This window comes from Hyperolius riggenbachi, chromosome 3 (genome assembly GCF_040937935.1).
Source record: "Hyperolius riggenbachi isolate aHypRig1 chromosome 3, aHypRig1.pri, whole genome shotgun sequence".
Lineage (NCBI taxonomy): Eukaryota > Metazoa > Chordata > Amphibia > Anura > Hyperoliidae > Hyperolius > Hyperolius riggenbachi.
Window position 1 is genome coordinate 338,011,964 of NC_090648.1, and position 128,999 is coordinate 338,140,962.

General features: G+C 43.1%; 2 protein-coding genes across 7 annotated transcripts in view; one reads left to right on the top strand and one right to left on the bottom strand.

The window, feature by feature from the left end:
- Positions 1 to 36,217, top strand: part of CDK17 (cyclin dependent kinase 17) — a 223,351-nt gene extending 187,134 nt beyond the window's left edge. For all 6 annotated transcript variants that reach the window (XM_068276904.1, XM_068276903.1, XM_068276900.1 and 3 more), the window contains 7 exons: positions 3,508 to 3,628; positions 18,408 to 18,505; positions 20,228 to 20,333; positions 22,782 to 22,824; positions 25,696 to 25,786; positions 28,328 to 28,405; positions 30,769 to 36,217. In XM_068276904.1, the coding sequence (XP_068133005.1) occupies positions 3,508 to 3,628; positions 18,408 to 18,505; positions 20,228 to 20,333; positions 22,782 to 22,824; positions 25,696 to 25,786; positions 28,328 to 28,405; positions 30,769 to 30,806 (575 nt within the window). In that variant the 3' untranslated portion in view covers positions 30,807 to 36,217. The remainder of the gene's footprint in view (positions 1 to 3,507; positions 3,629 to 18,407; positions 18,506 to 20,227; positions 20,334 to 22,781; positions 22,825 to 25,695; positions 25,787 to 28,327; positions 28,406 to 30,768) is intronic.
- Positions 36,218 to 45,542: 9,325 nt separating this feature from the next.
- ELK3 (ETS transcription factor ELK3) lies at positions 45,543 to 118,163 on the bottom strand. Its single transcript, XM_068272789.1, has 5 exons — positions 117,762 to 118,163; positions 66,541 to 66,749; positions 61,836 to 62,660; positions 52,366 to 52,488; positions 45,543 to 47,460 (listed from the first exon to the last, which is right to left on the bottom strand). The coding sequence occupies exons 2-5, from the start codon at positions 66,745 to 66,747 to the stop codon at positions 47,362 to 47,364; spliced, it is 1,254 nt and encodes a 417-aa protein (XP_068128890.1). The 5' UTR covers positions 66,748 to 66,749; positions 117,762 to 118,163; the 3' UTR covers positions 45,543 to 47,361.
- Positions 118,164 to 128,999: the final 10,836 nt, after the last annotated feature.

Genomic DNA, 128,999 nt, shown 5'->3' on the forward strand with positions numbered 1-128,999 from the left:
CTAAGGCCTTTCATCCATTTAGTAATTTTGTTTGCGTTTTTCCAGAACAAAACTTTGCATGACAATGAAAGTCAGTGGGCTCTTTCCACTAAATGCAAATTTTTGTTTGCATTCTACCATGAAAGAAATTTAAGTCTGTTGCATTTTTTTTTTTCCATGCTGCACTGGTTTTTCTTTCTTTGCCGAAAAATCACATGAAAATTTTCACACGTAAAACACAAGTGTAGTTATAACTCTGCTTTACTGTTTAACACTTAAGGCTCGTACACACGCCTGACTGCAGCCAACGACGGGTCCGTCGGCACCTCCCGCTGGGTGGGTTTTCAGCAGACAGTACAGCGTGTGTATAGTCTGTTGGCGGACTGATAAGGCTGTTTCTGAATGATCCGCCGGGCGGATCGTTCAGAAACAGCCTTATCAGTCCGCTGACAGACTGTACACGCTGTACTGTCTGCTGAAAACCCGCCTGGCGAGAGGTGCCGATGGGCCCATCATTGGCTGCAGTCAGGCGTGTGTATGAGCATTTAGTCCTCCCCCTTCAATGATGCTAATGGTGATCTCATCACATACAGTGGGCAGTGCTGAAGGAGTATGACTATGTGAGTGGGAGGGGCTGGGTTGTGCAGCACACCTGGATCAGACTCTTCCTCAGCAGTGTGAAGAGGGGGGGGGGGGGGGGGCGCACTGAAGACAGGAAATGACTGCCCAGTATATTTGCATTTTTATATCACCTTTGCCCACCTTTTTGATTCCTGCCATGTTTTTAAGCTGTCTCTTCTGTACACACCATTAACCATTAATACTTGTTTTAGTAACATACATTTTATCACTTAGGTGATAAATAAGACCAGTATGAGAAGTTTTGTGAATAGAGCTTAATGTGCCTGGATGTTTGTCCATGAAATATGGCTGCAGATGTTCTTTAACCACTTCGCATCCAGACCTTGTTTCCCCCTTATGGACCAGAGCCGTTTTGATGTTTTAGCCATGACCCTAGTTAATCAGCAATAACTTTATCCCTGCTTATGACTCTTAAATGATCTGTATACCTTTTTTTTAAGACAAACTAGGCTTTCATTGGGGGTATTTTGTACTAAGAAAATAGTTGTTTTCTATTCATTTTAATGGGAAAAAAGAGGAAAAAATTTAAAAATGCAGGATTTCTCAGATTTTATCGGTTCCAGCTTAAAAATAAAAAGTGCTTTTGTCATAAAAACCATGCCACTAGTATTATGTCCCCCAGAATAGATAGCCAGATGTGTCCCCAGTATCAGCCCCCCCCCCCAGGATAGTCAGATATGTCCCCAATATAAGCCCCCCCAGTATAGTCAGATGTGTCCCCTGCTTTTGCCACCCCCAGCATAGATCGTCAGATGCGCCCCTAAGAATAGTGCCCCTAATTATAGCCAGATGTGCCCCTGGGATCAGCATTCCCCCATTTTAGCCAGATATGCCCCCAGGATTAGCACCTGCCCCCCCCCCCCCCCAATCATAGCCAAATGTGCCCCGGTATTGGATTATTCCCCCCCCCCCCCTCCCCCCGGGTAACCAGGTGTACCTTACTATTAGACACCCCCCCAGTTAGCTAGATGTCCCCCAGTGATCTTCACATCCCCCCCCTTTTAAATACCCCCTCCACTCCCCCAGGATCGATAGCCAGATCCCCCCCCCCAATCAGGCAGCCCCCTCCGTGCTTAAATAGTTAAAAAAAAAAAAACCTCCAGCAAGCAGCCTCACTTACCTTACCTCGTTCCTACGACTATCCTGAAGCCCGAGCCTCCAATCCCCGCTCTGCAGTGCCGAATATCCGGTCTCGGCTTGATGATGTCATCAAGCCGGGGCCCGGATATTCGGCATAGCGGGGCTGACTGCAGAGCGGGGATCTGTGGATCGGGCTTCAGGATAGTCGCAGGAACAGGGTAAGGTGAGTGAGGCTGCTTGCTGGAGGATTTTTTTTAACTATTTATGCACGGAGGGGTACAGATGAAGGATCGCTGCAGTTGACTACTGCAGCGATCGTTCATGGGAGGGGGGTAGACTAATTGGCTATAAGGGAACATGTTCCCTTTCGCCAATTAGCAATGCAGCTGACAATGCCGTGGGGTGCGCTCTGAAGCGCACCCGATTGTGCACAGCAGGGCTGCAAACAAGTCAGTATATATACGTCATTGTGGCTTGGAGGGTGCCACAGCTGACGTAGATATACTGTAGCAGTGGAGGAAGTGGTTAAGGTCTAATCAAGATGCACAGTTCTAAATTGCTCAGTAGCTTGGGAATAACTCTTTGTTGGCAGTCAGCCTATTTGTATTACATTGATTTCAGCATGACTGTTGTTAATCTCAAACTACTAGGCGTTTGTAAGTCTTATGTGCGCTGGAGCTTTTATACCACGGATTAGAGCAGAGCCTTTATGTAGCTTTTTCCTTTCTTTATTTGTTTTTGCTGCAAGTCCAGTGATTACCTGAGCATCTGCAGAGACGGCGATGCTTAAGATGCTCTTTTTCATGCATGCTGTGGTCTTTTGAACGATTCAGTAAGCACTTATGTTGACTCTCTGTTTGGGCAGGCTGGGTTTTAACGTTCACCGATGCTGGAGGGTGGTTACTGTCTAAACAATGAGGAGGAAATGGACTGTGATCACAGATATTATCACAGTTGATTGACTCTGACATAGATAATTTTAAATTGCTGACAAAAAGCTGCGGTTATGTAACACTAATGACAGTTGTTGAAGATGATTTGCTGAAATGAAGCGTAGGCAATCCTCCGCTGTCCTTTGCACCCAGATTAGTAAATGAAATCAGAAAAGAGTTGAAAATCACAGGGAATGAGTAGAGCGTGCAGCACTAATGAAGTCCATCTGTCACACATGGGAGAATTTGGGGAACTGGATCATGACCGCCGCTTCTGTGTGGCTGTTTTTTGATTTTTGTTTTTTTTTATTCATCTATTGAAATGTACATTTTATTCTAGCAGTTCCAGGCTTGAGATGCAGCCCTGCACTGCTAGAGCCCTGTGCAGAGGTGTATTTTTTATGATTTATTATTGCAACAAGGCCTTACTTGTGCATTGAGAGAACCTGCATGCAACAGTTTTAGATATGGCATCTGGGTGCAATCCAAATACACATCGCTGCACTGAAGCTGCATTTTAAAACTATAGGACTTTTTCAGCTGTAGCGAAATTAAGTTATTTATGTACCAGACAAAAGGTAGGTGTGTGTGTGTGTGTGTGTGTGTGTGTGTGTGCGTGCGTGCGTGCGTGCGTGCGTGCGTGCGTGCGTGCGTGCGTGCGTGCGTTGTCTGAATTTTGCAGCTGATTGCTCTTGACCCCTGGTTGGAACAGGTATTGCTCTTTATGGGTCTCTCTTTGACCTCCTATAGAAATCAGTAGGCACAGTGGGCCAAGCTGAAGATGCCAATTCATAACAAGCTGTATTACTGAGCCATATTACTGTAAGGAATATTCACATTTTAATTTATTTTTTTTTGTTTATTTTTCCCAAAGGCTTAGCCAGAGCAAAATCTGTTCCTACGAAGACCTATTCCAATGAGGTTGTCACGTTATGGTACAGGCCACCAGATGTCCTCCTTGGATCTTCTGAATATTCAACGCAAATAGATATGTGGTAAGCTTGCAGTGTGCACGTCGTCCTCTGTTCATTTAAGTGATGAATAATTACCTCTGGTGCAGTTTTCTACGACACATCTTCATGTAGAAATGATGTGATATTTCTACCGGTCTATGTATTTGGAGTGTAATAACTTGGGTAGCATGTTTACTTTCCTCTCCTGTTCTATTGATCCTCCATGTGGAAGGGGCATTGTCTGACCCTTTGTGCGTCCCACCTATGTGGGACTAGTCGAGAGTGAAGAATCGGTTGTGAAGTCTCATTACTGATGAAAGCTGAGGAACTAATTTAGGTTTACTAGTTAAACACATTTAATTCCTAAGTCCTGTCCTCTTGATATGTTGGCCAAGCGTTGAATGTGACCATTATAGACTGAAGACACTCAGCAAGGGACCAGATATTCACACACACACACACACACACACACACACACACACACACACACACACACACACACACACACACACACACACACACACACACACACACACACACACACACACACACACACACACACACACACACACACACACACACACACACACACACACACACACACACACACACACACACACACACACACACACACACTTCAACCCCCTTTTTAAAAGAGTACAGGTTTTGGACTAATGCCCCCTTTTCCTACAGTGTGCTCAGACCCTTAAGGGAGTTAGAGCTTGGTCTGCTTAATTATACAGGCAATTTATAGAATCGCTTAAAAAAATCCATGCCCTGGAGCTGGACAGGCAGAGCCCTGACCTTCATTCCGCACAAATATTAGTGAACTAACCTTCGAGAGCTTTGTTTAAATTTTGACACAATGAATCATACTGCTAGGACAGCATATCTATGGTGAATAAGGACCCTTTCTATCCATTTTAGGAGCCCTAGGCAGGACAGCTCACTGTGTCACTAGCAACAACGGTCTCCATGCACTGGGAGAGGAGAGAGTGTTCCGGATTTTTCCCTGCTGTCTGCTTTCTCCTCAATCGCTGCCAGTCTACTGCATAGTATGCAGGCAGCAGCAAATCCACAATAACAGGGTGTAAATACATGCTGCTCAAGGCACAAGCATACTGTAGATGGCCTATGGCTAGAATTGGCCCTGACATGAATGGTGAGCCATTTAAAGCTGACCTGAACTCAGAACTCCCTCTCTGCTCTAAAAGATACACAACCACATCATAACCTTTTAAAAAAAACATTCCTTTGTTACAGCTGATACAATTCCTGTAGTAAATCTTCAGTGTGTCTACTTCCTGCTTTCATGGAAACCGACATATTGTTAGCATCCTGTATTTACAAATTATTTTTTTTCCATAACACTCCAGGACAGGTACACTTCGAGACTTGACTCCTCCCAGGAAACAGGAAACATCCATGAGCCTCTCTATATCTTTTGCTCCACAACAGGTGCCCGGCAGTATGGATGTTTCCTGTTCTGGGAACAGGTCTCTCTATATGAGTGCTACCTGTCCTGGAGAGCTTGGGGGGCTAAGGGCGGTGTAGCTAGGAAATGAGGCGATGGATTAGGAGTCCGTCTCTATCTATTTCCTACTTCTGTCTATCCGGGCCTGTGGGCAGCTGTTGGGGGCAGAGGAACCATGGCGAAGACGCAATGTGGCTGTAGCCGCCGGCTGGAGGTAGACGCGGAGAGGAGTGGCTATTGCGGAGGCTGACGCCTATACTCCTCGATCCGACCAGGAGCCAAGATGGCGGCGCGGACGTTTCCGGCGGCCGTCTGACGTCACTTCCGTGCGCCGGATTAAAGAGCCATGGCGTCCTGGCGTCCGGCGCACTCGTAATCGGCGGGGATGGAGGGCGGCTCAGCGGTGGTTGGCGCGGATGGCCTTGCGGCTAGTGCGGCTGCCGGCGCTGCGGCGGTACCTGTAGCCATGTCTACAGCGGTGCCTGCAGCGAGCCCCTCTACAGGTTCATTGGAAGGCCGGACGCAGGACAGACCTAGGAAGCCGGAGGGCATTATCCAAGTCCCAGTAGGGGTGAGACATCACACTGTGCCTATCAGATAATGTTTCTATGTGTCTCATCTTGGCTGTCACTATCGGTGTTGTATATTATGAGGAGGATTGAGCACTTGGTGGTGTTTCCTCTGGGTGAAAGCTGGTATTGTCCCTGGGTGGTCTATTTAGCATGTTCACCACAAGGTCGGGTGTGGTGGAAGTTTGTTGTTTTTATCAGTGACTATGTTACTGATGTTGGCCTACTGGTTGTGTTTTTCAGACTGGCCCTGAAGCTGGCGATAGCTCTAAGCCCAAGCCCAGTAGAAGATGCCCAGCATGTAATTTAAAGCTGTCTCCTTCATGGACTAAAACTTTCTGCCAGCAGTGCACTTTAAGAGTCCTGAACGAAGAATCTGCAGTACAGTATAAGGACCTTCTAGGAATTATGAAAAATGAAATGACTGATTCTATAAAGGCATTTAGAGAAGCTTTGGCTGACTCCTTGATACAAACACAGACGGTGGCAAATCAATCATCGGGTCCAAGTGCTTTAAATCAAATGTAATAATAGGGTCTGCTACAGTACCAGGGGCTGAGGATGCTACTAATACGGCGCCAATTAAAGGTCATGGTAAAGCTAAAGCGAAATCTAACCGTCCAGTGTTATCGGACTCAGAACCAGAGGAAGATTGGGAAGATATATCAGATGAGGATTTAGGCGAGGAATCAGATGAGGAAAAGAACGTGGAGGAGAAACCTTCTAAGTTTAAATTTCCAGCTAGTGAGACAGAGGAGTTGCTCAAGGCCATTTATGAATCATTAGGTTTGAGCGTAGATAATCCTCAGACTGTATCAACGCATGATGCGTTATATGCGGGTATGGATAATAACCACTAGTTTTCCCGGTTCATGAGTCTTCCAAAGTCACCATAAATAGTCAATGGAAAAATCCGGATAAAAAGGTATTTTTATCCAGGGGTTTTAAGAGAAGATTTCCCTTTTCTGAAGAGGACAGTAAATATTGGGATAAATGTCCAAAACTAGATTCAGCTTTTTCTCAAGTAGAAAAAGATAATGAACTGGCTTTTGAAGATTTAGGTCACCTGAAGGACCAATCTGACAAGAGGGCTGAGTTTGCCCTTAAAAAAACCTGGTCGGCGATTTGTGCAATCTTTAGACCGGTACTAGCGACAACTTGCGTGGCTAGAACATTGGATCTTTGGATGCGTCAAGTGGAGAGGCACATTAAAATAGGATCCAGCAAGGAAACTATTTTAAATTCTTTTACGGTTATGTTCTAGTCTATTTTTTACATTATTGATGCGGCTACTGAAGCCATTAGATTAACTGCTAAGGTGGCTGGTCTCTCCAACGTGGCAAGGAGACACATTTGGATTAACCACCCTGGCGTTCTGATTAAATCGCCAGGGTGGCTGCGGGAGGGTTTTTTTTAAATAAAAAAAAAACTATTTCATGCAGCCAACTAAAAGTTGGCTGCATGAAAGCCCACTAGAGGGCGCTCCGGAGGCGATCTTCCGATCGCCTCCGGCGGCAAGAGATAACACGGAAGGCCGCAATGAGCGGCCCTCCGTGTTTCGCTTCCCTCGTCGCCATGGCGCTGGGCGGAACTGTTTGTTCCGGCTATGCTGGGCTCGGGCGGCTGGGGGGACCCTCTTTCGCCGCTGCACGCGGCGGATTGCCGCGCTGCAGCGGCGATCAGGCAGCACACGCGGCTGGCAAAGTGCCGGCTGCGTGTGCTGCTTTTTATTTGGTTGAAATCGGCCCAGCAGGGCCTGAGCGGCAGCCTCTGGCGGTGTTGGACGAGCTGAGCTCGTCCAGACCGCTCAGCAGGTTAAGACCTGGGATGGTAGTTCTTTGTCAAAGAACAAAGTGTGCACCATTCCCTTTTCGGGAGATAGGTTGTTTGGTCCAGAACTGGAAAATATTCTGGAACGGACGTCGGATAGAAAAAAATCGTTTCCTAAGAAAAAACCTTTTCGCCAGGGGAAAAGTTTTTTTTCGGAAGAACAAGCAAGATCCCAAAGCAAGGTCCCAGCAGAGAAGGAGACCCTGGTCATTCAATAGAGAGCAGAATAGACCCAACGTCCTGTTCAGAAATTCTGCCCCCAATCCTAAACCCCAACAATGACGATCAACAAGATGTGGGAGGAAGATTGGGCAGGTTCTTCCCACAATGGAGAGAATTTGTTACGAGCTCGTTCATTTTAAATCTAATTCAAAATGGCTATCACATCTCTTTTCAGCAAATTCCGCCGGAAAGGTTTGTGGTAACGGGCAAATTTGACTCCAGAGGAACAGATAGTTCTACAGGAGATCTTAGCAGACATGTTAGCCAGAGGGGTAGTCTCCCTGGTCCCATCTTGGGAACAGGGGGAGAGGTTTTATTCCAGGATTTTCCTGGTGAAGAAACAATCGGGAAAATTCCGGTTGATCCTAAATCTCAAACCCTTAAACCCATACATCAAATTCCAGAAATTCAAGATGGAGTCAATCTTTTCAATAAGGAATCTACTGCTGAAAGACTGCTTCATGTTGAGCATAGATCTAAAAGATGCTTATTGGCATGTGCCAATCGAGGAGAAATCACGAACTTTTCTAAGGTTTGCAGTGAAGGGAAAAATAGGAGTTCGACATTATCAATTCAATTGCCTCCCATTTGGAATCAAATCCGCACCAAGGATTTTTACAAAAGTAGTGGCAGAAATAGTAGCATCCTTTCATGCCCAGGGAATAATAGTGATTCCGTATCTGGACGATCTTCTGATTTTGGCGGAGTCAGTACAGACCTTAGTGAATCATCGCGAGTTAGTGTTGAATCAGCTCCAGAGGGCAGGATGGATAATAAGTTGGGAAAAATCCCAGTTAGAACCAACACAATTAATCCAATTCTTAGGATTTCTGGTGGATTCCAGAGCAAAAAAGATCTATCTCCCTCAGACAAAGATAGACAAAGTGGTTCAGGAAGTAAGGGGGTTTCTGGGGAAGACCTCCATAACAGTGAGAGAGGCAATGAGATTACTAGGTTTACTAACGTCTACGGCCGCAGCAATTCAATGGGCCCTGAAACATACAAGGAGGCTGCAGTTCTGGATCTTGAGGAAATGGGCCAAAACGATGGTGTCTTTGGAGCAAGTTCTGTTAATTACGGCCAGAGTAAAACACGATCTACAATGGTGGATCGCACCAGCTCACCTGTCGCAAGGCAGACTATGGCATTATCCGGTGGAAATAGTTCTCACGACAGATGCGAGTCAGACAGGTTGGGGGTGCATTTGTCCAAAAGTTCGAGATGCAGGGTCTCTGGCCAGAGCATATCACGGATCAGTCCTCAAATTTTAGGGAGCTGTTAGCGGTCAAACTAGCAATGATAGGTTCAATGCACATCATCAAAGGACACCATATTCAACTCAGGACAGACAATTCGACTGTGGTGGCGTATATCAACCGTCAAGGGGGCACGAGATCAATGAAACTTTTACACCTGTCTAGAGATTCTGGACTTAGCGGAACAGAATCTAGCATCAATTTCAGCGGTGCATCTGAAGGGGTCTTTAAACACCAGAGCGGACTTGTTGAGTCGATCTCAGACATCCAATACAGAATGGACATTAAGGCCTTGTTTCCATCTGTCCGCTTCTATCCGCTTTTTTTCAGCACATCAATGTTACAGATTGATACATGTTGCCAAAAAGCGGACAGAAGCGGACAGAAGCGCATAGATGGAAACGAGGCCTAAGTCAAAAGGGTTTCCAACTGTTGATAAAAAAATGGGGGAATCCTGCAATAGACCTATTTGCCAACAGGGAGAACTCGAAGTGCCAAGATTTTTTCTCTCTCAATATCAGAGACAAGCCAGCAGCAGTCGATGCGCTAGCACAACCATGGAAGGACGACCTTCTGTATGCTTTCCCCCCGCTAAACCTTATGTCACTGGTGTTAAGGAAGATGAAAGAGTCCAGAGCGACTATGATACTAATAGCGCCCGACTGGCCCAGGAGATCGTGGTATCCGCTATTATTGAAAATGAGAATAGACGGACCAGTTCGTCTACCAATGGACAATCGATTGATAACTTTACAAGGGAAGGAGATACTGAATCTGGAAAGATCGAAAATGTCGGCCTGGTTACTGAGGAGCTGATACTTAAGAGCCAGGGACTGTCTGATAAAGTTATAGAAACATTAATTAAAAGTAGGAAAAGAAATACCAGAGCTATTTATTTGAAATATTGGAAAATGTTTAATTTATGGAGACAGCAATCTAGGTATGAGTCTACAGAGATTGCGACGGTTCTGGAATTTTTACAAGCCGGTATAGGCAAAGGTCTGGCCTTGAGTACAATCAAGGTTCAGATTTCGGCACTTTCGGTTTTTTGGGATAAAAAGTTGGCGGCTCATCCTTTAGTTATTAGGTTTGTGAAATCGATCGAGAGGAATAGACCGATTATAGTGAAACCCTTTCCTAAATGGGACCTTTCCCTTGTACTTAAAGCTCTGACACGTCCTCCTTTCAATTCCATGGACACTATGGATAATAGGTTGTTGACACTTAAAGCTATATTTTTAGTTTCTATTACTTCAGCAAGAAGAATCAGTGAACTGGAGGCACTTTCCTGTAAGGAACCGTTTTGCATTATACACGAAGATAGAATTATTTTGAGGACAAGTGCAGAGTTTTTGCCTAAGGTAGGTAATTTATTTTGCCGGAAGCAGGAAATAGCTTCTTTCCGTCTTTTTTTCCTAATCCGTCCAATGAAAAAGAATTGGAGTGGCAGTCGCTGGATGTGAGGAAGGTTGTTATAGCTTATCTAGATAGGGTCAGTTCCAAAAGGAAATCAGAAGCCCTTTTTGTTAATTTTACGGGTAGACTAATAGGCCAAAAAGCCTCGAAGAAGACTTAAGCCAATTGGATTAAGTTATGTATATTGGAAGCTTATAGGGTTATGGATCAACAACCTCCAGACAACCTTCGGGCACATTCCACTAGAGCAACGGCTACAACTTGGGCTTACAGGGCTGGAGCTTCGCCTCTGGAGATCTGCAAGGCGGCTACCTGGAAGAACCTGGGGACCTTCGTACGTCACTACAGGCTGGATCGCCTATCTGCTACAGAACAGGGTTTCGGAAGGAAAGTCCTGCAAGCAGTCAGCCCACCCTAAGGTTTGTGATGTTAAATTTCTTTGTTATCATCTCGAAGTGTACCTGTCCTGGAGTGTTATGGAAAAACCAGGAATTAGCAAACCTGGTAAGACTATTTTTAGTAACACTCCAGGACAGGTGGGGGTAACCCACCCTCTTATTCTCTGATACCTATATCAGTAACTGTATAAGTTTAAGCCTATGTTACAAAAGTATTATGATAGCAGGATGCATGGTGGTTAGACCTGTTTTGTTTCTTGGATACATACTGCCGGGCACCTGTTGTGGAGCAAAAGATATAGAGAGGCTCATGGATGTTTCCTGGGAGGAGTCAAGTCTCGAAGTGTACCTGTCCTGGAGTGTTACTAAAAAATAGTCTTACCAGGTTTGCTAATTCCTGGTTTCTGCCATGGCAGAGGAGATTCCTGAGCTGACACAGCTGAGAGATCAAGTAACAGTGGTGATTAGTCACAGATGAGGGGGAATTGAGCTAAACTCTCTACATACACGGTATGTTTTCTTCCTGTCCTGCCCAAAACTTTGTACATGGGCAGTGTTCTCCCCAGGCTCTTTTAGCCAGGTGCTCCAACCGGCTAATTGTGGTGAGCACTCAGCTGTCATTGGCTTATGTTTTCATCCTCTAATGCTGTTAGCAGAGTTGCACCAGCCCCCTCACACCCAACTACTTTTTAATTCCACCCGGCTGGAAAAAACACTACATGCGCATCTATCTTGGTATATTTGTGGCTGACCTAACAAAGCAAATTACAGTTGCTACTCCACAGCATTTTGCTAGAAATGTACAGTAAGGACATCACACTGGCTGGCATTTACACATTAATAACAAACGCAGTGTACTCTCTATAATGGGTAACCGAGTTACTAAACTAACCTGTTCTTGGCCAATGCAGAAACGAATGTACATAATAATATACATGTGTTTTCACTGAGACATATGATATCCATGAAAAAGTAATGCCCTTTATTCTAGATTGCCACACATAGCTGAGCAATTTCTCTTATAAATGCACCTGCATGCACTAGGAGTAGAACTGAAGGTGTGCTGGAAGATGGGAACTTTTGTAGCGTTCTATTAAACTGTGCAAAGAGCAAAGTGCTGGGAAAGTGCCATTTTGTACCATCTTTCATTGTCCCTTTCGAGTAAAGAGAATACGGATTGATGGCAAGGAGGTTCTGCACTTTGATTTATATCTTTCATTTGCTAGATAATTATCTTGCCTTTCAACAGCCCTGCACCAATAACCAATAACCATTGATGTAAAATTGTATATACACCCTACATCTGCTTCTTTACATCATAAGTATGTCATATCTGTAAAAAAAATAAAATATATAGATCTTAAAGGAAACCAGAGATGAACGCTTTGGCACAAAATAAACATATCCCCGATAGATTTTACAAAATAAATAATATACCTGGTATTTTCGCTGCTCTGGTGTGCCGTTTTTTTTTGTGGTTTTTTTTTAGTAAAACTCAGTGCAAAACTCAGTTCATCAGAAAGCATATTATTTAGCTGGCTGTGTGCAAAATGAAATCACCACCACCACTCTGAATGTTCATTTGGGGATTTTATCAGGGCTGCTAACAAGCAGGCTGAGCAGTGAACGATGAAACAGACAGCAGGGGAGGTGTTAACTCTAATGTTCCCACTGATATATTTGGTAAATACATGAGGGTGCTTTATCTCAGGTAAACTTTAAAGGACACCCAAGGTGAAAATAAACTAATGAAATAAACAATTGTCTATACTCCTCCTAAAAATGATGTTTTAAGATATTCCACAGTTTTAGTTTATATTAAAAAAAAAAGTTTTTGTTTTTGCTCAATGACACATTTATTGAAGGTATGCCAGAGCTGAAATCTATAAACTATTGACCCTTTTTATCTTTTTCCTGCTCTCAGAAGCCATTTTCTGCTAGGAAAGTGTTTTATAGTTGGAATTTCTTATCAGTGAGGGTCACACTGTAGTCTGACTCAGTCCTGACCCAGACAGGAACTGCCACGTACATACCTGATATTTAACTCTTTCAGGCAGAGAAAGTAATAAAGGAACATAGCCTAGTTATTTGTGTGCTAGGTACTGTACATACCCATGTCTATCTCATCATGTCACTTGTCATCTCGGGGATCCTTCATGTCATTTTGCTGGTCCAGAACCATTTCTATGCAACTGCAGTAAAAAGCAGAGAATTCTTGTAACTGAACTCTTCACTGTCTCAGGAAGGAATTGGTTTGCCAGGAGCAAACACTCAGAGGTGACTTTAGGACGTGATCTTCTTTGTTCTAGTTATATGCATTAGTATGCATCTATCTTTATTTTATAGTAAGTGATATACTAAAGTGCTGGTGTGCTTAAAAGGTTTTATAAATTAAAATTGGGCTGTGTTCAATAATGCAATATACCTGTATTATTTATTAAGATACCGACTTGCCACTCCCAATATTGTACAGCATAAGCTGTTCTATGCGTGTTATGGAAGTAAACAAGTTGCAGTGTGTGCTGATTGAATAAAACGCTTGAACATATGTCGGCAGCTTTACAGTTGTAAATTGAGCCTTTAAGCATATCTCTGTGCTGAAAAGCTTTATAGCAGTTTGAGCTGCTAATAGTAGGCTTATTTGTGTGTGGTATACATTGGCATTAATAAGCTTGCATTTTAGAGCAGAAATGAAACAAGCCATAAAGAGTCATACAAGTTTGCTGCGCCACCTGCTGGCTTGCACTATTTACCACTCCAAAAATAAAATATTTGTAATACTTAAATATTCCTAATCCTATTTTAAGGTGGAGGGTTTTTATTTATACAAAACATAGTAAAACGCATTAAAAACATTGATTTTAAAGCTTTTAAACCTATCTGGTGATCCTGATTTCCAGAAATAATGACATTCAGTTTTATACAAGGCCTAAAAATGTCTGGACAGGAAGCATAAGCCAGTGGTGAAAATGCTTTCTGAGTAATGGGTCTAGCTGTGATGGAAAAGTCTGTATTTGTTTACCTCCTCTTCTTGTCTTTTTTGTTGTTGTTTTTTTTTTGGGTGGGGGTGGATTAATTGGAAAGTAAATTGTGTTTGCCAGTAGTCCAACTTTTTTAAGAGTTAAAGTTCCTTTAACTTATACAGTCTATGAAAGTGAATTTCCCCATAGGGGTTAATGGAAACTCAGATGATTCGCCCCACAATCCAAAAACATTTTAAGAAAAATATTTAATACAAAGGCCTCTATTCACTAAGATCATGCTGGTGATAAGGCAAGAGAAAACTTACCTCCACACATTGATCTTGCCTTATTAACCACTTGAGGACCACAGTGCTAAACTCCCCTAAAGACCAGGCTAATTTTTACTAAAATGGCCACTGTAGCTTTAAGGCCAAGCTGCAGGGCCGAACAACACAGCACAGGAGTGATCCACCCCTTCTTTTCACCCCACCAACAGAGCTCTCTTTTGGTGGGTTCTGATCCCCACCCCCCCCCACCCCCGCCACCCCCGTCGTTTATTTTTTATAAATATTTGTTTGGTGATTTTAGTTTTTTTTTTACTATCCCTTTATTTTATTCGTTTGTAAATCCCTCCCCCCCAGCCAGCCAATCCTGCGATCGGCTGTCATTGGCTTCTGCCTATGAGAGCCGATCGCTCTCTTGTCCCCCAGGGGGACAGCCGTGTCACACGGCTGTCCCCAGTGCAGCGCTGCTGCTGATCGCATCGCTGCACTATGTAAATAGACCCCGATCACGCCGGCAATAGCCGCTCGGAGACTGAAGAGGCGGAGCTCCGCCCCCAGAGAAGGAGATGCGCGCGCACCCTGCGCACGATCTCCTTCAGTTGCCGGCTCCAGGACCTGACGCCAATTGGCGTTAGGCGGTCCTGGGGCTGCCGCCGCGTCCATGCCCATTGGCGTGGGGCGGTCTTTAGGTAGTTAAGGTGTAGAGATACGTTTTCACAGTGAGAGTATTATCTAATCACTTCAGTACTTAAGGCGTGTACACACGCCAGATTCCTGCAAATGACTGTTCATCACACCTGCCCGTGGGGTGGCCGTTCTGCTGACAGTTTGCCAGTGTGTACAGTCTGTCGGCAGGCTGAGAAGGCTGGTTTTGCAGATGCACTCCGCTCGGTCTAACAGTCTCCTAGCGGCAATCGCCTGTGGGAGACTGATGGTGGAACGGAGCTCCGTCATTCATGAGATGTGCACGTGATCCTCTGCCATCTCCGCCCCTAGCACTTCACGCCAGTTGCTGTGGAGTGGTCCTGGGGCTGCCGCGCTGCTCACACCAATTGGCGTTGAGCAGTCGTAAACTGGTTAAGGATTGAAACGTTAACTTTAGAGATCTCTCCTTAACTTAACCACTTCACCACTGAGGGGGTTTTACCCCTTGAACACCAGAGCAATTTTCACCTTTCAGCGCTCCTTCCATTCATTCGTCTATAACTTTATTATTACTTATCGCAATGAAATGAACTATGGCCTCAATTCACTAAACTTCTGTCTTTAAAGGACTTACGAGGCGAATTTTAGAAAAAATGTCAGTTACCTTATTGCAATATCAGACCTCAGGGCGGACGATCAGTGCTTCCCCTGTCAGTTTCAGGCGCTCTGTTATCTAAATCCAGGATTCATTACAGGCCCCGACCCTCTGCAGGGTCGCCTGAACTGATGAGATAAGAATTGCCGCTTTAAACAGCAATGTGAGTTACACTCAGGGCCGCCACATAGCGGCTCCCTCCCCCGCTGTGAGCCGCTGCTAGGAGGGAGCCGCTGCTATAGTATGCAGCCCTGCCGGTATCATCCATTCACACGCCGCGGCCTCCCTTCCCCCACCCGCCGAGCATGCAGCACATCTACTCCCTTTTGCGGAGGAATTCTGGACATGCGGTCACTGAAGAAGAGCCGCTGGCTCATATTGAGCAGAGAGTCACTGAGGAGCCGCTGGTGAGCCGGCTCACGTACGAGGGGAGTGCGGATAACAAAGAACCGCTGGTGAATCAGTTTCACCAGCGGTTCTTTGTTATCCGCACTCCGCTCGTACGTGAGCCGCCTCACCAGCGGCTCCTCAGTGACTCTCTGCTCAATATGAGCCAGCGGCTCTTCTTCAGTGACCGCATGTCCAGAATTCCTCCGCAAAAGGGGGTAGATGTGCTGGCTGCTCGGCGGGTGGGGGAAGGGAGGCCGCGGCGTGTGAATGGATGATACCGGCAGGGCTGCCTACTATAGCAGCGGCTCCCTCCTAGCAGCGGCTCACAGCGGGGGAGGGAGCCGCTATGTGGCGGCCATGAGTGTAACTCACATTGCTGTTTAAAGCGGCAATTCTTATCTCATCAGTTCAGGCGACCCTGCAGAGGGTCGGGGCCTGTAATGAATCCTGGATTTAGATAACAGAGCGCCTGAAACTGACAGGGGAAGCACTGATCGTCTGCCCTGAGGTCTGATATTGCAATAAGGTAACTGACATTTTTTCTAAAATTCGCCTCGTAAGTAACTCTTCTAGAGTTGTTACCATGGTGATAAGGCATGTAGTATTCAGGAAACCTTTTACCTCAGGCAAGCCTAAAGTTAACTCTTCTGTCTTTAAATTAACTCTCCAATCCTTAAAATAACTCCAGAGTTAAAGACAGGCTGTTAATTAGCTGCATGTGAAATTAACTACAGAGGAAGTAAATTAACTACAGAGGAGGTAAATTAACTACAGAGGAGGTAAATTAACTACAGGAGAGGTAACTTAAGGAATGAAGAGGTAAGATAACTCACGTGTGGAGGTAAGTTTTCTCTTGCCTTATTATCTCTAGCATGATCTTAGTGAATTGAGGCCTATATCTTGTTTTTTTCGCCATCAATTAGGCTTTCTTTATGTGGGACATTATGCCAAAAATTATTTTATTCTAAATGTGTTTTAATAGGAAAATAGGAAAAAATGTGGGAAAAAATTATTATTTTTCAGTTTTTGGCCATTATAGTTTTTAAATAATGCATGCTACTGTAATTAAAACCCATGAAATGTATTTGCCCATTTGTCCCGGTTATAAAACCGTTTAAATTATGTCCCTATCACAATGTTTGGCGCCAATATTTTTTTTGCAAATAAAGGTGCATTTTTTTCAGTTTTGCATCCATCCCTAATTACAAGCCCGTAGTTTATAAAGTAACAGTGTTATACCCTCTTGACATAAATATTTAAAAAGTTCAGCCCCTAAGGTAACTATTTATGTTGGGTTTTTTTATTACAAAAAAAAAAAAAATTGGGGAGTGTGGGAGGTAATGAGTTAATTTATTGTGTAAAACTTATGTGTTTGTATATGTAAAATGCTTTAGGGTGTAGTTTTACTATTTGGCCACAGTGTGTTTGTTTACATGTGACCTGTAAGCGTCCGGAAGGACGCTTACAGGAAGCAGTACGAGGCTGGTAAGATCACAATGATCGCGCTGTTTCTAATAGAAGCAGCGGATCATTGCGGGGGCTTAGATCAACTAGATCAACGAACGGGAATGGATTTTCCCGTTCATTGATCTCCGGGCGAGCGGGCGGCAGCGTGCACGAGCGGCGGGAGCGCGCGCACGAGCGGCGGTAGCGCAGAAGATACGGATTTCTCCGTCCCTGGTTTTTTAGGGGGGAAAAAGGGACGGAGAAATTTGTACCGCGGGGGGTAAAGTGGTTAAAGACAGAAGAGTTGCATTTATGTTTGCCTGGGGTAAATTGTTTAGTGAATACTACATGCCTTATCACCATGGTGATAACACTAGAAACAGTTCAGAAACGTTATTAAAGACAGGAGATAAGCTTAGTGAATTGAGGCCATTGTATTGTATAAAGGTTAAAAAAAAATAACTAAGTAACAGAATCATTGCTATCTGTTGGCTCACCCCAACCTTTTTTTGTGTATGGCTTTAACAAAGAACTAATCCACTGACCGTTGCTTTAGCCTACTTTTGAGAATTTTCTGGCGCACAGTCCCTACATTTAGTTTAAGTACCGTACAATCCGGCAGCGTCAGAGACCTTCATTCTTTGCTTGTATATCAAGACAAGTCAGAATTTCATACAATTTTTTGTTTGTCTTGCAAAGCACTCTTAAAGCGGATCCGAGATGAAAAACCAACTATAACAAGTAACTTGTCTATATATCTTATGTACAGTTTAGATGGTTTAAACAGCAAATCTGTCTGCGTACTGCTTTAATAGAATATGATACAATGACAGCAGCCATGTTGTTTGTAAACATTACACAGAGGCAGGCTTATCTGCACCATCAGCACTCTGACTGAAAAAAACCTAATCCCCCCTCCCTCCTCCCCTCTGCCTCTGAAATCTCTGGCTAGTAATACCTCCCCCTCCTCCTGCCCAGTCTGAGCTCCCATGAGCCCTTGCTACGGCCAAGGCTCTCTTAAAACTGTGGGTCGGGCTTATTTAGTTTATAGGGAATTACAGTATTAAAACAAAAAACAAAAAAGTATTTGGCTTGAGGCATGCCCTAAAAACAATAGGAAAGGAACACAATTATGCAATGAGTAAAAGTTAATCTCGGATCCACTTTATACCAAGGTACTTGCAGTCCAAGGTTTTACTGTGTGTTTACATGGCTCTGGGATTTACAATGTAACCAAATGCATTATTATTAGCGTATTCTTTCTCTTTATTAGGGGTGTTGGGTGTATATTTTTCGAGATGGCTTCTGGAAGACCTCTTTTTCCTGGGTCCACGGTGGAAGATGAACTGCATTTAATTTTCAGGCTCCTAGGTAAGTGACACTACTACTAAAAGCTGTAATGTCTGCTAGTTGTATAGTTTTGGTTGTAGCTTGTTTTGTGAACATCAAACTGCATTATTGAGAGCTATCTCTGCACAATGTTACAGTATGTGCATTGCATAGTGGAATTTGAGGATATGGCTGGGAAATGTCTAATGATGCACTTATATTATATCTGTAGCTTAAAGGACTTACGAGGCCAAATCTCAAAATTTTGATCATTACCTGTTTCATATTAGAATCCATAGATGAGTTCCTCCGCTCCCTCTGTCCCATTCCGCCATTAAATGTATTTATTACATTGCCCCCAGGCTGCGACTCGACCCCACAGCACGGGTCGTCTCCTATGCCACAATCAAGATGGCCACCGACAAGATCTCGCTTCATAGTCTCTTTAAAGAGAACCCGAGGTCGGTTTGGAGAATGTGAAAAAAGAATGAAGACCGGCACCATCCAGTAGATATAGCTCGATAAGTTTATTGTGCAGACAGCATGACACAATCATTGTGTCATGATGTTTGCACAATAAACTTATCGAGCTATATCTACTGGATGGTGCCGGTCTTCATTCTTTATTGACAAGTTGGGTCCTGAGTGCTGCGGGACCTTGTGACCTGGCACATTGACTTTTAAAATTGGGGAGTGCTGTCTACTACAAAGTTTCAGGAATGTGATCTGCATACAGAGGCTGGATCTGCCTATACAGCCCAGCCTCTGTTGGTCTCCCAAACCCCCCTAAGGTCCCCCTGCACTCTGCAATCCCTCATAAATCGCAGCCTCGCTGTCGACACACAGGGTGTCGCAGTGAGCTGTGTTTTTCTCTATAGTGTCAGTCTGCTGCTCTCCCCACCTCTTGCAGAACTCTGGTCCCCGCCTGCCTCCCTTCCCTCCCCGCTGATTAGAGGGAAGGGAGGGGGGCAGGGGCCGGAGCTCTGCAGGAGGCGGGGGGAGCAGCCAAGACTGACACTACAGATGTAAACACAGCCGCACAGCGCAGCTGTGATCTATGTCTGATTTCAGAGTGCAGGGGTACATTAGGGGGGTTTGGGAGACCAACAGAGGCTGGGCTGTATAGGAAGATCCAGCCTCAGTATGCAGATAACCTTCTTCAAACCCACCTCGGGTTCTCTTTAAGGAGGACCTGAATCCTAGCACTTTTGTATTTTGTAGTGCTGCCACCTAGCTGTCATTGAGGTGCATTTTTTTTCTGGTAAGAAGTATATTACTTAGAGATAATTAATCATCAGCGTCTTATTGGGATATTAACAGCATTTTAGGTGGTTGCAAGCTCAACATGTTAGCAAAATTGAACAAACAAAAACATCTCTCCAAGGCCACTTTGAAATTTTACAGCACCTCAAGCAAGGCTAATACATTGGAACTCCTGTCACATTTTTGAGAAATGCGAGGGAGCAGTTATCACAGAAATTACTCAATTATTGACCTTTCCTGTTGGAAGTTGCCAGTTACCTGACTGTTACCTGAAGGTTGCCAGTTACCTGTCTATTTTGCTTCAAACATGGCTTCACTCTCTGAGTCACAGGTCTTGAGGTAGCGGCAGTGTGTTATCAGTGTGATTTCAGGAGCCAACCACCTGCTGTACAGATTAAGGAAGGGAAAGCACCTACTGTATGGACCAGTAATATGATGGTCCTCAGATCTCTGGTACTGTTATAGTGATGTCATTAATCAGGATTTTTTTTCCCCCATCAGGCACTCCAACAGAAGAAACCTGGTCAGGAATTTCTTCAAATGATGAATTCCGAAACTACAACTTTCCGAAGTACAAACCTCAGCCGGTCATTAATCATGCTCCGAGGTATTGCTCATAGATTTCTCATGTGATCAGCGTTACATTGTCACATTTTTTCTTCTTTCAAACGTTGGATTATGAACACTTCAGCTATCCTAACTTTGTCATTGACTATATATTCATCTGTTTTGAACTATACAGCTTAAACATTTTGCAGAAAGATTAAGAAACACTGTTATAAGCCATTATGTTGAGAATAGGAATCTATATTTTCTGGAATAGATAAAACCTACAATGTTTAAAGTGTACCCAAGTCGAAGCTCAGGTACAAATTGAGATACTTACCTAGAGAGAGGGAAGCCTCCGGATCCCATTGAGGCTTCCCTTTCTGCTCTGATGTCGGCGGGACTCTGGACCACTGAGAGAAGCCTCAATAGGATCCTGAGGCTTCCCTCTCTTCAGGTGAATATCTTATCTTGTACCAGAGCTTTGGCTTGGGATTGCTTTAGGTTACTTTGGTGTGAAAACCTAATCGCACCGTATTACACTATAGGTAGAAGTTATTTGCTTTCTGTTCAAGTATATTACTCATGTGTGAAATATGTGTGGTTGCAAATGATATTAAAGAGAACCTGTGAATAAAAAAAAAAATTGCCCCTATGGGATACTTACCTCAGGAGGGGGAAGACTCTGGATCCTAATGAGGCTTCCCATGTTGTCCTGTGTAACTCCGATCTAGCGCTGGCTCCTCCCGAAAATCCGCCGCTATGCACACAGGCACATTAGCGCCTGCAGCACTCAGCAATATTTACCTTTGGGATGCACCGCAGGCCTCAAGGGGGAAGATGTTAATGTGCCTGCTCTGGATCGCAAAGGTAAACATTGCCGTCTGCTGCTCCGGAGGTCCCAGCATTGGATCTGTGCTGCACAGGAAGTGGTATGCCTCATTAGGATCCAGAGGCTTCCTTCTCCTGAGATAAGTATCCCCCAGGGTCTTTTTTTTTTTTTTTTTCCCAGTTTCTCTTGAATATACTATTATGTCTTAAAGAGAAACTCCGACCAAGAATTGAACTTTATCCAAATCAGTAGCTGATACCCCCTTTTACATGAGAAATCTATTTCTTTTCACAAACAGACCATCAGGGGGTGCTGTATGGCTGATATTGTGGTGAAACTCCTCCCACAAGAAACTCTTGAGTACGTACTCCTGGCAATTTCCCGTCTGTGACCCATGCTGCATTGTGGGAAATAACTGTTTACAGCTGTTTCCGAATGCCAAAAAAGCATGCAGCAGCTACATCACCTGCCAGCAGTTAAAATGTCACCATGTAATGTCAGAATGTAAATCAGGGATTTAAAAGATTTTACAATGGGCAAACACTGACTAAATCATTTATAATTAATTATTGTAAAAATGAAGCACTTTTTTTATTACATTATATTCATTGGAGTGCCTCTTTAACATACAAAAAATGTGTGGCCATGGATCAGTGTAAAAGAAAGGCAATCAGGCAGGCACTGCTGTTGTTGCCGATTTATTCAATATCCGAGTAACATGCAGTGAAATACAAAGTGATTACTGCATTGAATTGGTAGGTGTATGAACCATAGACATTTTGATGGTATATCAGTGATATTATAAATAACAGCATTTGGTTCCTACCATGGCTGAAGTAGATGGCGGTGGGTGCAGGGCAAAATACGGGCAGCTTAACCACCCTGGCGTTCTGATTAAATCGCCAGGGTGGCTGCGGGAGGGTTTTTTTTAAATAAAAAAAAAACTATTTCATGCAGCCAAATGAAAGTTGGCTGCATGAAAGCCCACTAGAGGGCGCTCCGGAGGCGATCTTCCGATCGCCTCCGGCGCCCAGAATAAACAAGGAAGGCCGCAATGAGCGGCCTTCCTTGTTTTGCTTATATCGTCGCCATAGCGACGAGCGGAGTGACGTCATCGACGTCAGCCGCCTCCGATCCAGCCCTTAGCGCTGGCCGGAACTTTTTGTTGCGGCTACGCTGGGCTCAGGCGGCTGGGGGGACCCTCTTTCGCCGCTGCTCGCGGCGAATCGCCGCAGAGCGGCGGCGATCAGGCAGCACACGCGGCTGGCAAAGTGCCGGCTGCGTGTGCTGCTTTTTATTTCATTCAAATCGGCCCAGCAGGGCCTGAGCGGCAGCCGCTGGCGGTGTTGGACGAGCTGAGCTCGTCCAGACCGCTCAGCTGGTTAACGGCCGTTTCGTAGGACTGTGCTTCATCTGAGACAGAATCAGGCTCGGATGAAGCACCGAGACTAAATCGGCAACAACTGCAGCGCCTGATTGATTGCCTAAAATCAAGTGGTGTAGTTCTACCCAAAGTGTTAAGCAGTTGTTTGTTAATGATAATTCAGTCTTGACATCTTTTTATGTACATCATACTGCACAACAATGCAATGCTCAACAATATTCGTTTTTCTGACTATTTTCTGTAAAATGGTATTGGTTATGTTTTTCTTATGCTCTCATTTATCGCCATTTTAGGTTAGATTCTGAAGGCATTGAGCTATTAACACGGTTTCTTCAGGTAAGAATATTTGTTTGCACTTCAGTTTTGTATTCATTTTACAATAAAATAAATCTTAATCTTAATTTGGTTTTGAAATTATGCAATAAAAGTTCAATAGCAGGAGCTTTGCCATTTCTGCAACTGGTGTGTAATTGGTATTACATATACACATGCTGCACTCTCTAGCTAAAGCAGTTTATTTGGGCACCGGAGGTGCTGCAGTAACTCTGGTTGTGTCATAGGCGAATTGTAAAGCTCCCGCCATATGCAGCCGTAGTTAAATCGGTTGTTGCATGCAGCTCTTAAAGAGACACTGAAGCAAGAATAAATCTCGCTTCTTGTCTCATAGTCAGCACTGGCATGTGTGCCCCTGCTAAAACGCCGCTATACCGCGCCTAAACGAGGGTCCCTGACACCCCAACCCCCCCTGCAAAATCAACGACCAACTTGGTCGTAGATTTTGCTGCTGTTGAGGCAGGGCTAACGGCTGCAGCCCTGCCTCTCAGCGCTGTCTATCAGCGGTGCATCGCCGCCTCTCCCCCGCCCCTCTCAGCGAAGGAAGACTGAGAGGGGCGAGGCGGAGATACGCGCTGGCAGACTCGCGTGAGGCAGGGCTGCGGCAGTTAGCCCTGCCTTAATCTGGAAGAGGGGATGCGCTGCTCGGGGGGGGGGGGTAAGGGACCCCTGTTTAGCCGCGGGATAGCGACGTTTTAGCAGGGGCACACATGCCCCTGCTGACTATGAGGTCTGAAGCGAGATTTATTCTCGCTTCAGATTCGCTTTAAATAACCACTTATAGCTGCTAATCGCAGCCATTTACACTGGCGCCTATGGCAGTTTCCAAGCTACCTATATGTAGCCTCTGTTTAATTAGGGTTAGGTATCTGTTTAGGAGAGGTTAGGGATAGGCATATGTTTGGGATGGGGTGTGTGTTACGGTTAGGCATAGGTTGGGAGGGGAGTTGTTAGGCATCGACAAAGTGAGAATGGTGTCAGGCTAGGGGATAGTGAGACAATCGATTGAGGTCCGCACAATCTTGAAGTCGTTTTCAAGTCTTTATTTAAACAAGATTAAAACATAATGCTATAAGCAGCTGCTTATATCTCATTGCATATACTCTGGTGGTACCCAGAGGGAAGGTCCAGCACATCTAGTCCCTGGTTTTAAGGACTTGGTCGTATGTGTGCGGTTCCACTACAAACAAAGAGGCTAGGGGATAGTAAAATATTGATAAGTTACTGATATTTTACCATTATAATTACATACAGCTTAATAGTAGAATATTGATAATTTTACCGATATTCTGCTAACAGCTATTTCCAGCACCCAAATGAAGCCCCGGTTCACACTGGGCGGATCAAAAACTGATCCGTGTAAAAACTGATCCGTGAAATTTATCAGTTTTTAATAAGTATCCATTTTTGATCTGTGACCCTCCACTCCGTTAGTGGGAGGTCAATGCGACAGACGCATCGATCCCCCCAAAAAATCGCTGCAGACCCATGATTTCCATTGTAACGTTACAGAAAATAAAATATGAACTTGGGACACACTAAGAGGAAATATTGCTAATTACAGTATTGAAATTCCCATTAATGTAAAAGACTAATATAGAATTGTTCTGTATGCCACCAGCATTAATTATCTTACAGAAGCTATTTAGTGGTTTTGCAAAGATTTGAAGGATTTATGTGAATGGTAGTACAGTATAATGGATAAACCAACATGATTTGGCACGTATCTAGTTTTGACTGTTTTAACCTATTTCTAGAATGACTTGAACTGTTAAATGCACAGTAAAAAGAATCATTACTATTCAGCTACAAAAAGTATTCAGTAAAACATGCATATAATTTTCTTCTAACAATGATTCTCTCTGGAGTGCTGTTCTCTTTACTGTAGTACAACGAAATGTTTCCTGAAGTTCAAATTAAGTGTTACATTTTCATTTGTAATATTTATTTTGTTCTTGATAAAAACAAAATTAATGCGCGTAATTCTTCTGGTAAATATAGGGAAAAAAATCCCTATACCTTCCCTTTAAGATTTGCAATTAAATGTGCTTTGATGTGCGTATGCTAATTTAAAGGTATCACAAACTGTTGATGCACACAAATACTGCAAAAAAGGGATATAATATTAATTTTCTTGTTTGATTGCTTCAAAGCAATCAAAGGGAAAGTCGAAGGGAAACTCCGCTTTTACTGAGAAAAGGGCAATTCTTTAAATTCGGCTTTTTACATAGCAGGGATTAATGGCAAACCTTATTTCAATTTGGTAGCATGTTGGGCACACATATATTCCTAACAAAGCCTGTGATGTGGGAGTGTCCAAGTTGGCTTCTTGTCAGTGGATTAGTCCAGGTGTTGAAAATGAGGAACAAGCTCTTGCTTTGTGCAGTTCGTTTTTGGGTTTTTTACAGCGACAAGAGGGCAGGTTTCTTGACAGTCTGTCTTTCACAAAGACACATATTGCTCAGAAAACTCATGGAGAACTCTTAGGAGTGTGTAAGGGGCTAAAAGGGACCAAAATGCCCATTCCACAAAGAAACGTTTCAATTGAAACTGATCCTTTAATATCAATTAATTAAAAAAGGTCTTCCAAAACACTGATTTGATTTTCATTTAAAGTGGAGTATCACTTTAAGCAAGCTGGTGAAACCAGTCTTAGAAATGTGTTCAGACTGCTCATAGTAGGTGATAACCAATAACATTGGAAAGCTAGTCTCGTCTTCTGTTGGGGTCTAGACAAATCCTGAGGCTCTTGATATACTTTAGTGCTGATGTAATGCTGTGTATTCTAATGCTTTTACATAACATGCTGTGGCTTAGTGTCCAACAGGAACAGCTGGCTTCCAGATTCTCATGATATAATGTTGTGTTTTACAGTATGAATCTAAAAAGCGGATTTCAGCAGAGGATGCAATGAAGCATGCGTACTTCCGAAGTCTTGGAACAAAAACTCATAGCTTGCCAGAAAGTAAGATTATGAATTTGTATTTATCAGCAGAAGTGTGTAGTGCATGTTGTATTGTTTGAGAATGGCCTTGCTCTGTCCATTTAGTGCAATGGTGATGATACAGTGCATTAGAAGTAATTGACTTCAGTTCTAGATATTGGCAATGGTATGACTGCTGCAAATATGCCAGGGGGTTTGATTTGTATACCAAATGGGTTTAATCAGAACACAGTGCATACAGCTCCACCCAGGGATCTGCTTACTCTTTTTAAAGAGGAACTTTAGTGAAAATAACGTGATAAATAAAATTACTTATATTTTACAATATTCACTTATGAATCATTTAGTCGTGTTTGCCCATTGTAAGAGGTTTCCTCATCCAGATCTACATTCAGAAATTAATAACAGGTGGCCACATGTTTAGTCCTGTTAGGTGATCTCTGCCGAAATGTTTGTTTACTGAGAGTTCTATGTACAGAGGGCAGCCCCGTTTGTATGGGCGTGCGATACGTGCATTTGCCCGGGGCGCATGGTTGTGCGGTCAGGTGAACGGGCGCAGGAGTCGGGGGAGCACACATAATAGTTACACCTCACCTTCTTCAGCCGTTCCCCCGCTGCTTCAATGTCTTTCCTCTCCCGGCGTCTGTCGCATGGTAACGCATGTCATCACAGGGAGCGCTGTTACTAATGAGATAGATGCCGGAAAATGAAGGACATTGAAGCTGTGCGGGTTCGGCGGAAGCAGGTGAGTTATAACTATTTATGTCCGCTCCCCCCGCCTGCCACACAGCTGCGGGAGCCTACCTAACTAACCTATACTGCGGGAACCTACCTAACTAACCTATTCTGCGGGAACCAACCTATCTAGCCTAAACCGCGGGAACCTACCTATCTAGCCTAAACTGTGGGAACCTGCCTATCTAGCCTAAACTGCGGGAACCTACCTAACTAACCTATACTGCGGGAACCTACCTAACTAACCTATTCTGCGGGAACCTACCTATCTAGCCTAAACTGTGGGAACCTACCTATCTAGCCTAAACTGCGGGAACCTACCTATCTATCCTAAACTGCTGGAACCTACCTAACTAACCTAAACTGCAGGAACCTGCCTATCTAGCCTAAACTGCGGGAACCTACCTATCTATCCTAAACTACGAGAACCTACCTAACTAACCTAAACTGTGAGAACCTACCTATCTAGCCTAAACTGCAGGAACCTACCTATCTGACCTAAATTGCAGGAACCTACCTACCTATCTAGCCTAAACTGCGGGAACCTACCTATTTAGCCTAAACTGCGGGAACCTACCTATTTAGCCTAAACTGCGGGAACCTACCTATTTAGCCTAAACTGCGGGAACCTACCTATCTAGCCTAAACTGCGGGAACCTACTTATCTGGCTTAAACTGCGGGAACCTACCTATCTAGCTTAAACTGCGGGAACCTACATATTTAGCCTAAACTGCGGGAACCTACATATTTAGCCTAAACTGCGGGAACCTACCTATCTAGCCTAAGCTGCGGGAACCTACCTATCTAGCCTATACTGGGGGAAATTACCTATCTAACCTATACTGCAGGTACCTACCTATGTAACCTAAACTGTGGGAACCCCCCTATCTAACCTATACTCGTGGGAACCTACCTATCTAACCTATACTGCTGGCACCTACCTATCTAACCTATACTGGGGGAAATTACCTATCTAACCTATACTGCAGGTACCTACCTATGTAACCTAAACTGTGGGAACCTACCTATCTAACCTATATAAAGGGGAACCTGCCTATCTAACCTATACTGGTGGCAACTCTACAGGCTACCCTATACTGGAGGCACCTACGTAGCTAACCTATACTGCAGGCACCTATGCCTGGCTCCATGGGGGGGGGGGGGGGGGCGATTTTTACACCCTCGCCCTGGGTGAAATTTAGCCTAGAAACTTCCCTGACAGAGGGAGATGTTGCTTGCTTGACAGTTGGAAACAGCTGTTATTTCCGACAATGCAATGAGGTTCACAGACAGGAAACGGTTAGTGCCATGACCCTAACATCACACTGTGGGAGGGGTTTCACCACAATATCAGCCATACAGGTGTCCTTGAGCTATTCAAGAAAAGGGAAAGATTTCTTGTGGGAAAGGGGTTATTGGTTACTGTTCGGGATATAGTTAAATCATGGGTTAAAGTTCCTGTTTAAAGCAGAACCCTGTACACACAGCTCCACCCAGCACCATATGACAGTATGGGTGGAGAGGAGTGTATATAAGCTAGGCTTGCTTGCCAGAGGTGAGGCAGTTAAAATATGCAGTACATCTATAAAATGCAATACTGCTTATAACCTAAACCAGTACAATATTGGTGGTTTAATTTCCGGTTTGGTTTCATTTGGCAAGACAGGTGCTGCTGTCACAGAATTCACAAATAGACTTTACAGCTTACCATGATGTCTTGTTGATCTGCATTGCTTGTCATGCTTTGTACCGGCTTCCTGTTTCATAGAAATGGCTTAAATTTGTAATGGAATGGTAATTGTGTTTTGGTGTTTTTCACATTTCAGATGTATCAATATTCAGTCTTAAAGATATCCAGCTGCAGAAAGATCCTGGTTTCCGAAATTCTTCCTATCCTGAGACAGGTAACATTATCATAGTTCAGCGTAGTGAACATCCTTCTAGTAAAGACATTTCAAGTCGTGTGTGAAAATATACCAGGTGATACCTTAGCAAGTTTGCTGTCAAATATTACTTCATGTCCAGCAAGGCTTCGGCCTCTTGCACACTGCACGCGATTCCGATTCAGATTCCGCTTTTTAATCAGTTTTTACATCAGATTCCGATTCCGATTTGCGGTGTGCAGGGAGCAAACTGCAAATCAGAATCTGAATCGGATGTAAAAACTGATTAAAAAGCGGAATCTGAATCTGAATCGCTTGCAGTGTGCAAGAGGCCTTCTGCAGCTAAAGTTTAAAAACAAATGTACTCATTAGACCTTAAAGCAACCCTGAAGCAATCTAATAAAAATAATTACTCAACCATGGAGAGAGAAGGCTCTAGATCCCATAGAACCCATGCCAGTCCTCTCACCGCTTCCTTGTTTTCCTGCTGTCACCCATTCACATTTGGCACCTTCAGGAGTCCTTGGAAAGCTTCAGAAACACTTGCGTCCCACAGTGCTTCCAGATAACCGGTACATCCATACTGCACATGTGCGGTAATGTGTACAATTTCCTACTCTAGGTGGAAACACTTCATGAGTGTTCTGCAAATCGAGCACAGTGAAAATGGACCCCAATAAGTATATTCGAATTGAACACCACTAAAGTTAATCACATAGAGCACATGCTCCTCTAAATTCTTTTTAATATCTCTACATGTCCATGCCATTTTTTGGAAATTTTAACCTTTTTTTTTCTGAGTTTTTCCTTCCTCATTCATTTGCATCATTTTGTTAGTGATTGATTAGCTGGTTGTTAAATACTTTCCCTCACATGTCACCCACATTGAGTAAAGATAGAAGGGAGCAGCCAATGGAGGGAGAGAGCTAGTGGGTACGCTGTAAACCTGGCCCTTTAACTGAAAACAGGAAATGTTAGGAATATAAGCTATACAGTACTTTAACCACTTATTGCAGCAGAGGCAGTATATCTTCGTCCCACTGGTAGCTATTAATGGTACCAGGGGCGTAGATATATAAGTACCTCGCCGCGCTGCTGATATGCGTACCTGCGTTCTGATTGCGACCCCGCTAGCAGACAGATTAGAGAATGGGAACCCAGTTCCCATTCACCAATCTAAGTGCTGGTGTCGGTGAGCACCGGCATCAATGAGATGCCGTGTGCTTATTGACAAAATGAAAGTGGAAACATACACGTGTTACTTCCTGTAACACCTGTATGAGCAAAATGCAACACATTAGGGATAAACTGAGGGGGACATCTAGTGGCCAAATAGTAAACTACACCCTAATTCAGCACATCCCATGCAAATACCTTCCTTTCCTATAAAATTAACCTCTTACCTCCCCACTCTCCCATGGTTGCCAAAATAAAATTTGTATTATATTTAAAAAATACATATAGTTATTTTAGGGGCTTAACTTTTTTAATATGTATGTCGTGAGGGTATATTACTGTTATTTTTGCACGTAAGAGCTTGTAATTAGTGCCGGACATAAAACTGAAAAAATACACCTTTATTTCCAAATAAAATATTGTCATATTGTAATAACCCATGACAAATGGGTAAATACTATATGTGGCTTTATCCACAGCAGCATGTTTTATTTTAAAACTATATAATGGCCGAAAATTGAGAAATAATCATTTTTTTCTTATTATTACTGTTAAAATGCATTTAGAATAAAATCATTCTTAGCAAAATGTACCACCCAGAGAAAGCCCTAATTGGTGGCAAAAATGCAAGATATAAATAATTTCTTTGTGATTAGTAGTGATAAAGTTATTGGTGAATGAAAGGGAGAAGCTTTGGCAGGTGAAAATTGCTCTGGTCCACAAGGGGAAAAAACCCTCAATGGTGAACTGTTTAAAAGACATCTGAACTGAGAATAAGGAGGCTGCCATATTTATGTCCTTCCAAATAATACCAGTTAATGGCAGCCCTGCTGATCTATTTGGGTGCAGTAGTGTCTGAATCGCACCAGAAACAAGCATGCAGCTAATCTTGTCAGATCTGACAATAATGATCCGCTGCATGCTTGTTCAGGGTCTATGGCTAAAAGTAATAGAGGCAGATGATCAGCAGGGCTGCCAGGCAACTGGTATTGTTTAAAGGGAAATAAATATGGCAGCCACCATTTGTCTCTCACTTTAGTTGTCCTTTAAAGGGCATTCCCACATTAACACGAAAATCTGTGTAACTATAGAAAGGAAAGTCTTCTAGTGTCATGTTCAGTATCACCTTGTTCTATATAATTTGTTTGCCATGTTTTTGTTGCTTTAAACACTGACCATTTTCCCTTGTGTCTCCTGTTGTCTTGTAGGGCACGGCAAGAACAGACGACAAAGCATGCTCTTCTAAGATGTTTTTCCTAGTCTGGTTTCATACCAATATCGGAAGCTTCTATGGCAACTTTTACTTCTGGTGGACAATGGACTATCTGTTTGTCGACACTGACCTACCTTTAGTGGGGTCATTTATTTCAGGCTTGCAGATATTTTTTTTTCTTTTTAATATTTGTTGTCACAGTGTGACAAAGCTTGTACAGTTGGTTTTGAGGTCTCTTCTGCTGTTAGAGCCAGTAGGTTACAGCTGTCAGTGTGACTATAGCTGCAATTCTCGTGCAGGACTGAGACACAACACATTATTTATTGCCGAATCATTGCTGCTAAATGACTACTGTCTAAATATTTACCATTACAAACAGTCGAATGCCTGAAGAAGTTGCAGTGGCTTGATAATCTGTGAATGCGTCATATTTTTTTTTTTATTACCGACATGTTTATGGTTCTCTTCTTAGGATTTTTTTAATTAAATTCTGTTCTTTCCATTCAAGTTATTTTTCCTTTGCTCGGCATTGAGGTAAATGGACCATATATGATGCTCTCAATTCACACCATTAATTCCTTCTTTTAGGTTCAGTAAGAATGTTTGATAACTGCAAAATCCAGAGACCTGATCCAAGTATTGAGGCAGGAGATTGGAGGAGGATAATAGCAAATCAACAAGACTACAAATGTAAACTTTGTATAAACCTTTTCCATGATGTTAGTGGAGGTACCAGGATATTTCTCCATTTTTACAAACATAAGTGGAAACCTTTTAGAAGTTGATGTTCAGTAAGAACATTTTTATGGCTAAACAAAAATATAGCTGAGATTCTCAAGTCTAATATTAAAAAGGTAAAAACGTTTTATGCCAAGTGTTATAACAGAGTTAGGGGCCTATTTATAATTAGACTGCAGACAGGCTGTTTAACAGATAACGTGTCCTTATTTCTTCTGAAATAAATGCACTTTTCTGTTTCACACATTTGCAAAAGAGATGATCTACTGAAATCACCACTATTACAGTACCACAGTGTTATCAGATTGGTAAAGGCCTACAGAGATTTCCACTTTGGTAGTGACAGATATCTGCACTTTTAGGACCTTTTTCCACAGGTGTCTGAACTGCATGCTCAGTGAGCAGTAACCAGGCAACAGCAAGCAGTTACCTGGCAGCAGCATGCAGTTGCTGCCAGACAGCAGCAAGCAATTGTGAGAGTTCACTGCCTATCAATTGTTGTAGAAAAGGGCCCTTATTAGTGTCACTCTGTAGGAAATAGTGGAGTACAGGGGTTTGGTTCCAACACGTGGTTTGCCACTTTGGGCGCAGACTGCCACTTGTGAGAGTGCCGTTATGCAGCCACAGTGTTAATCAGTGAGCCACGTGATGTTACTTTTAAAATAAGTTGCTGTTAGAATTAATGGTCCTGTGTGATAAACCATTACTTCAGTCAATTGAATTCAGCTTATGATTGCCATTTTAGGAAATGGTAAGGGAAGTAATTTTGCTAAGTAACAAAACAGTGTCCCACATTTATATAAGTGAAGATTAATTGACAAATAAAGAGTAATTAAAAAAAAAAACCTTTTATTTTCTTCACTTTTTAATAGATAGGCACCATAAAGTGCAAGTAAAATCAAGTTTTGATTTAACATTATCTATAGCAAGATGATAAACCCTAAAAAGGAGATCTAGGAAGGTAAAGTAAAAACTTGGTTTGGGGAGTCTGAGCTGGTATAGGAAGGAATCCTGTAAAAGCATTGCATACAGTGTAACAAAGATCCAGTGTAGCATCAAGTCTTTTAACCCTTCTATCCACATCTAGTATTGAGGATGGACTCTTCTGTGTTAAGCCTAGTGGAGGACATGGCTTGGCTATTGGAGGTCTGCTCTTTATCCGCCTCCTTGCCTTTTTTGACAACAACAATCAACATAATGATTTATAAAATGTATGACCATCTTCCACAACCGCTCCAAGCCAATGAACAGCCCAGAAGGGGTGAAAAACACTGATTAGTTACCATAGGCTGCACTACTTTTTCTAATGCATTTATGGGTGTACACTTTAGGCTAGGAATTGGGAATACAAGCAAATTAAATCATTTTCAATCCACAAAGGAAAGAAAAACTTCCCATAGCAATCTGATCCTACCTCTTCAGTCTCTACCAGTAGTTTGATGATGATAAAAAAAAAAAATGCAACTAGGTTGCTGTGGCCAATAAGCAGTCCTTCCTTCAGATACTTGCTTGTCATGTGGGCCACTAATCCACCCCAATGAAAACCCTATTCTAAAATCTTTTTTCTAGTTAAATGTGGATTTCTGATTTGATGTTGCAGGATACCGCCTGCTGCCCTTTTGCACCATGCAGTTCATGAAAATAATTACCCCTTTCTGTTAATAAAATAAAAAAAAATCAACGTTCACCACAGTAACTACTCTACACAAACTGCAAACGGGGTAATAAAGCCTAAAAGCAGTCTGTTTTTTATTCTTACCCTTTTGTGTTTCAGAATCCAGTTTTGTTTGAAGCATAGTAAATGTATTTGAAAGTTATAAATGAAAATGGGTTTCCGATTTATACTGTAACCATTTATGAATGAGGTTGGTCACTCATTTCTCCCGTGTTATTAGCTGAAATAAATATATATATTGCTCTATTATCAGTGCATGGCAGCCACAGATGGCAGACTTGTGCTTATGGACGGCCTTGAACAAGAATTACGTAGATGAGGACTTCCAACCACTGAGATTGTTCACTACTATTTTTGCAGTTGAAGGTTACAAAGGCAAGTCAGAGGATTGCACAGTTCATTTTATGCAGCCGTTCAGACAAGAGACTGTGCACGGCATTTCCTGCTGGGATTAACCGCGTCCCGCATTGAGATGAATGGCAGCGTTCATCTCAGTGCGTTTACCGCAGGTTGCGGGCGTTTTGGGCCACAGTTATTACAGACCACGCGCCTAATGTCAGCTGCGTTTGGTAACCGAGAAGGGTTTAGCATCCACTAAACTAACTGTCGGCAGCTGTCCCTCTGAACTGGTGCAAAAATGTCAGTACATGAAGGTAAAAGGCTGTGATTATGATACACTATGCCTCCAATGAAGGGAGGGCTTGGAACTAATTTTGCCCCTGCTTGAATTAATAAGCGATGTTATAAGGAGAGGTAGAAGACCCTCTGTGATTGGAACATTCAACCGGATTTGGAAACTGAAATAGGAATACTTTGGGAGGATAATGGTGTGTGTGTGTGCGTGGGGGTGTGCGAAGAAAAATCCTATTTCTGTTCAGTCATAAGCGGTTTTCTACTGAATAATTTGCTCTACAAGTATACATATCTAAATTAATAATTAAATTTATAGAAAATAAAACCTACTTGAAGCTAACCTTCACATATCCTAGTACATGGTCAAACTAAGAATTTTGCCAATTGTTTTAAATTCCTAAGTTAAGTACAGTACCCTTGGCAAGCCGTTGGACCATTAGGTTCAGTTTCTATAAGAAGCTGTCGGCCTTCCTGACTTTATGCTACACCCATCCCTCTGGCTCTTCCCTCCACTCCCAGATGCCTCTCTGTTCTTAGAGCCTGTACTGGCTGCTGAATCTCTTGCACTGAACTGTTAAAAAGCTGGAGCATGGCTTTGCCATCATTCTGGAAAGTCCAAGCTATCTTGTATAGCGTGCACAGAGGATCTACAGCTACCCAAGTGCCCAGACATAGATTTATTATACTGGCATGTACTTGTAAACCTCACAAGTAGATCTGCTAAATGAGACTCCTTTTTCTGACTTGCATGGAAATGTAATGCAAATTGTTTGCAGCTTGGAAATGGACCAATCAAATGCACTTTCTGCTGATTTTTTTTGGCTTCTTTTCAAGCATCATACAGTTTGCATCACATTTGCGTACAAAGCAGAAAAATGAGCCTCTCATTGGCCAATTTGTAAAGTCACACTTTAAAATGTAAGAGGTTCATGCAACACAGCTTGCCATTTTCCTCTATTCCAGTTTCTTCTTCTGTGTCCTTTTAGCATAAAAATCAGAGCAGCATTATGAAGGTATTACAGTACTTGTATCTCTATTAAGGCATTGCAGCATTACATTAAACAGAAAAAAGCATGTGCACTTTTCCAGGGGTGCTTTATGGGGTGCACTGGTAGCACACCTGATTTGGGTGAAGGGAACAGTGTTTCTCATTCATTTTTCCACCAGAATGCTGCTAGTTTATTCTCTTACAGAGCAGGCATAGCAGCTGGTCCCGCTTTATTCGCATCTCATTCAGTTACAAGAAAAAAAAAATCAATTTTTTTAGACCAAAAAGCACAACCACAGATTTTTTTTTCCACGATCCGTAGCTTCTGATCTTCTGTATTTGTTGGTTTTTTTTACACGGTGGTTCAAGCGTGTTGGATCTGGTGTTGGTAATGAAAGATACATTTCCTACTGGCAACAGTGTCTCTGAAATATAGTGCTTACCTGTATGTTTAGCACATACAACACTGAATCCCCCCAACACACCCACCCAAAAAAGGGTCTTGTTGATCCGCCTGGTGTATCCTGTATGCATGGACGGATGTTGTTTTATCCATCAGCATTCAGGACTGTGCCATCCATTTTTTGTTCTGAAAAGAATGAAATTTGTAGGTTATTTAACAGTATTATGTGACCTTTTTTTAACTTAATTTGTGGATAGTGATTGTGGAACATGTGGGTTTGTTTCATTAATATAACTAGTATGTTAAAAATGAATTTTCTTATTTTATTTTTTACTTTTTTTTTTTCTTTTTAGAAAATGCTCATGTTAAATAGCAGTGAATATTGGACCACTACTACTTTTCAGAATTTGTAAATTGCTTTAAATTAAGACAGAGAGAGAGCGGAATCTGTAGATCTAACAAAACTGCTGTTTATTTTGAACTGACAAGCCTGTATTAATATTGTACTTTTTTTGAAGTATAAATATTATGTGAAATACATTAGTCATGTTTTAAATCACATTGAGAAAATATGATTTCTTTGTTGTAAAGCACTTTCCAGAAGAACTCCTTGTACAACAGAGGAACTTGTGATTATTCATTTTTGTTTGTTTTTTATTTTTTGGGTTTTCTTGTTTTTATCTTCCTCACCCCGTGGTGCTGATTTCTACGGTGTTTTATAAAATTGTCCAGGTTGAAAAAATAAACTGGTTCTTAAAAATGAAAAATACAAATGTGCACAGTTTAAGATTTTATCATGTTTAAAAGTAAAACATGCTTTTGCTTATCAACAAAGATGGATAAACTCTGTTTATATGAAGATTTGATAGGGTTGGTTTTCCTAAAAAAAAAAAAAGTAATTTTCTCCCTGTCCCGCATTCACATGCAATTCATACCAAGTACCTATTTTTCACATTTCCCCTAACCTCAGTAATATTTGAAGTGAATAAATATTTACCTGAAAACTGCTCAAGTAACAAGCCTCCTATCTATTGTACTGGAGTTGCAGATGTTTTTACATGTTGTAGGTTAAAAAACCACTATGGTGAAAAGTTAAACATGCGTGTGTATGCATACGTATAAACTGTACAATCGTCTCAGACTACAATGCACTATAAATAACTTTTTTCCTATGTTGCTGTCGCAGTAGGTTGTAAAGCTCTGCCAGGTTTTGGATTAGCCCATCTCCTCATGGGGGAATTCTTAGGGTTTTCTTTTATTTTCAGAAGCACTTACAGAGCAGGAGTTGCTCAGTCTAACTTCCAAGATAGTGTGCAAGCAAGTAGGAAGGCTGACTGGATATTTTAAAGGGATTGATTTTGTTAAGATTGAAGAAGAGAATTTTCAGTGAGGAGATGGACTAGTCTAAAACCTGACAGATTTTTACTACCTGTTGGAAGTGACAGCAACATACTTGTAACTATGGGATGTGTATGTAGTTTAAAAGGACCCTAAGTGCTGAATAAAAACAAAATGTGGACTTACCTGGGGCTTCCTACAGTCCCCCATAGCCCGCGAGGTCCTCCAGCATACTCTTCTCCCCTCTCCTGGTCCCGCACATGTGCAGGAGGCTTATGGTGACCGGCAGGAAGACGCGACCGGCGCTCACACGCGACTTCGCTAGAGAGTGGTCGTTTACTGGAGCCGCCCGCGGGACAAGGAGAGGGGAGAAGAGGATGCCGGAGGACTTTGTGGGCTACAAGTGGCTGGAGGAAGCCCCAGGTAAGTCCAAATTTAATTTTTATTCAGCACCCAGGGTCCCTTTAAATGTTGCATGTTTTGTGATAGTGGTCCTTGTATTTGTATACAATGTTTTAGTAAATTTGGGAGAGATGGTTACACCCTCTTAGTTTGTTACTGCTATGTTTATATTCCAGTTGGGGATTTCCCACACTTCTGGTTACAGCCAGGTTCGGTTCCTTTTGATCCCCGGATAATGCTAGATAAGAAATAATGGGCAACAGTAAAAACTTGAGGTTCTTTCTCACTATCAAAAATAAAATGTACATTTATTTTAGGAGAGTTCATCTTTTTTGCTGTCCACAATGCCTCTTATGAGAGAGGGGAAGTAAAAAAAAAAAGATCTCCTGTGTGGAAACCATGACACACAAGGGTCTGACTACAATGTGGCTGGATTAAATGTTAAGGGTACTTTCATACTACATTTGCTGTGTTGCATTGCAGCAGACAGTATGGTATGTATGTTCACATGTATGTGTTAGTGGTCACCATTACTTTATCCTTAGACCCTTAGTTCTAGAGCACCATCTAGTGGTGATATTTCACATTAACTACTAGAACATATCTAATGGACCTTCCCATTAGAATACATTGAATATACACACACCTGAGAAGGAACACACCATCACCCATATCACAAAAGAAGATCCGTTGTTTTTTTATCAGGTTTTTTCCTGAATGCAGTCCATAGAAATGTCTCACTACCACTGTATGTGCACACCTTGTCCAGTAAACTTAATGCATGCTGCATGTTATTCCGACAAACTGCTGGTGTGAACGTACCATAGAAATATTATCTGTTGCAATGGCTACAGTGTTAAGGGAGCATAATGCTTTAAAGGGAATCTGAGGTGAGAGGGATATGGAGGCTGCCATATTTAGTTCCTTGTAAACCATGCCAGTTGCCTGGGAGCCCTGTTGATTCTCTGGCATTATTAATTTCTGAGTCAAATCCATGGAACAAACGTATATAGCTAATCCAGTAAAACTTGAGTCAGTTGAGTCGGAGTACCTGATCTGCTGCATGCTTGTTCACGGTCTATGGCTAAAAGTATTAGACACAGGATCAGTAGGACTACCATATAACTGGTACTGCTTAAAAGAAAATAAATATAGCAGCCTCCATATCACTCTCACCTCAGGTATCCTTTAAGGTGTACTGTACTTATGGTGTGATGAGCATGACCTTATAAGGGTGTGTACACACATCCAATTTCAATTGGCCAATGATTTTAACAATGGCACCACTTCCATGTAGTATTCAAAATCGGTTGGAATGAATACCAAATGTAAGTGGTAAAGTAAGCCAGTCAAAATTGGATGTGTATGCACCTTAGAGATGCAAAGGTTTTGCATCTTGGAGTATGTGCAGCACAACTGGTATAATGAAGTGGAGAACACTTGTTCTTTATAGATATATAAAGTCATGTAATAGTCCAGTAGCCCACCGTTTCACAGAGAATTCAGTGTAGTGGTTTTGTGTTTTATAAAGCCCTATCTCATTCATCATTATAATCTAGTGTGGATAATTGTATGATGCACAGGGACAGTCTGTAATAGAAATCGTAAATCCTCTTTCTCTATTCTATCTTTGGATCTTGCTGATTAAATATGTGCATGCTAATTACACACTCTTAACCACTTGAGGACCGCAGTGTTAAACCCCCCTAAAGACCAAGCCAATTTTTGCTAAATTGGCCACTGCAGCTTTAAGGCCTTGCTGCAGGGCCGCGCAACTCAGCACACAAGTGATTTACTCCCCCCTTTTCTCCCCACCAACAGAGCTTCCTGTTCCTGACCGCTCCTCCAGTGTTTATTTTTAATTTTTTTTGCAAATATTGGTTGGTTTTTGTATTAAATTTCCCTATTTTTCCCCCCCTAACTCCCTCTCTTCCCCCAGCCATCCAATGATGGTGATAGTCTGTCATAGGCCTTAGTCTATGAGAGCCGATCGCTCTCCTGTGTCCCAGGAGTCCCCAGTACAGCGCTGCCTTAGATCGCAGCACTGTACTACGCTAATAGACGGCGGTTTTGCTGTCTAACAGTCTCCAAGCGGAGATGCAAGCACATTGCAAAAGCCAGCCCCAGGACTTGACACCAATTGGCATTAGACGGTCCTGGGGCTGCCGCCACGGTCACGCCCATTGATGTGACGCGGTTGTTAAGTAGTGAAAGGAAACCTAAACTGAGAAGGATAAGGATTTCTCCTTTTAAAATAATACCAGTTGCCTGACTCTCCTGCTGATCCTGTGTCTCTAATACCTTTAGCCACAGCCCCTCAACAAGTGTGCAGATCAGGTGCTCTGACTGATCTCAGACTGGATTAGCTGCATGCTTGTTTCAGGTGTGTGATTCAGCCACTACTACAGCCAAAGAGATCAACAGGACTGACAAGCAACTGGTATTGGTTAAAAGAGTACCTGAGCTGAAAATAAGTCCAAATAACCATACACATATTATACTTGCCTCCCGGGGAGTCTACTCATCACTCTTTCTCCTCTCCTGCATCCCGTTTGTCCGCTGTGATCAATGGAATTCTCCATCCTCCATTTTAAAAAAAGGCCGTTACCCCATAATAGCTTCCTGGTCAACACACTGTTAAACTGTAACATCGCCCACTTGAGCCATAGGGAAACATGGACATTACCTTGCACATTCAGTTGGAACTGCTGATATATAACTGACAGCTACTAGTCTATTTCAGTTCTGACCAAATGTCAGAACTGGAAGGGATCACTGTAAGAAAATGGTGAGCTTCTGAGAGTAACTGACCATGACGTTAGTATGTAATATTCATTTGCAGCTACCTCATGTTTTTATTTTAAATTTTACTCGCTTCAGGTTCCCTTTAAAAGGAAACATCCATGTCCCTCTCAGTTACGGTTCTCTTTAAAGAGAACCTGAACTGAAAATAAAAAGTCAAAATACCCATACACAGGTCATACTTACCTCCTGTGTAGTCTACTCCTCAATCTCTCTCTCCTTCGTCCTCCATTTAAAAATGGCCATTAACCCATAACAGCTTCCTGGTCAGCACACTGTTAAACTGTAATATCACCTACTTGAGCCATAGGGAAACATGGACATTATCTTGCACATTCAGGTGTAACTGACAGCTGCTGATATATAACTGACAGCAACTGGTATATTTCAGTTCTGACAAAATATTGTCAGAACTGGAAGGGATCACTGTAAGAAGAAAATGGTGAGCTTCTGAGAGGAACTGACAGTGAGGTTAGTATGTAATATTCATTTGCAGCTACATCATACGTTTATTTTAAATAATTTTCCTTACTTCAGGTTCCCTTTAATGTCCTTACATTATGGGCATGTGCATATTTAATTAGTGGGCCAAAAAAAAACCAAACAAAAAAACTCCGATTTGGAAGTTCAGAACTTTTAAGTTGCCCATACACTCTTCCATTTTGCCTATTGATTTCATGCAGATTTGATTCATCTGTTGGAAATCAATTCGCCAGAATGTGAGATCAATCATTTTTTTTTTATTATTTTGATTTTGGCCAAATATTGATTAATAGTATTGATCGTTCAGGACCCAATGTAGGTAGATCGGAGGCAAGACTATTGCTAGATTGATGGCCTATAGCTTTGCACTGCATTGAACAGTGCAACTCTGCAGTTCATTAGATTCCCTTCTGGAATCCATTGGAGATTGATGTGCAGTGTGTGGTAGGAGTCGATAACTTCTGAATTTAAAGAATCAATCATTTTGGAACATTGGGTGGAAATCTTGAAGCATATGGCCATCCTTACACAGGATCTCCATTATTCATATACAAATCCACCTGAACACCAACTATCTGGAATCCCAGCCAGGGCACTATCTGCATGGAGTTTGTATATGCTCCCCGTGTCTGTGTGGGTTTCCTCCGGGCACGCTGGTTTCCTCCCACATCCAAAAAACATACAGATAAGTTAATTGGCTTCCCCCAAACAATTGTCCCTAGACTATGATGGACCTATTACTAAGGTAGCGATTAGATTGTGAGCACCTCTGAGGGACAGAGACTTTACTATGTACTCTGTACAGTTACAGATGTTGGCATTATATAAACACTTAATACTACTAGGAGAGTGTATAAACACGCATGCCCTTTGTTAGCAGAATATACGCTTACAGTATTCAGTAGTTAGTAATCATCATTAGTAAGTATAATCTTCTAAAACTCATAAAAAATACATTAATAAAAACCTTTATTTTTTTTATTATTCCCTACAAAAGGAAAACCATGGATAAGACAAATTCCATACACTTAAAAAGCACTAAATATAAACATAGCTAGAGTACATATCGTGTTTAGGAAATGGGCATAAAAATTCTATCAGAGGTTCCTTCCTAAAGGTTCCTAACAATGCAAAAATATAGAAAACATTTACAAAACATTATGCAAAGAAAAAAGGCACAGCCGGTTATAGTTTACAAAAGCTCAAGTGCATAACATAGAATTGGGGGGAGGGGCTCAGCCGTATGTCCTTTTAGGTAAAGTGTACATGAAATTGGGATAGGTGACTGAGGAGCGATTAATACTTTGGAGATAGAGCATCCAAGAACACATTCATAGATTGAAAATAATCAAGCATCTTTGGTCGCTGAATGGAAAGGGTAGGTGTACTTTTTTTTTTTATTAACCAGATTTGTATTTTAACACTGGTTATAAAGCCAGTATTGAGCCTCTGATTTTGTATCGATCATTAAATGAAGTCAGCAGCACCCTTGTGTTAATGTAGGTTGACTATCTAACTGCCTGTGCCTCTTCCAGTAACCGCTCTGTCACAGCATGAAAAGAAACCTCCAGTGCCAATCATACCGGTAACTTGGTGTCAAAGGATAGCAGGTTTTCAGGCTTATAGGAAACCTAAAATGAAAATAAGACTAACTTACCTGGCTTCTACCACCACCCTGTGCCCGTACTGTCACTAAGTGTTCCTCCAGTCCCCCGCAGCGACCCTCTTCTGGCCGGCTGACTGGCGAGTCAAGTCACAGCAGAGACCGGGGCCGCGCATTAAAACAAAACTAGGGAGGATTGCTTTGTGACGGCACGGCGGCTGCAGGGGGCTGGTAAAAGTCCCAGGTAAATTAGTCCTTTTTTTTTTCAATTTAGGTTCACTTTAAGTCTACACTGACAACTTATGCGCTTTAATACACGTTGTCATGAGCTTTTGTATATTTTGTATTGGGAAAGCACCACAAAATGCATGCAGCACTTAGTTGTGATGAAGCTTTTACTTATGATGCATAAATGTAAACGGGCCCATAGGGTGCTCACCAGCCTTCTTACTAGAGGTGATCAATGGGTTTTATGACTTAATACAAATGTTATTGCAATTTGTGTGCAGATTGAAACTGTATGTGATTGGCCCATTACCAAGCTGTATACAAATTTCCCCAAAAATGCTCATCCGGTCAAAAAAAATTACATTTTCTGTGATCATCATTTGACTGTGTGACACAAAAGGACATCAGGCAGCATTGTTTGATGGTCAGACTGGTGTGTTGCACAGCAGTGCGTTCTGTAAACCATGCAAGTGCCGAGAGTTTCTGTGAAGCACACAGCCACCTATATTGCAGAGCACTGCACAAGTGTGCTCAGTCACCTTAGTGTGTTGCATTGCGGTGCCACAAGTGATCTTCCTGCCCATACAATTCTGTGGGTATGTTCACATCACTGTCTCAGTGTGTTTCTGGGTAACCTGCAAAAAATTGTGCATTACATGGCAATTGTTTATGCCATAAAAATAACGTGAAGCGTGTGTGCTGCGCTGTGTAGTTGTAGACCGCCTGCAAAACAGAAATGCACATGGTGTGAATTCAGCCAATAATTCTCGGAGCTCTTCCTTGCACAACACAGCCAGTGTGCAGCATACATTTCTCTGCACATTAATCAGAGAGCTGTGGAGATGGTCAGTAAGATGCAAATCTTTCTGGCTTGCATGCACATTTCATACAGCTTACATGCATGAAGTACATTTCACTGGACCAATTCCAATCTGCATACAATTTGTATTAACTGTAAAAACATAACTTTTGACTGACCCTCTCTGGAAAGGAGTCTGTGTGGGTGCGGCTGCTGCGGGTACCTGGCCCTGTTGTGCGGATCAGGATTGGAGGTGATGGTTTTCATACTGTAGCAGGACAGATGAGTCGATCGGCAGGGTGACTGAAGTGAAAGTCACTGCCTTCTATATGTAGGGGCACAATCATTAATGCAACTAATTTTGCTTTGTTGGCCAGTTCTATGGCATTTCAGTCAATTTAACATGAAGGGATTGTTTCAGACAAGTGCAACAAGAAGTAAGGAGGATCTGCAGCACTTCAGGGGAAAAACAACAAGCTAAAAATGGTTCACTCACCGCTGTGGCTGCCAGAAGCAGTTGAGGACATGTTCACAGGTGACAGGGTAGGCAAAATGTAGCATAGGCAGGAAGGGAGACTGGCGGTGTCCAATTATTTGGCTTTATTGGAGGAGCTTGTTACAGGTGTGCAGATGCAGGATCTGCACACATAATTTTAGTGCAATGCAAACACCAGGCAAGTCACGTGAACAAGCGCCCCTTGGATGTGAAGCAGCCGCTGTGAGGGTCTGTTTAGTGCCTTTGTGTTCCACCCTATTACTTACCTGGAGTTTGCATTGCACTACATTTTGTTTGCATATTCTGCATCTGCACTGCTGTAACTAGCTGCTCGCATAAAGCCTAATAATGAAACCATGCCCAGCTCCCTTCCTTCCTTCACAGCCATTACTTCACACAACACTAATATTATTAAACACATTCAAGTCTTCATTACACTTCAGCTTACTAACAATGTCCACTCTGGTTGGTTAAATATCACACACAGTCCCTCCTACCCTGGTCACCTCTGTGTGATTCAGAGGATGGCAGGCAGTCCTGTAATAATAGTGGTAGGAGGACAGCAGGACTTCCACTCTGTTGCCCTATGTGTGTATTTAAACATACTAGATCCCCTCCCAGCAAATAATTAGAATATTCACTTGATAACAAGCAGGCCGTCTACATATACCATAAAACAAGTCTAGTACACGCATCCAATTTTGATTTCTCCAATTTTACCACCTATGTAGCATGAGGGCTAATATTTGGAATACTATGAACAGATTGTCTAAATACTGTATTTTACTAAAAAATAAGATGCCCGCACTAGAAGATGTACCTAGGTTTAGAGGACAAAAACTAGAGAAGCAAAAAAATTAAATAAACCTACTGCGTCCAGAGGCATCTTGTACATGTTCTCCCCCCAATTATTGTGTTCCCCTTGTACCTCTTGTGTCCTCCTCTGTGTCTGCTGCTCCCCGCAGCAATCCGAGACCTCTCCCTCACTGCTCCCCTAGTGCCAGCTTCTGCTGATTGCGTCATTACACTAGACCAGCACTAGGGGAGCAATGAGGGAGAGGAGAGGTCTCTGACCACCGCAGGCTCCGATGGATGAGGTGAGAGGAACATTGTCGCTGCTATTTATACATGGGGGCACCGAGGACGACACAGGGACAATACAGGAAGTCTCTGGCATTGCGACAGTTCGTATCGATGTGCGTTCGTAAGTCAGGGACTCTGTATTTGGAATATAAGACGCAGTGACTTTCTCCCCACTTTTGGGGGAGAAAAGGTGGGTTTTATATTTTGGAAAATATGGTAAGCTCTGATGGAATTGGTCAAATTGGCCAATAAAAATTAGATATGTGTACCAGGCTTAAAGGAATACTTAAAGGATACCACAACTGACATGTGGCATAATGAGATAGACATGGGTATGTACAGTGCCTAGCACACAAATAACTATGCTGTGTTCCTTTTTTTCTTTCTCTGCCTGAAAGAGGTAAATATCAGGTATGTAAGTGGCTGACTCAGTCCTGACTCAGACAGGAAGTGACTACAGTGTGACCCTCACTGATAAGAATTCCCCCCTTTTTTATCTCTTTCTTGCTCTCAGAAGCCATTTTCTTCTAGGAAAGTGTTTTATAGTTGGAATTTCTTATCAGTGAAGGTCACACTGTAGTCACTTCCTGTCTGAGTCAGGACTGAGTCAGCCACTTACATACCTGATATTTACCTCTTTCAGGCAGAGAAAGAAAAAAAAGAACACAGCATAGTTATTTGTGTGCTAGGCACTGTACATACCCATGTCTATCTCATTATGCCACATGTCAGTTGTGGTATCCTTTAAGTCAGCAAAAAAAATGACTTCTACTCACCCGGGGCTCTCCTCAGCCCCCTGCAGCTGAACGGTGCCCTCGTCGTGTCCTTCCGATGCGCCTGGACTCGCCGGCGGTGACTTCCGGTTTGGCCGTCACCGGCCGACAGGCTGGGAACGCAGCTGATTAGCCGCGTTCCCGGCCGCAATAGCGCCCTCTACAATGCTATTGCGGCCGGGAACGCGGCTAATAAGCCGCGTTCCCAGCCTGTCGGCCGGTGACGGCGTCCAGGCACATCGGAGGGACACGGCGAGGGCACCGTTCAGCTTCAAGGGGCTGAGGAGAGCCCCGGGTGAGTAGAAGTCATTTTTTTTTTGCTGACTTAAGTATTCCTTTAAGAAAAGAATAGTTAATAGAACTCCGAATACTTAGAGACACTGAAGCGGAAAAAAATAAAAAAAAAAATGTGTAGTACAGCTAAGAAATAAAACATTATGATCAGAGACATAAGTCTAATTCTTTCCAGTACAGGAAGAGTTAAGAAACTCCAGTTGTTATCTCTATGCAAAAAAGTCATTAAGCTCGAAGTGGAGAGGGCTGTCTTCTAAAGTTTATTATCGCAGCTGTCAGTGAAGAATTTCTGCTCTGCAAAAATCATTTAGAATGCTGAGTAGTGTGTAAACTGCGAATAGTAGAGAATGATGCAATGTTATAAAACACACTATATAACTGAAAATAAAAATGAGAAGATTTTCTTTGCTACTAATCTTCTAGTAATTTATCCGTACTACACAACCAATTCATTATATCATCATTTTTTTTTCGCTTCAGTGTCTCTTTAATGGCAAATATGGTACAGTGAATACTGGAACCCCCACATAAACTGGGTGGCAAGCAGAGATGGTTAGTGAGGTTTAAATGATTCCCTTGTGCAACCCCATCCATGTGAAATGTATGCTGCTTGGAATTTGGCCAATTACAGGAAAGGCAACTGATTAGCTTAATCCCAATTAATTTACATGGACAGTGCAAGGCAACCTGGAATTACTAGCATCTCAATGACCAGCTCTAGGGGCTGGTGCACACCAAGAGTGCTGCTGAGCACTTTTGAAAAGCGCTTAGCTAATTGGCTAATGTATTTGAATGGGATGGATCACACCAGAGCAATGTGATTTTCTCCCAAACGCAAACGCGGGTCCTGCAGAATTTCAGCTTATTTCTGAAGCGATTCAGCCTCAATGTTAAGGAAAGTTGCTCTGAAAAGCGCTAGAACAGAGCCATTTTAAAAGCATTTTTGTTACATAAGCTGTTCAGTTCCAGCTCTACTGTAACAAAAAATAAACTCTACACCAAAACGCTCCAAAACACGCTAGGCATGATTAGAAAATCGCTAGGCACATGCCTGGAAGCGCTCTGAAAAATCACTTTAAAAAAAAAAGCTGAGCGTTTGTGATTACGCTAGTGCTTTTTGGTGTGCACTGGCCCTAAATGATTATGCTACTTGCCTGACTGTTATGCTGATCCTCCACCAGATCATTGGCCCAGAACAAGTATGCAAAGAATAGCTGGCTGCATATTTGTTCCAGGTGTGACATGACTTTTCTTTTCTCGTGTGCGAGCTGTGATCTATTCTGTGATTTTGTGACTTGGGTACGCGAGCACGATTACACAAACAATGTTTTGCAACATGTGATTTCGATTGTCATGGCAGATCGAATCTTCTAGATCCCCAAGGACTCTTGCCCAAAGTGCTGTAATCATTTGAATTCTCCTTTGTGCCGTCGCATGTTCTTGGATCGGGGAATGCTTGTTTGTTGGGTCACGTCGCCGGGAGTTCCCTGATCCATCTTCTGGTGAGTATGTAACTTAATACTAACAAAGACAAAAGATCATCATTACAGACTGGCAAATGGCATTTTTTTAAAAGGTTATAAATGCCAAACCTCACATTTCTCTTCCATGTCTTCTGTATGTGAATGAATAACCTGCCGTTTGCCAACTACACAGATACCCCGACGTCTGCCTGTGATAAGTCTCTTGAAATTCTGGTCCACAAATAGACAGAGGATGCTTTTTGCCAACTCTTCAGATGCATCCGGTGTAGTGATTGAAGTCTTGGTAACTTCGGACTAGTCCTCTTCTCATTGCGTTTAATTACTATGTAAATTAAACCTGTGAGTTCATTATGCTGTGAAACGTCATCAGGACTTTTGGGAGTTGGATGATAGAAGCACTGGAGATGAAGCTCTGTCCAATCCTGGTAACTGCATTGGCAGGTGATTATTCAACAGACTGGGAAACTTTGGGAGGAAAAAGAAAGCATTCTAATCAGAATAGTGTTCTATATCCTACAGAGCTACAAGCTACAGTGTACTCGGTTTATTTTTATATATCTGTCACAGTAGTATCTAACATGCATAAGATACATTAGTAGTAGTAGTATCCCACTGCAACAGTGCATTGGGAAGCATTAAGTGCCTATTTACCATTTTTGGCACGCGTGATCCCTGCCTGTGAAGTCCTGGGCACAACAATTACCAAGGGCAGGGCGACAGATACTAGCCACACGGATTACCTGTGAGGGGAAGATGCTGGACCACAGTGCTTACGAAGGACAGGGACTGGATAACTGGTTGCACTTGGGGGGGGGGGGGGGGTCAGGTTGGGTTAAAGGGTACCTGAAGTGAGAGGGATATGGAGGCTTATATATTTAATTTTAAACAATACCAGTTGCCTGGCTGTTCTGCTAACCCACTGCTTCTAATACATTTTGCCATAGGCCCTGAACAAGCATGTAGATCAGGTGTTTCTGACCTGATAAGACTAGCTACATGCTTCTTTCACGTGTGTGATTCATATACTACTGCAGCCAAAGAGATAAGCAGGACTGCCAGGAAACCAGTATTGCTAAAAAGGAAATGAATATGGCAGCCTCAAAATGTCTCTCACTTCAGGTTCCGTTTAATGCTGCAAGATTATGCAGTGCAGCCATTGACAACTCCAAGTCCCCAAGTGCAGTCATTATCTTTGCTGGATAGACTTAACCACTTGATGACCCAGCCTTTACACCCCCCCCCCCCCTTAAGGACCAGCGCTGTATTTGCTGATCTGTGCTGGGTGGGCTCTACAGCCCCCAACACAGATCAAACACCAGGCAGAGCGACCAGATCGCCCCCCTTTTTTCCCCACTAGGGGGATGATGTGCTGGGGGGGGGGGGGTCTGATTGCTGATTGCTCCTACCTGGGTGTGGCTAGCGGGGGAGGCACCTCAAAGCCCCGTCCACCGCAGGATTCCCCCTCTCCTCCCTCCCTCCCTTCCCCCGGAGATCCGAGGCTGCACAGGAACGGATCTGTCCTGTGCAGCCTCTAATAGGCTCCTGCCTGTCATGTGACAGCGATCCCCGGCCGCTGATTGGCCGGGGATCGCTGATCTAGTACTGCTACTGTTAGCAGCGTTGTACAAATGTAAACAAAGCGGATTATTTCCGCTTGTGTTTACATTTAGCCTGCGAGCTGCGATCGGCAGCCCGCAGGCTATTCACGGAGCCCCCCACCGTGAATTGACAGGAAGCTTCCTGATTAATTAGCCTGCAGCCGGTGACGCAGATCTGCGTCGCTGGTCCTGCAGCTGCCACTTTGCCGACGCGCGGTATGAGTGCGCGGACGGCAAGTGGTTAACCACTTGCCGACCGTGCACTCATAACGCGCGACGGCAAAGTGGCAGCTGCAGGACCACCGGCTGCAGGCTAATTGATCAGGAAACAGCCGCTCCCGCGAGCGGCTACTTCCTGTCAATTCACGGCGGGGGGCTCCGTGAATAGCCCGTGGGCCGCCGATCGCGGCTCGCAGGCTAAATGTAAACACAAGCGGAAATAATCTGCTTTGTTTACATTTGTACAACGCTGCTAACAGTAGCAGCGTTGTACTAGATCAGCGATCCCCGGCCAATCAGCGGCCGGGGATCGCTGTCACATGACAGGCAGGAGCCTGTTAGAGGCTGCACAGGACAGTTCCGTTCCTGTGCAGCCTCCGATCTCTGGGGCAGGGAGGGAGAAGAGGGAGGGGGGGGAAATCCTGCGGTGGAAGGGGCTTTGAGGTGCCCCCCCCCCTGCCAGCCACACGCAGGCAGGAGCGATCAGACCCCCCAGCACATCATCCCCCTAGTGGGGAAAAAAGGGGGCGATCTGGTCGCTCTGCCTGTTGTTTGATCTGTGCTGGGGGCTGTAGAGCCCACCCAGCACAGATCTTCTAAATGAGCGCTGGTCCTTAAAGGGAACCTAAACTGAGAAGGATATGGATTCTTCCTATTAAAATAATACCAGTTGCCTGACTCTCCTGCTAATCCTGTGTTTCTAATACTTTTGGCCATAGCCCCTCATCAAGCATGCAGATCGGGTACTCTGACTGAAGTCAGACTGGATTAGCTGCATGCTTGTTTCAGGTGTGAGATCCAGATACTACTGCAGGAAATTGATCAGCAGGAGAGTCAGGCAACTGGTATTGTTTAAAAGGAAACATCCATATCCCTCTCAGTTTAGGATCCCTTTAAGGGGGGGATAAAGGCTGGGTCCTCAAGTGGTTAAAGAGAACCCGAGGCATGTATCTGAAATCTTGAGAGACCACAGAGGCATGTCCTGTGCATAATGACATGCCTCTGGGACTCACAATTGCTGCCTCTAGTCCCCCCCGGGGTCTCCTGTGCCCCCCTATTTACCTTCTGTATTCAGGGCCGGCACTACTATAGAGGCAAAAGGGGCAATTGCCCCAGAGCTTGTGGGGACCCCTAAGCTGTCCTCCCCCCCCCCCCCCCCCCAAATCTTAACTGTTGCTCCCCAGGGCCTCTGCAGAGTCTTCGGCAGAATAGTATCTCATCTGTGCTGGCGGGCAGGTGAGACACTACACTGACAATGGCCTCAATTCACTAAGCTCATCTCCTGTCTTTAATAATGTTTCTATAGGTATCACCATGGTGACGAGGCATGTAGTATTCAGGAAACATTTTACCTCAGGCAAACCTAAAGTTAACTCTTCTGTCTTTAAAATAACTCCAGAATTCAAAAGTTAAAGAACGGCTGTTAATTAACTGCGTGTGAAAAAAAGTACAGAGGAGGTAACTTAACCTCTTGAGGACTGCAGGGCTAAACCCCCCTAGTGACCAGGCAATTTTTAGTTTAAAAGGACACTGCAGCTTTAAGGCCAAGCTGCAGAGCCGCACAACACAGCACACAAGTGATTTCCCCCCCCCCCCCCTTTTTCTCCCCACCAACAGAGCTCTCTGTTGGTGGGGTCTGATCGCTCTCCCCATGTTTATTTTTTTTTTAATAAATATTTGTGTTGCCGCTTTTTTTAAAAAAAAAAACCCTCTTCCTTTAAATCCCTTCCCTCCCTCGCTCCCTCCCTCCCTCCCCACAGCCAGCCAATTACGGCGATCGGCTGTCATAGGCTTCTGCCTATGAGAGCCGATCGCTCTCTTGTCCCCCATGGGGACAGCCGTGTCACACGGCTGTCCCCAGTGCAGCGCTGCTGCTGATCGCAGCGCTGCACAGAGTAAATAGACGGCGATCACGCCGTCTAACAGTCTCCCGAGCGGCAATAGCCACTCGGAGACTGAAGGCGGGGCGGAGCTCCGCCCCCCAAGCAGGAGATGCGCGCGCAGCCTGCACGGATCTCCTGCAAAACAGAGCCCCAGGACTTTACGCCAATTGGCGTTAGGCGGTCCTGGGGCTGCCGCCGCGGCCACGCCTACCGGCGTGACACGGTCGGCAAGAGGTTAACTACAGAGGAGGTAACTTAACTACAGAGGAGGTAACTTTAGGAATGAAGAGATAACTCTCTCACTGTGTGGTGGTAAGTTTACTCTTGCCTTATTATCTCCAGCATGATCTTAGTGAATTGAGGCCATAGACTCTGCAGGGCCCCAAGGAGCACAGTTAAATTGGGAGGTGATTGGGGGAGGGTCAGCAGCCAACTCAAGGCCCCAGGGGGGAAATTTGGCTGCAACAAAGGGCCCCTAATGACGCTTTTTGGTGGGGGGGGGGGTGTCTGTTGGGGGGCCCCCCAGGCTAATTTTGCCCTAGGGCCCAATTGTTACCTGAACTGGCCCTGTCTGTATGTCATTCAATGCACGCTTTCCGCCTCTGTCCCAGTCGCTGCCCGCCTCCTGTGAGCTTCCTCCAATCGGAAGCTAAGCCGCAATTCAGGAAGTACCTCCCAGGTTGCGGAACAATGAAGAATGATGGATTCAGATGACCATTTATGGTTGCAGCTACTAGTTGCTGGCAGCTCAATAGTTAGTGGGCCGTGACCCTGACTAGAGATGATTTGGTAGAGAGTACAGAACACAAGGAAGAGAAGAGATCAGAACTGGAGAGGTAAATACAATAAATAGACAGTACACAGCAGGCTTTGCAATAATGCTGTGTACTGGAGCACAGTAGGGTCATGTGTTTTGGGTGGAGCAAAGCCTAAGGTATGCTGTCTCCATGTATTTACATTGTCTAAAAAGCAGGAGTGGTGTACCGGGGGGGGGGGGGGGGGGACTTGCCACCAGCGGACTGTGTATGACTAGTGCTGGTGAGAACAAAACCTCTGTTAGAATTGCAGAGGACTGGGGGCAGAATGTCTAACCCAGAGGGGGGTTAGCTGTAGAGCTGGCAATAGTTTTAGCAGCCTGTGTGCTATTAAAAATGCTTTGTTTTGTTTGTAAGTTAATAGTTTACTCTGCACATATAAATTATATATTGGTTCTAATAGTATTTTCACTTTCAGTTTGCTATTAACACCAGTGAGGCTCAGGACTCCCCATGGTGGGATATATTTAGGAAAACGAAGAAAACTCCCTAACGTAAAGCTAAATGGCAATGAAGAAGTGGCATTGAGGTGTAATTCATAATAAAAGGTTCGATCTATTTACCACAGTTTCCCAATTAATTCTTGTTTCTTTACTAATGGATTCACATTCTTCTTTTCCTGACTCAGAATCCAACTACAGCTAAAAATCTTTGTTTTTTGTTTTGTAGTGTTCAAACAGGACAAACTCTTTTTGCTAAATAGTCCTATAGTCAGGCCAGACCAGAGCAGAATACCTGCAGATTGCTGCAACACTGATAGAGACTGCACACGAACATCAGCATTTCGGCAGGATTTGATCTTGGTAAAGCCAGTAGTGTTCAGTAACTTTTATATAAAATGTTATTAGAACTCACCTGAAACAAAGTGTTGTGTCCCTGCAGCCTGGCAGGACTCAGTGGAGCGACAGGACTAAGGCTGCTCCAGAAATGGATGCTTGATAGAAGGGGACTTGGGGTTAGCAGTAATCCATTAGGAGTCTGCAAGATGAAACCAAAAAGTTAGATATACTGACTATATCCATGAAGCAAAACTGAAAGTGTATTAAACTGTATGGAGTGTTTACCAGTCTTTTTATCTTTGTTTTCTAGCTACTGTATGAGTTGCATAACATTTAGGGCTCTTTCACAGTGCAACATTAAAGTCGCACGTTAAAACTACATGTAACGCTGAATAACTCACAGCAATGAAAAATCAATGGCCTGTTCACAGTGCAGACGTTGCGTTGGTGTCTAACGCTGCACGTTAAATGAAAGTGCTGCATGCTGTGCGTTACACACGTTTTTAGCTGCGTTAGACTGTTTGCACATGCTCAGTAACACTTGGCGACATACTCTTCATTGCCTGTATTTTCTACTGTACATGCTGTATGCAGTTGTAACGCTGCTTTGCGACTTTTTGGCGGCGTTGCGTTGTTACTTTGCGGAGCGACTTTAACGTCACATTAAACTGCAACGTCCTAATGTGATAGTAGCCTTAAGGCTTCGTTCACATTGCATGTGTTACCGTCCATATTTCGGGCTACATGTGTACGAGGCAGATATGCACAGACATCAGAAGTCCATAGACTGCACTGTCTGATGTGCACATTACACGCGTTGCCGTCCAAATTTTGGGCTACATGTGTACGAGGCAGATACGCACAGACATCAGAAGTGCATAGACTGCACTGTCTGATGTGCACATTACACGCGTTGCCGTCCATATTTCGGGCTACATGTGTACGAGGCAGATACGCACAGACATCAGAAGTGCATAGACTGCACTGTCTGATGTGCACATTACACGCGTTGCCGTCCATATTTCGGGCTACATGTGTACGAGGCAGATACGCACAGACATCAGAAGTGCATAGACTGCACTGTCTGATGTGCACATTACACGCGTTGCCGTCCATATTTCGGGCTACATGTGTACGAGGCAGATACGCACAGACATCAGAAGTGCATAGACTGCACTGTCTGATGTGCACATTACACGCGTTGCCGTCCATATTTCGGGCTACATGTGTACGAGGCAGATACGCACAGACATCAGAAGTGCATAGACTGCACTGTCTGATGTGCACATTACACGCGTTGCCGTCCATATTTCGGGCTACATGTGTACGAGGCAGATACGCACAGACATCAGAAGTGCATAGACTGCACTGTCTGATGTGCACATTACACGCGTTGCCGTCCATATTTCGGGCTACATGTGTACGAGGCAGATACGCACAGACATCAGAAGTGCATAGACTGCACTGTCTGATGTGCACATTACACGCGTTGCCGTCCATATTTCGGGCTACATGTGTACGAGGCAGATACGCACAGACATCAGAAGTGCATAGACTGCACTGTCTGATGTGCACATTACACGCGTTGCCGTCCATATTTCGGGCTACATGTGTACGAGGCAGATACGCACAGACATCAGAAGTGCATAGACTGCACTGTCTGATGTGCACATTACACGCGTTGCCGTCCATATTTCGGGCTACATGTGTACGAGGCAGATACGCACAGACATCAGAAGTCCATAGACTGCACTGTCTGATGCTCACATTACACGCGTTGCCGTCCATATTTCGGGCTACATGTGTACGAGGCAGATACGCACAGACATCAGAAGTGCATAGACTGCACTGTCTGATGTGCACATTACACGCGTTGCGTACCAGTGCAACAAACGCAAGCTGCACACATTTTTTGGGCAAAACGCGCAGCTGACCCATTCACTACAGTGAATGGGATCAGCCACGCAACACATGGAAACACAGATGGCGTGCAAATGTACGCATTGTTTTCTGATGGCACGGCCATCTGTGTGTGATGTGAACGAGGCCTAAGGTCATTTTCTGTCTCCAAAACTGCCCAAGTCCCATAAACTGAAACAGCAAGTAAACTTTCCTATTCTCCTGCTCATCATTTTGTCTCATGTCTCCCTTAAAGTGTACCAAAGACCAGATAAACTAAAAGATTTATACATATCTGCAGCTTCCTCCAGCCCCATACGCACGGATCGCTCCCTAGCCGCCATCCTGGCTGAACTGGCCGCCACTGGCTGAAGTTTTGGGACCCGGTACCGGGGCTGGAGAAGGCTGAGGACGGCGGCGTGGGAGCAATCCGTGTGGATGGGGCTGGAGGAAGCTCTAGGTATGTATAAATGTTTTAGATTATCTGGTCTTTGGTTTCCTTTAACCACTTGAGGAGACTGAAGGGGCGGAGCTCCGCCCCCCGAGAAGGAGATGCACGCAATCTCTTACAGTAGCCGGCTCCAGGACCTGACGCCAATCGGCGTTAGGCGGTCCTGGGGCTGCCGCCACGCCCATTGGCGTGGAGCGGTCTTAGAGTAGTTAAAGGACACCTGAAGTGAGAGCGATATGGAGGCTGCCATATTTATTTTTTCAAACAATATCAGTTGCCTGGCAGCCCTGCTGATCTGCCTCTCATGCTTTTACATACACACCCTGAACAAGCATGCAGATCAGATGTTTCTGACAAAAATCTGAAAACATTTGCTGCATGTTTGTTTCAGGTTTGTGATTCAGACACAACTGCAGCCAAAGAAATGAGCAGGGCTGCCAGGCAACTGGTATTGTTTAAAAGGAGTTAAATACGGCAGCCTCCATATCCCTCTACTTCAGGTGTCCTTTAACCTTAAAGCAGGTGTGGGTAAATTTTGATGGCTGCCTTCCTTGGATGTGGTAGACATTTCTCAGGCTCCCTCTGGCTGGCCACGTGCCTCCGCATGGTGCTCCTATTCTGCACATGCACAGTACACAAAAATTGCTACTGCGCAGAGTGCTCCCGGTTGCGGTAGCGTGATCAGGGTGCGCACAGATTGGGACAGACATGCACAGTAGCTGCCAACTGGTGGCTACCAGTCAGCATTGCGGGGGTGGCTGTTGCTGGCCGGAGGGACTTGGACCGACAACGTGGGCACCCGATGGCTCCAGGGGGCTGCAAGAAGCCCTAGATAAATTAAACTCATTTTTTATTTAGACTTAAAGAGAATCTGTACTGTATAATTCTTACAATAAAAAGCATACCATTCTATTCATTATGTTCTCCTGGGCCCCTCTGTGCTGTTTCTGCCACTCCCTGCTGCGATCCTGGCTTGTAATTGCCAGTTTTATGCAGTGTTTACAAACAAAAGACATAGCAAGTGATAGGCTGATAGTAGCTCAGTGTGTGAGTCATACAGAGTATGCAGGGGGCCTGGAGAGGGTGTGTATAGCTTCTATCCAATCACGAGCAGCATAGCATATTCCAGCCTGACTGCCTGAGCCCGACAGAGGAGAGAAGATTAGATCATATAACAGAGATAATACAGCCACTGTGCAACTAGGAAAGGCTGCAGTAAGCCAGACCACATTAGAACAGCTATAGGAACTTATAGGATAGAAGAAATAAGGCTCAAAATTTTATTACAGAGTCTCTTTAAGTCTCCCTTTAAGTTTGTGTTCAAATAGCAGCCTTTTCTTGCTCCTTGAATAAGGGCTGTTTCACATTGCACCCGATTCTTTCTTTTGCTATCAGTTTCTGATTCATACAACCCAATGTCCTTGCATATTGCGTTCTGTAAGCAAAATATAGGATTGTAGGAAAATCTCATAGCAAATCCTGACTTTCTTGCGATCCAGCAATGTGAATATTTTTACGCCTTCTGTCGCCAATCACAATTTCCAATGTGAAACAGCCTGGATTAAAACAGAACCGGTTTAAAACAAAACAGTCCAACATTACATCTATAACAGTTTTCCATCTTCTCTATCAGAACCACAAATGCAATTGCACCGTGCAACCCATCCGTGCGTTGATTGAATTGCAAAACACACATTGTAGTTAGATTAAATTGCTATAGTAACAAGTGCAGTTACCAGTGTTAAACAGCCCTTGGGACCAGATTTAAAAAAAATAATCCAACATTCCACTTGTAAACTCTGACAACACTGTAAATAGGTACATATTGAGGTATACTTCCATGCTGTCAGCACAATCATTTGTAAATACAATTACTAGTGGAATTGTTCGTTTTTTTCTTCTGGGAAAATGGAATACAGCAAGTCCCCGACTTACAAATGACCCGCTGATACAAACGGCATGGATTCTCTGTTTCCATAATTGGACATTTTTTAGGGTTTTTTTTTTTTTTTTTTAGAAAATCGATTTAAAAAAAAAATGGCTTTTAAACTTGTATAAACAGGTACAAAGGGCAGAGGTGACACAGAGGGGGACACTGGAGGCACACGGGACAGAGATGGCACAATGTTCCGACTTAAGAACAGATTCAGGTTAAGAATGAACCTACAGTCTCGTTCATTAACCGAGGACTACCTGTAGTAGGATTCTAGTCCTGGTTTAAGTTTGTTAGAGCAGCTCCGGACAAAAAAAAAAAAAGGTCTGAATGGCAATACATACAGTATATATATATACATATAGTGAGCCTACAGGAAAATACTAGCACAACAATGGTTCAGAAATGTAACATGGTCCAGAGATATCCTGAAATCTTCTGCAGAGTGATGTGTAAAAATATATATATTTACTTGTACAAGAAGTTTGGCTTTTTTTGTATTGACAGACTGCTTTGCTTTTTGCTTTGAGACTCAAAGGCAGCCAAACTTGAAGTAAATATGTGAACTGTTTGTAAGTGTTTAGCCCATCCTGTGACTCACAGCAAAGCTGCCCACTATTCACCATTTCCTGCGTCACCTTCCTACCTTCCTACTGCTCTAATGAATTGTGAGTCAGCGTCACTCTCCTGAGACCTTCATAATCTACTTAAATAGGTTCCCTTCAGCACATGAAAATATGCTGGGCTGAGTGCAGTGCAATAGACTTTGATTAAGCCGTAATGCACAATCTCCCACTCAGAGGTCTGGCGAACAGCAGGTTACAGGAAGCCTATATTAACACAAACTTAAAGTGGACCCAAATTAGAAATACAAGATTTCAGAAATAAAATCTATTTTTTAAATTATAATAATAAATGGCAGCCTTTTTTCAGCTGCATGATGACAAATATAAAATATTATACATTTATTGGTGGAACCCCTCCATTCCTTTCATATTGCCGGGACAAAATCCGGCAGCCTGGTGGAGATACAAAACAAAAACAAAACACAGGCTGCTACTGATGATGTCACAGGGGAGGTGATCTCAGCTTGTGTGAGATTTCACATAGACAACGCCCCTGTAAGGGAGGGTAGCTGATGACAAACACACCCATGATCTAAAACCTCCTACTAAGCTCAGAAGTAATGGTGCCACCTGTATAACCCTAGTTATGAAAAGACAAGGGTGAAAAGCATGCACTGAAATGCTCATAGGCTTGAAGGAGTGTTTATTTATCTTTGTATGTGTCAGAGTGGTGCAATTACATATTTTGAATAAAAAAAATGTTTGGTTTGGGTCCGCTTTAAGATACTAACAGACATTTACAAATAGATTTGAAACTGTGAAGAAGAGTACATCATTCATATGTTCCTTTCTGTTGCTACAAGGTGAAACCATTCCACTCCACCCGCACAGTGCATGACCCAAAACTGGTATATACAGTAATGTGCTAGCTCTATGGTGTGGGCACTGTCAGTGAGGACCTCTGTTGTCTAAGTATGTGCCCTGGTGGGTCTGCAAAATAGAGAAGAATGATAACTTGAAGTTAATTCAACTTGACACCTTTTTGGCAGTCCAGTGATCCTGTATATGTGTTCTGAGTTTAGGTCCACTTTAATAGCTCACCATATCACAACTTCCTCTCTGCTCTAAAAGATAAGCAATTGCATAATAACCTTTAAAGAAAAATATTTCTTCATTACAACTTATAGAACTTGTACAGAAATAGTGCAGTGTTTAGCACAGAAAGGGTCAACCTCCAGTGTTTACATATTGGCACAAAACAGCACACCTGGCACCAGACACAGCCCACAGCCCTGATTTACATTTGATGATATTGGCTAATTACACAGGCTGATCTCTCTAAACACACACAGACTGAATTTCTCAGCAACTATGTGTTTTCCTTGACTACTGTGCAACAGATTATGGCCTGCTTCAAAACGCACACACAGCACTTTTCACTGTAGTGAATGGATTGTGCATTTTACTACACCCCAACACTATCCACAATACTATGACAGTATCGCTGTAACACACTACCCTTATTTGACGAAGTGAACAAGGTCTACGTGTCATAGAAGACATTTCATCACTCCTACTGAGAAACTGCTTTAGTTCTTCTTGGTTTACCCAAATACCCAGAAGGTTACATGTACCGGTAGTCTACTTGCTCCAAGAAACAGACAGGCTAGCTCATTCATTAAATGGTTTAAGTTCCCTGACAGATGTATGATAACCAGGACAGAGCATAAAAATAACATGACCTTGATAAATAAGAATGTTCACAGGAAGCTAGTGCCAACTGCTGACTGACCATCACACAAAGGACAATGTTCAAGCTTAACTGCACACATTTCCACATACCATCCAAGAGTAATCTTCCCTCTCCTAGGCCCATATGCACTTAATTTCTCCTCCTAAGTTTTCTCCTAGGTGATATTTTTAAACTTAATAAAATTCCTTTTAGGCAACCAGGAAGCAAGAAAATATTCAAAATAATTTTGATAGTACTTTTTCGCCTAGTTTTTTGCTGGGAAGTCATTTTAGATCGAAGATGAAAAATTATCTCCTAGGAGATGAAAAAGTGAAGCGCATATGGCCCTTAGGTCTGTTCTCTTTCAAATAACTTTTTAGCATTTCACAGCTGAAAAAGTTCCCAAAAGTTGGTGAAAAGGTATTATTTTTTTTTTTTTTGGAGTATTTTCTTGCGTGCTGGTGGATTAAAATGCATTTTAGAACAAGGTATGAAAAATTCACCTAGGAGATAACTCAGGAGAAAAAGTGAATTGCATATGGGCCCTGGCCCCATATGCAATTCACTTTTTCATCTGAGTTTTTTCCTTGGAGGTAATTTTTCATCTTCGATTTAAAATAACTTTCCAGCACTTTTCAAATAAAAAAGTACCAAAAAGTAGGTGAAAGAGTACTATCAACGTTATTTTTAGTATTTTCTTGTTTTCTTGTGGCTTAAATAGACTCAGAAGTCTCTAAAAAAAAAAAGTATTTTTATTTAACAAATATGTTTAATATCTTAGCCCTAACTAAACTGCCGCATTCCCGCCGCTGTAAACTATCTAAATGCCCCCAAACTCCCCGGGGGGCAATCCGGGCAGAACTTCCGTGAGAGGCAGAGCTATGAGCTGCAGCCCTGCCTCTCAGTGCGTCTGTCAGCCCGGATTGCTGCCTCTCCCCCACCCCTCTCAATCTTCCTTCACTGAAAGGGGTGGGGGAGAGGCGGAGATCAGACAGACATGTGTGAGGCAGGGCTGCAGCTCATAGCTCTGCCTCACATGGAAGCGCTTAGGGCAGCAAAATCCACGACCAAGAAAGTCGTGGATTTTGCAGGGGAGAGGGAAGGCGAGTTAGGGGGGATTTAGATAGTTTACAGAGGCGGGAATGCGGCGGTTTAGTTATGACACATATTTGTTAAATAAAAAGACCTTTTTTTTGAGACTTCAGAGTCTCTTTAAAGGGAACCTTAACTGAGAGGGATATGGATGCTTCCTTGTAAACAATACCAGTTGCTGCTCTGTCCTGCTGACCTCTTTAGCTGCAGTAGTGGCTGAATCACACACCTGAAACAAGCATGCAGCTAATCCAGTCTGACTTTAGTCAGAGCACCTGATCTGCGTGCTTGTTGAGGGGCTGGGCTAAAAGTATTAGGAAATGCAGGATCAGCAGGAGAGTCAAGCAAATGGTATTATTGTAAAAAGAAAAATCCATATCGTTCTCAGTTTAGGTTCCCTTTATAAGGCATTTTATTGACCAGTTTAAAATTATCACCTAGGAGAAAACTCAGGAGAAAAAGTGAATTGCATGTGGGCCCTAATGTCTTGTTTTTCTTATGCACTACAGTCACATCTTGTCTCTCCTGCAAACAGGATTAACCACAAGCCTTATCTCCTCTGGAACTCTTCTCCATAATCTGTTTGGCACTCATCCATCCTTGCTATATTAAAATACAACCTAAAAATCCACCTCTTCAGGCAAGCAAGAGCTAAGACACTTTACCCATGACTTAATTCTCAATTGTCCTGTTAAACGTACCCAACCATCATGCATGCAGCTTACTGGCTCTCCTTAGAGACACTGAAGCGAGAAAAAAAATTTGATATAGTGAATTGGTTGTGTACTATGAATAATTACTAGAAGATTAGCAGCAAAGAAAATATTCTCATACTTTTATTTTCAGGTATATAGTGTTTTTTCTAACATTGCATCACTCTATAATATGTGCAGATTACACAACACTCAGCATTCAAAATGAGTCTTTCAGAGCAGTCTGTGAAGTAATGACCTCTCCTCTAGCAGAGAAAAGTAAATAGTCCAGGAACAGTTGAGATAATAAAAGTCAGATAACAGCCCTCTCCACCACTAACTAAAGGTTCGTATACACGTCCGATAAAGATCGTTCGTTACGAACGATTCGTGACGTTTACACGATATTCAAATTAGACTGAAAAGATCGTTCGTAATGAACGATTGTGTACACACGTGAACGATATAAGTATAAAGTACTGAACGACGAACGATAAAAAAATGCGTGCGCAAACGGAAGTGACGTTATGACAGGCAATAAGAACATGCGTTATCGGACGATCTTTGTACACACTGCAACGATTGAACGATTATCTTTCGAAAAAATCCGCCGGGTTGGATCGGTCCGATTGAACGATAACGATCGTTATCGTTCACAAAAACGATCGTTCACACTTTTTGAACGCACGATTATCGTTCCGATTGTCGTTATCGTTCGTTTTTGAACGATCGTTATCGTACGTGTGTACTCAGCTTTAGTCGGAGAGCTTAATTGCTTGTTTGCATAGAGATAACAACTGGAGTTTCTCAATTCTTCCTGTACTGGAAACAATTACACTGATGTATCTGATCTTAATGTTTTATTTCTTAGCTGTGCTACACATACAAATCATATCATCATTTTTTTTTCGCTTCAGTGTCTCTTTAACTCATTCCTACTCTTCAGATGGTAAACGCGTGTGGGTTAATGTATGTACAGTATTTCTATGTGTGTTACATTGTGTGATGTTCAGCTGCGCATTTAGTTTATAAATATGAAAAACTTCTGTATGTATTTTGGTATGAATTGTGTAACTGGGCTTATGGCACTAGGTTTAGGCACTATATATGTGAATCAATAATAGCCGTTATGCAATATTTTGCATCAAAGTAATATCATTTTTGTAAGCCCATCTTTTTACCTGAGCAGTGAAGAAAGCTGGTGTAAGAGATCCTGAAGGAAGTGCTGGGCTGTTCAGGGCAATTGAGCCAATATCACTACTGGAAAGGAGAAGAGGAGGAGAGCAGATTTCCAATCCTTTCGGCTTCTTGGCCTTGGGAGGATGAGAGAACATCTTTGCTTTGGACCCGGCTGAGAGATTTAATGGTTCGTTGGTTTCAGGGTAATCTAGGAATACACTTCTTTGTTCTGTTGTGTATGTTATATTAGGGGACAAAGATGGGGAGCAAGAGGAGCGTGGAGAAGAAGAAACACTGGCTGTGTTTGATGCTATATGGGAAGACCCTTTAGCAGACAAAGAAGATGCTAAGTAGGCAGATGCAGCTGCTGACTCTGATGTAGAGGGAAGAGAAATCACAGGTCGAATGGATTCTTTGTCCAGTTTGTTTGTAACAAATCTTATAACAGTCCTGACTTCCTCTACTGGACTCTTGACTTCTGGCTTTTCCTCTTCTTCATCTTCTTCTTCTTCCTCCTGAAGTTCCTCTTCATCTTCCATATTTTCAGTTTTTATAACTTTGTAGTTGTCTGCTTGATGTTGCAGTGAGTTTATAGTGAATGAAGAATATAAGCCCGAGTGGATGTACTCATTGCGGCTGGCGTTCTTCAGTGCGGACAAGGTCTGCTTGTGCCTCTCGCGAAGTTCGCTTGGGATCTTGCAATCACTGTCCTGCAGCAATAAGCTTTCCCTGCTCACCTCCATTGCGTGGGGGTCCATTTTTAGGATCTCTGGAAAGGACACAAACTTGTAGACAAACTTCTGTCCAATAACCTTTTTAATAATGTTCTGGAATGAGAATACAAATAATTAAATGAATACACTTAATAAGACATATGTACACAAAAAAGCATGATTTGCTGCATGGTTTTCTTTTATAAAATCATATGACGTGCATACAATTTACCCCTCAAATCTAGGAAATATTTATTTTAGTTTCAGTAGGTTGAACAAGGCTTAAACACTTTTGTAGCTTTTTATCCTTGTCTGTGTCAGCATCTTCCCGCACTTCCCATCTCTGTGACCTTCATAGAGCTTGGTGGCCTTAACGAGGGCTTGTCTGCCACAAAATCAAATTCCATTTACCCAGTGCTCTGTGCCTATTATGCTGCCTGCAGCATTACCCTGCATTCCAATCTATTCAGAAATGTTTCTGCTGTAATAAATCTTATCTCCGTCAGCCTGGCTCTATTTTTGGCATCGCTGAGGAGAAGAGGGAAGCTTGTCATCTCCCCTCCCACATTCTTGCTCCTCACTATGACAGAGCAGATTCTAGGAGAGAAAAAAGTAAGGGAGGAAATAACATCAGGATTGGCTTCAGGCAGAGGAAATCAAAATAGAAAATTGCCAGGAACAGAAATCTCTTTATTTACTATATACATTTCACTGAAATTAAAACGTGGACAGTACAATACATCTGTTATGTAAGTAGAACAAGTAGTTATCTACTTCTATATGTGGGTTTTTTCCTGATATAGCATGGCTGACCCGCGTCTTTGTGATATCGCCACTGGGAGACTTGGGCGCAGGATACAGCTGGTATGGCTTATCCTGCTGCTGCACAAGTTCCTGCCGGCATTAAATACTATTCCCCCTCTAGGTCCATGTGGATAGTGAGGAATAATGTAATTCTGCTGCCAGCTGTTGCTGGAAGTGGAATTACAGTGTTTTAAAAGTAACTTCAGCTCCATCTTCTGACGGCCCTGATGTTACTCGCAGTGCACCGCTATAGCCGTAATTCCTATTACGGTCTATGGTGGCGCCGGCTGCGCCCACATCTCCTGCGCTGTTATTACAGCGCTCGGGCTGACCCTGCTGATTTAACATTAACCTCCTTGCCGGTCTAATTCCCGCTGGCAAGGAGGCAGCGCAGCACTTTTTTTTTTTTTCTTCAAATCATGTAGCGAGCCCAGAGCTCGCTACATGATAGCCGCTGAGTGGTGGCATCCCCCCACCCACTCCGATCGCCTTCGGCGATCAGAGTAAGCAGGAAATCCCGTTCAGAACAGGATTTCCTACAGGGCTTCCCCGGTCGCCATGGCGACGGGGCGGGATGGCGTCACCAATGTCATGGACGTCGGGACGTCATAGGGAATCCTGATCCATCCCTCAGTGCTGCCTGGCACTGATTGGCCAGGCTGCGCAGGGGTCTGGGGGGGGGCGGCGGGTAGCGGTGAATCAGCGGGTAGCGGCGGCGATTGCGTACTACACGCAGCTAGCAAAGTGCTAGCTGCGTGTAGGAAAAAAAATTATGCAAATCGGCCCAGCGGGGCCTGAGAAATCCTCCTGCGCAGGTTACCCCGAGCTGAGCTCGGGATAACCGGCAAGGAGGGTAAAGCAGGTAGTCATGGAGGAAAATGAGGGCACATCAGTAAAATCTACAGAAGGATTCCAAATCCTTCCCTCTACAACAAAAAAACAGGGAGGTTCTGAAATGTATCTCACAGTCCAGATTTTTTTTTCCCCCAAAAAGAGTACAGAGGAACTCAAGGTCACTTAATTATGTTGACATACCCACATAAATCATGTGGGGCGTTGGTCCCTTAAATAAACCATCAAAGGCAAAGTTCAAGAAAAAGAGAAGGAGGGGAGGAGGCTGAGGCTAGGTTCACAGTGGTCCGTTGCATAATTCACGCGTTATAATGACTGTGAACTGCAATGGAAACTGCAGGATCTTAACGCTAGTAGGTGCAGAAAGAGAGCGACCAAGATTGCCTCTGACCCAGCTCACTCCATCTTCCAGCACATGCCTTCAGGAGTAAGATTCCGGTCAATCACAACTAAAAATTCTAGACACAGGAACAGCTTTTTTCCCTTAGGTGGTAGCCATGCATAACCTTTTCGGGACCGGCCACCTACCCCCCCTTAAGGATCAGGCATTTTGCGCGGGAAGGGGTGCGCGCGTTTGGGGGGGGGGGGGGGTCAGGCGGCCGGATCCCATCTGTGGCTGCCTGGATTTGTGTCCCCCCCATGGTGGCCTGGGCCCCCCCCTTCTGCCAGCAGCCTTCACTTACCTTCCAGGCTCCAGCGATGAGCCGCACGGGACCCTCTTCTCCGGCCGGCATCTCCGTTCTGTCTGACGATCAGTTCCGGGTCGCGGCTTGATGACGTCATCAAGCCGGGACCCGGCGCTGACGTCAGACGGAGCGGAGATGCCGGCCAGAGCGAAGCTCAGAGCGAAGCTGGATCCTCTTCTTTTCCCCCCTGCCGCCGCAGCTGTCAAACTGATCACTGCGATCCGACTGCGATCGTAGTGATCACGTGATCAGCAGCCATACGCGATGGCTGCTGATCACTCGGGGGAGATGTCGGCTGTCATATGACAGCTTAATCTCCCCCTCCGGGTGCGCACGATCGCGTCGGGAGCGGAAATTGCGGGCTGGCGTAGATTCTACGCCGCATCAGGCTAGAACAGCCACAAGTGCGGCGTAAAATCTAATGCACGTGGTCCCGAAAAGGTTAAAGGAGTTAACAGGCAAAACAACCCTCACCCCCCCCCCCCCCCCCGCTTTACTTACCGGGGGCTTCCTACAGCCCCTTGCAGCTGACATGTCCCACATTGCAGCTCTGCGCTCACACTTCGGCCCACGTTGTCCGCAGTGTACTGTGCAGGCGCAGAACTACTGTGCCTGCGCAGTACACCGTGGACAATGTGGACTTGATTGACAGTGGTGCTCACGCAGGCGCAATAGAGAGGACCTTGAGGTCAGCCTCTGCACCGGCGGGGAAACAGGGGCTGGCGCCTGAGTACAGAGCTGCTGCATGGGATATGTCAGCTGCAAGGGGCTAGAGGAAGCCCCGGGTAAGTAGAGCGGGGGGAGGGGCGTAGGTTTGCCTGATGACTCCTTTAGTGCAGAACCACGCTTGATCTCCTAGAACTTGAAAGCATTCGGCTCAGAACTTAAAATAAACACTTCTCACCCTGTTCACTGCCACTATAACTTGCATTTTGTCCTTGACTTGTAATATATACTGTATGTCCTTGTATTATTTAGTTTGTGTCTGTTAAGCAACTGTCAAGTCAAATTGTAAGTGAAAACTGACTTGGCCAAATAAATTGATTCTGATTCGGACTTTAATGCAAAGGCTTCCGATGCCTTTTTATGCATTTGGTTGCCATGATTGCCCTCCAGAAGTCAACACAAAACAGCAAAATCTTTTTTCCAATCAATGGTGTTTGAATTGGAGGCATTTAGAAACCAAATCATTTTGAGCTGTACTGCTATTGAACTGCTATTGAAACAGAGGCATATTAAAGAACCATCCAACAGTTTTTATTAAAAACGAAGATAAGAAAAGTTGCAGCATGGGAAGCTATTAATCACTGCAACCTATACAAATGAACTGTAAAGGTACAAGGTTCACTTTAAATAATTTCCACTAGAATGCCATAAACACTGTACATAACAAGTGTATAACAGTGACTTCCCAGCCAGTGAACTGTAAGCAGTATGGGATATTTTTCCATTTATTTAGTGTTTTCAGCAGACTGCAGTATCTGAGGTAGAGTGACTCTTCTGTGGAGGCACACAGAGTGACATGGCAGCCCTGGACCAAGCCTTGTTTTCAGATTGAGCCCCAGTTTTACCCAGCAACCGTCCTGCTGATCATTTTGCCACATTCTGTATTGAATTGTAATATACATAATAAATGCATCTCACACACGTACCTTATCATAATAATATCTAAGGGCTCGACTCAGTTTGTCATAGTTCATGTTTGTTTTATTCTTCCGCAGTCCCCATAGCTTGGCCACCTCCTCTGCCTTGAGCAGCTTGAACTCCCCATCATTCGATGTCCAGCAGATGAGATGCTCGTGTTTCTGGTCAAGGAGCAATTGCAACAGGAACTGCCAGAGGGTGATTGCACTTTCCATACCTACAGAGCAGAAACCACATGATTATTCACAGATTGACACATCTTCACTGACATAGTAATGCAAATATTCGACAAATGATACAATCGCCATTCTCCCACTTTTACTAGTTACTATACTAACTGGTGATCCTAATCTTATATTTTTGTGCTTACATTGCTCCAGTGTCATTATTCTGATTCCAGGTCAATTGTGGGAAGTGCGTTATATTGTGGTTACACTTCAAGCTCCAATATCTTCAGAATTCCATCCCCTACCTCATCTGACCTACCATGACCCTATTCCCACCAATTTGCCATAATATTACCATTGTCTGCTAACCTAAATCCCTTACTTATTACAACCGCCCAATAGCCGTAACCTCAACATTACACCTGTGCTAAATCCTTTCCTTGAGAAATACAAGCAAATATCCTGACATTTTTCCTAAACTCAATCTCAGTTGTTAAACTGATCCTTAATCTATTAGCTGAACTGTTGGTGATTCCAGCTAACCCAATACTATGATAGCCTCACAATAACCCTGATAAGACCCTCAAACTAAACAAAAGCCTAATAGTAAGCTACTTAGGATAGGATGGTTGGAGAAAACTAAGAAACCATTGAGGCATACCGCTCAAGGCTCAGAGTTCCAGTAATTACGTTCGCCAGTACTGTAACTGCACAAAAATGACCAAACAGAACACAATAATTTGTCCCCATACGGTATTGAAAAAAAAAATTGACAAAATATTACTGGTTTATGAATAATGCAGTCTTTGATAATCTATGTAAGATGGGTATTGTCCTTGTATAAATGAATGTATAAAAGAGGAAAACAAGTAATAAAAAAGCAGTGTATTTGGAAATCTTGGCTTTAGCTTCAGTTCTGGAAAATGTTCACATTTTCTCCTTTTAATAGCTGAAAAACTTTGTTGTTATACTACAACAGGTGGGTGTAAATTCAGAAGCATTTTATTATAGCCGTTTCTATGGAATGATGAAGCAACAGACTTTAGTGTAGCAATACAAAACTTTGGAATGATGAATCTACAGAGTTTAGTGTGGTCATGTAAAGTGCATTTTTATTATATGCCACAAGGTGGCAGAAACACACCTAGTTGTAGCTTTTCTCCTATCATTGAACATTTTCATGAACATCTGCAGAAAGATTGCAAACTAGTGATGCTATTTTTCAAATGAAGAATCTCAAAATAATAATTTTGTTATACGGGGAGTGCAGAATTATTAGGCAAGTGGTATTTTTGAGGAATAATTTTATTATTGAACAACAACCATGTTCTCTATGAACCCAAAAAACTCATTAATATCAAAGCTGAATATTTTTGAAAGTAGTTTTTAGTTTGTTTTTAGTTTTAGCTATTTTAGTGGGCTAACTGTGTGTGCAGGTGCATAATTATTAGGCAACTTAACAAAAAACAAATATATACCCATTTCAATTATTTATTTTTACCAGTGAAACCAATATAACAGCTCAACATTCACAAATATACATTTCTGACATTCAAAAACAAAACAAAAACAAATCAGTGACCAATATAACCACCTTTCTTTGCAAGGACACTCAAAAGCCTGCCATCCATGGATTCTGTCAGTGTTTTGATCTGATCACGATCAATATTGCGTGCAGCAGCAACCACAGCCTCCCAGACACTGTTCAGAGAGGTGTACTGTTTTCCCTCCTTGTAAATCTCACATTTTATGATGGACCACAGGTTCTCAATGGGGTTCAGATCAGGTGAACAAGGAGGCCATGTCATTAGTTTTTCTTCTTTTATACCCTTTTTTTTGCCAGCCACACTGTGGAGTACTTGGACGCGTGTGATGGAGCATTGTCCTGCATGAAAATCATGTTTTTCTTGAAGGATGCAGACTTCTTCCTGTACCACTGCTTGAAGAAGGTGTCTTCCAGAAACTGGCAGTAGGACTGGGAGTTGAGCTTGACTCCATCCTCAACCCGAAAAGGCTCCACAAGCTCATCTTTGATGATACCAGCCCAAACTAGTACTCCACCTCCACCTTGCTGCCATCTGAGTCGGACTGGAGCTCTCTGCCCTTTACCAATCCAGCCATGGGCCCATCTATCCGGCCCATCAAGACTCACTCTCATTTTATCAGTCCATAAAACCTTAGAAAAATCAGTCTTGAGATATTTCTTGGCCCAGTCTTGACGTTTCAGCTTGTGTGTCTTGTTCAGTGGTGGTCGTCTTTCAGCCTTTCTTACCTTGGACATGTCTCTGAGTATTTCACACCTTGTGCTTTTGGGCACTCCAGTGATGTTGCAGCTCTGAAATATGGCCAAACTGGTGGCAAATGGCATCTTGGCAGCTGCACGCTTGACTTTTCTCAGTTCATGGGAAGTTACCGTATTTTTCGGAATATAAGACGCACTTTTTCTTCCCCAAAACTGGGGGGAAAAAGTGGGTGCGTCTTATATTCCAAAGGTACGGTATTTTCGCCTCATAACATACTTACCGGATCCTGCCGCCGCGATCCTAGCCTCCTTCGTCTGTCCGCCGTCATCCAATGTCGCAGCAGCCATCATCAGAGGGTCCAGCAATCCCATCCAGTATCCCCGACTGATCCCCGCTCTTTAAGTGTCCAAGTCGCCGGCTCCTCTTCACTGCAGTCATGCTTGTATGCAGGCTTGCGGTGATTACGCGCTGCCGGGGCCGCCTTCCTCCATAGTTATGGCGTCCTCTTCTTAGATACAGTGCCCCCTTCTGTGTGACGAGCGGCGCATGTGCGCCGGGGTCACGCATGACGTCAGGTGCACGTGCGCCGCTCGTCACGCAGAACGGGGCACTGTATCTAAGAAGAGGACGCTGTAACTATGGAGGAAGGTGGCCCCGGCAGTGCGTAATCACCGCGTGATCACCCCGAGGCTGCAGCGAAAAGGATCCGGCAACCTGGACACTTAAAGAGCGGGGATACTGGATGGGATTGCTGGACCCTCTGATGACACCTAATGGGACCCTCAGATGACAGCTGCTGCGACTCTCGGGTGATGACAGGCAGATGGAGGAGGGGAGGATCGCGGCGACAGGATCAGGTGAGATGCAGCAGGGGTGAAGTGTAGTGTAGTTTGGGTTGGCTGCAGGTGTTAGTGAGGAAAGTGTAGTATACTGTAGTGTAGTGTAGTGTAGTTGTAGTAGGGGTTAGTGAAGTAATGTGTAGTTGATGGGGGCAGCAGGGGTGAAGTGAAGTGTAGTGTAGCAGGTGTTAGTATAGATGGGCAGTGTAGCTTAGATAAAGACAGTTTTGGGGGAGTTAGAGGTCCATAAGAAGCCCCTGCACCATAGACGCACCTAGGTTTAGTTTATTTTTTTTTCCTGATTTTTGCCCTCTAAATCTAGGTGCGTCTTATATGCCGGAGCGTCTTATATTCCGAAAAATACGGTATTTAGCGCCTTGGTTTTTCCACACGCTTCTTACGACCCTGTTGACTATTTTGAATGAAACGCTTGATTGTTCGATGATCACGCTTCAGAAGCTTTGCAATTTTAAGAGTGCTGCATCCCTTTGCAAGATATCTCACTATTTTTGACTTTTCTGAGCCTGTCAAGTTTTGCCAAAGGAAATGAAGTTGCCTAATAATTATGCACACCTGATATAGGGTGTTGATGTCATTAGACCACACCCCTTCTCATTACAGAGATGCACATCACCTAATATGCTTAATTGGTAGTAGGCTTTCGAGCCTATACAGCTTGGAGTAAGACAACATGCATACAGAGGATGATGTGGTCAAAATACTCATTTGCCTAATAATTCTGAACTCCCTGTACACATTTTAAGCAAATAGAATTAATAAGGTGATAAAGAGAGAAATCATTTATATTGCTGAGTTTCTTTGAGGCTATGCTCACAGTGGTCAGTTGCATAACGGATGTGTTATAATGAGTGTGAACTGTAATGGAGACTGGACATAGACTTTAATACAAAGCCTGCATGCAGCTAGTTAGAATAATGATACATAAAAATGTAGTACTTTGAACAGCCCCAAAGCATTGTATGGGCAGTGAGCTGACATGCAGAATTATTCTGCAATGCAGCTGAGCACTGTGAACAGGGCCTGACTGTCCAAGCTGCTCTTTTAAAATACATATTTTCATAGCTAAATTCACTGCTCATTTCATTTTTTAACATATGACTATATAAATCCCTTAAAAGGAAAGTACATTGCTTTTCATTTTTTTGCATTTATGATAATCAGAAACAAAATAAAACTGAATAAATTGATTATTTTAACTGATACTTTTGAAAAACAAACCCTTAAAGGGAACCAGAGATTAACGTTTCACACAAAATAAACATATCCGTCGATAGCATGTAAATAATAAATGCTCTACATGACAATTTCACTGCTCTGGTGTGCCTTTTTGAGTGTTTTTTTTATCCATTATTGCTCCAGGAAAAATCCAATATGGCCACCGTCTCATATCCCTTCTGCTTCAGGGTTATGAGTTGTTCCGGATGTGCTGTCTAGGCTCTATAAAACTATAGAAAAGCAGGGCTGCTGCTGCAGCCTTACATCTGTGTGCATTCAACTTTATTATTCTGGTATGCTGTGTGGATGCCTGTAGGAAGTGTCTCTCATAAGAATGAAACTGCATAGTTATTAATGATGAAGAGTGCACACAGATCACACAACAGCCACACTTGTTTGTTGTTTCAGAGCTTCTTTCTCAGCAGAGACCTCCCATGTCATCAGAGTTCTAAGTATGCAAAGCAGGAAATCTGAGCCAGGAGGTGGTGTGCTTGAGCTTGAAAAGACTTCACAGAAGACTGACTCAGCTATAATGATTCCAGGTCAAAACTAGACTGAATGCTGCCATACACATGCTAGATTTTCAGCAGAGGCAGCCAAGAACCATCTAATGTGTGTAGAAGGCTTTAGTTATTTAGTAAAGTAAACAGACAATAGGCAATGTTATGCTGGATACACACCATGCGTTTCCGCGTTCGATGCGGCCGTCGATACGCGTCGATTCGATTATTTCCGACATGTCCGATTCAAGCTTCGATGGATCGTTAGGTCGATTTGCCATACTTTACATGGCATTCGACCTAAAAATCATCGAAATTTGTTCGGAAATGTTCGGAAATAATCGAATCGACGCGTATCGACGGCCGCGTGCGACGCGGAAACTCATGGTGTGTATCCAGCATTAGAAGATGCCTGGAAGCACTCTTTTTCTCTGCTTTGCTGCACCCTTACTAATCTACTACTGCTTTGTAAAATAACACAATAAGATACAATAAGATGACAGCATGGCTGGAAAAGGAAGCACATCACCCAGCTTATTTATATGTTTTTTTTCCTATTGGTCTGCATTGTTATACGATTCCCGTGCCACATGCAAAATTATGCTGTACAGTGGAACTTTTTTTCACACAGAAGAAACTGCAAAGTGGAAACCAGAAATGCTATTCACCACAGAACTGAATTGGATGTGCAGCAACTGTGGATTATGTACCCGTTTGATTCTTTCATTATACAACACCACAGGAGATGATGGCGCTATATAAATCATCAATAATAATGCTACCAACAGCTTTACTACTAGATGTTTACGGAGAGACATTAGGAAGCAGGAAACCTTTTCATTTTATAGATCTGGTGTGGTAAACAATTGACACCTGGAGAATGAAATGGTCTGTCTCATACGCTAAAAAGTATTGTTTGCATTTGGTTATCAGTGGCCATAAGATAGGAAGACGTTGTGTGATAACAGGTTTGGTTTTGGTTCCTGTATTTCTGTGCGTTACAGGCAGGAAACCAGAATATAGGCCACAGGAAATCTGGTCCCTTACATTTGCCCCAGTCTGAAATCACAACGCCACACTTCCTTCTCGCCAGACAATGCATTCATCTTTGATGAACTGGTTTGCAGAGTAACATGCCTTTATTCACCCCGTCTGTATGGTGGAGAGACTGCCACATGTGAGGTGGGCAAGGGTATGGTGCATATATTGTATATTTAGGTGGCATGACAGCATTTAATTCTTGTGAATTTCATACTGTAACCATTGTTGCATCATGTTTCAAGCCAAACTCAGGCCAAAACTCTTAGGGCACTTTTACACTTAATCAGTTGCAATCAGTTGTAACTGAAAGAAAACTGATTTTTCAAAGTAATGCCCATGTTTTGCTATGGTACAGTTCCCACTATACGCGTTTTAACTGAAATCTTTTTCACAATGCACTGCTATGGAAAAAACGCGTACTAACGCATATCAACTTATTAGGTGTAAAAGGGCCCTTAGCTACAACCTTTTTCAGATTTGTATTTAAAATGTGTGTTACAGATTACAGTGTGATGAGAAAATACAAATATTCATGAGGGGTGGATCTTTGTGTTCCTAGGTAGATAAAGCTGTGGGTGACCAGGTGGGTTTGATATGTTGATTAGTTAGGCTTGTGGATGGACATGATGGAACCATTACTGATTGGTCTAAGGTGGTAGGGCCCTAACAGTTTTGTGGCAAATTTTGCTGTTTCTCATCAGTCTGGGTGGCTGAATGTGATTGGACAGAGACACTGATGTCCATTAATTGGGAGAAGAGGTAACTGGTGTTCTGTAAAAGGGGCACACAGTTTGGCATGTTAGGAAGAGTTTTTCTTATCAGACTACCCAGTTAAAGTGCCATATTAGAGTAGGACAGACACTACCCAGTTACATAGACCGTACTCAGATAACGACTACCCTGCTAGAAACTGTCATTTTAAAAAGTACCTTTTTAAGAAGGGAATGTCATGTGAACAATAATGCTGTTTGAGTGAGGCTGTTTTACTTAAAGGACAACTGAAGTGAAAACAATTTGGAGGCTGCCATATTTATTTCCTTTTAAACAGTACCAGTTGCCTGGCACAATTCAAGAATGGAGACGGCACACCAAAAGTTCAGCATACAACTGTACTGGAGCAGACAAAAGTGCAAGAGATACACATGACATGTTTCGGTAGTTGCCCTTCCTCACCTGAGGATGGGCAATGCTGAACCTTTGGTGTGCCGTCTCAGTGTGCCATCTCCGTTCTTGAATTGTATCCATTGTGCTGCAGGAGTGGTGTACCTGCTGAAGTCTGGCACCAGTGAACCGGCCTTGGAAATACTGGCCATTGTGGTGGAATAAGTGTGATTTTGCCTTACCAGTTGCCTGGCACCCCTGCTGGTCTATTTGGCTGCAATAGGGCCTGAACCACATCAGAAACATTTTGGTCTGCAACTCTGCATGCTTGTTCAGGGTCTATGAATAAAAGTATTATGCAGCTGTCCTACTCCTGATACTGTAGTTCACTTTGGATATGTCATCATAGGGCACACAACAGACTCGTAATGTTTTTCGTAATGTGTAGCATAATCTTTAAATGTATGTTGTACCTTGTATATGTGAGAGATCAATGACAGAAATAATAAAATGCATAACTACAAACTAATGTGACTGTAATGAACTAGGACGAATACACAATAATAACAACATGATGCTGATCTTTCCATATCCAGTCCATTTAATGTTTCCGGCTAGAGCATCCTCCGAGTTGCTATTGTGCTCTAGCTGTAAAATGTTCTAAATCAGGACTTCCTCCTATTATGTTTCTGAGGCGTCTTGCTGGGAAAGCAAAACAAGGTAGGAATTCCTGCAGCACCACCCAGTGGAAAATATAAGGAAGACCAAATGTGCAGCCAAACACCAGCATCTGCTTTTACAGCTCAGTCATTGCATAGTAACCCAACAGAACTGGCTGCTTATGTAATTTTAAAAACTCAGTAGTAGTAAGTGGGAGAATCCTTTAAAGAGAAACCGTAACCAAGAATTGAACTTCATCCAAATCAGTAGCTGATACCCCCTTTTACATGAGAAATCTATTCCTTTTCTCAAATGGATCATCAGTAGGCTCTGTATGGCTGATTTTGAGGTGAAACCCCTCCCACAGTGTGAGGTCAGCGCCTCACAGCTCTGAGATCCTGACATCACACTGTGGGGGCCTTGTTGCATTGAGGGAAATAACAGCTGTTTCCAACTGCCAAAAAAAGCAAGCAGCATCTCCTTTCAGTGACATCACCTGCCAGTAGTAAAAATGTCACCATTTGATAAATGTCTGCATGTAAATCAGGGAGAGGAAAGACAATGAGCAAGCCCTGACTACATCATTTATACATAATTATTGTAAAAATTAAGCACCTTTGTATTAGATTAAATTCACTGGAGTTCCTCTTTAAGCAAGGTTGTGACAGAATTAAGGTGTAAATCTTTTGAAGAGTAAGTTCCTTTCTAAAAAAAAAAGTCTGTTCCCTGCTTTTGTGACCCCATAAGTCCACAATCATTAATAGCTGACTGTGGTGTTTTTTGACAACATTTTGGCAGCTACCAGTATTTGTTACAGATGCAGCAGAACTAGGCATAACAGGGTACAGGATATTGAGATAACACAACCCTCCTATCCTGAAATTCTCTGTCCCCTCACCTTACAATGGTGACAATTTTTCAGGCAATTTTGATGACTTAAAAATGATTGCAATGCCATTAAATTAACCATGCGGAAAGGTCCCACTAATGGCCCGTACTCACGGGCTGCAGAAGTGGCCTGTCGCCAGCACACGTGAGCGTGCTAGCGACAGGCCGGCGACAGCTTCTCTCCAGGTCCCTCCGCGTACACACGCGGAAGAGGGACCAGCGGCGAGACGGAAGCTGTCGCCGACTTTCCTCCTCCCCCCGCCGGAAGCTCCATTTACCTCTATGGAGGTTGCTGTCGCTAGTCCGCGTACTCACGCGGACTAGCGACAGTTGCGGCGGAGGTGCGGCGGCGACTGTTGCCATGCGATTGAAACTTTCAATCGCATGGCGACAAGAGCGACGGGCGACAGTTCGGGGTGCGCGCGCGTGCAACGGCCCATACTCACGGGCGACCTGTCGCCGCAACACGCGCGCGCCGCGTGTTGAGGCGACAAAAGTCCCTCGTGAGTATGGGCCATTAGAATAGATGGGAATGTTTCAGTTGCTACTAATCAGATTTTTTTTTTTACAACAGATAAAAGTAAATGCAGTAGAAAGGTAAACTTTTTGTATATTTTAGGTAGTCCCTCATATTACATAGAAATAATTTGGACAAAAAAAAAAGATTTCAAACGATCCATTTGATCAGAGCAATCTGAAGGTAAATCATGATGAACAGCATTTGTGATCACAAATTAAATACTGTTCTGTTGATAAATTATAACTTACTAATTTTTCTGATGGAATTTCCGAAAGAAAAATATTAGTTAAAAGATTGTCAACATTATTATCATTTTGATTCTACTAATAAATAGATTGTTCATCAAATGATAGAATTGCATCGTGTATGTCCACTGTGAGACTAGCCTTCTTCAACCATTAAACAATTAATTCTTGCACTGAAGAACCGTGGTGAAGGTGGCCATAAACGGTGCAATCCCACAGCCGATCTATGGTTTCCAATAGGAAACAATTTGGTCATGGCCATTAATGGCCGAATTCCAGCTAAGCAATCAGATTGATAAGATTGATCTTAAAAACAGACCAAATACATCAATCTGATTGAACTGGTTAACGGGAATTTAGCCATCAATTGGGCATGACTTATAATTTCCAATCGATTTCCATAGCAATTGATTGAAAACGACCGATCGGTTACAGGATTGTATCATTAATATCAACCATTGCACAGGCCTAGTCTTTCTCTTTCTTTCTGTTTTTCATTTCCTCCTAGCCCAGCAAATAATTGTTTCAATGTATCCAGTTATGTATACTTGTGTATCCACTATCCAGCTTCTGTATGCTCTAATACAATGTATACAATGTGCGGCCTCCTGGCCGCAATAGCAGCATAGGGGGCGATATACAGGCTGGGAACGCGAACAATCACTCGCGTTCCCATGCCTGTCGGCCGGTGACGGACAAACCGGAAGTGCTCGCCGGCGGGACCTGGAGCGTCAGAGCAGGGCTGCGAGGGCACCGATCGGCTGCAGGGGGCTGAGGGAAGCCCCAGGTGAGTTAATCTCATTTTTTTTCCCCGGCTTTAGGTTCACTTTAATGACCTAGTAGATGCAGTAGTGAGCAATGTTGCTATTTTTGCAGATGATACAAAATTGTGCAGAATCATCAACTCTCAGGAAGATAGTGTCATATTGCAACAGGATCTGGATAGGATGGCTATATGGGCACATACATGGCAGATGAAATTCAATGTTGAAAAATGTAAAGTCATGCATTTTGGTCGTACCAATGGTCTAGCACCATACAAAATAAATAGGATACAGTTGGGGACATCAAACTTGGAGAAGGACTTAGGAGTACTCATCGACAACAAGTTAAATAATCGTACTCAATGCCAAGCCGCTGCAGCTAAAGCTAACAAAATTTTGGGATGCATTAAAAGGGAAATAAAAACTCGAGATGCTAGCATAATATTGCCCCTGTTTAACTCTCTAGTAAGGCCACATCTGGAATATGGAATTCAGTTCTGGGCACCACATTACAAAAAAGATATTGCAGTTTTAGAGCAGGTGCAGAGACGAGCAACAAAATTGATACGTGGGATGGAAGGTCTCGCTTACCAAGAAAGGTTAGATAAACTGGGTTTATATAGTCTAGAGAAAAGACGCCTTAGAGGAGATCTAATTAACATGTATAAATACATCAGAGGGCAATATAATAGCTTGGCGGATTAGCTTTTTGTCCCTAGGCCTTCTCAAAGGACTAGAGGACATGATCTGCGCATGGAGGAAAAACGTTTTAGCCATTTATTTAGGAAAGGGTTCTTTACAGTAAGAGTGATTAAGATGTGGAATTCATTGCCACAGGAAGTCGTTATGGCAAACTCTATACCTGCATTTAAAGGGGGCTTAGATGCTTTCCTTGCGTTGAAAGACATCCATAGCTACAATTTCTAGGTAATGCTTAATGATGTTGATCCAGGGATTTTATCTGATTGCCATCTGGAGTCGGGAAGGAATTTTTCCCTTTTGGGGCTAATTGGACCATGCCTTGTAAGGGTTTTATCGCCTTTCTCTGGATCAACAGGAATATGTGAGGGAGCAGGCTGGAGTTGTACTTTGTACTGGTTGAACTCGATGGACGTATGTCTTTTTTCAACCAAAATAACTATGTAACTATGTATACTTGTGTATCCACTATCCAGCTTATGTATGCTCTAATACAATATATATAGTTATGTATACTTATGTGTCCACTATCCAGCTTCTGTATGCTCTAATACAATATATCCACATATGTATACTTATGTATCTGCTATCCAGCTTATGTATGTTCTAATACAATGTATCCAGTTATGTATACTTGTGTATCCACTATCCAGCTCATGTATGCTCTAATACAATGTATCAAGTTATGTATACTTGTGTATCCACTATCCAGCTTCTGTATGCTCTAATACAATATATCCAGTTATGTATACTTGTGTATCCACTATCCAGCTTATGTATGCTCTAATACAATATATATAGTTATGTATACTTATGTATTCACTATCCAGCTTCTGTATGCTCTAATACAATATATCCACATATGTATACTTATGTATCTACTATCCAGCTTATGTATGCTCTAATACAATGTATCCAGTTATGTATACTTATGTATCCACTATCCACCTTATGTATGTTCTAATACAATGTATCCAGTTATGTATACTTGTGTATCCACTATCCAGCTTATGTATGCTCTAATACAATATATCCACATATGTATACTTATGTATCCACTATCCAGCTTACGTACGCTCTAATACAATATATCCAGTTATGTATACTTGTGTATCCACTATCCAGCTTATGTATGCTCTAATACAATATATATATAGTTATGTATACTTATGTATCCACTATCCAGCTTCTGTATGCTCTAATACAATATATCCACATATGTATACTTATGTATCTACTATCCAGCTTATGTATGCTCTAATACAATGTATCCAGTTATGTATACTTATGTATCCACTATCCAGCTTATGTATGCTCTAATACAATATATCCAGTTATGTATACTTGTGTATCCACTATCCAGCTTATGCATGCTCTAATACAATATATCCACGTATGTATACTTATGTATCCACTATCCAGCTTCTGTATGCTCTAATACAATGTATCCAGTTATGTATACTTGTTTATCCACTATCCAGCTTATGTATGTTCTAATACAATGTATCCAGTTATGTATACTTATGTATCCACTACCCAGCTTATGTATGCTCTAATACAGGCATGGGCAAACTTGGCCCTCCAGCTGTTGAGGAACTTTAAGTCCCACAATGCATTGCAGGAGTCTGACAGCCGCAATCATGACTCATAAAGGCAAATGCATTGTGGGATTTGTCGTTCCTTAACAGCTGGAGGGCCAAGTTTGCCCATGCCTGCTCTAATACAATGTATCCAGTTATGAATACTTATGTATCCACTATCCAACTTATGTATGTTCTAATACAATATATCCACGTATGTATACTTATGTATCCACTACCCAGCTTATGTATGCTCTAATAAAATGTATCCAGTTATGTATACTTTTGTATCCACTATCCAGCTTATGTATGCTCTAATACAATGTATCCAGTTATGTATACTCTAATACAATGTATCCAGTTATGTATACATATGTATCCACTAGCTAGCTTATGTATGCTCTAATACAATATTTCCAGTTATGTATACTGTGTATCCACTATCCAGCTTATGTATGCTCTAATACAATATATCCACATATGTATACTTGTGTATCCACTATCCAGCTTCTGTATGTTCTAATACAATGTATCCAGTTATGTATACTTATGTATCCACTATCCCACTTCTGTATGCTCTAATACAAAACAGTGATTTATACTTATACTATAAAATGGACCTCACACAAAAACAGCATTAGTAACATAACAGCATCGGTCATTGAGTTTTGTGAAGCCACTGAATGTCGTATGCTGTAAAGTAATGAGCTCAGCCCTGTCCACTCCACGCTGCTTATTTATTTTAGCTTTGACATTGAAATGAAGCCAGACTTATCAGACAACCCCCTCCTGAGATGCTGGCGATGTGATCTCAAGTCATCAGTAGGGCTGAGTGAAATATTTCACTCCTCTGCAAAATGAGATGATTACATTGTAGCAATGGCATTGTCTAGTGTCAACACAAAGCTAAGATCACACTGAATCCATTGCGATACACATGCGGCACATCACATTGGTGCCTTGAGTGAGGCTTTAAAGTGTATTTCTGAATATATATGAAACTGGCCAGTTAATTAAGGCCCCTAGTTAAGAGTATGGAAAACATACGTTTTACAAGTGTACACCTCTATGGTATACTGTTCTATATTCCAGCAGTTGTAGCATTACTGTTAGTGCTCAAGGTATTTGTGCAGTACAAGGTTTTCGAAATTATTGTCTCCCGGGTAATGCATGTAGAGGAATGCACAGTACAACATCGCCATTGGGCATAATGTCTAGTAGCATGTAGTTTGGCCCACACTCCTACAACAGAATGCACTGGGAAGGCAGCACACACACATGTGAATGCGCCCACTGTGAACACTGCATCATGTTGCTGTGCAGTTATAACTTATATGCATTATAACACACCACAATGTGCATAGTGAATGCCCCCCCAAGACTGAGCAAATTGCCAGCAAGCCCTTCACTGGACAGAAAAAGCCCACATTAATTGTGTGTTTCTTAATCTTGTTACTTTTGGAAGTCCCAGTAACTTAATTTTGAAAATTTAATTCTTTAGCACTCACACAGCACTGGGAAGGAGGTCAAATAGACCCATTTCCATAACTCTACTGTATTTAAACATAAAGTTGTGTTCCCATGTTTCACCTTTCCTTCTTTCAAAAATAAATCATTCAGAACTAAAAAAAAGGTAAAGCATTTTCAAGACACCATTCCATCAAACCAAAACACTCCTAAGTCAGAAATGACCAATTTCTTTGCCAAGCTTGCTGGTGTCACAGTGAAAGAGAGCGAGAAAAGCTTGACCTGATGCAGGGAACACAGAAAATGCATCATGACTCCCAACTGTCCCCTTATGGAACCAGATCCATCTGTCCATGGTTGTCCTCCAGGTAGCCTGGGTCTGCCAGTGTAAAGGTGCAGAGTGCTGCTGTTATGGATGTAGTGCTTGTGGCCTTGTGTTATATAAACATGCCTGTATCTGCAGCAGCCTATCACAATGATGACAGCCTGTCTTAGAGGAACCAATATGTTCATGCATAAAACTTCATGCTGTAGACGTGTCATTATATTTATAGTGAACCCGAGGTGAAAATAAACTGGTGAAATAAACTATTTTATTTATCCTCCTACTCCTAAAACTGACTTTTTTAGACATTTCATGGTTTTATTTTATATTTAAACATTAAGGGCCCGTTTCCACTAGCGCGAATTCGCATGCTGACAACGCATGCGGATTCGCATAGGCAATACAAGTGGATGGGACTGTTTCCACTTGTCAGTTTTCATTTGCGTTTTTATGTGCAGGATTTTTCTGCACGGTAGACCCTGCAGAATTCGCCTGCGTGTGGAATGCAGGCGATTCGCAGGTAATGTATTTAATAGGGAAATCGCATGCGTTTTTTGCATGCGTTTTTTCCCGCGATTTCGCGTGCGATTTCGCATTGAAAGTAATGTAAATTGACACAGGCAGTGACATGGTTAAAATCGCATATACCCTGCCTATGCGAAATCGCATGCGAAATCGCGGCAAAAACCGCATGCGGAATCGCACCCGCATGCGATTTTGTCAACGGTGATATGCGGCGATTCCGCACCGCACTAGTGGAAACGGGCCCTTACAAAGTCGATTGAATGTTTTGTTGCCTCTGCCAGAGTTAGGAAAGGGTCAACAGTTTATGTATTTTATCTCCCTGCCCTCAGAAGTTGTATTCTGCCAGGAAAACATTTATGGCTGTAATTTGCTCATCAGTGATGTTTACTGTATTCCAAAAAGGTACCAACAACACAGAAGCTCTCACTTCCATGCCGAAAAATTAACTCCACCAAAATAAAACAAGTAAAACTGATTAGTTATTAATATGTTTGCCCTCTACATACACATGTGTATCTCATCATGTCACATATTGCCTTGGGTACCCTTTAACTACTAACTACTGTACAGATTTTCAGCACTTTCAAGGTGTAGGGAAAAAATCTGATTCTTTTAACATTTCCCTACAGAAAGCTGATCTTGTCTATATAGTTTATAAATAAAGTATAATTCAGACACATGCTGTATTAAAACATACAGTATTTTTGTCAGGATTTAGACATGAAGAAAAGTGTGAGAAGTGAGGACATTTCTCACATAATAAATGGGGTTATTCCCAGGGTTATATATAGGTCCGCCTGTCTCCTAAAATGTATCAGTGTTCCTGTTTTGCGTTTTCTTGCCCCATAGCACGATACATAATTTCTTCAATTCTTTACATTTTTTTTAAAAATGTAATCTTCTTAATCACTATCAAATGCTCTATTCTGGACTGTCCTTTCATCACAAATCTACCCACATGTAACACATTATGAACATCTCGGTGTCGCCTATCTAGGCCAGCTTGGGCTTTTTCATGCCCTGGTGTTTTGTAGCTGCATTGAAGTGTGAACCAGCGTCCCATCAAGGTTGGTTTACATCAGACTAAAATCAATCTTGTATTGAAGGAAAACAACATTAATAGCTTTTCCAATAGTGCCTCCTGCTTAGTTTACTGCACAATGATTTACATGTCTAGGTAAGAACTTCTAAATGGAAACAAACTCTTACACCTGCGATGCAGTGACCTCAGCACTTTGGAAAAACAACCTCATCCGGTTTTATAGAGTGCTGGATTAAATGGATTTCGGACATAGGCTGTGTAGATACCTTTCTGAGACAGAAAAAAAGTAATTCAAATAACATGAAGTGCATATTTCAGAATGTGTCTGGCATGCAGTGTGTACCTTGTGGACCAAGGGGAATATTAGTATCCCCCTTTACCGAGACTGCATACTTTCCTTCATTCTGTATCGGTTTAAAACCTAGACTGCAGATTTCAATAGTGACATTTTTTCTCTAAAACAACTTACTTTAAAGGACAAATAAGGTGAGCAGGGACACGTATCTTTACTTACCTGGGCCTTCTTCCAGCCCCTAGGAGTCTTCCGGGTCCCTGGCCGCAGCTATGGTGTTCGCCGCTGTTCCGCTGGCCGCCTATAAGGCTGGCTAACCTGCTGACGGGTCGGCGCTTCTGCGCATGGGCGGGCATGAGCGCTTGCTCATGAATGCGCCCACATCACTGGGCAGGTAATTCACCTGCGCAGTAGTATGGGAAGGCGCAGTATGCGCCCGATGAAGTGGGCGTGTTGACAAGTGGACGCAGGCCTTCACGTGCGCAGAAGCGCTGCCGGGTCGGCCAGCCTTACGGGCAGCCAGCAGGACAGCGGGGAACACCAGAGCTGCAGCGAGAGACCCAGAAGACTCCTAGGAGCTGGAAGAAGCCCCAGGTAAGTAAAGCTAGGGACTACTCACCTTGTTTGTCCTTTAAAAACTTCTCTATACCTGCTGAAAGGTGCCCCTGAGAAAATTCATATTTAAAATGAAAAACCACTATTGTTTGGACATGGCTTGCACATGAGCAGTAGCACAGACCCACTCTGGCTTTGACCAAACCCGATTGGGTCTGTACTATTGCGCATGTGCAGGCTGTTGACCAGGGCTTGTTTAGTCTTTCAGGGGGTGCAGCACTGGAATTGCCTTGTGGGGGAGGACAGGGAAAGCCTTTGGATTATCCAGAAGCTTTGCTCCATTCAGGTGAGTCCTCATTTGGAGAACCTTTTTTCTTACAGGGACACTTAAAATAACTTAGACATTCTGCAATTAAAAAACTACTAAAAAGTGGGTGAAAAAGTACTATCAAAATTATTCTGAGTATTCAGCTTGCTGGTGGCGGCCTACACGGTGACTACAGGAATTACCCACAGAAGATCAAGGCAGCTCGGTAGGACAGCGAGCGAGCTATTGGGTCTGAAGGAAGCCCCAGGTATGTATAAATTATTTTTTTTTACTCATCGCTGATTTCCTTTAAGCAATTTTGCAACAATTTTTCCATCTTTTCACTGCACAAAATTGAGCTGCTTTTTTGAACGGTGTCACTTTTTTACACATATGCACATATTGACAAACAGTCACTTTATGCTCGAGACACTTTGGTTAATTAATTAACTTTTGTATAATAGCTCATTACATACAAAAAAACAACTGGAGATACCACATGGAGCGTTGACTCTACATGGATTTTAATGCTACTTCTATCAGTACAGGGAGTGCAGAATTATTAGGCAAATGAGTATTTTGACCACATCATCCTCTTTATGCATGTTGTCTTACTCCAAGCTGTATAGGCTCGAAAGCCTACTACCAATTAAGCATATTAGGTGATGTGCATCTCTGTAATGAGAAGGGGTGTGGTCTAATGACATCAACACCCTATATCAGGTGTGCATAATTATTAGGCAACTGCCTTTCCTTTGGCAAAATGGGTCAAAAGAAGGACTTGACAGGCTCAGTAAAAAATAGTGAGATATCTTGCAGAGGGATGCAGCACTCTTAGCCCCGTTCACACTGCACGCGTTTCCAGCCGCGTTTTGGAAACGCGTGCAGGTGGCAGACACGCACGACATCAGACATTGCATAGAGTGCAATGTCTGATGTTCATACTGCATGCGTTCCGGACCTGTGTAAAAACGCGTGGCTGTCCCATTCACTTTTCAGTGATGGGATCAGCCACCCAACGCACACAAACGCGGATGGCGTGCGTTCGCATGCGTTGCGTTCCGCATGCGTGGCCATCCGCGTTTGTGATGTGAACGGGGCCTTAAAATTGCAAAGCTTTTGAAGCGTGATCATCGAACAATCAAGTGTTTCATTCAAAATAGTCAACAGGGTCGCAAGAAGCGTGTGGAAAAACCAAAACGCAAAATAACTGCCCATGAACTGAGAAAAGTCAAGCGTGCAGCTGCCAAGATGCCACTTGCCACCAGTTTGGCCATATTTCAGAGCTGCAACATCACTGGAGTGCCCAAAAGCACAAGGTGTGCAATACTCAGAGACATGGCCAAGGTAAGAAAGGCAGAAAGACGACCACCACTGAACAAGACACACAAGCTGAAACATCAAGACTGGGCCAAGAAATATCTCAAGACTGATTTTTCTAAGATTTTATGGACTGATGAAATGAGAGTGAGTCTTGATGGGCCAGACACATCTGTTTTCAACCTAGTTAACATGCAATTATTTATTATATAAGCTACCAGCACTTTTGTTTGCTTTTGTAGCTGGAAGGGCTGCTGTTATGCAGATTAGACATCCTAATGATCTATCTCTAAGTTCTTCGGTATAGTGAGTTTGCATTAGCATGTGGAACATATAAATTGTATTTATATACATTTAATTATAAAGGTGCTAAAGAAAACAATTACAATAGCAAATATATTCAAACAGTACAGGATTCAAAGTGAAAGACTCGTAACAGTCAATAATAATCAAAATCTCTTGTGCTGATTTGGTTTCAGTGTAGTGAATTTTGATTGCCCATAAGAAGTTAAAGTTTGTAGTTGCAACATTGCTTTGCTTGAATAAGGCAATACCTCATTTTACAAACTAAATATATTGATTAAACTTGTGGGTTTATTTCAATATAATGGCACATGTGATTTGGCAAAAGTCGAGAATGCCTGACTGATGAATATTATTTTATTTTTTCAACTCAGTCCCTGTATGATAGACCCAACTATCTAAAACAGGATTTATCAATAACTTCTTGGGTTGGGTTATATTTTGCATCATTGTTGGATTCCAAATATATCATTTTTTAATTATGTCTTTATTATGTAATTTATAATCTACCATTCTCAATGGCTAAACAACACAGTGCCACATGAGGCGTTCCCAAGAACCACCAAACAAAACACAAAGAATATACAGAAGCATAGGTTGGATCCATCCTCTCATACATGCCTACATCCAGTCTTCATACTAACCTCATACTTCCGTCATACTTCACTCACGCAGTCACTCCATCTCATGTCCCTCCATTTTCCTCTATCATACATGCCTACATCCAGTCTTCATACTAACCTCATACTTCCGTCATAATTCACTCACGCAGTCACTCCATCTCATGTCCCTCCATTTTCATCTATCATACATGCCTACATCCAGTCTTCATACTAACCTCATACTTTCGTCATACTTCACTCACGCAGTCACTCCATCTCACGTCCCTCCATTTTCATCTTTCATACATGCCTACATCCAGTCTTATTTATTTATTTATTGTATTTATAAAGCGCCAACCTATTACGCAGCGCTGAACAATAATTTAGGTTACAGACAATATTTAGGGATGACATACAGCAATATGACAATACAGGAATACAAGAAAACCAGATCACACACCGTAGTATGAGTACAAGGTAATGCTTAGTCAGTCACTGGATGGAGCATGGAGATTAGGCAAGTTAGGTTCACTCAGATGCATAGCATGGGTTCACAGTAATGGAGGCACATGATCAGGTAGGACACAAAAGGAGGATATTTCCGTCATACTTCACTCACGCAGTCACTCCATCTCGCGTCTCTCCATTTTCATCTATCATACATGCCTACATCCAGTCTTCATACTAACCTCATACTTTCATCATACTTCACTCACGCAGTCACTCCATCTCACGTCCCTCCATTTTCCTCTTTTATACATGCCTACATCCAGTCTTCATACTAACCTCATACTTCCATCATAATTCACCCACACAGTCACGCCATCTCACGGCCCTCCATTTTCATCTATCATACATGCCTACATCCAGTCTTCATACTAACCTCATACTTCTGTCATACTTCACTCACGCAGTCACTCCATCTCACATCCCTCAAATTTCATCTATCATACATGCGTACATCCAGTCTTCATACTAACCTCATACTTCCGTCATAAATCACTCACGCAGTCACTCCATCTCACATCCCTCAATTTTCATCTATCATACATGCCTACATCCAGTCTTCATACTGACCTCATACTTCCGTCATATTTCACTCACGCAGTCACTCCATCTCATGTCCCTCCATTTTCATCTATCATACATGCCTACATCCAGTCTTCATACTAACCAATGGGTTTTATGGGTTTCTCCATATAGGCAATATGTCTGTGGTTGTGGTTCTGACTACCATAGGGAATGGGGAAAAGGCAGCCTTCAAAATGTCAGCCTAATGAGTAAATGGGCACCTTTGGTCAATAGACGATTTGGAGAAATCGTAGCCCCCTGTAGTCCATCTGCTCCCTCATTGTCCTTCCGGCCCCCACCGTTGTGCTGCTGTGAAGTTCACAATCCAGCTTGGTTGCAGGCCACGGCCCATACATGGTTACGGAATACACGCCTCCTCCATCACGCTTCCATATTCAGGTGCATTCTGCACAAACGCTGTTACAGTTTTAACACACTGCACATGTGCAGAACACAACGGTCTATAGGAGAGCCATCAGGTGTTGTGTACGGTATTCTGTGGTTAATCCAAGTCGAGAATTTTATGGGGCAATCGAGTGAACCAGAAGGACAGTGGAGGAGCAGGCAGACTACAGGAGGCTGGAAAAAGCACCAGGTAAGTTAAAAAAAATGTTTAGCCCATATGCAATTAACTTTTTCTCCTGATTTTTCTCCTGATTTTTCTCCTAGCAGATAATTTTTCATCTACTCTTTGAAATAACTTTTCTGCACTTACGATTGAAAAAGTACCAAAAGTCAATGAAAAAGTACTATTGAAATTATTTTGAGTATTGTCTTGTTTGCTATGGTTTAAACAGGCATTTTATTGACAAGGGGCTATATGCAATTCACTTTTTCTCCTGAGTTTTCTCCTAGGAGATAATTTTTATCTTCATTTTAAAAGAACTTTTTAGCACTTTGCAATGGAAAAAGTTCCAAAAAGTAGATGAAAAAGTACTATCAGAATTATTTTGAATATTTGTTTGCTTGCTGGTAGTATAAAATGTATTGTATTTACAAGTTGTGAACATATCACCTAGGAGAAAACTCAGAAGAAAAGGGTAATTGCATATGGGCCCTTTTGTCCATTCGTCTCAGGTACACTTTAATTCTATGTTGAATAAAGTACAGAGTTTTAATTTAACAATACACAATTAGTAATGTTTTTAACCACTTCAGGACTCAGCCTTTACCCCCCCCCCCCCCCCCTTAAGGACCAGCGCTGATTTCGCTGATCTGTGCTGGGTGGGCTCTACAGCCCCCAGCACAGATCAAATACCAGGCAGAGCGACCAGATCGCCCCCCTTTTTTATGATGTGCTGAGGGGGTCTGATCGCTCCTGCCTGTGTGTGGCTGGCGGGGGGGGGGCACCTCAAAGCCCCCCCCTCCCTCTCCTCCCTCCCTTCCCCGGAGATCGGAGGCTGCACAGGAACAGATCTGTCCTGTGCAGCCTCTAACAGGCTCCTGCCTGTCATGTGACAGCGATCCCCGGCCGCTGATTGGCCGGGGATCGCTGATCTAGTACAACGCTGCTACTGTTAGCAGCATTGTACAAATGTAAACAAAGCGGATTATTTCCGCTTCTGTTTACATTTAGCCTGCGACCTGCGATCGGCAGCCCACAGGTTATTCACGGAGCCCCCCGCCGTGAATTGACAGGAAGCAGCCACTTGCTCGAGCGGCTGTTTCCTGATTAATTAGCCTGCAGCCGGCGACGCAGATGTGCGTCGCTGGTCCTGCAGCTGCCACTTTGCCGACGCGCGTTATGAGTGCGTGGTCAGCAAGCGGTTAAAATAACTAACATTTGGCATTTAAAGGATACCCAAGGTGAGAGGGGTATGGAGACTGCCATATTTGTTTCCTTTTAAACAATACCAGTTACTTGGCTTAACAGGCATGCAGAAGATCAGGTACCCTGACTCAGCTGACTCAGGTTTTACTGGATTAGCCATATGCTTGTTCCAGGGTTTTGACTCACACTACTTATGCCAGAAGATCAACAGGGCTGCCAGGCAACTTGCATTGTTTAAAAGGAAATAAATATGGCAGCCACCATGTACCTCTCACCTCTGGTATCCTTTAAAATTGAGCCTGAGCTAGGGCTTTAAGTTCTCAATGACATCATATATATCCCAGAAATAAAGCTAACATTCTGTATATCCAGACAGAGTGGTATAATAATGGACATGATTTTTTTTCAGATGCAGTGAGTGAGAATGATTCCAGTAATGTACTGAGTGTACTTCCTTCTCCTCCCATATATGACACATCCTGACTACAGCTAATGCTCCGCAGATCTGTCCTTTGCATAACCTTGTGAAGGCTGCTGCAGAGGGGAACGGAGGAACAGACAAAGAATATATATTTATATGTATTAACTGAGAAGAGGTAGGGGTGTGACAAAGAAACTAGAGGAAGCTGCAGCATTGTACTGATCTTTGCATATTTACATATAGCGTGTACAATCATTTCTACTCATCTTCTCCCACCCACAGCTTAAAATCTAATTTCCCTTCCACTGCCACACAAATATGCCAGAGCAAGTTTATCCAGAAACCAGTTATTCAACCGCTATGATTACACATCATGGGAAGGGTCAGAGCACACAACACCCGGAACAAAATCAATTATACCTAAACCAAAGCTGCAATCAGTTCATCTCTATTTCCAATTGTTTCCGCACTTTGCAACACCTTACAAACAGTTCTTTATGTTTTGTATATCTGTGACACGCAAGTCGTTGCAGTGGTCACTAGGGATGCTCACCGAATTCCGCTTAATTCAGATTTCTGCGATTCCGATCAGAAATTGGCAATTCCGTTCCGTCGCATCGGAACGGAATTTCTATAGCGCTAAACGGTAATTCCGGAATTGCTATTTAGAATTCCGTCGAAATGCGGATTTTTTTCAGCCAATCAGAAGGAAGACCCTAGACAGAAGCTTAAAAGTGAAACCAACAGGATTTCTGCATGAAAATAGGAATTTCTGCACCAATTAGAGTCTTAACAAAAACCAACCAATCCTACATTAGCAACCAGCCCCCTAGCTACCTATGATCAGCTATCCCAACCATTTTGTATATAAGAGAGGTGTGCAGTCACGAAGCTTGTGGGTTTCAGTCTGGTGTTGGAGAGAGAGGAGAGACAGACCCATATTAGTTGTTTCAACATAAAACAATATTCTTTTTAAAGACTGTATATAAACCAAAAGTCTTTTTAAAGACTGTGGCCCATATGCAATTCACTTTTTCACCTGAGTTATCTCCAAGGTGATATTTTTAAATTTGTCGATAAAATGCTTTTTAAGCCACCAGAAAGCATGAAAATACTCAAAATAATTTTAATATCACTTTTTCATTTACATTTCGGTACTTTTTTAATTGAAAAGTGCTGGAAAGTTATTTTAAATAGAAGGTGAAAAATTATCTCCTAGGTGAAAACTCAGGTGAAAAAGTGAATTGCATATGGGCCTGTGTGAGAGAGTTAAATTGGTATATTAGTAGTAGTAGCTAGCTTGCTAGGTGTATTTGTGAGAGAGTGACAGACAGATTGTTAGTTTGAGTGATAGATTGTAGTGTAGTGTGTTAGTAGTTCCTGTGTGGAGAGAGGGTTAGACAGAGCCAGCCAGGCCGCAGGTTTAGTGTTTGACAGAGTGAGAGTGAGTTAGGTGATTGCTTGGTTGAGTGTAGTACTCCTGCTGCTTTAAAAAAAAAAATTATAATGACCGCCGTGGAACCACCTCTAGGTCCCATGGCCTATGACAACTCCTGCTGCTCAAAAAAAAAATTGTGATGACCGCAGTGGAACCACCTCTAGGTCCCATGGCCTACGACAACTCCTGCTGCGCCCAAAAAAAAATTGTGATGACCGCCGTAGAACCACCTCTAGGTCCCATGGCCTACGACAACTCCTGCTGCTCCCAAAAAAAAATTTGTGATGACCGCCGTAGAACTACCTTTATGTCCCAAAAAAATTGTGATGACCGTCGTGGAACCACCTCTAGGTCCCATGGCCTACGACAACTGCTACTCCCCCCAAAAAATTGTGATGACCGCCGTGGAACCACCTCTAGGTCCCATGGCCTATGACAACTCCTGCTGCTCTAAAAAAATTGTGATGACCGCCGTGGAACCACCTCTAGGTCCCATGGCCTACGACAACTCCTGCTGCTCCAAAAAAACTTGTGATGACCGTTGTGGAACCACCTCTAGGTCCCATGGCCTACGACAACTCCTGCTGCTCCCAAAAAAATTGTGATGACCGTCATGGAACCACCTCTAGGTCCCATGGCCTACGACAACTGCTGCTCCCCCCAAAAAATTGTGATGACCGCCGTGGAACCACCTCTAGGTCCCATGGCCTACGACAACTGCTGCTGCTCCAAAAAAAATTGTGATGACCGTTGTGGAACCACCTCTAGGTCCCATGGCCTACGACAACTCCTGCTGCTCCCCAAAAAATTGTGATGACCGTCATGGAACCACCTCTAGGTCCCATGGCCTACGACAACTGCTGCTGCTCCAAAAAAAAATTGTGATGACCGCCGTGGAACCACCTCTAGGTCCCATGGCCTACGACAACTGCTGCTCTCCCAAAAAAAAAAAATGACTGGTGGAACAGCCACTAGGTCTCATGGCCTACAGTGTTTCAAAAACGAGGTTATAAATGAGATTATTGAAATTGTACCGCCGGAACACGGAATTCCGCAAAATACCGCCGGAATGTAATGGTTACGGAATTTCGTTCTGATGGAATTCCGAATTTCCGCGGAATCAGAAATCGACCTTTCCGTTCATCCCTAGTGGTCACACACCTGAAACAAGCATGCAGCCAATAGAGACTGACTACAGCCAGAATATCTTACCTACACTACTGTTCTGCCTCACAACAAGGGATGGTTATTATAGAGGATTGCGCAAATTCTGTATGCAAATTCATGCAGCTTGAAAATAGGCCAATTTCATTCCGCCAAAGTCCATTTTTAAAGGGACCCTAAACAGTGATAAAAAACAAAACAAATCTGGACTTACCTGGGGCTTCCTCCAGATCCATCCCCCCCCCCTCCCCGGTAGCCCGCGAGGTCCCTCGGTTTCCTCTGTGTCCCCTCCGTGGTCCTGCTGGCAGCCCCAGCATCCTGGCAACTTGGACCGAAGTCGTGAGTAACTGCGCATGCGCGGCTCATCCCCACACCTGGATTGATCAAGAGCGTGTTGCCGTAAGCCTTTACGCAAACTACACATGTGCAGGAGGCAGTCTTTTGAAAACTATGCATGTGCAGGAGGCTTACAGCGACGCACGTGTGATTGAGGATCGAGTCATGTGCGTGGATGGGCCACACACGCGCAGTTGATTTTTTTTCTCACTATTCAGGGTCCCTTTAAGCTGTATACATTTAAATACATCATTTGTTTAATCTTGCATCAACTCAAAATTATTTGCACCTCGTTGACTCACGCAACAGCCAGCTCAAAAGCTTGCCAAATAGCAACTTCAAATTAAGGTAGGAAGATGCTCAGCCAGGCAAATCAGTTCACTCATTGTCCCGCTGAAGCCAAGCTCACCTTGAAGAGAACTTGCATCCAAATGTATCCTACAATAGATTCAGCGTTGCACAGATAGGGTGTGGGCTACCATGTTTGCGCTTGGTGTTGAAGATTCTACATCACAGTTGTGTTTTCAGCATTGACAGACAAAGCTTATATCTTGCGTTATTTCTTGTTCGCCTTATCTATACAATTCCTGTTCACTGCCAGCAACAACAAAAAAAAGCTAAAGATCATGTGAGAAAAGCATTATCAGTCAAGTTAATCAAAGACCTTTTAATTTGAGGGTGGTTGGGGAGAGCCTTGCAGTGTTATATAATGCAAGTGGAGGTGGGGCAATAGAATGGAGGGTCTTACTGTACTATTTAGTCATGGTTTTAATAAGAGGGGTTTAAACAACCACCTCATGTTATAATATATAATTTGAGCGTTGTTACCACAGGCAAGCGAGCAGTAATCCCTATTCGTTTTAATTGGAGTCTGTAAATCATGGCTGCATCTCTGCTTGTGCAGGATGAGGTCACATCCTGCCTGGCATCTGTGGCCACAGTGGAGAACTAAACCAGAAGATCTCAAATCAGCTTAGTAACCCAGCCATTGTGTCAAACAAAAACAAATAAATGACGCTCCTATCACCTCCTATCCCCACCCTGACTTGTACTTCCTCTGCTGCAACAACGGCAAAGTCCTAGAAGTGCAAATATGGGAGCAAGGATTTTTATGCATAGCACGACATGTCAAACATGACTTTTTTCTGTAATGTCTCCCACTATGTACAGTAATGACCTAATCATGCAAGAGATTTCATGGCTGACTGTTTACAAATAGTAAAACAACTTACAGAGGGTGTCTTCAAAACAGTATCAAAAATTTATTAGAACATCATAAACACCTTCATAACATTACCCCTATCCCCCCTTAAAGAGACTCCGTAACAAAAATTGCGTCCTGTTTTTTATCATCCTACAAGTTCAAAAAGCTATTCTAATGTGTTCTGGCTTACTGCAGCACTTTATACTATCACAGTCTCTGTAATAAATCAATGTATCTTTCCCCTGTCAGACTTGTCAGCCTGTGTCTGGAAGGCTGCCAAGTTCTTCAGTGTTGTGGTTCTGCTATGCTTCCAGGCCCCTCTATGCACACTGCCTGTGTGTTATTTAAGATTAGAGCAGCTTCTCTCTTCTCTCTTATCTTTTACAAGCTGGATAAATCGTCCTCTGAGCTGGCTGGGCTTTCACATACTGAAGAATTACAGACAAGGGCAAAGCTGTTTGCAGGAAGAAACAAGCTGCCTGAAACTTCAGTGCATGAGAACAGGGGGAAAGAAACACACAAATGATCTCTTGAGATTCAAAAGGAAGGCTGTATACAGCCTGCTTGTGTATGAATGTATTTTCTATGTGTGGACATACTGTACATCAACCTACTTCCTGTTTTGGTGGCCATTTTGTTTGTTTATAAACAAACTTTTTAAAACTGTTTTTAACCACTTTTAATGCGGCGAGGAGCGGCGAAATTGTGACAGAGGGTAATAGGAGATGTCCCCTAACGCACTGGTATGTTTACTTTTGTGCGATTTTAACAATACAGATTCTCTTTAAAAACACGGCCGTGTTTATCAAACGTCAGCTGACTCCACACATACAACCTCAGCACAACCAAGCAGCCTCAATTGCTAGCATATTGTTCCCTACCAGGAAATATGATAGCTCTCTTGTTACTCAACCAGCATATATCATATGATGTCACTTAATTGCAACAGACCCAAACTGATGTAAATCTTGCAGGGGATGCACTGGAAGAAAAGTTTAAACAGCTTCACTGTGACATGAATTCAGCGATTCCTTTGATTGTACGCATGGACAATACTTCAATCAATGTCCCAACTTCTGGTTACAGATTGTATGCTATTCGGGCAGTCTCATCACCACCTTATAACCATCATGCCCATCACAAAGTCACATGCAAGGAATTCCATACACTGCCTTTATCTTGGAGTTTGAGCTTTTAGCACAGCTACTGCACGTGGTGTCACACTACCACAACTCCAATCGCAGACTTGGTTAGACAGTCACATGTAAAAGCTTGCCATGCAAAGCGGACATTCAAGTGCGGAAAAAACAGCACTGCCCTGCAGGCTCTCACCACCGCTGGTTGCCGCGTTACTAGGCAACCAGCGGTGGTGAGAGCCTGCAGGGCAGTGCTGTTTTTTCCGCACTTGAATGTCCGCTTTGCATGGCAAGCTTTTACATGTGACTGTCTAACCAAGTCTGCGATTGGAGTTGTGGTAGTGTGACACCACGTGCAGTAGCTGTGCTAAAAGCTCAAACTCCAAGATAAAGGCAGTGTATGGAATTCCTTGCATGTGACTTTGTGATGGGCATGATGGTTATAAGGTGGTGATGAGACTGCCCGAATAGCATACAATCTGTAACCAGAAGTTGGGACATTGATTGAAGTATTGTCCATGCGTACAATCAAAGGAATCGCTGAATTCATGTCACAGTGAAGCTGTTTAAACTTTTCTTCCAGTGCATCCCCTGCAAGATTTACATCAGTTTGGGTCTGTTGCAATTAAGTGACATCATATGATATATGCTGGTTGAGTAACAAGAGAGCTATCATATTTCCTGGTAGGGAACAATATGCTAGCAATTGAGGCTGCTTGGTTGTGCTGAGGTTGTATGTGTGGAGTCAGCTGACGTTTGATAAACACGGCCGTGTTTTTAAGGGGGGATAGGGGTAATGTTATGAAGGTGTTTATGATGTTCTAATAAATTTTTGATACTGTTTTGAAGACACCCTCTGTAAGTTGTTTTACTATTGGTCATTTGTGACAGTGGGCGGCTCCCCCTCAGCGGGGTCAGTGATTATATAGGCTCTAGCGCATCCCAATTAATTTCTTTTGACTGTTTACCAACCCTTCGTAACAATCAGGAAAAAATGTAAAAAAATGATCACAAGACACGCACACACGCATGTGCACACACACACACACACACACACACGCATGTGCGCACGCACACACACATACACACACACACTAAGAAATCTTACACTCTTCCTGTTGGGTAGTAGTAAAACTGAGCTTCATTATAATATGGCACAAATGTTAGCTAGGAAATAAGGTAATGAGTACTCGCCTAAAGTAGAAGACACTTTGGCAGGGAGGGTAAGCGTTGATCTTCACTGTACTAGCAGCTTTTAGTTCTAGAGTCACGACCATGGCACCTCTTCTGTGTCTGGTGACATTACCTGGGATCCTCCCGAACTCACACACTAACTTTAGGTGTCAGCTACATCCTAACAACCTCTGGCTCCAGAGTTGAAAGACTCTATAGGCTTCAATTCACTAAGCTTTATCAAACACTTTATCGAACGTTTGATAATTTACCTGATGAGTAAAATCTAATTTTGAATTCACTAAGGTGTTATAGATTTATAGAATGTTTAATCGATAAAATGTTCAATAAATCTATAACACCTTAGTAAGTTCAAAATTAGATTTTACTCATGAGGTAATTTCTCAAACGTTCGATAGAGTGTTTGATAAAGCTTAGTGAATTTAGGCCTATGTAGTGAAGAGTAGGCCTCACCCTTCCTAACTATAGAAAGGAACAGATGTGGAGTAACAGAAATGTATGGCAATGCTGCTAGCAAGTGATAGCCTAGTTAAGTGCTTTCAATTTTGACTTAAAATATGCTTTAAATAGTTGAAAGGAAACACCACTGTATACCAATAGAAACATAAATATCGTTAATAAATGTTAAATGAATTCTGTGTGGAAAAGGTGAAAAAAAAACAGAAATCTACAAACTACGAATACTGTAATGCAAAATGCATAGGGGCTCATCTGGTCACTGAGGGCAAAGTTCTGTGTGCTCATTAAAGATGCCATACTCAGGCCAGATGATCTCTGAGTGTGTTGTTGTGGGTATCAGGAGCTCCTTATGCCAGAAGGCAAGTGCCACCATCTCTGAGGAGGCTCAGCTGTGGTTATAGGAGGTTTTATGTAAAGCGTACTTGAACCTTTTTTTTTTGCATTGTAAGGGGTAAAATAACTAGCGATTTGTTCTGCAAACAAATCAGTTGAATGCAGCCCCGGCTCTCCTGAAAGGTAAACAGAAGCACAAACACTTCTATTTAGCTGAAGGGATACTACTGATAACAGAACAGGAATGGACAGTTCAAACAGCTATGAAGCAAATTGTAATGATCCGCTCAGCTGGCTGTACAGGCAGACAGCTGTTTGACCATTCCTCTAGTCTGTGGGCTGCAGGTCTCTGGAAGAGAGACCTGTCTTTCCTTTGCAAGTTTCTGATCTGCTCTGCTGCTGAGGAATTTGCATACATTGGTTATGCAAATCACCTAGCTGCCTCCTTTGAAGGCTGGCAGTATAAAAGCTGATGTTTTTCCAGAATCCTTTGCTGGTCATCCTTTCATGGTTTGTTACTGAGAAACACTCCTTGAGTGTCAGCCTTCCCTATTGATTTGTTAAAGTTATCTTAGAGTAATTCTTGGGACTGCACTAGGCAGCTTCTCTAGTGCAGTTAGGTTGCTTATCTGTTTTGTCTGTATTGCCTCTCTGCTGCGATTGTCCTGTCGCCAACGGTGGTCGTCAGGAAATCGTTCTGTCTGTCTGGGGGTGCTAACCACAGCAGCGGTTGCTACTGGTAGCCCCTTCTGTTCATCTGTCTGTCTTGTTTGGATCGCACTAGCCTCTAGCGGTAGCGGCTGTGGATCCTTCTGATCTATGTTCTTGGAGTGTAAGCTGGAGCAGCGGTTGCTACCGGCTACCTCATCTGTCTGTCTTGCTTGGATCGCACTGGCTGTTCAGCCCTGTATTGCTTTAGATCTGTACAATTCCCATCTGGCATTTGTGGCCGTGCAGTCTGCACTCCACAGCGCCATCTGCCGGTGGGAATTGCCCTCTGCTGGTGCATTGCACCTAGCCTGGGTTCACCTAATTATACACTTGTGGAGGGTTTTCACTGTGTCGGTGCGCATCTTGTGCGCTGACCACGAAAACGATTCCGCAAACGTTACACAAATTTTATCTGACTACTGCTTAAAGTAGCTGCTTGCTTGTTCACAGATAAAGCAGGCTTTCTACCCAGGACAGAAAAAACATTTGAGCCCAGAGTTGCTAAGGTTTGGATTACATTTTTTTTTAGATCAGATACTAGGTACAGTTAGTATAAGTAAAGTATTGCACAAAGTTCAGATTAAGGGCTGGCTCACACTTGCAGCGGATCCCAACGTATCCATTTTAAACGGATCAAGTTTTTAGACACTATTTTTTTTTTGCAACTTGTAGCACATGTTTCCAGTCCATTTAAACGTATGGTAAAAATGGGTGTTTTCAAATGGGTGTTATAAAATGGTATTGCGCTTTGTTTGGTCCAGTAGGAAGGAAAAGGGAAGTAGGAGTGGTTGTGCTGCACCAAGCAATATTTTACCTTTATAAGGCCTGGATAATGTACTATGTAATTATGTAATTGCCTTATGTAATAGAGTATGAATTATGGTGCTGGTTAGTGGTCACTGTACCCAGCATGTCGTTTGTCATAGAGTCAATAGTTAATATCAGGTCCTCCACATTGAAAAAATGCTTGGTAGTCATGTTTGTAGCCCTGCTCTATAAACAGGAAGTGCACAAAAATGACGCCAAGGGAAGGAGCAGGAAGTTTAGTCAATATACTTTGGTTTACGATTTGAATGCAGTGTTCTGTGTGGGAATGGATGATACATTTTTACATTGGCTTTTATTGCCTCTGTGAGGAACTGATCCCTGAGAAAAAAGTGCCAAGTTCAGACTCTCCACTCAGTTTTCCAGATCGTATAAAGTCAAGGCAGCCAATATTTTTAACACTGCAATCTGTGAATACGTTTTTTTGTCCACTCCAGAAAGCGTACCAAATGGGTACATTTTTATTGCAAGTGTGGACCAGCCTGAAGTCTGTGGTTACTGAATAGTCCAGATTATGGAGAGGCTTAGATCAGCGGATAAGGTTAGAGCTCGGGACAGGTTAGCGGAGAAGGTTACTGATATGTCATGATAAAGCATTGGGGGAAGAGAGCAGATATATTGATTGGTTTTCATTTTCAGTGCAGATATACTATACCAAAAACAAAATAATATTGCAATATTATTACTGATAACAAAGATAATACTTAAGGTAGCCATACACTGGTCGATTTGCCATCAGATTCGACCAACAGATAGATCGATCTCTGATCGAATCTGATCAGAATCAGAATCAATCAGAATCAATTTATTTTTTTTCGCCAAGTAAGTTTGCACCTACAAGGAATTTGTCTTGGCAGTTGCTTAACAAACACAAACAAAAAACAATACAAGGACAGACAGTGTGAATATTACAAGTTAAGGACATTATAAGTATAGTGGCAGTAAGCAATGTGAGAATTGTTCATGTTTAGTTCTGTGCTGATTACTTTCAGTCCTAGCAGCTCTAACGTGGTTCAGCATTAAGTATGGCTACCGCTTGAGGAAAAAAACTGTTCCTGTGTCTGGAGGTTTTGGTAGCGATTGACCGGAATCTTACTCCTGAAGGCATGCGCTGGAAGATGGAGTGAGCTGGGTGAGAGGGGTCAGAGGCAATTTTGGTCGCTCTCTTTCTGCACCTGCTAGTGTAAAGATCCTGCAGGGAAGGTAAGCTACAGCCAATTATCCTTTCCGCTGATCGGATGATGCGCTGCAGCCTCCCCTTTTCTAATGCTGAGCAGGAGCTGAACCATACAGTCATGGATGATGTTATGGTGGATTCGATGATTGCAGTGTAGAACTGCACCATTAGCTTTTGAGGTAGGCCAAACTTTTTCAGCTGCCGCAGATGGTACATTCTCTGTTGTGCTTTCTTGACAATAGTGGCAGTGTTGTTGTCCCATTTTAAGTCGTTTGAGATCGTGGACCCAAGAAACTTGAATGACTCTACTTGGGTTATTGTGGATCCATTTATGGTTAAGGGGAGGTGCTGGGGGGGAGATCTCCTAAAGTCTATTATCATCTCCATGGTTTTGAGAGCATTTAGTTCTAAGTTGTTGCTGCTGCACCAGGAGGAAAGCTGTCCCACCACATGCCTGTATGCAGACTCATCCCCGTTTTGAATGAGACCAACAACTGTTGTGTCGTCTGCAAACTTCAGAACCTTAACAGATGGATCTGTGGAGATGCAGTCATTGGTGTAAAGTGAGTACAGCAGTGGGGAAAGCACACAGCCCTGGGGTGCACCAGTACTGACTGTCAGAGAGCTTGATGTGAGTTTACCAAGTCTAACACGCTGTCTTCTGTCGGTTAAGAAGTCGGTTATCCATTTGCAGAGGGATTCAGGTATGTGTAGCTGGGAGAGCTTGCTGTGCAGCAGTGATGGAATTATGGTATTAAATGCAGAGCTGAAATCTATAAATAAAATCCTGGTGTAGGTTCCTGGGTTATCTAAATGCTGTAGTACATAATGCATACACATGTTCACGGCATCGTCTGCCGATCTGTTAGGTCTGTAGGCAAATTGCAAAGAGTCCAGCAGGGGATCTGTGATGGATTTCAGATAAGTCATTATCAGTTTTTCAAATGCTTTCATGACCAGTGATGTCAGGGCAACAGGCCTGTAATCATTTAAACATGTAGGTTTTTTTTTTTTTTGAATTGGTACAATAGTTGCGCATTTAAAACAGGCAGGAACAATTGAGAGTTCTAGAGATGCTTTGAATATGTCTGTAAATACAGGCGCTAATTGGTCAGCACAGAGATTCAAGCATTTCGCAGACACAGCGTCTGGTCCCATTGCTTTCCTGGTGTTTTGTTTTTTAAAGAGTCTATTTACATCTGATTGGCATATTGTTAGAGCATGCACATCTGGGGACAGGTTAGCAGATTGTGTCTGGCCTCCTGTGTTGTGTAGTTGCTGAGGCACCGCAGGGGGTGGAGACATTGGCTGGCAGGAAGAGTGTTCAGTTTGCCTGTGGCAGAGATGCAAATTGACTTGTTGTGTTTGGCTTTTGTTAGTAGTGTCAAACCTGCAATAAAATGTATTCAGTTCATCTGCAAGCTGCAGGTTATGTAGTGAGGGGGGAGGAGATTTCTTCCTGTAGCTGGTAATTTCATGTAGAGATTTCCATATTGTGGATGAGTCTGCGTTAGAAAAATTTTCCTCAAGTTTTTGAGAATAATCTTTTTTTGCGGCGGTAATGGCTCTCTGCAGTTTGTATTTCGCAGCTTTGTAGAGGACTTTATCGCCTGTACGATATGCCCTTTCTTTATCGAGGCGCAGCTTCCTAAGATGTGATGTGAACCAGGGTTTATCATTATTGTACCTGGTGCACTTTTTTGTGGGGATACAGGACTCTTCACAAAAGGTAATATATGATGTCACAGCGTCAGTGTATTCATTTAGGTCACTGGAGGATTCTTTAAATAAATTCCAGTCAGTTAAATCAAAGCAGCTCTGCAGTTTTTCTACAGCTTCACTAGTCCATTTCTTAACTGTGGTCACTACAGGTTTGGCAGTTTTTAGTCTTTGGATGTATGTTGGGATAAGCTGTATAACAGCATGATCAGAGTTCCCCAAAGCTGCCCTGCTGACAGAGTGATACGAGTCCTTAGTCGTAGTGTAACAGTGATCAAGTGTCTTACCTTCTCTAGTTGCGCTTGTGACATGTTGCCTGTATTTGGGGAGTTCTTTGGAAAGATTAGCACTGTTGAAATCCCCTAGTATGATAAAAAAAGAATCTGGGTACTCCCTTTCCACCTCAGTGATTTGATCTGCGAGATCTTGGAGCGCAGGCTGCATACATGTTTGTGGAGGGATGTACACAGCAGCCAAAATAAATGAAGAAAACTCACGGGGTGAATAATAGGGTTTGCAGTTTATGAAGAGTGTTTCCAGCCCAGCCGAGCATGTCCTCTTAATAACTGTAACATCCGTGCACCACCTATCATTAATATAGAAACAGAGTCCTCCACCTTTGGTTTTGCCAGAAGTAAGTGGGTCCCGGTCAGATCTGTAGAGTGTAAATCCATTAATCGGCAGAGCGTTGTCTGGAATAAGCTCAGATAGCCAAGTTTCTGTGAAGCAAATAGCCGCAGAGAGATAAAAGTCCTTCTTTGTTCTGATCAGTAGTTGAAGCTCATCTAGTTTGTTGCATATGGACCTGACATTAGAGAGTATGATTCCAGGTAGTGGAGAGCGCAGTCCTCTGCGTCGAAAGCGAGTCTGGATCCCGGAGCGTTTCCCTCTTCTTCTAAGCCTCACTGCCTGGTTCAGCACTGTAGCTCCACTGGTCAGAATCCCCAGAAGATCAAGAGTAGATGAAATATCCAGGGGTAGATTATATTTAGCTAAGTTCCGAATGCTCAGTAGTTGTTCACTGGTGAAGGTTATCCGGGTTGGGTTGCACAAGGCAATGTTGAAAAACAAAAATACATAAAACAAACATAGAAAGACAGAGCAAGCTGCCGAGGCTGCCATCTCCAGGCGCCTCCTCCTTCCTATAGTCAGCCATACGATCCCTCAAAGAGGGATCGTATGGCTGCCTTTACTGCAAACAGATTGTGAATCGATTGCAGCCTGAAACCAATTCACCACCTGCTGAGCTGCCGCCTGCCCCCCCCCCCCCCCCGCATACATTACCTGAAGCCTGGTCCCGGGCATCATCTCCGCATCACGGCATCCGCGTATAACTTTCTGTCACTCCAGTGACAGTGGAAGTTCAAACAGAGCGCCCTCTATTTGTACTTCCGCTGACACTGCAGTGACACAGGAAGTTATACACGGATGCCGTGATGCGGAAGGTAATGTGGAGAAGATGCCAGCCGGGAGGTGATGTGGAGAAGATGCCGGGAGCCAGCTTCAGATAATGTATACCTGCGTCGATCATTCGCCGCTAGCGATGCGCTCCCTACCCGCAGGCGATCGACCGTAATTTCCCGCACGGGGCGATCGACGGGACCGATCTATTTCAGGACAAGATAGATCGAAATTTAGCGTTTAGCGTGAACGATGTGACAGCAGATTCGATTCCAGTGATCGAATCTGCTGTCGATCGGCGGGTAATCGGCCGGCCTAGTGTATGGCCAGCTGTATACCTGTACAGGCAACTCAGCATCACCAGGAAGAGGGGAGAGCCAGCTCAACAAACAGTATGTGAGGAAAATCTCCTCATACACACCAGCTGCTAAAATCAATAGCAATCTTCTTTTATTGGGCATAAGTCACAATTACAAGCTAAGGTGAAACAAAGAGTCAAACATCCATGCTACAGAGCGAGGAAGACTTCCTTGTCATATGTCTTTTCCTTTTACAAACTCCCGCAAGAAAAGTTGTTACAATGGAAAGGATTTAACATGGAAGTGAAAGTGGCTAGACTGATTTGTGACTGCTTTGTGAGATACTAGCCTGTTCCATAACCACTGGGAATGTGTGACAGACTGCTGCAAGAGCAGGGCCGGTTCTCTCATGAAGCAAGGTGAAGCATTTGCATCAGGTGCAGAGATTACAGGGGCATCATGTTTGTACTGTGTGTTTACACTAACAGCATGCAGTCAGAGTAGAAGGAGAAGCAAGAGGAGAATGAGCGAGATGAAGAGGTAATCATTGGGGAAAAGCAACTGGTTATGCTGTGTGAGGAGGGCTTGTTCACACTAAGGGCACTTTTGGCTTTTTTTAAGCACCAGTAATTTTCAAAATCCCCCTAAAAGCGCTTGTGCAATGATTCCCTATGAAAGTGTTCACATATGAGCGGTTTGATTCCGATCGGCTCACCAAAGCTCTGCCTGTACCAATTTCGGGGCGATTTGCCTCAATGGAAGGTATAGGGAAATCGCAAAACGTTTGAAAAAGCGCTTTGTATAGCAATTTCCCCAGCGCTTTCATGAATAAATACATTGTATTTATTCATTTCCGGGTGACTGACATCAGGAAGTGAAAAAAACAGGATCGCTCAGCAAAAGCGCTTAGAAAAACACTTTATAAAAAAAAATCGCAATGTGCTGGTAAGCACCGGGAGGCACTAAAAAAAAAATCACACATTTATTCTTTCAAAAAAAATCACACACAAAATCTCAAAACGCTGGCGTCAGCGATTGTGATTTATGATGTGAACAACGCCTAATGAGGAGGGGGAATGCAGGAGAGCAGCAGTGTTTCATTTGACTTGCACAGCAGAAAGGAGGAGGTGGCACTGCTGTCCTGACTGAGGAAGAATGGAGGACGGCCGACTGGCTGAGGGACTCGCAGCCAGCCAGCCAGCCAGCCAGCCAGTGTGTTATTGTGTTGAGCTGCAGCATGTCCTGTCTCAGGTTATTGCATATGCTCCCTTGCTTACTGAAAATATTAAATGAAGCAGATTACATGGCATAATAGCATTACGCAACAAAACTCGCACCGCAGCTGCTGTATAAGGCGCTGTGCAAATTGTTGGGTGCTGTGCAATCATTCAAAATCGGGAAGGGGGGGTGCATCCTCACACGTTTGCCTCAGGCAGCAAAAAGTCTAGAACCAGCCCTGTGCAAGAGGCAGTGTCTTTGGAAAATGTGCCCTGTAAGACTATGTACACACTTGCTAAAACTGTAGCCTGAAACAATTATTTGTGTTTCAGGTGACAGTTTTGGAATGACTGCTGTACATACATGCTCATCTGGCACCTGGGGCGGAGAAGAGTGGGAATACGCTCAAGTAGGGAAGGGGCTTAAGATTTTAAAGCATATTATATACAAGGGAAAAACAGTATTCAAAGATATATTGCAACAACTGGTACTTTTAAGGCCCGTTTCCACTACACGCAGTGCAATGTGCTACATAGCTGTACTGCACCACGGCTGAACTGTAACCAAAGCACGGCAATGGAACAGTTTCCATTGCCGATGGAAACTGATGCATTTATTTTCCAATGATACATTCACATAGGCCTTGTTCACATTGCGTTCGGCTCGCGTGTCCGTCCGCGTTAGGCTTTTTTACCACGTTTTTTTTAAAGCATTTTGCTGCATTTTCTGCCCGTTCGCTCATTTTTGTGGGCGTTTTTGTAAGAGCTTTTGCTGAGCGCTTCTGTCTTTTGATCCGGATAATAATTAAAAAAAATAAATACAATGTATTTTTAAAAAGAAAAACGCTCACGCAATTGCTTGTCAAAGCGATTTTGTGATCGTTTTGCGTTTTTCCTATACCTTCCATTGAGGCAAATCGCCTCCAAAATGGCCCAAGCACCGCTTTTCTAAGCGGATCGCAAACGAACCGCTCCGATATGAACTCTCATAGAGAATCATTGCACAAGCGCTTTCAGGCCCACTTAAATTTGTAGAAAAACGCCTCTAATGTGAACAAGGCCATAGAGTGTGGTGCAGCGAGTCACGTTGGAGTAGTGCACAGGATGCTGTGCGTTTACTGGATATTAAGGAGACCCCCAGAGCTCCCCGTTGAGTCACCGCACACCTTAGAAGCCCCCCGCGTAGCTCTGCCTGGCTCCCCTGTAAACATACATACCGCCGATAATCACCCGACGCTTCTCGCCACAAATTCCGTTGCGTAATTACAGTGTATCTATCACTGTAATTACTGTGCGCATAGGAGCTCGGGCAAAGCATCTTTGAATTTGCAGACGGGCTCCCCTTTGGTCCGCTGTCTGAGCCATTTTATTAGAAATGAATAAATACAATGTATTTATTCATAAAAGCGCTCGGGAAATCACTTTTCAAAGTACTTTTTCAAGCGCTTTGCGATTTTCCTATACTTTCTATTGTATCACAAACGCTCAGAAAATGGTGTAGGAGCCACGTTTATGATTCAATAGAAAGTGCATCCCTCATGTGAAAACACTCAGATTGAGCATCATTGCACTAGAACTTTTAATTTTTAAAATTGACAGCACTTAAAAAAAAGGCAAAATCGCTCTGTGAACAAGCCCTTAAGGGGCATACACACATCTAATTTTAATTGGCCAATCACTGGCAAACTTTACCATCTCCTTGCAAGCTTACTGTTAGAATGTAAGTATTATATGATTGAATTCGTAGGCCTCAGTTACTTTAACTGAGTTTAGTTAAAAGACTTGATGTGAAGAGTCTCCCTTTAAACAGCATTTCTAGAAACACTGGAACATGGTTTTGTGTCTTACACAAAACCAGCCAAGGTTAAAGAGTTTATCTAGGCCCGATGAGCAGACATTGAGGCAGTCTTTTCTGTAAACATCAAGTGTTTGCATATTTCGTGAAGGAAATCAAGAGTTCAGTACATTAAATAATGTTCTTCTTAGAACTAGAGAATTAGGTGATAGTTTGGGAATGTGCAGTAAAGACTGTGCCTGTCATTATATCACGAGGTTTTATCAGCCAATAGCAGGCAATGAGTTATTGATACGTTTCTGCTCAGATGATGTCACATTTAACTCTTTAGTGGTCGGTATTAAAGCAGCCGACGGGCTCAAGAGAGCCACTTCTGACTATTGCTGCTTCTTCTGATATCTGGCTAATGACTTTCACCCTTTACTTTTATTTGTAATGTATTGCCATCTTATCTAACTGTATGCTGTATATAGGAATACGGGCTACGTAGTATAGATGGAACCTAAAAGGAAACCTGGTTGCCATGCTATGGAACCAAATGCTGTAACGCAAAGAGGACTTACTACAAAACAATTGCTTCGCTGTGTAGGGATAAGCATCTGTATATCTGTTTACTGAATAAACTCCTTGAAACTGTGATGACAGCTAAGAAGTTCTATCTCCTATGCTGTTGCTGTGATGAGAGTCGAGTTATCACACTTCCTGTGATATGGTGCCGAACGAAGGTGTAGTGTTACACCAATAGCAACCAACGTATAGATTCTTACACTTACCAAAACAATCACTTCATAGTAATCAAAATCTGTCGGCCCTCATACTACATGAAAGATGTAACATTAGCCAATCAAAATTGGATGTGTATATAAGGCTTAAAGCCTGATAAACACTTTCAATTATGGTTGGCCAATCACTGACCAATTTTACCGCCTCCAAGTAGTAGGAGGATTTACCTACACAATCTGCTCATATTATTCAATGGCCCCAATTCACTAAGATCATGCTGGAGATAATAAGGCAAGAGAAAACTTACCCCCACACAGTGAGAAGTTATCTTATCTCTTCATTCCTTAAAGAGACTCTGTAACATTAAAAAGATCCCCTGGGGGGTACTCACCTCGGGTGGGGGAAGCCTCCGGATCCTAATGAGGCTTCCCACGCCGTCCTCTGTCCCACGGGGGTCTCGCCGCAGCCCTCCGAACAGCCGGCGACTGTGCCGACTGTCAGTTCAATATTTACCTTTGCTGGCTCCAGCGGGGGCGCTGTGGCGACTTTCTGCACGGAAATAGACGGAAATACCCGATCTCCGTCGGGTCCGCTCTACTGCGCAGGCGCCGGAAACTTGCGCCTGCGCAGTAGAGCAGACCCGACGGTGATCGGGTATTTCCGCCTACTTCGGCGCCGAGAGGCATCAGAGCGCCTGCGCAGGAGCCAGGAAGGTAAATATTGCGTCACAGCTGTACGGAGGGCTACAGCGAGACCCCCGAGGGACGCAGGACGGCGTGGGAAGCCTCATTAGGATCCTGAGGCTTCCCCCACCCGAGGTGAGTACCCCCCAGGGGCCGTTTTGTCGTTACAGTTCCTCTTTAAGTTACCTCCTCTGTAGTTAATTTGCCTCCTCTGTAGTTATTTCCACACGCAGTTAATTAACAGCCTGTCTTTAACTCTGGAGTTATTTTAAGGATTGGAGAGTTAACTTAAAGACAGAAGAGTTAAAGTGAACCTCCAGACTAAAAATCGACTCAGCAGCACTGAAAAGGCCTGGTGTTTCTTTAACCTTCCTGGCGGTAAGCCCGAGCTGAGCTCGGGCTATGCCGCCGGAAGGCACCGCTCAGGCCCCGCTGGGCCGATTTGCATAATTTTTTTTTTGCCCGATCGCCGCCGCTACCCGCCGATCCGCCGTTATCCGTCGCGCCGCAGCCGCCCCCCCCCAGACCCCGTGCGCTGCCTGGCCAATCAGTGCCAGGCAGCTCTATGGGGTGGATCGGAATCCCCTTTGACGTCACGACGTCATCCCGGCCATGGCGACGGGGGAAGCCCTCCAGGAGATCCCGTTCTTTGAACGGGACCTCCTGATCGCCGATCGCCGGAGGCGATCGGAGGGGCTGGGGGGATGCCGCTGAGCAGCGGCTATCATGTAGCGAGACTTTGTCTCGCTACATGAAAAAACAAAAAAAAAATTTTTTAAAAAGATTTGCTGCCCCCTGGTGATTTTTTAGCAAACCGCCAGGAGGGTTAACAGTTTCACAGCATCAGAACGTGGTTTCTCTTATACAAGCCTCATTTTTAGCTGCACAGAAGAAAACTGCCCGGGCAGTTTTCCCCTGATGCTGTGCAAAGCATGATGGGATTTCTGATATTCTGCTGTTTTGGTGCAATTTTTTTTTTTACATTTTGAATTTGACATTTGAAGCCTAGCACATGCAGCTGGGAGGGGTTATCAGGACACAGGACAGTTGGAACTGTGTCTCATGCTCCCTGTCACCTCCTTTCAACCAAAAAGATGGCTGCCCCCATGACAAAGATGGCAGCCCCCATGAATCACAAACATTTGCCTGTTCTTTTAAAACAGGGTGGGTAAAAGATTATATTACCTATCTATTCTAATTAACATAACTAATGTAACTTAATGACAGTATGTTTATTTAGGCTGAAGTTCCCCTTTAACTTTAGGTTTGCCTGAGGTAAAATGTTTCCTGAATACTACATGCCTTATCACCATGGTAACAACTCTAGAAACGTTATTAAAGACAGGAGATAACCTTAGTGAATTGAGGCCACTATCTGTTGACCCTCATACTACATGGAGGTGTTAAAATGAACCAAAAGGTTGCACCAGGTATTATAGCAGCAGTGGGTCAGTGTAGCAAGAGATTGTGAAGACTGTTGGGCCGTGTGAAAGAGCCATTGGCCAGGAAATGAAAGCCGACCTTCCAGCAGTCCACAGCAAAAGTAAAACCAGCCATATATGGAATCTATGGTGTCTGCTATGTTCATCAAGAAAGTCTTCAGACTGCTTGTAAACCCGGCTGAGGTGTAAAATCTATATATGTTACGGCCAGAACCCGAAGTTTGGCCACTTCTAGTTCTGGCCGGCCACTTCGGGTTCTGGCCGGCCAATGCGCGAAGTGGCCGCTGCGCTGCGGCCAATGTTGAAAATGGAATGATTCCTCTGACATTAATGTATCTTCTGGCCGCAGCGCAGCGGCCAAACGTAGAACAACTTAGTTCATTTAATGCAATTCAGCCGGCGGCTATGTAACAATTCAAGCCGCCGGCTTTTTCTCTGCCTCTCTCTCCTCCTCTTATGGGCAGCAGGGAGTCGTTCGTCGCACCAGGAAAGCAGAGCGGGGAGGCTGCAGACATCGCTTCTGCCAGCACCCGCTCTGCAAGAACGGCAGGATTCCCCTGCCACGACGAACGACTCCGGGGGGACACTCGTGTCCCCGCCCGGCTGCCCATAGGAGAGAGCGAGAGAGGCGGGAGGGGGGGGGGGGAGAAGGAGAGAGAGAGATGCAGAGAAAAAGCCGGCGGCTTGAATTGTTACATTGCCGCCGGCTGAATTGCATTAAATGAACTAAGTTGTTTGGCCGCTGCGCTGCGGCCAGAAGATACATTAATGTCAGAGGAATCATTCCATTTCTAACATTGGCCGCAGCGCAGCGGCCACTTCGCGCATTGTTTGGCCAGAACCCAAAGTGGCCGGCCAGAACTAGAAGTGGCCAAACTTCGGGTTCTGGCCGTAACATATATATAAAATCGGATGTATGTGTGTGTGTATGTATGTATGAATGTGCCGCGATCACTCGAAAACGGCTTGACCGATTTGAACGAAACTTGGTATGCAGATACCTCACTACCTGGGATGATAGGTTCTGGGGGTCTCGCTTCCCCCCTGCACACCTGGGCGGAGCTACAAACAGCAAATCAGATTCCACCCATTCATGTCAATGGAAAAAATGTAAAAGGCTGCCATTCTCACAATAATCAAGCCAGAGTCCCCACACTTGGCAGAGTTGGTCACTTGGTGACCGAGGTTACAAATCCAGGAAAAGTGGGCGCAGCTTAAAACAGCCAATCAAATTTCAGTCATTCATTTTTAATTGGAAAATGTAAACTGCAGCCATTCTTAGACTATTAATCGCAAGGTTCTCAAATTTGCCAGTTGGTCACTGGGTGAATGAGATTAAGAGTCAAGAAAGTAGGTGGAGCCTACAACAGCCAATCAAAATTCACCTATTGGTTTTCAAGGGGAATATTTAAACTGCTGCCATTCTTACACTGTTAATGGCAGAGGCTTCAAACTTGCTACAGTCGGTCATTGGGTGACTGGGGTTCAAATTCACTAAAGGGCGGGGCCACAAACAGCCAATCACATTTCTTTGCTGGATAAACTGCTTCCATTCACACATTTTTGATGCCAGAAAAATGAAAGCTCACAAACTTGGTCATTGAGTGACTGTGTGTCAAGGTTACAAAAAAGTGGGCAAAGCCAAAAACAAATTTCACTGGTGAAATATAAACTGCAGCCATCCTTACATTGTTAATGGCAGGGTTCTCAAAGTTTGCACAGTTGGTCACTGGGTGACTGGGATTAATATTCAGGAAAATGGGTGGAGCCTACAACAGCTAATCAAAATTGACCTGTTGATTTTCAAGGGGAATATTTAAATTGCTGCTATTCTTACACTATTAATAGCTGTTAATTGCAAATGCCTCAAACCTGGTACAGTGGGTGACTGCGGTTCAAATTCAGAAAGGGGCGGAGCCACAAACAGCCAATCAGATTTGATTAATTTCAATGGGAATATACACATGATTGATACCAAGGACCCCAAAGCTCATAAACTTGGTAATTGAGTGACTATATGTCAAGGTTAGAAAAAGTGGGCGGCACCAACAACTACATTTTTTACATGGGAGAATATCAACTGCAACCATTCTTACACTGTTAATGGCAGGGTTCCCAAACTTGAAACAGGTGGCCACTGGGTGTCTGGGATTAATATTAAGTGGGTGGAGCCTACTACAGCCAATCAAAATTCACCTATTGATTTTCAAAGGTAATATTTACATTGCTACCATTCTTACACTGTTAATGGCATAGGCCTCAAACCTGATACAGTCAGTCATTGGGTGACTGGGGTCCAAATTCACTAAAGGGGATGGAGCCACAAACGGCCAATCAGATTTTTTAGATTGATTTCAGCCATTCTGTTATTGGCAGGGAACTCAAACTTCAGACAGTTGGTCACTGGATGACTGGGATTAATATTCAGGAAAGTGGGTGGAGCCTACAACAGCCAATCAAAATTCACCTATTGAGTTTCAAGGGGAATATTTACATTGCTGCCATTCTTAAACTCTTAATGGCAGATGCCTCAAATCTAGTACAGTCAGTCACTGGGAGACTTATGTTTAAATTCTGAAAAGGAGGCGGGCTACAAACAGCCAATCAGCTTTGTTTAATTTCAATGGAAAAAAATCAACTTATTGATGCCAAGGACCCCAAAGCTCATAAACTTGGTTATTGAGTGACTGTATGTCAAGGTTAGAAACATCCAAAAACAACTAACTTTTTACATGGGAAAATATAAACTGCAGCCGTTCTTACACTGTTAATGGCAGGGTTCTCAAACTTGACACAGTTGGTCACTGGGTGACTGGGATTAATATTTAGAAAAGTAGGTGGCACCTACAACAGCCAATCAAAATTCACCTATTGATTTTCAAGAGGAATATTGAAACTGCTGCCATTCTTACACTGTTAATGGCAGAGGCCTCAAACCTGCCACAATCAGTCACTAAGTGACTGGGGCTCAAATTCACTAAAGGGGCAGAGCCACAAACAGCCAAATTGATTTCTTTGCTGGATAAACTGCTCCATTTACACAATTTTGATGCCAGAAACGCGAAAGCTCACAAACTTGGTCATTGAGTGACTGTGTATCAAGGTTACAAAAAATTGGTGGAGTCAAAAAAAGATTTCCCTGGGAAAATATAAACTGCAGCACCTTCTTCACTCTTAATGGCAGGGTTCACAAACTTTGCACAGTTTGTTACTAGGTGACTTGGATTAATGTTCAGAAAAGTGGGTGGAGCCTTAAAAAGCCAACCAATAGTCACCTGTTGATTTTCAAGAGGAATATTAAAATTGCTGCCATTCTTGCGCTGTTAATGTTACAAGCCTCAAGTTGGTTATTGGGTCACTGGGGTTCAAATTCAGAAAATAGGGGGAGCCACAAACAGACAATTAGATTTGTTTTTATTGATGCCAGGGACCCAAAAGCTCACATACTTGGTCATTGAGTGACTGTGTGTCCAGGTCACAAAAAGTGGGGAGAGCCAAAAACAAATTTCACTGGGAAAATATAACCTGCAGGCCTTTTTACACTGTTAATGGCAGGGTTCACAAGCTTTGCCCTGATGGTCACTGGGTGAATGAGATTAATATTCAGGGAAGTGGGTGGGGCCTATTAAAGCAAGTCAAAATTCACCTGTTGATTTTCAAGGGGAATATTTAAATTGCTGCCATTATTACACTGTTAATAGCAGATGCCTCAAACCTGCTATAGTTGGTCAATGGGTGACTGGGGTCCAAACGCTAGAGAGGGGCGGAGTCACAAACCATTAATCTGATTTATTTAATTTCTATGAGAATATACAAATTATTGATGCCAAAGCTCACAAACTGAGTATTTGTGTGTTAGTGTTAGAAAAAGTGGGTGGAGCCGACACCAGCCAAATATATACTCGGGCAACGCCGGGTCATCAGCTAGTCACCTATAAAATTACTGGCAAGTCTCAGGCAAGCACTGCAAGGCTTAATATCTCTGCTGTAGACTGGAAATACGTCTCCCAATGTCACAAAAAATGCTTTATCGTGATTGATTAATGTGCTGCTGGTATAAAGCATCCTGTGATCAATTCAAGAGCTGTCAAATTCTAACAGCCATCTGCTAGATCTATACCTTCCATCCAGGACTAACAGTATAGATTCATAAATAAATAAAACAAATACCTAGTGACAGCCTAGTTAGTGTCTAAATGCTACCTTTTTATGAGAAATAAGGTTTATGTAGCTGCAAATCCTGCTGTAAATATCTAGCCATGTGAACTGAAGAACTCGGCATTTAAAGCAGGCGCTTGTGCAGAGGTGCTGCTTGGCTCTCCACTGCGATGCAGTTTAAACTGAAGTTGTATGTGGTCCACTGGTTCAATGTTGTACATAATCTAGATATCATCGTTCAGGAGATTAGCCTACCCACCACACACATAAGATAATTGTCTCTGGACTAAGATGATCGAATCAGGAAACAATCATAGGCACACCAAAAACCTCTAGCAGATCTGCAAAACACTAGAGGTTTTTGAAGCAGATTTCAGAGCGATTCTAGGCATGTTTAGAGACGTTTTCTAAACATGCCTAGCGTTTTTTGAGGCGTTTTTGTGTAGCAGATTACAAATATTGTTACGGTAAAGCTGTTACTGAACAGCTACTGTAACAAAAAAGCCTGGAAAACCGCTCTGATCTAGCGGTTTTCAGAGCGGTTTTCAACTTTCCTATACTTTAACATGTAGGCAGAAACGCCTCAGAAATAAAAAAAAATGCTGCAACCCCCTTGTTTGCATTTGTGGAAAAAACGAATTGCTCTGGTGTGCACCAGCCCATTCACTTTCATTAGCAAAGCGGTTTTCACCCTGCAAGTGTTTTAAAAAACACTCCAGAACCACTCTGGTGTGCACCAGCCCATACTTCTATTGACTGTTTCAAATTCCCCAGGCATGACTGGACCCAAGGAAAGGATAGTATATCTAGAGTGAATTTTCCTGACAAATTGGTATAGTTGCTTTGTTGATAAAGCTACCACCTACAATCTTGGATACAGGTATACAGAAAGGTGATCAGCACTAGATGCTAAATGGCAGGCTTTGGGAATGGACGGTTGGTGGATAATTCACTGTGCCTCCGGTTAAGCAGACTGGTCTCTGAGGAAACACCTGTCAGGCCTTTGCCTTGGTGTTTGTATCTGTCTGTGGTGGGGTTGAAATAAACGGTGGGATCTTTGCAATGCATCTGGTGTCCGGATCTTTTTCTACAATTGCATACTATCACCAACAATGTCTGCATGGCCACAGTATAAGCATGCTTATTTGGCAGGTCCAGTCAGGTATGTCAAAGCTAATATTTATTTATTATAACCTGACAAAATCTGAATCTATTTCTATTGCTAAAGACCATGATAAAGGTAGTGTCTCTCAATAGCTAATCCTACAACAGTTTTTGCCAGTGCAAATAGAGTATCATGTGCAGGACTCAACCATTTTGTATTTGAGAATGAATCGTCAGGGTTGCCTACAGCAATAAGCTTGTTTCTCCCTTTCATACACCAAATAAAAAATGACTGTCTGCTATCAACAACACAGATTGGTATTTTCAGATAGCTTAACAAATAGGATCCTTGATACATATTTGTGGAAGTGGGGCAGACAGCAGCACAGTATACACCTGCCCAGTGATACAGTAGATCAGGGGTCTCAAACTCGCGGCCCGTGGGCCATTTGCGGCCCTCAATACAATATTTTGTGGCCCTCACTGGCAAAAGCTTCCTTATAGTTCGCTTCAGTGCTCCCAAGTAATTTGCCGCATCCCCGCCGCTAAACAAGGGCTACAGAGCCCCCAAATCGCATGGGGGGCAATCCGCCGGCATTTCCTGGAAGGGGCAGAGCTTTCAGCTTCAGCTCTGCCCCTCCTGACGTCAATCGCCGCTTGGATCGCCGCCTGTCCCTGCCCCTCTCTGTGAAGGAAGAGTGAGAGGGGCGGGCAGTGGCGGCGATGCGCCGCGATTGTGAAATTCCTTATGCGGCCCAGCCTCATCTTGACTTTGCCTCCTGCGGCCCCCAGGTAAATTGAGTTTGAGACCCCTGCAGTAGATGAAATAGTATTTGCATCACCACACAGGAATTTATTGTAACCATCCAAAACATAGTACAATAACCAGGCATCAATTTCAACCTATTCACCAGGTCAGTTCAGGACCACTTGCAGACCAACAATGTAACCATACTATTGCTTTATTGCTTGCCCAGCTGAAGTAAGTAGAATCCTTAACCACTTCATACAGATGGAAGCAAAATTTCACTTACAATATATTATTTGCCAGCAACATACGGTAAATTAGTGCAGCAGAAGTGTGTTTTTGCCATTAATGTTTTAAAAGTCATCTCTCCATTTCAACCTGCAGCAAGCTTGGCAACAGCACATAGTTTTTGGAGTACTGATGCCAAGACACTGCCTAGAAACTCCTACCTTACTACCAAAATGATTAGCTGCAAAAAGCAGGAGACATTGTTACTCATATTCAACACCTGAACTATTCCCATGACTAGCATAAAACTTTGACCTAGTTTACATGGATGTATTTTTAAACACTTGCAAAACTATAAACAACTGGAAATTTCTGTTCAGGCATGTTTACACTCATTTATAAGCATTTTAACACACTAGTTTAACGCATTCATTTAGGTTCAAATTGTTTCAAGGTAAATAGGCTCCAAATGCATCACTCCGCATATTACCATACATGTGGATTTCACATGATAGTGCTGTAAGGACTTTAATGCAGTCTTTCAACACCTCAAAAATGCCCATGTAAACCAAAGGTGAGCACACCGGAAGTTATTATTATTTATTTATTTATTGTATTTATAAAGCGCCAACATATTATGCAGCGCTGGAAGTTAGAGGGATATGGAGGCTGCCATAGTTATATATTTTTAATAATGCAAATTGCCTGGTTGCCCTGCTAATCATCTGCCTGTAATGCTTTTAGCCATATACCCTGAACCAGCATACAGCAGATCAGGTGTTTCTGACTGAAATTAGAATGGATTAGCCACATTCCTGTTTCAGGTGTGTGAATCAGACACTACTGATGCACGAAAGATCAGCAGGACAGGCAGCCAACTGGCATTGTTTAAAGGGAAATAAATATAGCAGCTTCCATATCCCTCTCAATCCCAAATGTGATTTTAGGTGGATGTTTTGCTCTGCAAGAACTGGAATTACCAGGAGCTGAACTGAGCAGGTTCAGATCCAGAAAGTTACTGATTGGTTACCTCACAACTTCTGAACTGTCAGATAACCAATAAAGATAGGATATGTGCACTGAGCTTGTATTTTCTCTTTCTGCTTGGGTGTTCTTCAGGCACTCTGATTTCCTCCCACATCCCATATGACTAGGGTATGGATTTGATTGTGGATTAGATTTTGAGCTCCCATAAGGGACAGTTAAGTGACTATATACCGTGTTTTCCTGAAAATAAGACAGTGTCTTATATTAATTTTTGCTCCAAAAGTTGTGCTAGGGCTTATTTTCAAGGGATGTCTTATATTTATATCAAGAAGTGTCTCAGTAGAACATTTCCTGTTCCTTTGAACTGTGCTGTTTCTGTGTGTCCTCCTGCCTTCCCCACTATGGCTCCTCTTCCTCTGCTGGATCTGAAGGTATGCTACTGTACTGCTCAGGCACCTGCCCTGTCATCCCTGCACACAGTTGATAACCTTGCAGTATGCCGGGATAACAGGACCAGTGCCTGATCAGCACTGCACTGCTGTGTCCCACTTGCTGGCTGCCTCTTCCTCCTCTTTAACCTCCGCTAGGGCTTATTTTCAGGCTAGGGCTTATATTTCAAACATGCTCAAAATTCCAGCTAGGGCTTAATTTCAGGGTAGGTCTTATTTTCAGGGAAAGAGGGTATATATACTCTGTAAAGCAATGCAGAAGGTGTCAGCGCTATATAAATTCTAAATAATAATAGAAGTCAATAGGATGCTGATAATTCAGCATTGATACAGATTACATTGTTAATTTATACAAGATATGCAGCTTGAAAATGGACCAAATTCCAAAATACATGGGGGGGGGTTGCATCATGTACTATAATCGCAGTGTGATGCATACAGTTACATAAACTATGCAATTATGTCTGGTGCAGCACGTGTCGGTGTGAAGGTAGACTACCAATATTAACATACAAAATAAAATTTAAATGGAAAAGTCAACACATCTGTAGTGTAAACTGGATTTTATATTATTATCCTACCTGCCACCTTCTGGAACACTGTGGTCAGCGCTGCGTAATATGTTGGCGCTATATAAATACAATAAATAAATAATAGCTGCACACTGTATGCACATACAAGGTGGTGAAGCATATATATATATATATATATATATATATATATATATATATATATATATATATATATATATAATAGCCACGCACACTTAGAACTATTCTGGGGCATAGTTTGTGAGTAAACAGGGTAATATTGATGCTGGCTGTGCATGTTGGTGGCAGAGCTCCTCTCCATGAAGCCACACAAAACCCTCCTGTGTTAGGGGACCGGAAACTCCTAATGAGATTAGTCGGTGTACGCAGACATTACTTAGCCATGACTAAATGTGCTCTCTTCCTGCAGCCAGTGGAAAATTCAAGGGAACTTTTTCCCCCCGGCAGCATCAGGTCCTCTAACCTTATAAAAAATACTCCCATCCAAAATCAACAGTCTCTCCTCTCTACCTCTCTGGCTGAGGGGATTATTAAATGGCCAGAGCTGAAAAAGAAACCCTCCCGAATCCCTGTGAAGAGCACAAAGGAAGCTGCAAAGCGCAATGCATGAACCTGAGGAGAAGGAAACCACAGAGTCTCTTTGTGCTCCACTGACTCATTTTCAAGATGTTGTCTGCTGCCAGTTTCAAACCGGAAGCGCATGGCAATTAGTCTTGCTGTTTCCAGACAAGCTAGACTCACACAACTTTCTTTCAGAAGAATACGCTAACCTGACTTGATTCCCACTCTGCTGATCGGACCCACTGTGTGCCCAGGCAGGGATGCTGCTGATACAGGGATGCCCTGTGGTACTAGCATCTCTCTGGCACACAAGTATAAAATGGGCATGTGCCCTGTGGCATAGAATCACATTGATGCCCATAGGCGCAGCCGAGCCACCATGAGCAGTGTCAACTTCATCTGTCATCTCAATGCCATTCACACCTCTATTAGGCTAATTACTGCAATTACAGGCTGCTCAGCACTCACCTCCCACCTTCTGAGCAAAGCACGCTTACTACCCAGCTACTATCATGAATGTCACACGCCATACAGTAGCAGTTTACAATGCAGAAAACAGGTCCCCTTTCTCACGGAATATCAACCATTGATTCCTCTGTCCCACAGGCATCGATTCCCAACTAAAATAATTCTTGTAAGTCCATGCAAGTGCTGTACAGAGGCTCTCATACAATCAGTGACATAAATATAGGCTCATACATACCCAAACTCTTGCTGTACTCTGGGAACTTTCCCCCAGGTTTATAATTTTCTAGGAAGAACTGGCTAAAATCCCTTCGTCTTCCATGCTGACAGTCGTCTGCAAACGTTTCTGTTGTAATGAGATCCTGATTTTTTTCTTTCTTTTCTTTTTTTTCAGTGGTGTGTGTGTATGTGTGTGTGTGTGTGAGCAGGAAGTTGGAGCAGTCAGACAGAGAGCCGGCTCACTTCCTTTCCTGCATTATTCCCCAGGCGGTTTGCAGTCTGTGTAAACAGGCTTTTCCTCCTTCTTCTCTCTCTGGCCACTGATGTTCAGCATCGTTGTAATATAAGACACACACATAGTAAAACAGCAACAGTTACTACATGAAGTGCACAGAGCTACAAGTGCTCCATCTGTCTGTTCTGCTCCTTTGCCTGGCCCACAACAAAGGGGTGGAGTCCATTCAAACACCAAAATACTAACAAAATTAGCCAGTGTCTAATAAGCACAAAAAGAATTGCATAAGAAGGTAGACTGAATGAAGGCGTCATCTCATCACAGCCTGTGTCACTCCAAATTATAAGATCTCTGTAATTTTAAAAGGCTGTTGTGCCTGAAATAGTATTTGAAGTAAAGGAAGGCTAGGATAAAAATAAGTCTTTGGGTACCTTCACTCTCAAAATGCCCTGCATGTACTTCTGATAGGTTTAGGGTGTACTTGAGATTCATACAGTAAGTAAGTACAACAAATTCTGAGTTTTGGTAAATTATAAATCATGTGAACAGCACTTCATTAATGAAAAGCAAAGGAGATAGTTAAAAAATACGTTCTAAACAGTCTTAGCTTTTGCATATTGTGCAATAAAAGTGGATGTACGTTTTACCACAATACACCTGTGTTGTTCTCTGTTGCACAGTGGCATACCTAGGGAATTTGACACCCGGTGCTGATTATTTATAGACAACCCCCAAAACAACCAATTTTTTAATGGGATGGTTGACAGGTTGGGGAGTCGAGCGTTTTGCTGCAAATTTTGGGGGAAAAACAAAATCAACAGGATGTTGATGGAGCTAACCGTTATGAAACTCTGTACTCTATACAGTGTCGCAGAAGCTGTCAGTGCTATATAAATACACCATAATAATATGGTAAGACATTAGACTAGGACTTTGGTACGATTAGATTGTGAGCTCCTCTGAGGACAGTCAGAAAAGGGTGACATACGAAAGAGGGGGATGCATAGAAGGAGGGGGGGTGGTAAAGAGGTAGAGGCACAAGACAGAGAGCCTGGTGGGAGAGGATATATGGCAGAAAGGACTGCAGTTTGTCAGGGGCATGCTGTTAAAAGGAGCCATAGAAATCTGAAAAGAGGAAAAGGTCATGGGGAAGACAACAGGGTGGGAGGGGGAGCTGAGAAAAAAAAATAAGATTAGCATCAATCTGGCCAGAAACCCACTAGAAGCGATTTCTATCGCTAGTGATTTGAAAAAGCTCTTGCTAATGCAATGCTATGGGGGATTTTTATAAAATCACATCGCTCAAGTGGGATCACACCCATAGCTTTACATTAGCAAGAGTTTCAAATCGCAAAACGCTCAGAAAATCCCTCCTAGTGGGTTTCTGGCCTCAAGCTAATCTAAATTGCCTGGAGCTTGCTTCTCTGCTCACTACAAAAGTCGGCTGTTAGCACCTGTAACACTGGTTTCTGCAACAGGGGCAGGGCATTATTGATTAATTACTCTGTTCAGGATAAATAATCAATAGTCCAGGGCACTCTGGTATTACAGCAGCCAGTGCACTAATGACAGGCAACTTCTGCAGCACTAAACACATTCTGCCACCTCTCCCTGCTAATGTCCCAGCTGCAGCACAGCAATCATTCTCTCTACTCACCCTGCTACTCTGCACATTCACTCACTGCAGGCTGTGTGTAGAGAGCAAGGAAACACATTGCCCACAGGATAGGAAGGGGAAGGGGTGCTACATATAGTGCAGGAAGTATTACAGTCACATTCACTGCCTGCTGTTATTTTCTCGAATGTTGCCCAAACTATGAAAAAAGGTACCAGGTGGAAGAACACAGTGGCTGAACACCACAGCGGCACCCCTAGCCATAGCTACACCCGGTGCTGTGAGCACCTGCAGCCCTGTGGTAGGTATGCCACTGCTGTTGCAGCACTGACTCCATACAATAACACTAAATGCAGTAGTGGCTATGTCAGAAATTGAATGGAACAACACTCTATACCAAGGGTCCCCAAACGTTTTGGGTCGGGGGCCGGGTCAACATACTTCAGACTGCTGGGGGGCCGGTGTATACATAGAAGTCTTTGCGGGCCAGACAGTGATGCATACTAAGGTGACAACCTTCAGTCCAATTGGACAGCAGTTTCACCTGATGTGGAATTTGATTGAAAACCAGCGAATTACTGCTTTCTGGCTTCATTCTATATGCAGACCACCAATGTTTAAAGATGTAGCTGACCTAATCTATAATACTATTTGTGTGTGGGGGGCCAGTAAAAAAGCCTCAGGAGGCCACATTCGGCCTGCGGGCCTTAGTTTGAGGGCCACTGCTCTATACGGACTAAAAAAGATGCAACAGTGCATTCTCGGAAAGTGATACTGCACAACCCATAACTGGAAGTAGACAGTGCTGTCTATGCAATGTTTGTCATCTTTGCATATCATACACTATATCAACTTACAGTGTACTGCTTCTAAAGTTAATTTATAATTTTCATCTCATCTAAAAACCAGTGACAAACTTATATTGCAATTCAGAAGGGCCCTTGAGCAACCTTACTACAGAGAAAGGAAAGGCTCTGACCCATACTCATAAATAAGCTGACTACTGACGTCCTTCAGGTGGACAAAACGGCAATCACTATGAACTGGAAGAAGCTGAATGCAAACATTGATAGAGTCAAGTCCAGAATGCAGGCTTTTTATTGTAAAGAAAATGCCCAAAGGCTTAAAAAGTTTTAGAGGGTTTAGATGTCCTGGGTGCAGCTGGAATTTTGTGGGACTGATATTAAAGCCCTTGATGATTTCTAAGGCCCCTTCCCCACTTGTGTGTTGCCAATTGTGCTTTAAAGCGGACCTAAACTCAGGACTTCCTCTCTGCCTAAGCAACAGCATGATAACATTTACAGAAAACCATTTCTTTATTACAGCCCACAGAACTCCCACTGAAATTCTGCAGTGAGGTTACTTCGGGGTTTCATGGGAGCACATAAACAGTTAACTCCCTGTGTTTACATAAAGCCTGTGTGAACAGCACAGATCAGACGGAGATAAAAGGAGAGAATTAAAGGCGTACATACGCCTGATCTCTTCAAACGACGGGGGTACGACCGTTCTGACAATAGTTTCCTCGTGCATACAGTCTGTCGGCAGGCTGATAAGGCTGGTTTTGACTGATCCGCTCAGCGGATCAGTCAAAACCAGCCTTATCAGCCTGCCGACAGACTGTACACACAGGAAAACTGTCGTCAGAACGGCCACCCCGCGGGCAGGTCTGACGACCCGTCGTTTGAAGAAATTAAGCGTGTGTACGCGCCTTTAGAGAGGCTGTTATCTCTAAATACACACATGGTGGGTTTCTCTGTGTTTTCCTTCTCTCTTGTGAAAGAGTTTAGGTCCTTTTTAAGTAGTGTGTGCAATATGCAACACATCAGATATGCATGGACTGCTTCAGTATGGTTGCATGAAAATATGGCCAAATGCAGTTTGATTCTAGTTATTGTAAATTAATGAGATTTGCACCATTTCAGAGTGCTGCTACAGCCACCTGGTTTTCCTGCAACACACAAGTGGAAAAGATTATTATTATTTTAATTATTATTATTATTGTTGTTGTTGTTATTATTATATTGACTCCAGAAGTAAAGACTGGATTGGCAAAGCAAACTTATGATCTTTCTTCTTTCTTTTCCTGGTTTCTCCTCTTTCTTGAGATCCTTTTCTGGAGAACATAGTGCTCACACAGATGAATGGTGGCGGCCAAGTTCACAGGATCCTCTCGGTGTGTAAATTATCATTACTGTATTATTTTTTTGTCTGGTACTTGAGATTCCAGGCACTAAAAAACAAAAACAAATTTCCATAGTAATATGCAGAAAAGTGCTAGACTGTATTTCCAATAAGAAATAGTGCAACAAAAAAATAAGAATATTACTAATGCTTCTCACATTGCCTTCCATTGGCATAGCAATCACCCCTGCGACCCCTGCCTTCACAGGGGGGCCCAGAGGCTTTCCGGGCCCCTCCTCCCCCCTCTCCCCAACTGCAAAAAAATCTCACCATTCGCTCAAAAAAATAGTCCCTGCCACCTCCTCCCACCATGCAGAGTAGCTGTACTTTTTTTCTGCTTCCAGGCACTGCCTCACAGCAGAACACTCCCTGCTGCTATTTGCCGACTCCCGGTCACATGATCCTCATGGGGTTTGGGGACCAAGGGGGCCCTATTCTATAATTTTTGCAGTGGTCCCTATTAAGTCTAGTTATGCCCCTGTTGCTTTCCATTGGTATCTCTACCTCATGGAGGTAATGCAGGGCACTTTAGACACCAACAAGACTTTCTACTGCTTTATAACTAGCTGAAATAGCTGTCAGCCAGCAGTTGCAGTCATAAAGCAGTAAACATAAAAGAATGGCAATATATACATTGTATTGTCATCACCATTAGCCCCTATGCTGCCTCTCATTGCAGATTAATATGTATGGGGTCAATTGATAAAGATGCCTTAGAATGTATTCCAAAAAAGTGTCCTTACTTCCTCAGAAGAAAGATCAGATTGAATTGACACATTTATATAGTGGTGAGTAGCCTGATGTCATTGTGGCGAATGCCGTAGGCAGTAGTGGAGAACAGTGATGTTTTCTCAATTGCCCTAATCACCATTTTATCAGCAAATTGTCCTTTTAAGAAGTAGCTGAAACCGCTGCAATAAAAGTCAGTGGGCCCCATACACTACTTTCTGCTCTGTTCAAGTGAAGTGCAAACTATGGGGATCCTCATAGGGACAAATTTGAAAAGGTGCAATCTGCAAGCATTAAAAAGCTGAACTCAACTAATGCGACAAAATGAGATAAACATGGTACGTAAACTATTAACCATATACAGAACCTGCCGGCGTCAACAGTCTATTTTTTTACATTCAAACTGTTAATAGAACAGTGTCATCTGTATGCAAATGAAGTAGTCTGACAGCAAGTCGAATGCAGCTTGGCTGTCCTGAAGAGTAAACAAAAGATTTTTTTTTTTATCTGGGTGAGTAAACACTGCTGATAACAAAAGAGATCAGAAACGTTTAAAGGCCCGTCTCCACTAGCGTTGTGGATGCGAGGCAATCGACGCATCCCCTCGCAGGTACTTCCGGTTGTTGTCCGTCCAACCGGATGTGTCGTCATGCAGCTTCCAGTCGGCGGCTATGGGGATTGGATGCGTGCTGCGGAAAACTGCAGCATGCCATCCATAAATTCCCCCGCGTGGTATCATGCCGGATCGCGTAGGTCAATTCGCGTCAATGGAAACGACATGCAGTGGAATCGGGCCCTAAATGTTAATTGTTTACTTTTTTTTTCTGGTAGCTGCATGAATCAGATTTTACACCACAGTGAAATGGCTGCTATGCAAACTTCAGAGATGAAAGGTAGCCCCTTAAATTGAAAATAGAAATATGAACCTACAGAGAGATTGCAAATACTACAGCCACTACACATACAATTAGTTACAGTATAATCTAATAAGTTTATTTTCAGTTGCGTCTTGTGTTAACTGAATAATATAAGATCTCTGTAAAAAGAAGTGCAGGTATTTCAAATATAGATAAGCAACTCCATCTTTTACAAAGCCACTATAGTATTTGCTTTGTTAAGTTTGTGAGTGCATCTATTCATTTTCATTTATTCATTTAGCTATTCTTTGGTTTAGTAATTTAAAAGATGAATGTGCTTTTAGTGCAGAAATATTTCTCTACAACAACCTATCTGCATGGTGATAAAGCTGTGCATTGACTGCCGTCATATGTGCAGCAGTCAGAGGGACAAAGCACCGCATAAGCAACGGCTTGTCTTAACATCACGCTTATTACTACCATTTTGTTTATACTTTTCCTGGTCATTTTGCAGCACAGAGCCCACTTGTGCGGGGGAATATTACCATTTTCTCAGCGAGAGGGATCACACCACAGTTTCCAAACATGTTTGTGGGTATTTCATCTTCATCCCTATAATATATGCAAAAATACAGGAAACGTCCTTCTGCTAGACTCTCTCTGGTACACACTTTATTAAGTATTTTTGTATGGTTAACTCATGGCAAAAAGTATTTTCCAACTGTATAAATTAGTATTTTTATACAGCACCTTTTCAGCATTAAAGAGTTAATTGCATTGAGAAATAAAACACCAAAGATTATCCTATTGGAGAAATGATGGAGAAGCATGTGATCATTTTGTAATTCTGTAACTGGCTGGTGGCAATCATGTGATCGCTTCCCATTTTAGAGTACACAGGAAGCAGAAGTCATGTGCGATCTTTACAGAGTAGCAGTTTATTCAACAGACATTCTCCTCCAGGAGGATTCTGAAAATAACATGTAAAACATTTTAAAATTCCAGCACAATTACTAAATCACTAGCCATTTAATAAACACAGTTGTGCCCAGTAGGCAGATTTATCAAAATTTGTGCGAAGAGAATTGGAGCAAATCTGGTGCAAAACTATGGCAAAAGTATACAATAGCTACTCAGAGGGACCAGAGCCCTTAGCCTAGACATGTGCTCCATACTGGGATCAGTCTTGTTCCAGTAAATCTGCATTATTGTGCTCTCATGTAACCTAAGCAAAAGTTGCACAATAGAAGAAGATTGGGGATGTCCAATTCCTCAGAAGTAGGCCACTCCTGGCCTGCCATGCCAGTTCTTGTAGCCCACAAGCATTTGGCTGCCCATGATCTAGCCCTCTCTTTTTCTCTTCTCCTGGCTCTCCAGTACTCCACTCTCTCTCCTACCCTTGCTCTCTGCCACTTACCCTCCCCACCATTCCTCACTGGCAATCAGCAAACACACACACACACACACACACACACACACACACACACACACACACACACACACACACACACACACACACACACACACACACACACAATATTGCCCTTCCCTTGATCTCTGGCACGCCTTTTCTTTTCCCCAAACCTGGCTGCCAATCACTGAGGATGCTCACTTTTTTTAATAGGCAGTATTTTGGGGGTGAAGGAATGTAAAAGTGTGTTTTTATGTATTATTGTCACAGTACCTGTCAGTTTCATAGAATAAGTTATTTCTGTCATTATCTATGTTTGTGCTGGTGTATTATGTTCCTTGTGCAGGGCCACACTACAAGGGGTCTAATAAAACTCAGAACACATCATCAGTAGAAATGGAAAGCCTTGTCATATTTTTGAGGGACACTGGGAAGCTGGACAATCTATGGGGCACCATGAAGTTGGAACACACTATGGAGGGCATTGGGAAACTGAGACATACTTTGGGAATCAGATGGATGCTGGGGCATACTTTGGGGAGTACTGGGAAGTTGGAAAACACTAGGGGGTGTCAAGCTGGCACATTATGAAGGTACTGGGCAGCTGGGGCACACTGTGGAGGTGATGGGAAGATGGAGCACACTATGAGGGCATTGGGAACCTGGTTGCACTCTGAGACACAAGGAATCTGGGACAATCTATGGAGCACTGGGCAGTAGGAACACAGTATGAGGGTGCTGGAATACACTATAGAAGGCGCTGGACATTTGGGAGACAATTAGTCAGGCGGAGCACTTAAAAACTGGGAAATATTATGGGGATCACTGGGAAGCTGGGACACATTTTTGGGGTCACTAAGAAGCTGCGGCATACTATAGGTGTTACTGGGAAGCTGTGACATACTAGGAGAGTCACTGGGAAGCTGGGACATGCTATGAGGGTTTTTTGGGGGGTGGAATATTGTTTTTAAATAGATTTTATTTTTTAAATCGGGCTAGTTTTGCAGGTTCACTTATGATGTTTAACAATCTCCAGCTCGGACATGCCTTTTAAAGAGTGTGTATTGAGGTATACCGCTGTGAAGAACTTTTGCAGAATGATGAGGCAACAGCTATTAACAATCACCAGTAACCTACAATTACCTGAGCTGGGAACAGCAAACAGTGACTGGTATACAGTTACAGAAGCCTGCTGAGGATAGTTGCCATAATCCATACAGTGCCATGTATGCCTGAGCTTCCTCATGTGACCCACAGCCCGGGGGGAGATCACATGGTCCCAGCTACAAGAAGACTTGTGAGAGGGCATGCATCTGACATTCTTCCCTAGCGTAGCCGCATCTTCAAAACAACTTTAGCCATTTATTTGCTTTTGCCAGTTTGATATGTCAAGTGTACCCAAAAAAGTTAAAACAAATCCATCTTTCTTTGGTAAAACATTACATTATACATTATACATGCATAATTTATTATATCAGCTAAATATATGTTTGCTTGTTTGTTTGTTTTTGTCTCTTGCACAGGACAGAAGAAAACCTCACAGAAATGCACCCTGTATGAATTTAGAGAGTTTAGCCTTTCTAATTCCCCCTCATCTCTGTCTAATCACCACTGTAATTTGATTTATCAGCTGCATCAGCTCAGGAATATCTTCTGCCACGGCAAAGCAGCTAATTTGTAAACACAGGGGCCCATATGCAATTCACTTTTTCGCCTAAGATTTCTCCTAGGTGATACATTTTCATTTTCTCTGTAACAAGTGATTTTCATCACTTGTAATTAAAAAAAAGTACCAAGAGTAATCGAAAAAGTACTATCAAAATGATGTTATGTATTTTCTTGCTCACTGGTGGGTTTAAAAGACATTGGCCCATATGCAATTAACTTTTCTCCTGAGTTTTCTCCTAGGTAATATTTTAAAACTTTTTGATAAAATGCCTTTTAAACCACCAACAAGGAAACAAATACACAAAATTATTTTGAAACTACTTTTTCACCAACTTTTTGGTACTTTTTCCATTACAAAGTGCTAAAACCTTATTGTAAATCAAAGATGAAAAATGATCTCGTAGGAGAAAACTCAGGAGAAAAAGTGAATTGCATATGGCCCATTGTATTGACATGGTGTGAAAATATCAACTTGGAGAAAAATAAGGTGAAAAAGGGAATTGCATATAGGCCAGGGTGTTAACAATATGTCTGCTTCCATGAAAGCAGGAAGTAGACTCACTGCAGATTTATTGCAGGCTTTGTATCAGCTGTCACATTCCTGGTTCCCAGCAATGGCTTCCTTCCTGTTCAGTACATGCCCACATCACTAGCCACAGGATGAATACTGTGGCGGGGGGCGTGTGTACACGTGCACAGCATAGAATGCAACTTTTCGTATGCATGAGCGGAGTTTTGCTTTCGCGTCTGCGCACCCGTGGTTTGCATACATTGGCGCCAATTTGCCATTCTGACACTATAAAAGGCTAGTCCTCCCCTGAGTCAGGTGCTGTTCATTCTGACAGCTAGTGTTGGTTCCTGGTGACTCTTTGCCTCTGGTCAGCCCTGCTTACCATCTGTACTTCCATTGTGAACCGGCCTACCTGACTACTCTTGATCTACTCCTCTTGTTACTGACCTCTTGGCTGGATACCAACTAAGCCTGTTTGCCGCCTGCCCTGTACCTTGCCTGGATACAGACTATGCCTGTTTGCCGCCTGCCCTGAACCTTGCCTGGATACAGACTATGCCTGTTACTCCTGCTTTAACTGTACTAGGTAATAACCTTCCTGTCTTCTCATCTTGGAATCTCCTCACTAGGGTGTCACTGTTCTTCTAACCACCAGTCGGAGTTATCATAGGTGTGACTGACCTGGTGGGCACTAGGCTGGAAGTCCATCATCCCTTGCAGGGTGCTCTGGTAAAGTCCCGTGGTCACTTAGACTCCACACCTGGGCAATGCTCCATCCTCTGGTGGAAGGGTCAACGAACACCAGATATAACAATTATGCTGTTGCGTATCTTTTAGAGCAGAGAGAAAGTTTTCAGTTTAGGTCCGCTTTAAGTATCCTGGAGAGGGGGAAGGGGCACACGATAGCCATAGCTTTCTTACACAGAGTTAGTGGCAGACATGGTATGATCAATATTCAATCACATTTCTGCAGAAATCTGATCGCTAGTGACTAGCGAGTGTTGTGGGTTGTGATCAAGTTTTTTTAAACATTTTTCAATCTGTAATATTGATCATATTTACAGTTAGGCATACATTGCATATTGCATGCCGAGTTGTAGCAATTGCACAGAATATGTGGCTGATTAGGTTCAGCCAATGCCTACATTTAAGCACAGAGCCTGTAGTGTTTACACCGTGTTTATACCGCTGCATAAGAATGTTGCCCAAGACCGTTCCTCATCTCTTGGGAGTGACCGGTATCCTGTAAGTGGTAATCTATGTCAAAAGTACAGCAGAAGACCTCATCCAGAGACTCACAATACTGAATACAGGAGGGCAGCACAGTAGCACAGTGATCATTACTCTTGCCTTGCAGCACCAGAGTCCTGGCTTCAGCCTCTGGCAAGGGTGCTATCTACATTGTAGCCTATATGTTATATATGTGAGGGGTTTCTTTGGGATCCCCCCCCCCCCTCAAAGGAGAATGACATTTGTAAAGTTAGGTATTTGCAGTTTGAGTTGTGTCATTTTTGTTTTCATTATTTTTATGAGTGCTGGCCTTTTATATTGGAAGATCAGGGAATCCCCTACCATCTTTTCACATTCTGAAAATCACATGGTGACCAGGAAACGGATGGACCTCTCCAATTTCAGAGCATTGCTGTGAACTGGAAAGAGGAATAGGTGTCATCATTTTCTCCTGTTTTTCATATGTAAAGCTTATTTTTATTCTGGCTCTTGAATTGAAGCTGAGGTGAGAGGGATACGGAGGCTGCCCTATTTATTTCCTTTTAAACAATACCAGTTGCATGGCAGTCTTGTTGATATTCTGGCATCAGTAGAGTCACAGCCCTGAAACAAGCACCTGGCTGATTCAGTCAGATTTAAGTCAGAAAACCTCATCTGCATGCTTATTCAGGATCTATGGCTAAAAGGATAAAGTGGGCAGCCAGGCAACTGATATTGTTTAAAAGGAAATAAATATGACAGCCACCACATCACGTTCACCTCGGGTTACGTTTAAAAGTGTTACTGTACCTATATGTATCTGTAATTCGAATCTTTT

What these genes read in the sequence shown, in the direction of transcription:
- ELK3 (XM_068272789.1), bottom strand. Translation starts at nt 66,747, where the DNA reads ATGGAAAGTGCAATCACCCTCTGGCAGTTCCTGTTGCAATTGCTCCTT. An exon ending in TTAGATATTATTATGATAAG is followed by an intron (nt 62,661 to 66,540) that starts GTACGTGTGTGA and finishes TTCTCATTCCAG; the next exon opens with AACATTATTAAAAAGGTTAT. An exon ending in CAGCTTTCTTCACTGCTCAG is followed by an intron (nt 52,489 to 61,835) that starts GTAAAAAGATGG and finishes TTCATCTTGCAG; the next exon opens with ACTCCTAATGGATTACTGCT.